At 41.2% G+C, this 144,179-nt stretch overlaps 2 protein-coding genes and 3 long non-coding RNA genes across 6 annotated transcripts; all 5 read left to right on the forward strand.

The window, feature by feature from the left end:
• The first annotated feature begins 2,966 nt into the window (after positions 1-2,966).
• On the forward strand, positions 2,967-18,291 carry LOC309511623. The gene is made up of 2 exons (XR_014210734.1): positions 2,967-3,473; positions 17,979-18,291. It is a non-coding gene; the product is annotated as an uncharacterized lncRNA (long non-coding RNA).
• A 15,628-nt stretch (positions 18,292-33,919) lies between these two features.
• On the forward strand, positions 33,920-100,926 carry oprd1a (opioid receptor, delta 1a). Its single transcript, XM_082186770.1, has 3 exons — positions 33,920-34,360; positions 99,917-100,272; positions 100,394-100,926. Exons 1-3 carry the CDS (start codon positions 34,122-34,124, stop codon positions 100,921-100,923), a joined length of 1,125 nt encoding a protein of 374 aa, XP_082042896.1. The 5' UTR covers positions 33,920-34,121; the 3' UTR covers positions 100,924-100,926.
• Positions 70,697-73,682, forward strand: LOC309511613. Its single transcript, XR_014210724.1, has 3 exons — positions 70,697-70,910; positions 72,315-72,391; positions 73,630-73,682. It is a non-coding gene; the product is annotated as an uncharacterized lncRNA (long non-coding RNA).
• LOC309511500 (uncharacterized protein) lies at positions 73,735-77,515 on the forward strand. The gene is made up of 4 exons (XM_082186745.1): positions 73,735-74,601; positions 74,737-74,889; positions 76,567-76,659; positions 77,139-77,515. The coding sequence occupies exons 1-4, from the start codon at positions 73,873-73,875 to the stop codon at positions 77,460-77,462; spliced, it is 1,299 nt and encodes a 432-aa protein (XP_082042871.1). The 5' UTR covers positions 73,735-73,872; the 3' UTR covers positions 77,463-77,515.
• Positions 100,927-126,017: 25,091 nt separating the features above from the next.
• LOC309510633 lies at positions 126,018-127,729 on the forward strand. Of its 2 annotated transcripts, none has more exons than XR_014210417.1 (3): positions 126,018-126,153; positions 126,704-127,109; positions 127,310-127,729. It is a non-coding gene; the product is annotated as an uncharacterized lncRNA (long non-coding RNA). The 2 variants fall into 2 exon arrangements; XR_014210418.1 differs by lacking the exon at positions 126,018-126,153 and adding an exon at positions 126,520-126,605.
• Positions 127,730-144,179: the final 16,450 nt, after the last annotated feature.

A 144,179-nucleotide genomic window follows, 5' to 3' on the forward strand; every position in this document is an offset into this window, starting at 1 on the left:
CAGCAGAGAAATTAATATTTTTTAATAAAAATCTCTAAAAAAGTGAGACATTGTGGCTTGATTTCTTTTATTAATATTCATTTTGCAGGACCAAAATAGCATTATGCACAGTGAGGAGCCTATAGGTTACAAGCTTCACATATGTGACCCTGGATCACAAAACCAGTCTTATGTTGCACGGGTATATTTGTGGCAATAGCCAACAAAACATTGTATGGGTCAAAATTATAGATTTTTCTTTTATGCCAAAAATCATTAGGATATTAAGTAAAGATCATGATCCATGAAGATATTTTGTAAATTTCCCACCTTAAATATATAAAACATTTATTTTTGTGAATGGATGCAGCACAATCGCCAATAGAAATTGACAACTTTAAAGGCGATTTTCTCAATATTTCGATTTTTCTGTACCCTCAGATTCCAGATTTTAAAATAGTTGTATCTCGGCTAAATATTGTCCTATCCTAACAAACCATACATCAATGGAAAGATTACGTATTCAGCTTTCAGATGATGTATAAATCTCAATTTAAAAAAATTACACATAAGACTGGTTTTGTGGTCCAGGGTCACATATTAGAAAAATACAATAATAAAAAAAAAACAAATTTGTTTAATGGCTCGTCAAGGTTGTTTCAGATCAACACCTGCAAGTGACCACTAGGTGTCACCGTTGAGACGGGTGTTGGATTGTTTCGAAGCCTCGAAACAATATGGACCATTTGGTTCAACTGTTTCATTGCTTCACGAAGCCTCGATCTGCCCACCACTAGATGAAGGAAGTGAGGTTGAGGTAGATTGAGGAACACAGGGAGAGGATGAAGAGGATCTCTGGTGAGAGCAGGAAGAGTCTGTGTAACGTGACGAGAACAGACAGTGAACTGGAGGGAGTGCAGGCTTGATATGGTGAGGCTGATGAGGGTGAACAGGTGCAGGTGATTAGAATTCCGGTGATGATGAACAAGTGGGCGGATCTGGTGCTGATGGCTGAGTGGATGGTGTGAGTGACTCCGTGACAAAACCATTATGATAATATCATCTGATTTAACACTGGATATCCTAATGCAAGAAGTAAAAGGGTAATTTACTCTTAACATATATGGAACTTTGACAAGCTTTTACAGAATCATCTATGGCTCACAGGCTGTTCTTTGAAATGGCTGATGCAAATTTAAAGAATTCATCATTGCAATCTTCATGGCACCCTGCATAATTAGGTTCAGTTTCTCTCTTATTCTTGCGATAACCTTAACAAAAGGGCTCTGTATTGGGTGCAAAAAGTGAAGGAAATTTCTAATTAATAATAACTAACCTAAGTTAGTTATAAGCTGTTGCTGTGCCTATTTGCTATTAAACTTTGTTGAAGCTTTATTCATCTGTCTTTGTCTGTCTGCTTGCAAAAACCCTGTGATAACAAATATATATTTATTGTATATACATACAGTTGTGCTGAAAATCATTCATACCCTTGGTAAATACGTTTTAAATTCTTATTCACAAATGAAAGGTTAGATTTTTGTAAATTGCAGATTTATTTTATTTTAAGAGTATGAATAATTTTGAGCACACACACACACACACACACACACACACACACACACACACACACACACATTTTATATATATATATATATATATATATATATATATATATATTTATATAATTTGAAGGCATTGTCTGGAGTCTGTCTGATTACTGCTGCACGGCAGGCTAGGGAGCACTAGATATTTTTATTTCCATTCCCAAGTGATACTGCTTAAGTGGAACAGAGACCTTATTCCCAAGTGATAGTGTTCAAAAAGGGCGAGACGCCTAGTAGAGTATAAATTAGTAGGTGTCAAAGAGGAGATGCCCTTTTAACTTTTCTATCTGCCTGAGTGGATTGTGTTTGATGCTCCTTATAGCTTTGTTTTTAATCTCCATTCTCTATTTTTATTTGCTGTTTATATTGTTTAATATAACTTAACCATGACAATATATATGATATTATCTAATATTGTCTGTTACATTAATCAGACATTGCTAGCTTTAATAATCTGTTACCTAAATTTCTAAATTCTTAATTTGTACTGTAATTTCAGTATTGTGATTATGAATTTTTAACTACAATGTTTCACTTGAATTTATTTGCTACCAGCTCTTAATGAGCTGAGGTAGTTTACGTAATAGAGAGAATAAACTGACATTTTTTCAAAGTTTGTGATTATTCCCCAGTACTTGAGCGAGCTCTTAACACATTATAGTCCTTCACGTCTATTTGGATCTCAAAATTCTGGCCAGAATATCTAGAATATCAAAATCAGCTGGTGGTAGATCCTTCTCCTATTTAGCACCTAAACTCTTGAACAGTCTTCCTAACATTGTTCGGGAAGCAAGCACACTCTGTCAGTTTAAATCTAGACTAAAAACACATCTCTTTAACCTGGCACACACATAACACATTGTCAATTTCTATAATTCAAGTCATGTTAAATAATTATTAGGCTGCATGAATTAGCCGTTTTAGCCGGAACCGGGAACACTTCCCATAACACCTGATGTACTCTTTACATCATAAGAAGAATGGCATCTACGCTAATATTCTCTCTGTTTATCCCGAGGTTTACAGTACTCAGCTGGATCCAGGCCAAATCCAGATCAGATGATGGACCTGCGCCTAGACACGACCACAACGCAACCCTGAAATGTCAGCAGAGACAGTGGCTACGTTTACATGCACAACTTTTGTTTCAATCGGACTGAATTTATTCCGATTGATGAATCCGAACGTAGTGTTTACATGAATGCTAAACATGTAATTGTTTGGGTGCATGGGTTGATGTACGCATTTATGTCACAAGCTTCAAATCTAAATAGATTTTTTCCACGAATATACAGAGTTTCCTTCTGTTTGCGCATAATAACTCATTCTCAACAGCAGACTTAATATTTATCCAATTCTGGTCATAATTTGGAGATGAGCATATGAACCGTTGTGCCGTGCTGCTTATATTTATCACGCAGTACAAAATATCCCTCCCCGCGCCCAAAACCAGTCATCTGTGGATGAGAATCCGAAACAAGGACTGGTGGGACATTGTCCTGCTCCACTTCATAGACGCGGAGTGAAAGGAGAATTATAGAATGACGGGACACTCATTTATATGACACTTTATTCAACAGGAAGAACAGCTCGTTCCACGCGTCATACGTCATTACGCTATTTCAACGTCATTGCACAGTCCTTTCAGTTTCGGTTTTCAATCCGATCAAGTGTTTACATGTTCTCTCGATCCAATTAGAAAAAGAATAAACCACCCCTTTGAATCCGATCAAAATTTCATTCGGATCGAGCTCGATCGGATCGGATTGTTTACATGAAGGCTTTTCAGTCCGAATGAGCCGTCGATCCGATTAATAACAGCTTATTTTGTTGCATGTAAATGTAGCCAATGTCAACTAGATTTGGACCAGTTTGTTCAACCTATTTGTAAGTATTACTATTCTATAAATATATTACACTACACTGCATTATACGAATAGTTCTAGTTGCATTTGCTTTTTCAATGTGCATGCTCATAATCCATTATACACTGAATTATAAATTATGAAAAATAAATTAGTCCCAGAGACACTTACCAATTAGTCATCAATTATGCCTTTAATGGTTAATGTTTGCATGTGAGGCCGTGAATGGTAATTTTGATTTGTTAAAATATATATTTCCTCAGCCATATGCATGGTATTGCTTATAGCAGTTTGGAATTATACTTTAAAAAATAGTGTTGCTCTGTTTTGTTAGTATGTAACATTAAAAAAGATTAACATGTTTCCCCCACTTGTTTAAATGAATGATTTCTGTTTTTTTTTGTTTTTTTTTTTTTTGGTCATTTATGTTAGTTACATTTACAAGTAAACTACTTAAAATGTATAATGAGCACATCTTAATGATTTCTTAACATTTGCTTTAGTAAAATTGCATCCTGTGTTTTCACTTTACTTAGCCATCAATGATGTATTTATATCATAACTCACAATAAGTATTTATAAGAACACACAGAGATTAGTAACAATTATATTCACTTATTTGATAGAAAAAAATCAAAATTTCTAAAAAGTCATTGTAACTATAATAGATAACGTCTCGGGTTACGACTGTAACCCTCATTCCCTGAGAAGGGAACGAGACGCTGCGTCGAGAATTGACACATTGGGGAACGCCTTCAGCGTGACGCGTCTGAAGCCTGTATGGAACTAGTCCAATCTTGATTGGTGTTGCGTGATGACGTCACCCGTGACGTCGCATGTGACGGTGAGCGGAAGCTATAAAAAGGACACCGGAACATAACAGCGTCAGCTTTCAATTGGTCGAAGCAAGTCGTTCTCAGGAGCGCAAAAAGTGTGGCCGAGGGACGCAGCGTCTCGTTCCCTTCTCAGGGAACGAGGGTTACAGTCGTAACCCAAGACGTTCCCTTTCGAGGGAACTCGCGCTGCGTCGAGAATCGACACATTGGGGAACGAAATGCCCACTGCGCCACACTGAGAGAATACACCCTGGTATGAAGCAATCTGGCATACTCAAGACGAGAGAACCCGTGAACCCGGTGTAGAGGGCAGATCCAAACTGTAGTGTTTTATAAAAGTGTGAGGGGAAGCCCAGCCTGCAGCATCACAGACCTCTTGGAGGGAAACTCCTGCTAGCAGAGCCTTAGAGGAAGCCACTCCTCTAGTGGAGTGGGCTTTTAACGCTAGAGGTGAAGGCAAACCGTAAGCTGGAGCACCTCGTAAGCTGAAGAAATTGTTTCCACTATCCATCTGCTAATAGTTTGTTTTGAAGCAGGTGACCCCTTCTTTGGGGACCCAAAGCACACAAGTAGTTGATCCGATTTCCTCCAGCCCGAAGTCCTTTGAACATAGATTTCCAGGGCTCGGATCGGGCATAGTAGATGTAATTTAGCTTGCTCATCCGACACATGCGGTGGAGGATGAAAGGCCTGGAGAATTATAGACCGTGCCACATTTGACGGCACCTTAGGCACATAGCCAGGTCTAGGGTGGAGAATGGCCTTTACCCTGCCGGGAGCGAACTCGAGGCAGGAAGGAGCGACAGATAGAGCCTGCAGGTCCCCGACTCTTTTTAGGGACGTGATGGCGAGCAGGAACGCTACTTTAACCCTCTGAGGTCTGAGCTGTTTTCTGGGCCATGGAGGTGTTCTGACATGCTCTGACATTTGTGTTTTTTTCTGTTACTAGTGACATTTTCATGGCTAAAGTCTGATTACACTGTATTCAGCACAAACTCTGCTACAATAATATATCAGCAGCATGTATGTAAAAGTTTGTAGTTTTGAGATAATGACATTTATGCGTGGTTTGTGAAAATACAAAAAAAAATTCTCACTGAAATAAGGCCATGAAACCCATACTGATTATTTCTTCACAAGACTTTTGAAAATTGTATGACATAGCCTAGAATATTTGCTCCAAAACTATGTGAAAATCACCCTGACTGCTCATTCAGATAAGACAATATATTGATTTAAAATTTCTAAGACGTGTTTTGTGTGACAAAGCCATATGCGAAAAGGCGTGATCATCTCATGAATATGTAAGGTTTTAACACCTGAGAAAGACAAAGACACTCCCCTAACTGCCCTATTAGGAGCGATCAGGCCCTGTCATTCAGAGCAACCTTGCACAAAGAATGAGGAGATTTAAAAAAGAATGGCTTTTAGATTGTTTGGATTTATTTACAACACAACACAATCCAAAAATACAAATGACAAAAGAGCACATTGAAAACAATGATCCAAAGACAGAGACCTTTGTGCCATTTGTAGCCACTCTGGAACTTTGGAAACAGATATTCTTCCACATAACAAGCCACTAAATGTTTGATATGTATTCCTATGTTTCTCAAAGTGTCGTCATTTGCCATAACGGAAACACTGACAATTTTATTGTGTGTTTAATCAAGCTTTATTTGTGTGTAATGAGGCATATGAACGTAATGTTATGTGTGTCCAATATCTACCTGTAATTCTTGGTATCTGTCTGACCGTCCTGTTTTAATTCAGCCAGTCCCGCACATAGTATTACAGTAAGATGTATTGTTCCAGGTGTACAATCTTAAGAAGAAATATGAATTCTTTCTCTCATAAGACATATGGTGAAAGTAGGCGTTTTCTTCTTCACACAAAGAGAATTTTCCCGCTTCAGAAAAGACAATCTGATTCGCTGTCGTTCCAAGAGGGGGCGTAAACAGAGGTCTGATAAAACGTCAGAAGCCCTCTCATCTCCCCTCTTCTCTTCTCGCTTCCAACTCAACTCATCCAACTTCTCTGGACCCTCTTCCTCGGCGCAGCGTTTCTCCAAGGAACATCTGAAGGAGGCCCTGGCCTTCTCCTCGGACCAACACATGTTCGAATCGTAGCTGCCGTTCTTTGCAACTAAGCTCATACGTGCCTTTCCCCTCCAAGAAGGGAAACGATCTGAACTTTCTCGGTAACGTTAAATTCAAGTGAGCCTTTCAAGCTTCCCGCGACACCAGAAGACGCAACAGAAACAGGACACTGTCCGTGTTTCCTTCCTGTCTCAGCCTCACCCGAACAGAGAACAGACTTGCAAGTATCTTTTGATCTCTCTCTAACAGTTGATTCCTGGTGTCTAACTCGTAGGTCTGTGATTTAAGTTACCCTCTATCTTCCCTCTATATCTTTCTTTCTTTCATTCCATTTTCATTCTGATCACGCTATGTTTATGTTTTTGTTCGGTTAAATGTTTATTCGTTTGTTTGCATTTTTACGTACGTTTATGTGTGTAGTTTATATAATCTCTAGTGTGTGCCATTTTATTAATAAACCCATTTATACTTTTAACTGTCTCTGTGTTTGAAAACCCACTTTTATAAAGTCAATGAAACAAAAGATCTATAAAGCTACAAGCTCGATATTAGACTACATTCAGTAGTTTTAATTAATAAACTCAATAAAGTTTAATGTTCGCGGCCAGAACCTGAACTTTAGTGGAGTTTGTGAATACCCCTTCTTAACTGTACTGACCTTACATCTACTCGCTGGCCGAGTTAAAGGTTGGTCAGACCAGTTACAGGACGAGGTAATCTGGATAATTGATAAAATAAATGTACATGCGACTTATGAATTATGACCATGAGTCATAAATATTAATATTCCAAGATTCCCCATATTCTTGAGCTAATTCATATTTACCCAGAGGCATATTCGCTACACATTCCTAAAAACATTGTACATACCTTTAATTTCCAAGGTGTTTGATTTTCACTTTACCGTGTTCATGTACAGAGACTCATGTGAATGTTGAAGTCAGCAGGACTCAGTTGCATCTGGTCCCTGAAAGAAAAAAAAAAAGAAAAAACTGTGAACATAATGATATCAAGAGAAACTATAGGGCTGCACGATTTTGGGAATAGATTTGAGATTTTTCTGGTTAAAATTCTTTTTAAAATTCACAGAATACACACACACACACACGTTTCCAACAATATATAATGAACACCAGGTTTGTTGTGCCTTGTAGGCATAGGCTACGCAGTGCTGCATAAAATAATAATAACAATAAATTAAATCTTCCAAAAGATTTCAAGAACAACTACGCTAGAGAAAAATATATTGATTATCATATGTTACTTCAAATGTTTCCATTCGTTATGATGATATGAAATGAGATAATAGTAAAAACATAAAGCCTAATGTTTGGTGCATTTTTCCTTTCAAACGCAATCGCGCTCCAAAATATGATACATTAAAACCCACAGCGCGCTCCAAAATATGATACATTCAAACCCACAGCGCGCTCCAAAATATGATACATTCAAACGCCATCGCGCTCCAAAATATTAAACATTATGGTTATACATATCTATGTTTGAGCAGATATCCACAAACAGTATTTATCAGGAAACACGGGTCTAAATAGTATAATATTCACCATATACAGTATCTAGCAACAGTTCAACTGCAATGTGAAGTTTATGCAACAATACCATAAACTAATAAGTAAGAATTTCTTACCTTACATCTTTCTTGTCTTCAAATCGCGTTCTTCTTCTTCTGGGGGTAAATCCAATGTAAGCTCAGACGTGTCTTCCAAACTCGACGAAAAGCAGAGACTTGTGAAGTGTTTTGGTGTTTTGTGTTTGAGGTAATGAGGGCGTTCGCGTCCCATGTGGAGATTTGCATGTGAATCTCTTTTGCGCGAGTGGGCGTGTCGAATTAAAAAGTAATTAGCAAGCGTTTGAGATACTGGACATCCTGTTGGTTTTATACAAATTACTTAAACAGAGAATATTTGTTTTCAGTTTGAATCCGATCATTTAAAAGTACACACTTAAATGTTTATAAAGGTAAATGGCTCATAAATGTGTGAGAAGTATTCGTTGAGTTTTGTTTCAGTTTATAAAAAAAGTTCACCGCGACGGAGAGGCAGAACGCACACCCTGTTTATTTTCTTTATTTTACAAAAGCACAATGTTTTGATTTGATTGTAAGTGGACACATACAAAAGTAGAAATATCACAGATTATTTTTTTATATTTCTTTTTTCTGTATAACCATAAATGACGGAGTAATTTAAGTTTATGTTGCTGCTATGTGAAAAAAATCCAGCAAAACGCGGGGGCGCGTTTCTCGACCTCAGAGGGTTAACAGACATAAATTTCTCAGTCACCTCATCCAAAGGTTCGAAAGGTGCCAGGGATAACCCCTCAAGAACTACTGCCAGGTCCCACGTGGGGACCCTGGACTGGATGACAGGCCTCATCCTCCTAACTCCACGAAGGAAACGTACTATAAGTGGGTGTCTCCCCAAAGTGCCCACCCCTAAAGGCGTGTGGAAGGCAGCTAAGGCCGCCACATAGACCTTAAGCGTGGACGGGGAGAGCGCGTCAGAGAAGCGACTCTGGAGGAACTCCAGCACTGAAGCCACCGGGCAGTTAACTGGGTCCACTTGATGTTCTCTGCACCATAAAGTGAATACATTCCATTTTAACGCATACAGTTTCCTCGTGGAGGGGGCTCTAGAGTTTAAAATGGTCTCGACAACCTCAGTTGAGAGACCGACATTTAAGAGTTGGTCCCCCTCAGGGGCCAGACCCACAGCTTCCATAGCTCTGGTCGAGGGTGGAATATTGTGCCCTCGGCCTGAGACAGAAGGTCCCTCCTGATCGGAATTTGCCACGGAGGACCTGCTAGGAGAACCATAATGTCCGAAAACCACACTCGGGCCGGCCAGTACGGGGCTACTAGGAGTAGGCTGATCCCGTACCGCCGGACTCTCTCTAGAACCCCTGGGAGCAGAGCGATCGGGGGAAATGCGTACAGACGTAGCCTCGGCCACGTCTGCACCATGGCATCCAGTCCCAGAGGAGCTGGAAGCGTGAGGGAGTACCAGAGCGGACAGTGGGTGTTCTCTTGAGAGGCAAACAGGTCCACTTCCGCCTGACCAAACTCCCTCCATATCAACCCCACCACCTCGGGGTGGAGTCTCCATTCCCCGGGCCTCAGCCCCTGCCTCGACAGGATGTCTGCTCCCACATTGCTGTCCCCAGGGATAAACATTGCTCTGAGTGAAAGAAGTTTTCCCTGGGACCATAGGAGAACCTGATGCGCCAGTCTGCACAGAGGGCGCGATCTCAGGCCCCCCTGTCGATTTATATATGAAACCACCGACGTATTGTCTGTTCGCACTAGAACATGATGGCCCCTGAGGTCCGGAAGGAAATGTCTGAGGGCCAGACACACTGCCATCATCTCCAAGCAATTGATGTGCCAAGAAAGATGATGGTCCTTCCAAGTACCCCTGGTGTAGCGGCCTTCCATAACCGCACCCCAGCCTGTGAGGGAAGCATCCGTGGTTAGAATTTTTCTCTGACACGGTGCCCCCAACACAGGGCCTAGGGACAGGAACCCTGGTTTCTTCCACATGACCAAAGAACGAAGGCATCTGCGCGTTACTTTGATGGTGCGAAAAGGGTTGCCCCTCTGGGAAAACCCTCTGGTCCTGAGCCACCACTGTAGGGCCCTCATGTACAGCAAGCCAAAAGGAATCACGTTGGACGCTGCTGCCATAAGGCCCAGCACCCTCTGAAAGTGTTTGACAGTGATGGCCTGGCCTAGCTTGAGACTCCTTACTGTGTTCAAGATGGTATCTACCCGAGCAGGAGACAACTGTGCCCGCATCGAGATAGAATCCCACACTACCCCCAGGAAAGTGGTCCTCTGTAGAGGAATTAAGGAACTCTTCTTGACATTGAGTCTTAAACCTAAGCACCTTAGATGGTTCAGAACAACATCTCGATGTTGAACCGCCATCTCTACCGACTGTGCCAAAATGAGCCAGTCGTCGATATAATTGAGGATGCGAATGCCTTGAGCAAGGGCCGCATCCATGCATTTCGTGAAGGTGCGAGGAGACAGTGCTAGGCCGAATGGAAGAACTCTGTACTGATACGCCTTTCCCCCGAAAGCGAATCTTAGGAACTTCCTGTGTTGGGGAAGGATGGAAATATGGAAGTAAGCATCTTTCAGATCTATTGTGACAAACCAGTCCTCGGACCTGATCTGGCTCACGATAAGAGGTATAGTCAACATTTTGAACCTGTATCTCCTCAGAGACCGGTTCAATACCCTTAGATCTATTATAGGTCGTAACCCCCCATCCTTTTTGGGAACTATGCAGGGACGGACTGGGGCTAAAAAACAGCCCTGGACTTTCTCCCAAATAGGCCCATCATCCGGCCATTCGCCCCTACCCGTGCGCAACAGACACTAACCAGGATGTCCTGATACTATGCCACAATACTGTCAGACTATCAGACAAGGTATTCACAACAAGTAACATCTCAAAACCAATGATGATAATAAAGTTGTGTTTATTAATGAAGCCTCAGCCTTCAAACAAAAACCAAAAAAATGCCATTATATCTGCATTGAAAATAAAATACAAAAAATGAAATGTCACTGGCTACAAAAACCCCACTTGTAATTATAAAACATATAGTTACTATATATACTATAACGTATAACTATTCAAATATAATGAATGCAAATTTAAAAGTGCAGTAGAGAAGCCTTATAAAACTAACTTTGTCATATTTGCTGAAACTGACCCTGTGTTCAAGTAGAACTACATGAAGCAGGTAGTTAAAAAAAAAAAAAAATCTGTCTCCTCTGGTACTAACTACAGCCTGTGGTACGATTTGCAAAAATCCACATCTGCCTCTTCAGTCAGATGCACCCATCAGGGCTAGGAGGGGTATCTAACTGCGTGTCAATCACTGATCATGCACACGCATTCATTCTCCCTTGTGGGGGGTGGGGGTGGGGGGGGGCTTAGGAAACTGTTTTGGGGAGAGACTGAGAAGTTGCCGATGTTCAAGTTTTTTGGCTAAGTCCTGGATCTTCACAATCCTACCTACAGCACCTTTAATGTTGGGGAAGTAAAAGTGTCTTGAGAAGGGCACTATTCTCAGCAACTCTGTCTATTATGAGGTCATTGTCAAGGGACATGAGGATGTCCTTCTCTGTGGCCATTAACATGAATGTTTCCAGGTTTTCCTGAGAAGTTCTGCTCCTTAAGCGATTCTTGATGTACTTCAATACAGAGAAACTTCTCTCACAAGCTACCTGTGTAACAGGCAGAGTGAGAAGAAATTTGTAGCCTAAGCCAAGGATGTGATAGGCATCTGTCAGGAGGTTGTACCGTGTAAGAAGTTGGTAGCAACACACTGGGCATTCTTTGCAAGATTTGCAGGTGCTGTTTTTTATTTCTGCCTCTTCCCAAACATCTGGGTCATCCTCTGCTACCCTGACTTGGTACTCCTCAAGAACAGATTGTTTAAGACGTGGCCATTGGGCTGCCAGACACTTGAGCTCACTTTGCAAATTAGCAGGAGTTGCCCTGCTATCAAACCTGAGCAAGCATTTGCTCATCTCCTGAAATGCAGTATCAGGCAAGCCTTTTGAAGAAACTTCTGTAAAGTTTCTTGGATCAAGGAGAGCCAAGTCCGCATAGAGGGAACCATGGGTTAAAAAGCGCCTATGGATGCTCTCTGTGACTGTGTCCATCACCTGGTTATGAACTTGTGCTTCATAGGCACTGTTGGCATTTGTGAAGCTCTCATCACTTGCCTTCTCACCAGCCATCATCTTAATTTTTCTCCTCCTTTTCTCTGGAAGCATTTCCTCCAGTTCAAGGTCACAATCCTCTTCAGACAGTGTTGTATTTGCCCACAGAACAAAAACATCAGCAGCTTTCTTCACTGACTCAAAATCTCTTGACATTTTCTTCAGAGCATCTTCAGTGGTCAGAACCATTCGGTGAGCAGACAAGATGTCTACACCATGTGTCTGCAGGTATTTTGAGAGTGGTGTTGTGACTTCAAAAATCCTAAGGAAAAGCTGAGCAGTTAGAACTGTTTCATATCTCCTTAAACCCTCCAAGTACCCTTTTGCTTTGACACGCGCTGTTGTTTTCAGGTTTTCCTGGCCCTGACACCTGTCCAGTGTCCTGAGGACGTCAATGTAGACACACTGGTCTGGCTTTCCAAAGGACCCAAAAATCCTCTTCAAAGCAACATCCTTGGCCCACCACCTTGTTTCTCCGATAATGGAAAGGCGCTTGTGTCGACTGTCCTGGCTTCCTTGCTCCCACACATTCATCCTTTGGTATGACTCACGGAAAAAGACCGCAATATCATTCAATAGTGAGAACAAAGATCCACTGGAGAGGGACACTTCAGTTGTGTCAGCCAGAACCAAGTTTAGCACATGTGCATAACACCATACATGCACTCGGTTTGGCGCTTTAGAGGACAACAGTGTGGAAAAACCTCTGTATTTTCCTTGCATATTTGATGCACCATCAGTGGCATTACTGACACAGTTGCTGATTTCCAAGTTAAATTTTTCAATCACATCTGCAAGCATCTGAACAAAATATTGTCCAGTAGATGCTTCACATTTCACCACAGCAAAAAGCCTTTCCTGTACTGTGTCTTTGACATACCTCAGAACTATTGAGCACTGATCTTGGGATGTGATGTCTTGCGTTGTGTCAATCTGCACTGAAAACATCCCAGCTTCAGTAACCTCTTTTGCAATAGTCTCTTGAATTAACTGCTGCACTGTAGATATGACTTTCATTACAGTTGTTTTTGACAGAAATGTCACAACAGAACCTCGACCTTTAGCCTGGGTTTGATGCATCTTCTTGCTTTTTTCTATGCACTCTGTGAGATGTTCCTTCATGCATACATCATATTTCCCAAGAAGAATGATGAGCTCTAAAAAATTCCCATGATCAATGCTCATGTCATCCAGAGTGTAAGCTGCTTCAGACTGTGTCCCTCTGTAGCTAAGTCCTCTCTTGCCAATGACTTTAACTATGTCTACAATACGTTCCAACACCTGCCGTCTCTTCCGCACTTGATCTCTATGGGCCACTACTTGGGGACCATGAAGCAGACTGGCTATATCTGCTTTTGATGCCCATAAAAAATAAGCTTCAGCACACAGCCTGTGCATGTTGCTCCTTTCATGCTCCTCTACTCGTTGACTGACATGCTTCCAGTCCTGCATTCCACTTATGAAGGGATTTGTTTCACCTGGCTTGGCAAATGCTAAACAAATTGTACAATATAACGTGTGATTCTCCTCAAAGTATGTGAGCCATTTGCGGTTGGTACCATCTTTACAACTGAACACTCTCTGTAGAGACAGGTTTTTAGGCTTTTGCTGAGGGTGGTTAGCAAAAAATTGATTCAGGCTGTGACTATCTGACTTGGGCCGTTTGAAATATTGTGATGTAGAGCATCCTGGGACATCCTCGCACTTCCCTGCACTCTCCCTGTCATCTTTTGTACTGCAACTATCTTCAACCTGAATAAAAAAATGATTTTAAAGATAGTTTATTAGCTTTTATTGATGTTAAATAATTAGCATTGAATAACCTATTTAATATTTTGTCAATGTCATATTACACTTTGATTTATATTAAGGCTGTGAAATTATGAAAATGGCTAGGCCCTATTAATTTTGTCTTTGAAGCTTTCACAAACAACCACCAGGTCTTTGACAATTCCACAATAGTAAACACAAATATGAAAGACAAGGAAAAACTGCACTCTGATGGAAGACAGACAGAAAGTGAAAGCCAGGATTTTTTGGTTAAACTAAAATTTGTTTCATTATTTAGCCCCCTTCCTTGTATGTTAGCACGTTTAGAATGGTAGCAATGCATGCCTGATGTTTTGCCGTTTAATTCAATACCTTAGTCTTCATTCTAGCAGAAAATGTGAGCTCACTACAACCTCTCATATACAACAAAGTGAATGAAACAAAGAAATGAAAACCAATGCAATACGATGAATGTCCAAAAGATGACACCCACAGACTGTTTTTAAATGGGGTTGGATAAATCTTTTTTGCTTTTAAACTATGTGTGTGTGTGTGTGAGAGAGAGAGAGAGAGAGAGATTTTGGTTAGATGACAGTTGTAGGTTACAGTTTGACAAAAGCACAATGTTTTGTTTTATTGCGAGTGTACACAAATATAAGCAAACACTTTGCAGTTTGAATGATGTCCTTTATGGACAAAATGATGGAGAATGCATTGTTTTTGTTTCCACTGTTCGATCGCGGCCGCGCTCACACACACACACACACACACACACACACACACACACACACACATCACGTCTCTCGACTCTAACAGAAGTTCCGCATTACATTAATTTTCACGCGAGTTTTATTTATTTTTATATCGTGTATTCTCCGTGTAAATTCGTGCACTGACTGAACCGTGACGCCCGTACCGATTCGGTTAAAATGAATACACGTATACCGTTCCACCCCATGCACACCCATGTTGATAGCTAGCTGACTATGCAATTCGCTAAGATAGGGATAAAGGCAGCCTATTATAATGTGTCCTGCTACTTCTGGCACTTACCAGGACCTCTTGCTGGTGTGAAGTTAACTCTGTCTGTCCCTCCTCATCATGACCGGGCTGTGGATGCTCAGCCTCAGGCTCAGCTTCCACTTGCTGGTCCTCTACAGTCTCAGTCTGGCTAAGCGATGTAGTGCTGCTGGCAGTTGCACTGCAACCAAAAAGCTCTGTGAGCTTTTTACACTTTGCTGCATCGGTCTCGAGAGACTTGGCCCTCTTTTCTTTAACTTTTTCCCATCCACCTTTCTCCTTACGTTTCCTGCTAGCCATTCTGCCGGCGATTTGATTCCGGGAATCCGTAGCAGCATGTGATCGTATTAGTGCCCCTGCTGTTGGCTGTTCATATTGGGTTATTAAAATTTTTTTTTTTTTTTGACGGCCGTCCAACCGAGGGCCGTCGCCCGGCCGTCAAAAAAAACAAAAAAAAAACAATTTTTTTTTTTTGACGGCCGGGCGACGGCCCTCGGTTGGACGGCCGTTCTGGACTTTTCCAGAACGCACAGATTGCCAATCCGTCCCTGGAACTATGAAATACCGACTGTAGAACCCGGCTTCCCTTTCCTGAGGAGGAACTTGCTCTATGGCCTCCTTTGCTAAGAGGGACTGAACCTCTTGCTCCATAACCTGACCCTGCTGTGGACTGACCAGTGTGTGAACCACCCCACTGAATCTTGGCGGACGATATTCGAACTGAATTCCGTACCCCTTTTCCACTGTGCGCAGTACCCACTGAGTTATATTTCGAAGACCCTTCCAGGTGTCTAGATAATCTACTATGGGGATCAGTCTCTCGAGACTGACCTCGGGTGTTGTAATTGAAATATCGGTGGCCTGAAGCATTTGATTGGCAGGAACTAACCGACGTAATTTTATTGCAGGCCTCGTGAGAGGGAACGCAATCGACAGGGCCGCAACGTTTTCGGGCGGACACTGCGATTTGCGTTCGTCGAAAACCGATGTGTCCCGAAACGCACGTAGCGGCGGGAAGCACACATCGATTTCCTGAGGGCTCCGTGAAGGAGCTTGATGTTGTTGCTCGATCACGGGGGGGGACCACCCTCAGAGGCCTGCGCAACGCGTCAGGGCCCCTTAGCCGAAGCCTTCCTCGCCTGAATGACAGTCCTCAGATCTGTCCTAGGTCCAGACGACTTCGGCTGAGAGTGTTGCCCTCGGCCCCAGGTCTTTTTCGGGGGGGCACGAGAAGCAACACTCTCCTTCTGCTGCTGCAGGTGTGAGGAGCTGGCGGCTGCCTCATGGGACTGCTCCCTGGCAGCAGACCCATGAGACTTGGAACGACGGCGGGGGATGAGATGTTTCAGTGCGGCTGACTGTCGTTTCGTCTCCTGAAACCTCTCGACGACAGTGTTGACTGCGTCGCCGAAGAGGCCAGAAGATGAAATCGGGGCATCGAGGAGGAAAGCCCTGTCCTTCTCCCCGATGCCCGACAGATTCAGCCACAGGTGTCTCTCCGTGGCTACCAGTGCTGCCATAGAGCGGCCAATGGCGCGGGCTGTCTCTTTGGTAGCACGGAGAGACAGGTCGACCGCTCAACGTATTTCCCGAATGTCGTCGAACGCGACCTCCCCGCTGTCGTCCACCTCTTTGAGGAGGTCAGCCTGGTACGCCTGCAGAAGCCCCATAGTGTGCAGGCATGCACCAGTCCGACCTGCCGCCATATATGCTTTCCCAACAAGCGCCGAAGTGGTACGGCAGGGCTTGGAGGGAAGCGCCCGAGCTCTCAGGGACGATGCAGCATCGGGCGAGAGATGAGATGCAAAATTCTCTTCAACCCGAGGCATCGTCCCATAGCCCTTCTCTTTCGACCCCATTATGCTAGAATATATATGCACATTGGGGCTGGAGAGTCGAGAAGAGAAGGGCTTATTCCACGATCTCGACACCTCGGTTTCGACACCAACTCATTTCAACATACTACGATTTGGGACGTACTAAATCTAGTTTCGCATACTATTTAGGACGGATCGTATGCGAATTGGGACGCAGCATAACTGAAAAAATGTAGGGGAAAAGAAAACATAAATCAGGGAACCAGAAACGCCATGAAAAGAAAGAGAGGGAGGCCAGGAGAGTTGTTGTATCCCAGTCGATCAAGACATTTGTAAAGACAGGTTGTAGGCTATATATTATTTCGCTGGGAATAAGAAAACTATCGTCTACACCTGCCGGGTCCTGTCACTTTTCATTATCGGTGCGCACCACAATCGACCGAATGATTATGTGGTCAAAATTCCTATCTTTTTACACTATTGTAAATAGAGTTAAAAAAAAATTGACACGAGTCACGACGCATTGCATTATGCACCTGATCTGCCGGTTGATGATGTAATGTTATTTATTTATTACATCAATAAAACACGAATACACACTGCACGTGAATTAATACATTTTATCTTTATTTAATAATAGCATCTTTATTAAAAAATAAGACAATAAATTACTTTTTTTTTATTTGACTGCATTCTTGTCAATTAATAAATGTTTACTTTTTGATTTATGAATTATAAAAGACTGATGGGGAAAAAAACATTATTTTGCTGTTACTTTTAAAAAATTGGTTTTATTATTATTTAACAATTTATTTTTATTAGTTGAAATTTTTATATACATTTACCTTTTAAAATAAAGGTTTTACAACAACATCACCTTCTTCTGTGATATGTGGGCCTCCATGCTCATCTATTGTACAGTATTGGTGGAGGGTGGTGGGGGCCCACATCAATATTTTTTCAGGGGCCCCCGAATCTAGCTACGGCCCTGGGTGTGTGTATGTTTTATTTTATCTATAAAATCATTACTGTGCTTTAAATCATTTTTATTTAATGCAAAACAACATACAGAGGCGTAATGTGACACCTTGAGTCGCGCCCGTCTTTTCGCGTGATTAAAACGCCTTGCATAAACACACGACTTTATTCTTAATGATAATGAATATAATTGATTTGGATGATAAAATGTCCTCAGAACTGTCACTTTTTTTTTTTTATTGGCAGGTTATGGAGTCAGTCGCTCGCAGTATCTTTCGGTTATGAGTGAAATGCAGGACGGCGGTCTAAAGTTCGAAGTTCACCCGCAGAACGCGAGTCCGTCTCCGGCACGAGGACCAGCGCTGAGACGGTGGATATTGGATAACAGACCGGTTGATTACACTTGAATTAGGCTACCTGAATGTTTAAATGTTTCATTTTTACTTCTAAAATGTTTGTTAAATTAGTTTAAATGTAGGCAATAGTGTATACATGTTAAAACAGTGTAAAATATGCTGTATTGCTGTATAGACAATAAAGGCCAATGTCATGTAACGTATACTGGTGGTTGTATGGAATACTATTTTACAAAGGTTTAGAGAAAATAAAAAAAGTTAATATCACTCATAAATAAAAACAGTTCATATTACTCATAAATATTGTTTTTTAAACGTTTAAATGTTAAATTATTTCTAATCAATTTTATTTGTTAATAACGTACCAGATGCAGTTACTCAGATTTACTTAATTTTTTTACTTGCATTTACTCAATTCATACAGTATATTTCATTGATTTCACAGCTTTAAAATTTACTAAATTTTTTTGAGTGTAAAAATATTTCACCAAATAAATTTAGTAAATAATAGTTAAACTTTTTACGGTGTATTATTACTGTTGTTACAAATATTCATGAGTTGACACAACGCATTACAAGATTGTTTATAAGGCATTATGTGTGCATTTTAATGCACTAAGAATACCCTTATTATGCATTATAAATGCAGGCTTCATCTAGTGTTATAATGCATTGTAACTGTTGTTATGATAATTGATCAGATGGTACATCAGATGGTTATTATAAGGTTGTTTGTAAGGCATTATGCATGTATTAATGCATTAAGAATACCCTTGTAATGCATAAGTACAGGCTTCATAGGAAGTGTTAGCCTTAAATCTTTAAGGGTTTGGAACATTTTCGAGTGAGGTTGCCATTTAATGCCCATTTTCTGACAGATTAGATTCGGTCTCAGAATATTCTATGTGGGTTCTATCAAATCAACCACCAAAGCAGTTAAGAGGAAAATAATGAAATTGGTCGACTACAGCATCATAAGAGGCTTCTGGAAATAAAATATTGATTATCTGCATTCTTTTAAGTTCAGTTATTTTATGTTCCTTGTTCAGTCTAGCTAAGTAAAACTCATGACCAGTGGCAAAAGTATTACATCATAAATGACATTTACGGAATGTCACAGAGAGTGACTACAGATACATTTAGATTAGATGTGACATGCCTCAGAAACACTTTACTTGAACATAACAGAGGCACTGGAGAAATTAGTCCTGCAGAAAGTAATATGTGAACTTGTGTAGGGATGATGTCGTCATCCATTTATAGGTAACCTATATCTTTATGGGAGCCTGTATAATTCAGTAATCTATCTAAAAACAGCAAGGAAGGTCAACCCACTGGGGTCATTATTTATTTATTGCCAGACGCCTTGGAACTTAATGCTGATGATGGACATTCCTGTAGCTGGTAACGCATTGACACCAACGAACGAGATCCAGGGTCATGAGTTTAATAGGCAGATCGGGGGTTGGGGAATATATGCCTTCCCCTGGCAAAAAGTCATATATATGGGTATACATACAAATGATAGGGAATTCTAGATGGAAGGGAATTCTAGATTGTTCTCAGTCCATTGACTGCTGCTTTTAATTGCAGCAAAATGTGGCATTTAGCTACTGGTCTATCATTAGTTTTCCCTTCCTAAGGTCAAGTTAACCTAAACATTACTAATCTGAAGGGGAAAGCTGACCATAGACCAGTTGCTGTGAGCAACTTGTCATTCTGCCTATCTATTATTCAAATCTCTTAGCAAATAGGGCATGCAAATTGTTTTTGAGTCTTAGAGGCTGTTTACACGACACCGTTTTCAACTAAAAACTTACAACTTTTTATCCAATTTGGCCATTCGTTTACATGACAACAGCATTTTGGGTGCCTGAAAACGCAAACTTTTAAAAACGGGTTTCAAAGTGCACGTTTTTGAAAACGGTCTCAGTGTAAATAACAAAAACGCAAATCTTTGAAGACGATGACGTCATGCACATGCGTATTACGTGTTTAATCTATAGTGTTTCATCGGCATCTAATGGCCTGGCTGCAGAATACAGGGTTTTTAGTCGTTTCCGCGGATCAGTGTGAATGGGGATCGTTTTGACAATGGACGTCGTCTGTACGCGGAAAACTCAAAGGAAAAACTTCTCCATTTTAAGCATGTCGTTGTCATGTAAACGTACCCTTAGAAATGCAACGGTTAGAAATTTGACATGCAAACTGTAATTGATTCACTTATGACTTTGGTGAAAACAAGTATTTTAATACACCAGCAGTTCTCAACTCTAGCCATCAAGGTCCACTTACCTGCATTTAGCTCCAACCTGGATCAAACTCACCTGCTTGTAACTTTAGTTATCCTAAAGACCTTTATTAGCTTGATCAGGTGTGTTTGATTAGGGTTGGAGCTAAACTGGAAAGAGGACCTTGAGGGTCAGAGTTGAGAACCCATGCATTAGACATATCCCTTGAATTTGTGAAGAGAGCACTCTTTACTGGATTGTGACATTGTTTTTTGTGACCTCACATGATATCATACTGTATAATGCCAGGTTCAGACATTGAATTTTGCAGCTACAGTAATTGGTTCATGCATCTTCCAGTTTATGTATGGAATGTGAACGCTGGTATTACATGTACAGTAACTTGATCATTTGTATGGTATGTATCCAAATGGAAAGTAATGTACCTTGTTTTACGCTCCACCTATATGAATACCTTGAGTGCACTATAAACTAGAGTGCATTTCAAAAGCTTAATGCATGCAGTACATATACTAAATAATGCACTGGTCTAACTGCAGGAAAAAAAAAAAAGAAAGAAAAAAGTTTTTTGTGTAATTGTGTAATTTATTAAATAACAATGAAATGATGTGCTGTATTGCTTGGATAGAATAAATTAATATAACACATTAACGAGTAACAGAGTGTCTGAATACAACAGAGAAAGTGACACAAGGTCTTACTAAATGTGCCATTACTTTCATGGGATATGGGAGGTCAGGGTAATTAAACTACTGCTTAAAGAACCATTTAACCACATTAGAAATGCAGGGTGGAAACACAGTCCGGTAATTATCATCTTTAGTGTTAAAAGAGCCATATTGCTCCAACAGCGAGCCTAGGGTCACCATAATGGGACATTTAGTGAGTGATTCATCTTCGAGGCAGGTGTGCTAATGACTTTAATTTAGCAGTAAGCAAGTATGGAGTACTTTCCCTTGGTGTAAACTACTTCTTTAGTGCAGGATACCAGGCAAAAATGTTTGTTGAATTCTTGCAGAAGTGTGTCCCTTAATGCAAATTAGATGTTTCACTGAGGTTGGTTCATGTGTGTATATTATATATATTGCACTCTCCTGGTTTCTTTAATCTCAGGTATTTTTTATAAATTTTTTGTCCTTGAAGTATATGCAAGGAAATGGAGTTGAGCACTCAAGTGAAATGACTTGCCTGATAGTCCCAAAATTACATTGCATGAAGACATCAAACATGTTAAAAAAGGATTATATATATATATATATATATATATATATATATATATATATATATATATATATATATATATATATATATATATAATTTCGTGTCTAAAAGGTGTTTTTTTAATTTATTTTTTTCACTCATTCTATGGGCCCTATTTTAACGATCTGAAACGCAAGTGTCAAGCGCAAAGCGCAAGTAACTTTGTGGGCGGGTCTCGGGCGCTGTTGCTATTTTCCCGGCGGGATAAATGCCTCTTGCGCCCAGCGCAAATCTAAAAGGGGTTGGTCTGAAGTAGCTTCATTATTCATAGGTGTGGTTTGGGCGTAACGTGAAATAAACCAATCAGAGCGACATCTCACATTCCCTTTAAGAGCAGGCGCGCTTATTCTATAGCGGATTCCTATTATAACGGCGGATTTGCCAGACGAATGCCAGGAGCGGTTCACAGCCGAGGAGACCAACGTTCTCGTCAGGGACATTGGGGATGGAGAAACCCACCCAAATTAACTTCGGTTAAACAGGCGTATGATAATTTGGGTAAATGTGTAAGCTAGATGTATGCTTTTATAATAAATTGTCTGTCTATCTATCTATCTATCTATCTATCTATCTATCTATCTATCTATCTATCTATCTATCTATCTATCTATCTATCTATCGTAATAATGTATGATTTGCAAAAATGAAAACTGCTGCTTCTGTGTAGATGAGAGAATCAAAGTGCGCGTTGTGCACACGCTACATTGATTATGGCCAAGCATGCGCCCTTAAAATAGCATATGAATAACATGCGCAACGCGCCACTGACTTTAAACTATTTTTTTCCTGGTTAGTGGCGCAATTGTTTTCTAAACCTGCAAAATAGCATGAAGGAACGTTTGCGCCGGAACACGCCTCCTCTTTGCGCTGAACCGCCCCCGGGAGCGCAAGTGTATTTCCTAACTTACCGACGTGCGTCTGAGGAGGGAAAAGTCCGCTTTGCGCGGATGCAAAATAGGAATGATACATGCGTCGGTGTACAAAGTCAATTGCGCTGGGTGCAAGATAGGGCCCTATATGTGTTCCTTGTACTTTCTCATATGTTCTCCATGATGGTAGGGGTCAGAGTAGAAACTCCTGCTAAATACTGCAAATCTCTATGGTACTGGATATTGTGATGTTCCCAGAGATGCTCTTCACAGCTTCACACTGTTGGAAACTTTATTCCTTCATCGAAGCAAGACCAGGAGACTTGAGATGGATCTTATAAGCAGAAGAGATTTATTCTTCCGAGTCTATAGTTCATCAAGTCTAATCTAAATACTTTACATGGTATCTTATAGGCATTTTAGGAGGAGGGACTTTTGGAGGTGGAGACAAATCAAAACAAAGCATACGGATGATCAAGTGAAAACCAGTTTGGCAGGTTATCTGGCTTGCTCAAGAGAAACAGACCCAATCAGCATAACACTATCATTCAAATGATCCAATCAGCCTGACTGTATCACCCATACCTTCACTTGATCATAGAGACAAAAGCACAGCTGTACATTGAGCTTAATGGTCAGGAAATGCACAAAGGGTGAGGGTGAGAGTCGTCTCAGCAATTAGAGAACAGGACTGGCAGGAATCTCTTGATATAATCATCATAACTGCTGCTAAACTTTCTCAGTTTATATTGGAATCTAAATTAAAACCTCAAATGCTAAAATCAGTATTCTTCACTGTGATGTTATGTAAGGAAGCAATTTGTAATCCTTCAACACATTCCATCTGTATTCTGCAATACAAAACATACTCGGTTACTAACGTAACCTCGGTTCTCTCTAGAAGAGGGAACGAGTACTTGCGTAAGTTATCTTACGCTAGGGGAAAACCTCTTTTCCTCGAGATATTGAAGCCAAAAATTATCCTTAATTTTGCAATAATGTAAAACGCATTGCAGCAGCATGCAGACATGGGCGAGACAGCTCGCGCGCCCATAGGCTGCTCTGCGGCAACTGCACCAGCCTATCGATAGAGGCCCCTCATGACGTCAGGACCAATGAGGGTGCTTCGCGCCCAATACGTCATGTCCCGCCGAAAGCGGGTGGGGCTAGGGCTATAAATACGGCCCAGAGAGGCTGGTTTGGTCAGTTTTTTCATCGCTGAAGCGAATCAGAATGTGACGCATGCACGGCAAGATACGCAAGTACTCGTTCCCTCTTCTAGAGAGAACCGAGGTTACGTTAGTAACCGAGTACGTTCTCTTACGAGAGGTTCTCTCGTACTTGCGTAAGTTATCTTACGCTAGGGGAACACAGTGTAAAACGCCGTGCGTGCTTGAGACATAACACTAAAGTCCCAAGGGCAGGTGCCCGGGGCTCATACAGTGCCTAATCACAAGGGACTCACAGAGAATCCGGGAAGAGGGGCTAGAATAGCATCATTCCTGTAATATAGAGCTCTGATAAGAGCATATTATATCAAGTGTTCCACACAGCCAGGGCGAACACGGCCTGGACTGATAGATATGGGGGACTTACGCACTGCCCACAGAAGTATATATACGATCAGTGATCGACGCTCTAGCGGTTTCAGCATCCTGAGCCGATAGGATTCGGGCGGGCAATACTGAAAATTTAAACCGAGAGCAACCTAGCTTGTAAAGCAGGAACCTCGAGGTTATAAAACCTTATAAATGTAGATGGGGAGGCCCAGCCTGCCGCCATACAGATATCTTGCAAGGCAATCCCACTGGACCAAGCCCACGACGAGGCCATGCCTCTTGTGGAGTGCACTTTGACACCTATCGGGCATTGCAGGCCCTTGGATGTGTAAGCTAGCGCTATAGCATCAACTATCCATCTGGATAGACTCTGTTTTGACGCAGCTAGTCCCTTAGAACGTCCGCTGAACAAAACAAAGAACTGCTCCGTCTGTCTGAAAACAGATGAGCGAGACACATAGGCTCTTAACGCCCTGACCGGGCAAAGGAAGCCTGCGTCCCCTTCCTCCTCAGATACCGGCAGGGCCGACAGGGAGATAACCTGTGCCCTAAACGGTGTGTTGAGGGATTTAGGAACATATCCGTGCTTTGGTTTGAGTATGACTCTCGAGTCATTCGGCCCAAACTCCATACACGTCGCGCTCACTGAGAGCGCTTGCAAATCCCCTATGCGCTTCACTGAAGCGAGAGCCAGAAGAAACACTGTTTTGAAAGACAAGAGTTTCAGGTCTATTGACTGTATTGGCTCGAATGGGGCACCTTTCATGGCTTCCAGAACCGTGGAAAGGTCCCAAACGGGAACTGAGGGTGGTCTGGGAGGGTTCAGCCTCTTAGCTCCTCTAAGGAAGCGAATGACCAGATCGTTCCTTCCTAATGACTGGCCAAGCGGTGGTTCAGCGAACGCTGCTATGGCCGCCACATAAACTTTGAGCGTGGATGGGGTTCTGCCCTTATCCAGAAGCTCTTGTAAAAAGGAGAGAACCTCCGGCACCCCACAGCGTGAGGGTGAAGTGCCACTCGCTGTACACCAGCTAGTGAACACAGACCATTTTGAGGAATAGAGCCGCCTCGTAGATGGAGCTCTAGCCTGCGTGATCGTGTTTAACACTCCCGCTGGGAGGTTAACGGGTACCCGTTGATGGCCCACACATGTAGGGACCAAAGCTCCGGGCGAGGATGCCAGATCGAGCCGTTCGCCTGCGAGAGGAGATCCCTCCTCACCGGTATCGGCCACGGGGCGGTACTCGTCAGCTGCATCAGGACTGGAAACCAGACTTGGTTTGTCCAAAATGGGGCGACGAGTAGCACTGGGCATCCGCTCTCCCTGATTCGCTCTAACAACTGGGGTAGGAGCGTGACAGGGGGAAACGCATAGAGCGGGCAGCGGGGCCAGACGTGAGCCAGCGCATCCCTGCTCTTGGAGAAGAATTCCTGACAATGAGCGTTCTCTTGAGACGCAAATAGGTCTATTTCCGCTCTGTCAAATGTCCTCCATAGCATTTTGACTGTCTGTGGATGTAAAGACCATTCTCCTGTCGGCAGATTGTTTCTGGACAGTCTGTCTGGTCCCACATTCAGATGGCCGGGCACATGCGCTGCCCTGAGCGAGCGCAGATTGTGCTGAGCCCAGACCAGGAGGCGTTCCATCAGCCTGTGAAGGATTCTGGATCTGATACCTCCTTGGTGATTTATATAAGCCACCACTGACATGTTGTCCGAACGGACCAAGACGTGGTGTCTTTTTATCTGGGGACAAAAGCGCCTCAGCACGTTGTCGACTGCCATCATTTCCAGGCAGTTTATATGCAGAAGCTTTTCCCGTTCCGACCACTGGCCGAATAACGGTCTGCCCTCTGCCCTCCGTCTTTTTTGGGTACCAGAAAATATCTGCTGTACATGCCCCCTTCGCTCTGAGCTTGTGATAGGGGTTCTATAGCCCCTTTGCTCAGTAACTTCGCTATTTCGGCCCGAAGTAGGTGTGCTACTTCCTTTTTCACCGTAGTATCGATTCGCGCCGCTTTGCGTTGCGGGCGTCGACCGAACTGTAGCGAATAGCCTCTTTCTATAATGTCTAGCACCCACTTCGAAACCCCGGGTAGCCTTGCCCATGCGTTTGCACGAATGGCTAGGGGTTGAATGCGAAGCGTGCTCTGGTCGCTCAGCGACAGAGGGGCTTCAGTGTGCTGCAACATAAGCGTCGCGCTTATGACATTTGAGGCAGGGGGCGCGCTGATAACAGCGGGCAGATTGCCCGCGCTCGACTCCTCTGCGGTGGTCAACCGAGAGGGGGAGGGCTGGGCGAGTCCCGTAAGACCTGTCATGTCTATGTGTGAATGTGGGCGTGGGATAGCGGGCACATTTACAACACTGAGAGCATTGTCTGCCTGAGCAGAGCGAATGCATGTTGGTTTCGTTTTACAGAAACCTTGAGACATGCAGAACGTAGTGTTTGTGGACACTGGGCAGTGGGCACATTTACCACATTTAATGCGCAATCGATCTGGGTCGATTTCATGTGCGCGAGCCCTGTGCGACGGGCTGTGTTTCTGTGTAGGAATGAGCACTGGGCAGTGGGCATTTTGTCTACACTCATAACACCATCGGCCGTGGCCGGAACACCAGAAAATACACTCTATGGGATTTATCTGGGTAGCCGTAAAGCGGCGTTTGTGTGCAGGCAAGCGGGCTTTGTCGCCGACTTGTTTACTGCAGAATACACTGGAACAGTCACATTTACTGGAACTGAACGAGCGAGAAGTTGCCATAGAAACAGAGAGCGTCAACATGCTGGCGTTTGTTTGCAGGTGTGCGTGTATTACAATAGGCTCGTGCACTGCAGTATGACATTTCCAGTCGCCTGAACTTCAGAGGGGAATGAGAAATGTGTGAGAAATAGAATTCGGCCCGGCCGCAGCGGGACATTATCACTCTTTTCTCCTTTCGCCAGTGACGCACGGGAACCATAGAAACGGTGTTTGGGTGCAGGCGAGCGGGTTGTACAACGCGCTCGTTGGCTGCAAAATGCACATCTGCAGTCGCCTTTCAGGGAACTGACAGAGCGAAGCATTGGAGGCATAATTAATCTGCCGTTAGACCGAGATTCGAACACCGGTCTCTCGTGTGAAAAACCAAAGATTCCGCCACTGGGCCACAGGGGGGAACACAAAAGGCTTTCAGATGCACGAGCATATAAGAGCGTCAACATGTTTTCTTCGGCGTTTGCTTGCCGGCGCTGCAATATTTATATTTCCAGTCGCCTGATCAGGGAACTGAGAAATGTGTGAGAAAATTCAGGTCAGTCCAGCCTCGGCGGGACTAAAACGCTATTTTCTCCTTTCGCTGGTGATTGACGCGTGAATGGGGCGCAGAGGCAGGGTAGCTTTCTTGTACGTAAAGAAAAACTAACCCCGACCGTCCGCTTCCAGCCTCCCCTGTGAACAGCGCATTTTGCGCGGCTCGAACAGAGGGAGAGAGAAAGCTAGCCCCGTGACTGTCCGCTCCTGACATCCCCTGTGAACGGCGCGGTTTGCGCGGCTCGAACAGAGGGAGAGCAGGTATCATCCTCCAAGCAGGCAAGGCAAGCGGGCGCACCGGTGAGCTTTGCAGGTTGGGGGGGAAAGGGGCGTCTTGAAAAAGACGCCCGGCTCTTTTAGTGCAATGAGAGTGTGTGTCGCGGCGGCGAACACACACACACACACATACACAAAACACAGTAACAGAGAAAAGGATATGTACGCCGGAAAGCGTCAGCAGGAACGGCGACTGAAGGCGGCGAGTTGTCGACCGGCAGCTTCAGATGCAGATAAATCCCGCTGGGTGCTTGAGTCAGACGGCGCGGCTTCCTCTCAGGATCCAGCGATGCGTAGCTCGCTGAAGAGATAAAAAACTGACCAAACCAGCCTCTCTGAGCCGTATTTATAGCCCTAGCCCCACCCGCTTTCGGCGGGACATGACGTATTGGGCGCGAAGCACCCTCATTGGTCCTGACGTCATGAGGGGCCTCTATCGATAGGCTGGTGCAGTTGCCGCAGAGCAGCCTATGGGCGCGCGAGCTGTCTCGCCCATGTCTGCATGCTGCTGCAATGCGTTTTACATTATTGCAAAATTAAGGATAATTTTTGGCTTCAATATCTCGAGGAAAAGAGGTTTTCGGAGAGGACATGCTTCGATTTGCCCCCCTATTACAAAGGCAAAATGCATAGACGAGAAGGAGGAGGGATGCCGAAAGAACTGACAACGGGAAGAAGTAAGGTTTTATACCCTGGTATTAATTAGAAGATTAGATGGGCGTACTCTTAATATACTGTACACAGAAGGCTACTGAACTAGACAAACATAGGAGGACCATTATAGGAAGATGTGTCAGATTAGTGGTCAACAAATTTGAGTTCTTCAATGTAATATTCTAAATGTCCATTCACACCAAGGATGATAATGATAACAATAACAATAAAGTTTTAATAATCATTCTAATTCTATGAGAATAGTAAAGTTAACTCCACAACTAATGGAAACAGCACAGAGGAACAATATTGTTGAATTTATTAAATTTTTTCAGCTGATGAATGATAAAAACATTGACTTCAAAGAGCTAAAAAAAAGTGGCAGATGACAAAACTATATAAATAATAAATAAATAAACAATATAATAACTGTTATAGTAAACACAATGTTATCGTGGGTTAGTGTGGAGTTATTGTTATAGTTATCTTTATAGTTATTGTTCTTGGTGTGAACAGGCTTTAAATCAGTATTATATGGTTAAGAACCCAAACAAATGTGACCAAACCACTTATAAGCTTCTCAAACCATTGAAATGTCATCTGGTGGGGGCCATTCTGAAGTCTTGGGTTGCTACGGTTACAGAGGAGAGTACAGGGTAATGGATGAAAAGTGCTGAATATAAGTGTTTCTCTCATCGCCTCAAACTGTCAGATGAAAAGGACTCACACTGCTCTACTGCACTGATTTTGAAAAAATCCTCTCTTAAATGCAACAATTACTAAATTGTTTCAGAACTAAAAAGTGCCTCACATGTCACCATTGCATAAAAAATAAAAAAAATAGCAAAGCATCAGCTTTTGAGATGTAAATGGAAAATTTTAATGGTAAAATGATTGGAAATAATTTCCAATAAATAGGATAACATTTCCTGTGTCATATCAAACACACCTAATGATTTTAACTAACCCCTAACTGTCACAGACACTTAACCTTAGTTTCATTTTCATGGACTTTTAGTTTGTCATTTTCAGTTACGTGTTCCTTTGTTCAGTTTCAAAGTTGACCTTTGCCTGCCACGTATCAGTTGTCATGGTAATTCGTTTAATAAGCACAGGTGTTTATCATTTGTCCCTCATTTACCTTTGTATTTTTCATTCAGTGCACACCTCAGTGGTCTGGTGTTGATTGTGTTTTAACACACTGTTATGCATTTTGAACTATCTTGGAGTTATCGAAATAAACCTTACTTACTTTCATTCATCTTCGTTTTCCTCTTTGAGCCATCATTGACACTAACACTATTAAATGTCAGCATGTCCTATACTGTTTGTGCATCATACAGCCCATGCATAACATTTCAAACTGTGGTGTGGAACGCTTTTCAAACTTTTCATTATAAAGAAACCAGAATCCAGAAAATCCCATATCAACCACTCGCACCTAGGCAATACATTTCATATATTGTTTTGCAAATGTAAGAATATAGTTTTATTTATTATATAGATTATGCACATATATGTATTGACTGCAAAGTGCCTGCATTTTCTGTCCAGCACCAAGGTTGCCTCTAATGTTGCATGCTTCTTCTTTTTTTTAACACTTTAGCATTTCAGTTTGTTTGTTGTTTTTTTTACACACAAAGCAATGGTCTCTGCAGTGAGCTTTGGTCTTGTGCTTTCTCAGAATAAATCAATAAATGTGTTCTGGAGAGCATTATTGTGAGTGCTAATGACTACAAGCTCAGAAGAGAAAAATACACACGCAGAATATTTGCTTTTAAATGGAAGTAATTGCTTCTGCTATCTAGATCTGATTTTAGGCTTTTAAAACATAAATATCTATCTATCTATCTATCTATCTATCTATCTATCTATCTATCTATCTATCTATCTATCTATCTATCTATCTATCTATCTATCTATCTATCTATCTATCTATCTATCTATCTAATGAACCCTCAGCAGAAGTTACAGTAAGCGTAAACAAAACTGTCTAGCTTGTATGAATAGTAAGGCTTCATCAATGTTTTTCCTATGAGTCTCAGCCACATACACACACTGACCTGCTGTGATATCTGTAGCCAGAATGTGTGAGAAATCAAGAGTCTGACAAATCTGTTTTGACGTCTTGCTCATCTCAAATCCATCCGGTTTGTGTGTGTGTGTGTGTGTGTGTGTGTGTGTTCTATGTGTGTCTGGTGGCATAATGGATGGACCTGGAGAATTGGGGGTGTCTTTGGCTTGAACCAGTATAAGCAACCTCCCAGAAACCCCCCTAGCAACCAGCAACCACTCGCACCTAGGCAACTTTCTCTATTTCTTTCTTTTTCTTTCTTTCTCTCTCTCTCTCTCTCTCTCTCTCTCTCTCTCTCTCTCTCTCTCTCTCTCTCTCTCTCTCTCTCTCTCTCTCACTCACTCACACACGCACGCGCACACGGTTTCGCTATCTTTGTGGGGACTCTCCTGGTTTTTATACTGTACAAACTGTACTAAACCTACCCCTAAAAACAACCCTCATAGAAAACATTCCATGCATTTTTATTGTTCCAATTCTTTTTTTATTCTATATAAAAAGCTGTTTTCCTCATATAAATAAATCCTCATCCACAAATAAATAAATAGGTGTCCCCACAAGGTCAAACATTACTATTACCATCTCTGTGTGGACATTTGGTCCCTTTAATGTAGGGTTTTTGTAATAACATCATCCAGATCCAATAAGGCAATGAACTAGAGATGTGAACAATCAAAATGTATTTTTGATTAGCCTCTCAATATATTTTATTTGATTTAACATCACATTTTTCATTCAAATCTTTCTCTCTCAGAGTAAAGGAGTGATGAAGCATTGCTGAGTAACTGTTGTCATAATCCGTCGATAAATGCATGATGTACAGTTTTATGCAATATCTCTTTATTTATTTTTTCACCTACATTCTCTCTTTTCCTTTAGATATTGCATTCTGGATTGGTTCTCTGTGGACTCCAGATGGTGGCCCACTCAAGAGGTGTATGTCTTCGTGAAACTGGCAATAAAGCCTGGCAAAGGTGCAGAACACCATCAGTAGGATTATCTCTCATCTGCGACAGAGCCACAGTGCTTCAGCAAACCATGAATTGTGGTGGTTGAATGACAGTTGGATTTTTTTTCAGGATGATGAAAATAATGTCAATAACACATTAAATTAAAATTTAAAATAACATCTTCACATTTCCCATTCTTCACTGATTACAATTTAAAAATATTACTGAGTTGTTCTGTTTCATTGTATTTCCCTGTGAAATTGTTTCCCTGAGTTGTACGATTAATCATTATGTTTACCTGTCGTCTCATTAGTTCCTATAGTTTGCTCCATGTATTCATACCCTGTGTTCTCCCTCATTCTCTGTCCGTTCTTGTTTATGTTACGTTGTGTAAGTCGAGCTATTCTGATCTCGAGAGTTTTGTCATTAAAGACATTATATTGATTCTCCTTTGTCTTCATGCGTTTATACACAAACGACTCCTGACAATTATCTTTCCAATGTTAAAATATGTTCTTATATCCAAGACAGTGTTGCAGTATTGGGTGGGTTTCCTCACCCAATATATAGGCTGGTTTTGATTGAATAATTGTGCAGGAGGAAAAAAAAAAGACAGAAAAAAAATCTATTTGCACATTTGTTGGTCCCCATGAGGAAAACAGCATGCATATTTGTGATCAGTAGGTTTAGGGGTATAGGTTTAGGGCTAGGGATTAGAATACACAGTTTGTACAGTAAAAAATGCTTTGGTGCATTTCTCACATCACTATTTTCATTTGCACAACAGTTAGTTCAACCTCCGCAACATTTAGTCATTTGTGCACATCATAGTAGCAGTTTCTCATTCCTTCCAACAAATTACAAATGCTTTTGGACATGCATCAATTGCTTTCATACAACTCTCTGCTGTTTTATAACATTATCATTTGCTTATGTCATGTCAGTCAAAATTAAATATACTTGTGAATGCTGAATAGTCATTCCATATAAAACTAATAGTCCTCATTTCATTGCTTGAGTCATTACATACAAAAATGTTGAACTAGTTCAGCACATTTTACACATTTTTTTAAATCTTTTTTTTTTTTTTGAAAATGTCTCCTAAATTGAACAATACCAGACAGAGAGGAACGTCTGGATGTGCATGAATGATTACAGTACTATGTATGTTGTATGTTCAGTTCCAATATGTACTGCAATATTGTTTCCAGTTGTGCACAGCTCTACCCAAAGGGAGTTTATGTTTGTTGAAAATAAGGGTGTATTTTTTCTTTTGCACAATGCTGTGAACAAATTAGAATTGCAAAGAGCATATGCAGTAAAAATGTGAAACATACATATTCAGTGTCTTGTACTCAGTTACCTCACTAAATACAGTAATGTGTAACTTTACTGTATTTTTCAAATGGCTGTGCAAATAGTATATAGTGCTGTCTTGAGCATTTTCAGGTAGTGTCACCAAGATCTGACTTTTTTGCATTGGAAAACATTTACAGAGTAAACTGTCGCAATGAAAACATGACAAAGCCATTTGACTATCTTGTTCATAAACAATGGTGTCAGGACTTTTCATCTTGATGACACTGACACTTTCATTGACATGAATACTTGCTTTTGAGGAATGAGCTATCCATTTTGAGCAAGTGACAAGCTTTTGCAGGTTATCAACTAGGTTTTGCTACTAATTATTTTGAGAACTGCATTAACTGTTGTGCAAATGTAAATAGTGATGTGAGAAATGCACCAAAGCGACTGAGAAAAACTGTAAATGACCCAGTGTGTGTGTGTGTGTGTGTGTGTGTGTGTGTGTGTGTGTGTGTGTGTGTGTGTGTGTGTGTGTGTGTGTGTGTGTGTGTGTGTGTGTGTGTGTGTGTGTGTGTGTGTGTGTGTGTGTGTGTGTGTGTGTGTGTGATATTCCATATGGGGATCAAATGAGGATCGTAATACCAGTAAATTTTGATCTTATAGGAAAAAATGTTTTGGTCCCCATGAGGATGACCGGTTATAAATCATACGGTATATATACAGCGCAATATCACACAAGTAATCTACTTTTTAAAATTTTACACAATGAAGAGAAACAAAATAACTGGTCAAAATGGTAGCTACAATGGCTAAGTACGGATTACCAAAGTATTTTGAATATAGTTTGTAATTGGAATGTTCTTGGTTGTCTTATAAACTTAGGAGATCATACTGACAATACTGAGTTGATAGCCTAATTTGATGGTAATAAAATTACGAGCATGTAGCCTACTTACATTGTCAATTAATAAGTCATGAAATTATAAAAAGAATAAAAAAAAATAAGTAAGTAAATAAATAAACATAAGACATAACATAACAAAACGAATGGAACTTGTTTAGGATCCCAGCTAACAGGGAAAAATTCTCAGAAGAACATGCTCATTCTGGCATCGTTTTATTATGAGCAGTTTCAACCTCTAGTTCTCCGCTTATTCAGCCTTGCTGGGGTTATTATATAAGTAATCAAGTATGTCAGGAATCCGAAAACAGCATAGCAGGTTGACGTAGCAAAGCTCTCCCTCCGACTCACTCACTCCCCTCACATAAAAAGCACAAGTTTGAGCCTTCTAGCAGATCCCTTCAGAGAGAGCTCATCTCACACCTGTAGACGGAAGCTGAACAGAGGGAAGCTTTCATTCTTAGGCTACTGTTTCTCACCCCTGATGGACTTTAGTTTTTATTAATCGCGTGGCGATTCTTGCACAAACCGAGCATATATCATATAGTTCTACATTTTTCCCTCGCTCTGAGATCGAGAAGTTCAAATCGCTACGCGCAACTCTCCATCCCCTCAGTGAGCGTGCAGCGACACTGAAGCGATGGAGCCGTCCGTCATCCCCGGTGGCGACATGTCCGACCTTTACTCCATTAACCCGTTTAATGTTACTTTTCCGGACGACGTTATGGGTTTCGTTCCTGACGGAAGGAACTACACCGAGCCTAACCCGGTAAAGACTCCCTCGGGAATCATCATCGCAATTTCCATCACTGCACTATATTCCGTTATCTGCGTGGTGGGACTCCTGGGAAACATCCTAGTGATGTACGGGGTGGTCAGGTAAGCAAGGCAAAACATATCTATCTATCTATCTATCTATCTATCTATTGTTTGTTTAATAAATGGAAGATAAACACACTGCCTTTGCAACATAAAAAAATAAAAATAAAAAAAATAAAATAAAATAAAAAACCCTACTAGACAAAACAAGCACTGTACACATTTACTGAGATGAAGCCACTGTGCCTACTTGCCCCTAGTCTCTATTTTGCATTGTGTGTTGGAATGAGCATATCAAAATTAATATGTGAATCAGATAGCCTATGTAAAGCAGCAAGTGCACATTGTAAAAATGAATAATTAGAGCAAATTCCTAACCATTTTCAAAATCACATACTGTGAAACCACAGGATGCATGTCATGCAATACTTACTTATTTTGTTTCATGTCTTAGAACAGGGTATTGGCAATCTTAGGTGTTTTCCATTGGCTTTTTCATGAAAAAAATTGTAGAGAGGATGTAGAGGAATAGAACTGATGTTGACTGGTAGTTAACTGGTTGTATGCATAATTCTGCTTATGGGTAATTATGCAATGGTCTTCTAATTTAGGAGGTTTCATGTCTTGAGAGAGGATACACTCAGTGTATGCTCAGGGTTTGATGAACCCATCGGTAAAGGAGAGCTAGGACAGGAAATGACCTCATTTTGGGATCATCTGATGGAAACAGCATTATGGGGCACAACTGTGGATATCTCAAGAGACGGCTCATCTCAAATGTTGTGCACCCTGTTCCATTTCATTCCAGAGTATGGCATTTAGATGTGATGAATATCACTCTGTGAGGAAATATATTCTCCCTGTGAGGGGAGTTGAAGAGGTGGTGCTCAAATGACATTTCTTACTGCACCCTTTTAAAATAAAGATCTATCAAACATTAATGTGGGCCATGATTAACCATTTTTTTTATTGGTTTTCATTCTATTACAAAAAGCACCGTTTTTTTGTGTGCAAGGCAGAGTATCTTTTTAATTGATCAGCTTTTAGTTGACAACCACAGTGAGAGTCTTCCAAGTCGCTGGGTTGTCTGGTAAATTACATTGTGTAAAAAGGAACTGCACCAGCTGTGCATTTTCAAAATGACAGTAATTGTTCTGTTCCCCTGGTACTGAGGTGCTTCTACACAGACAGCTTTAATCAACATACTAATTGAGTGCTAATTATACTCTGCTTAAGAGTAAAGTTGAGCTTAGCTTTAACACAAGGCTCTTTCACTTTGGATAATTAGAAAATTATAAGTTGCACACTGATAAAGATATATTAGGAGTGCAAGGAAAACATAAGCATTTTTTTTGTGGTTTACAAAGATTAACCCTGTAACCTACATCTCAATCGATATGAAGATTAAAGGTGTTAAGAAAAACTTTGAAAAAAACATGTTTTGTGGTATAGTCAAATCATTGTTTACTTCATCAAGACTAATGAATGTGCAAAACTGAATAAAAAATGGAGAATACCTTATACCTAAATGATATGTACTTTAATATACAGTCAAACAAAAGACTTCTCAATGGTCTGTTCTAGCTCAGCGTCATAAATCAATGCCCCGGGAGGCAGAAATTGTTATAAAAATAGAAATCAATGTATTGATTAGTTTATCTAGCAGTATAAGTATTCTACAAATACTCTATATAAATTAAAGTACAAACATCAAAAATATTTTGAATCAAGGCAATTTCACTGATGTCACTGTTGTTGTCACAGATATTTAACAATAAATTAGTAACCTCCCCAAATGAGGGCATCCAGATTAGACCTCCTTTTAAAAGGCCTGTTTTATGTGTTCTCCTCCACATTTGGCAAGCTCATCTCCTCTTGTCTGCATCACTTTTCATCCACAGCAACTTACTTTACACATAACAGATATAAAGCTGCTCTAATACACTCAAACAATTATTCTTTAAAAGGTTGATTATGATTTCACTTTTCTAACTTTAGTTAGTGTGTAATGTTGCTGTTTGAGCATAAACAACATCGGCAAAGCTACAACGCTCAAAGTTTAAAGCAAGGGGAGATATTTGCTTTTAAAGAACTTGTTTTTTAAAGGGGAACTATGCAGGTTTTTTAGCTCAATTTACCTTAACTGAACAGCTTCGGAGTCATTGGAATGGTTATATTACTTTTTTCGGGTTGAGTGGCCGTCTAGCGCCCTAGCGCCCGTGAGCGGAAAAAACACCCTTGCAACTTTGGGCCGGCGAGTTGCCGGCCTCAGCGTCAGGAAGAATTGCGTGATATCTGGTCTCGCAATGTAACAAATTGCTTTACGGCACTGCACACATACACGTTTATATGCTAGCCTTCTGTGAATAACACATACCTCAGTGGACATGGCTCCGTGCGTTCGCCGGCTTCTTTAAAAACAAATGCTTCAAGGATTACAACAAATGGCTGGTAGGGATTACACGACATTCCTCACAGGTTAGTGACATCACCAACCCTAAAATGTACATAAACCCCGCCCCCGGGAACACGCAGTCCATGTTGAGAAGAGGAAAAGTTGTTGTAGTCGAGCACATTTGTGAGTCAGCTCAAACTGTTGCATCCGTCTTTTCACATGCAATAGAAAGTCACTCGGTGTGCATCTCACAACAGCTCCTATACGAGTGATTTATAGCCTATCATGTTAGTTAGTTAGATAGTTAACTCCACATCATCAGCAACATAAATTCATCAACTAACCATTCAGAGACGTCCTGTTGCATTCTACGTGTTGTCACTTCTTTTTGAGTCTCTCTATCTTTGTCTGACTTCGGTTTAAACATAAAAGGCAGAACAGTTTCTGACATAAGAGTGTGTGTCTGCGTTAGGTAATCGGAACTGCTAACACACATGAGCTCTTGAAACTCCGCCCTCTGTGTCGGGAGCAGCAGCTCATTTGCATTTAAAGGGCCAGACACAAAACTGTGTGTTTTTGCTAACCCTCAAAAAGTGACAACTTTAACATACTATATAAAAATATCTGTGGGATATTTTGAGCTAAAACTTCACATACACACTCTGGGGACATCAGAGATTTATTTGACATCTTGTGATAAGGGCATTATAACACCATATATTTCAATTATGGACAGTGGTTCCACACAAGCAAATTATGTTTTATTAATGTTAATGGATTTCTTTTAATCTATGTAACCTCCTTGTGTTGTGACAACACCACTGAATGAGAAAGAATCTATGTGAAATAGTAATGTCCAACCAAATCAATGGTAACCCACTGTAATTTAAATGGTTCTAATAATTCCAATGTAATTGACCATTAAACACAATTACACAGTATCAAGTCTTCCCCTTTTCTCATTTTCTCAAAAACACCTAAAATAACACTTAATTTCAAGATTTATTCTCTCTTAAAGCTGCCGTCGGCAAGTCTGGCAGATTGGGTCGATTAGCCAAAATTTTTTATGTTTACAACTCTCATGCCCCTCCCCACTACCAGCGAGCACCCTCCCATCGAGGTCGTGCTCGTCAGTGCGTCACTGTGCGTGTGTACCTGATTTTCTGTGAACGTGTCCGTCTCTTCAGCATCTATCAACACCATGGACTCGGAGGTAGGCTGCCCTGGCTAATCTATCCATAGATAGCAATAACCGAGGAATTGGAAGCTTGTTAGTAGATTTTCTCTCCGCCATCACGCTTCATGCAATCTCCAGGCGAACTTCAGGCGTGGCGTGTGCATGTGATATTAACGTGCGCGAGTGAGGGGGATCTGTGGCGTGTGCACGACCTGTGATTGACAGTCAGATATCACACCCCCCTGCGCTGATTGGACCTGATGAAGCGGGAGCGCTGGATTTTTGCAAAACAAATAACATGCTCCAGGTGGAGTTAGAAGCTCGGGTTTTTTTCTAAAACCACCTTATTTATGTTGTTCTGTCGGATTATAGTGTCGATTACACTGAATATGATCAAAAAAATGTTGCCGACGGCAGCTTTAATTCAGCTATATGCAAAGCATGCTGGGAACTAACAAGCACTGCCCAGTTTCAGTTAATGCAACACAAATAATTCATGTAATCCAACACAAATGGATTAAGTGAACTTAAACAATAGTGTTTTGGTAGTAAAATAAATATATGTGTGTTACTTTAACAAAAAATATTGGGGTAAAAAGAACAGTGCCACAAAACCATTTATCTTTTCTACTTTGAGCATAAATAAGTAATCTGTAGAGTGATATATAGAGCAGTCTCATCCTTATCTCTTTGACCTCAGATTTAACTCTGGACTGCCGCCTCTGCACACACATAACACCTTGCCAACCTAACACTCACAGCGCTACTTAGTGAATACTATAACACATCATACAAATGTTATATTCATTGTATTATAAATAAAATACATAATAATCACCTTCCTAAATAATAATTTGACAAAAAAATCATTTCCTCATGATGCTGGCCACTTCTGGTAAAATCGCCCACATCCTCAGTTGAACAGATCATGCAATTCTACCCCTGTAGTATAAGGCCTATGTCAAGAGTGTGACTTAGGCAGTTTTATTTTGCCTAAGTCAAAAGACAATGAGACTTAGGCAATTTTACAAGCTTTTCAAGATGGCAGCTGCATCAAGAAGAATGAAAATCTACTCAACCTCAATTATTGGTTCAGTTTTTTGTGTTTTCTAAGAAACCTGAAAATATGACTTGGGCAATTATTTTAGGAAGGTGACGATATGTAACAGTTAAATCATTGCTCATAATGGCTTTTTTAGGAAATAAACTAAATAGAGCATTAAACATAATATATTAGTTAAATATGTCGAACAATCAGACAGGGTAATTGTATTCTTATGCATATGTTAGGAGTACACAGGAGAATAAACCACACATTAAATCATACACGAGAACCCAACAAGTGAACTGAACATACTGTAACATAACAGGGAGTATCAATACCAGGCAAATATAATGACAGACAGGTGAAAATAATACGTAACCACAGGAACAAACCAAGATATAATCAGTAATCAAGGAAACCAAAAGTAAACAGACCGGGGAAACAGGAATTAAAGGAAACAAAACAGAAAATCAAAATAATAGTCCATAATACACACACACATATATTTCTTGTAATATTTCATGTTAGTGGGACTCAATTTGGGGATTCTTTTTTCATTCCAATTCTGTAAATTTATCTTCCTCTAATTCAATTTCAACACCTTCTGCGGTGCAGCAACTTCAGTTTACAAGAGTCTTAAATTATTATCAACCCTACTTCAAAATGTTCTCAAGATTCGAAGCCTCTCCTCTCATACAAGCAGTACCTCACTGTGAAAAAAAAAAAAAAAGAAAAAAAGAAAGATAAAGAAGAAATAAATAAATCATTGAGCAGTAGTGGCCACTAGCAACTGAGTGGACGAAATGTGCTGAAATTGCAGCTGTAAAAATTCAATCTTCTAGCCATTATTTTTTGAGGAAAGCTGAACACAGGAAATGATAGATTGTGGGGGTAGGAAGAGAACAAAATGTGCTCATTTTGTAATGAAGGGAAACAAATATTGGAGTACAACCAGGTTATACCCTAATACAGTCTGTCATCAGAAGATGGTGGGCGTCAGTGCTATAAGGCTGATAATGATGTTGGATCACACAATTGAGTTGAAGCTCAAGGCACTGTCTTGTCAGTGGCCTGTCTGACGGTCTTTTCATCACCTGTCACTGAGAGCTCTGCAAATGAGGAGCACTGCGTCTGATTATTGAGCTGAAGAAAGCCTGTTTACATTTTTTTTTTTTTTTTTTAAAACATCAACATCATTCTGTCCAGCATGTGAGTCTGTCTGGTAAAAGTACATCATCACTACACAGGTTATAGGTTGTAATATACGGTGGAATGGGTGGCTTTGTGATGGAAAGAGTCTTGACTGTAATTGGTGTTCATGTTATATGTCTGAAATTGCCTTGTGTTGTTGTTCTCATAGTGGTGGCCATTAACTACATCTACATCCACAACATATTTATGCTCTGTTTTTATATATATATATATTTCCTTCAAATACCATTTTCTAAGACGAGGAGAAACATTAAAATTATTATAAAAATTTTGCTAGAAACATAATGGGTGACTTTTTTTAAAAAGGAATAGGAATGAAAATTCTGTTGTTATTCAGTCTTCCTGATGTTGTTCCAAACCCAACCCAGGCTCATTGAAAAACATGCCTGTGGCGAGATTTATGCAAAAACACCACACTGCAAGTGCAATTCTGTACCAGGTGAGCTTTCAAGCAAGTTTAATACATCAGAAAAGTCATATGGAGCTGGTTATGTGATTCAGACATCAAAATGTGTTGGTTTGCAAGTCATGCACTGTAGTAAAGGTGTTTTGGGGTCATAACAGTATTAACGAGTTTGCTTGCCCATAAAATCTTTAAGATATTAGGTTAAACTTATTTGGCTTGCTGTCCACTGAAGAGGGGCTCGATGAAGCAGCTTCAACTCGAGCTCTGATATACCCCCCAGTGGCTAAATGTAGGATATGATCATTGAAGGGCAAGGTACCTGAGATGAAGGTGGAGTTTGGGGAGGTGGAGGGATACTGGAACAGCTTATGCTAGAGAGAGGTAAGCGGCTGCTTATATACTCAGGCTGTTGATTGAAAGATTAGATGGGCTCACTCCTGCAAGAAACAGCTTGAAAATAAGTCTTCATTAATTGATAATCTGCTCCTGTAATCATAATGTGCATTTAATTTGAAAACAGCAGTGAATTGAATGTATAGTTAAGTTTTTGGAGTTGTGCATGTAGTAGAGGCACATTTTTCCTATGTAAAAATAATAGGAAAACAAACCTTTATGCCACTATTTTATTCAGTGAACGTTTTTGAAGAATGTACACAATTCTTTTTACAATCTTACCTCCACCAGAGCGCACCAATTCGCTTCAACTATAGAATGATGTGTTGTGCCTGGCTATAAAAAGGAGCAAGTACATTCTTAAGAATTTTTTCCTCAAAAAATCAATCAGTCAATCAATCAATCAATCAATCAATCATTTAGAAAAAAAAGGCAATTTGGAACAACCTGGACTGAGGTGAGAAAATCACAGATTTTTTGAGTAATATATCTTTGTGGGAGCCAAAATATTGTACCTCTATAAGAACAAAGTATATATTTTAAGATATGTAATTTTTGTTGGTTAGATATTTTGTAGAAATAATCCTATGAATTGAGGCAAAGATAAAGACTGTAGATACATGCATGTGTTTACATGCAGTTGAGAGACATAATGTCTTCATTTCACATATTTGTGCATGTGCGTGCTTTGGTCTGACTCACAGAAGCACTCTCGCAGCATGTTTCCCTCTTTAGTGCAGTTTGTATGAGTTCCAGTCCAGGCAGACGGTCCAGGCATAACACCCTGCTCATGACGTCAAAATCATCCACACCAGCAGTGTTTTTGAAGCATTGTTCTCTGTTGCTCACCATACTATTAAATAGATAAAAATTAAACCAACATAAATGAATATGTTATATATGTGTTAGTGGTCTATAATGCAGCACAATCATACAACAGATTTAAAGAGACTAGCTTATGGTGATGTGTCATTAACCATAAAATGTTTTTCATGTGAGTCATAATGAGCGTAATGTGTAATGAAAGGGGTGCATGAGTTATACTTCAGATTTCAAAAACAAAACAAAAGCACTAAACACATAATGAAGTTTAACAAAGTTTGACTTTGACAAATACCAGCAGATGCTGTCAGTGTAGTGTCTCTTGTAGTGATAACACCAGTGTGCAGTGTTTTTTAGTACTTCCAAAATGTACTCCCAATTACATAATGTCAGTTTGCCTGTAATATAATGAGAATCTTATGAACAAATTTCCCAAAAAAATGGGAATTTATTTGAGCAAATTTATGATCCTGTTATTTGAAACATTTTGAATACTTTCCAGGCTATTCAAACAGCTTGCCTTTTCAAGGCTTAAAATGCTTCACTACTGTTTTGTACTGTACTGCACTGATGCTTATAACAGATTTATCTGCCTGTTCAATTTTACTGTGCACATACCAGAATTAATTGGATTCATTTCGTAAGCAGAACATAAATTGGTTGGAACAGATGAACTCAGAATGAACAAATAACAAAGTGTACTGAATGATCAATTAACATGCAACTAACTGCAACTTTACTGTTTATATATAAACTCAAATATACAGTAAATGCTAATAACTGTCACAATAATTAATTCCCAAAAAGGACAAAAGTCATCAAATGACCAAGGTTCTGGATGTTCAAAGCAAAGACATACCTGGTTGAGGAAGAGTAAAATTTATTTTGTTAATCATCCCCTCTAATCCTTCCCTTGATTCCCTCCATGAAAGCAAATCTTGTCTCATTAAAAAAGATCATCCGGTTTAATAATGCTGCTTGTGACAATTTCTGAATGTGCAAAATGGTGAAATTTGAGTGTGATGGTGATGATTATCAGTGCATAATTATTGAATATGGCTTCTGAAGACCTGGAATATAGTGCACAAAATGTTTTGTACTTTCGATGCTCTGATATTCAGGAAACTCCTTTATTGTCCCTGGGCAAACAAATTAAACATTAAATAATTACTGCAAGTGATAATTAATTGATGGCAAAATTTCCATTCTTTGTAACATTTTGTGCTTTAACCTCTGGCAAAGCGATGAAATCATCCAAAGCCAGACATTTGTTACAAAAGTGTTTTTTGTGGTGCAGAACAAAAGTCACTGGAATGATGTTTCCTGATGTTGAGTGTGTTGCTCATTTACATCTTGTTATTTGTCCCCTCTGGTGATACACCTGAAGGAAAATCTCTTGGCATCTTTGATTCATCCCAGTCAGCCATGTTGTCACGTACTGCTCTAAGACACAAAGGTTGAGGATCCAAATGCAGATAATTTTGAACGGTTAATCCAAAAATGTAATCCAGATAACAGGCAAGAGGTCATAATCACAAAGTAAGCATTCCAAACAAACAAACAAACAAACAAACAAACAAACAAACAAACAAACAAACAAACAAACAAACAGGCAGGGACACAGGCAAAAAGGGGAATCCAAGAAACAGGCAAAGATCAAAAACCAAGAACACGGGAACAACAGAGAGAATGCTCGGAATTACAGTAGAAACACTAAACAAGACTTCACAGGGAATTACATAAATAACCAGGCTTATAGGGTGAGTAAACAAGATGATGAGACACAGGTGAATGTGATAATGGATGATTAGTCTGAGCAAAGGATAATGGGGAATGGAGTCTGTGGATGTGGGGTAATTGTCCGGGGTGGAGTGCCCTCTGGTGGTAATCACGGGGCACTCTCACTGGTGATCGTTACACTTGTACTTTTACATTATAAAGACGGACTCTTTTGAGTAGATTATTATTTTTATATTCAATAATATTTTTTTTTTTTTTTTACAAATAATGTACATCACTGTATTATTTAGATTAATGTACTGTTATTTTTTAAACATAATGCAAACATACATAGGCCATGCATAGAAGAGTTTTGCAAAGCAATTGATGTTACTTATTTTCTAATTTGAAAGATGTGCTCATTGAATGCATTGTAAATCAAAGAAGTGATTTAATGATCCACAGTTTAGTCCTCCAGACTGTCAGAACAGAAAAATAGTATGATCCATCTAAAAGGCATCCTGGTTCAGTCAGGACTTGAACTGGGGACCTACTTGCTATTGTTACGGCGTCCTGCCCTGATGATTCTCTGTGAACTCTGCCCCGTGCGCGCTCCTCTGAACTCTAGTGCCATGCATACTTCAGATTAGTATGGATTGTTTCTCCCTGATTATCCCCGCACCTGATCTGAATGAACTCTGGTCCCAAAGCTATATATACGCCTTGTTATCTCGGCGTCCTTTGCGAAGTATTGTCTCACTGTGATTCATGTCCGAGCGTTTTCTGGTATTCCTGTCAGACCTTGCCTTTGAACCTTGCCTGTTACTAACTTCTCTGATTGTCTGCAGCCTGCCCCGTGACCATTGACCGTACCTGGATTCTGATTCTCGCCGCCTGCCCTGACCTTAAGCCTGTCCCCGGATTCCGTTACCAGCTGCCAGCCCTGAACCAAGCCTGTCTCTGACCCTGAGTTTCCGCCTACTGCCCTGAGTGCCAGCCTGCACCCTTTTCAAGCTTTACTGCCTTTTGTGTTTGCATTATTATTGAAACGTTTGTTTGGAAAAGACTGTTCATTGAATTGTTGCACATGGATCCGTCTCTCACGTCTGCTTCATCACAGAATACTTCGCCAAACGAGGATCCAGCGACTATGACCGCCCTGTCGGCTGCTTACACCGCCCAAGCCTCTCAGCTAGCCACTCATCACCACCAGCTGTCTCGACTGACCACGCTAACGGAGGAATTGATAACAGCGGTTCAAGCCCTGCAAAAACCTACCGCGGAAACGGCTTCCGCATCAGCACCCGCTGCACCTGTCCTCTCACCGGACTCGCTAACGACCGCAAGCGCTAGCCCACGCCTCGCGTTACCCGAGAAATACGACGGAGACCCAGGTAAATGCAAGGGCTTCATCTTACAGTGCTCTCTGTATCTCGCCCAACAGACTTCTCTACATACCACAAACGCCAGCAAGATCGCATTTGTATGCTCTCTACTCACCGGGCGCGCGCTGGAGTGGATCACCGCGGTCTGGAGGAATGATGGCACCGCCTTTGCGTCATACGGAGAATTCCTGGAACGTTTTCAAGCCGTCTTCGAACATGCCAAGGAGGGGAAGGGAGCGGAGGATCTTCTTCTGGAGCTCGCGCAGGGACGAACTCCCGCCTCGGAGTATGCACTGAAGTTCCGTACTCTAGCAGCTCAAACCGACTGGACAGAAAATGCTCTCAAGGTGGTTTATCGTCGGGGTCTAAATCACGAATTGCAAGCCGAGCTAGCCTGTCGCGACGAGGGAAAGGATCTGGATCAGTTCGTTCTTCTCTCCATCCAAATCGACAACTTGATGCGTTCTCGCCGCGGCGGCAGCCGCGCTGCGAACACTTCACGCAGCCTCTCTGCGCCTCGCGCCACGTGGGTCACGCCCACCGAAACCAACGAGCCCATGCAGATTAATACTTCGCAGCTGTCTGTGGAGGAGAGAGAACGCCGCAGGACCTTGAGATTATGCATGTATTGCGGTGGCGCCGGTCACTTCCGTCTGCACTGTCCTCAACGACCCACACTCAAGGATAAACCCTCGGTGAGTCTGAACCTTGACTGTTTAAATCCTCTATCCTGTATCTCAGTGCCATTAGAATTCACTAATAATGGAAGATCTTTTACTGCTACAGCTTTAGTTGATTCTGGGGCAGCCGGAAATTTCATGTCAAGAAATTTTGCTCTGTTGCACAAGATAGCTCTAATTCCCTGCACTTCTCCTCTTTCTGTCGAGGCTGTCGATGGACGCCCCCTAGGCACTGGCCGCATTACTCACGTAACTCAGAAGCTTCATATGCGCACGGGGGCACTTCACTGCGAGACTATACACTTCTATGTACTCCATGCTCCTCATACTCCTGTCATCCTGGGCTTACCCTGGCTAAGAACTCACGACCCTCATCTTCAGTGGACTACAGGTCAGATAATCAGCTGGAGCGAGAACTGTTTCTCCAAGTGTCTTACGACAGTCCAACCCCTACCGGTCCGAAGTATCACTCAGCCCCGGGAGGAACCCGTGTCATCAAACCTGCCAGTCATGTACCACGACCTTGCCGAAGCCTTCTGTAAAGTCAAAGCTACCAGGTTACCCCCGCATCGAGAGAACGACTGTGCCATCGAGCTCATTCCAGGTTCCTTGCCACCCAGGGGCCGCATCTTCCCTCTTTCTCAGCCTGAAACTGAAGCTATGCAAAAGTACATTGAAGAGGAGCTCGCTAAGGGGTTCATTCGACCTTCCACGTCTCCCGTGTCGGCTGGTTTCTTCTTCGTCAAAAAGAAGGATGGAAGTCTACGACCCTGTATCGATTACAGAACACTCAATGAGTGCACAGTCAAGTTCCGTTATCCGCTGCCCTTAGTACCCGCCGCTCTTGAGCTCCTCCGCACGGCCAACTATTACACTAAACTGGACCTACGCTCAGCCTATAACCTGGTTCGGATCCGCGAGGGAGATGAGTGGAAGACGGCATTTTCCACAAGTACTGGGCACTACGAATATCTCGTGATGCCGTTCGGTCTCTCTATCAGTCCTGCTGTTTTCCAGTCCTTTGTCAACGATGTATTCCGGGATATGCTCCACCGCTGTGTCATAGTCTACATAGATGACATCCTGATTTATTCAGACACCCTCGAAGCCCACATCCAGCACGTCCGAGCTGTTCTGCAAAGACTCATCCAGTTTCAACTTTACGCCAAGTTAGAGAAATGCGACTTCCATCAGACGTCCACAACATTTCTGGGTTATGTGATCAGTCCAGAGGGCGTGGCTATGGATGAGAGCAAAGTCAAAGCGGTGGTGAATTGGCCCCAGCCCTCTACGTTAAAGGAGTTGCAGCGCTTTCTGGGCTTCGCAAACTTTTACAGACGTTTCATCAGGGGATTCAGCTCCGTGGCAACACCATTGACAGCCTTGGTTCGTAAGGGCACGAGACGTCTTCCCTGGAACGAAAGTGCTGCTCAGGCTTTCAACCAGCTCAAAGACAGGTTCACTACTGCTCCTATCTTGCATCACCCTAATCCTGAATTGCCCTTTGTAGTGGAAGTGGATGCCTCGAATACTGGTCTGGGAGCTGTCCTCTCTCAACGTCAGGGAGTTCCTGCTAAACTGTACCCCTGTGCCTTCTACTCCAGGAAGTTGAACTCAGCGGAGAGGAACTATGACGTCGGAGACCGCGAGTTGTTGGCCATGAAGTCGGCCTTTGAGGAGTGGCGTCACTGGCTCGAGGGATCCACTCACCCATTCACTGTTTACACTGACCACAAGAACCTGGAGTACCTACGCACAGCCAAGAGACTGAACGCACGCCAAGCAAGATGGTCACTGTTCTTTTCCCGGTTCCAGTTTACTGTGACTTACAGGCCTGGGTCTAGAAATACCAAAGCTGATTCCCTGTCTCGCCAGTTTGACACCGATTTAGAAATCCATGCCCCCGAGTCTATCATCAGCCCTGACCTAGTCCTTGGTCCCGTTCAGTGGGATATCGAAACCGAACTTGCCCTGGCCAATGCCAACATGGTGATCCCGTCTGAATGCCCGCCTGGGAAAACCTACGTTCCTGAAACTCTTCGTGACAGGTTGCTAAACCATGTGCATGCCTTTCCCAGCTCCGGCCATCCTGGAATCACCGCCACCATCCAACTCTTACAGAACCGCTACTGGTGGTCCACGCTCTCCCAGGACACCAACGAGTTTATTCAGCACTGTCAGAATTGTAATACCCAGAAATCTTCTCGTCTGTTGCCTGCGGATCTACTCCAGCCCCTGCCCATTCCGCAGCGCCCATGGTCTCATATTGCCATAGATTTTATCACAGACCTGCCACCCTGAGAGGGTTACACCACCATTCTCACAGTGATTGATCGCTTCTCAAAAGCATGCCGTCTCATTCCGCTCACCAAGATGCCCACAGCTCTGCAGACGGCTGAACATCTGTGCAATCTTGTGTTCCGGTTTTACGGATTACCCGAGGATATTGTATCCGACAGAGGTCCCCAATTCACTTCCCGTGTCTGGTCAGCCTTCTTTGAGAAGCTTCAGGTCAACGTGAGCCTCACTTCGGGGTACCACCCCCAGGCCAACGGGCAAGTTGAACGCCTGAACCAGGAAGTCACTCGCTTTCTTCGTTCTTACTGCCACAGTCATCAGGAGGATTGGAGTCGTTACCTCATGTGGGCGGAATATGCACAAAATTCCTTACACAAACACTCTACAGGTATGACCCCATTTCAGTGCATCCTGGGATTTCAGCCGCCCCTGTTTCCCTGGTCTGGGGAACCCTCCAATGTCCCTGCCGTAGATGATTGGCTGAAACACAGTGAGGAAACCTGGAATCTGGCCCATACTCACCTCCAACGTGCTGTAAGACGCAGCAAGGAACAAGCTGACCGTCACCGTAGACCTAGTCCTGAGTACCAGCCAGGGCAATGGGTGTGGTTGTCCACACGGGACCTTCGCCTCAGACTCCCGTGTAGGAAGCTCAGCCCGAAATACCTAGGACCATTCAAAATCATCAGTCGAATTACCCCTGTGTCATTCCGCCTTGCTCTGCCCAGACATATGCGTATTTCCCCTACATTCCACGTCTCTCTGCTCAAACCAGCTGCTGCTCCTACTGAAGAGAGGTGTGTGGATACTGTGGATACTGAGGACCCTGCTCCCCAGCCCATCCTGGTGGAAGGAGAGGAGGCGTACCGCGTGCGCCATCTGCTGGACTCCAGACGTCGAGCCGGTCAACTACAGTATCTAGTAGATTGGGAGGGTTTTGGTCCAGAGGAACGTTCCTGGGTCAATGCCACTGACATTCTGGATCCATTGCTCACTCAGGAGTTCCATCGTAATCACCCCGAGAAACCTGCACCTCGACTCCGGGGCAGACCCCGCCGTCGTCAATTCCCTCGCGCCAGGAGGCGCTCGCAGGGGGGGGGCTCTGTTACGGCGTCCTGCCCTGATGATTCTCTGTGAACTCTGCCCCGTGCGCGCTCCTCTGAACTCTAGTGCCATGCATACTTCAGATTAGTATGGATTGTTTCTCCCTGATTATCCCCGCACCTGATCTGAATGAACTCTGGTCCCAAAGCTATATATACGCCTTGTTATCTCGGCGTCCTTTGCGAAGTATTGTCTCACTGTGATTCATGTCCGAGCGTTTTCTGGTATTCCTGTCAGACCTTGCCTTTGAACCTTGCCTGTTACTAACTTCTCTGATTGTCTGCAGCCTGCCCCGTGACCATTGACCGTACCTGGATTCTGATTCTCGCCGCCTGCCCTGACCTTAAGCCTGTCCCCGGATTCCGTTACCAGCTGCCAGCCCTGAACCAAGCCTGTCTCTGACCCTGAGTTTCCGCCTACTGCCCTGAGTGCCAGCCTGCACCCTTTTCAAGCTTTACTGCCTTTTGTGTTTGCATTATTATTGAAACGTTTGTTTGGAAAAGACTGTTCATTAAATTGTTGCACATGGATCCGTCTCTCACGTCTGCTTCATCACAGCTATGATGCAGTTCTACCTCTAAACCCTTGAAAAAATTTGTTATGAGCAATGCACAAATACAAATAAATTGATATTTCTCAATCCATCCGATAAACACAAATTTCCTATGCTCTCAGGATTTGTGCTGGTCCTCTGTGATAATAAGACATGAGTCTGTGTTTGTGCAGTAATTAACTGTATGTTGACGGATATGTTCACAGGAGAGTCAAGCCGAACAAACTTCACGTAAGCTAATAAAAAAAAAATATATATATATATATATATATATATATATATATATATTATTCATCTTCAAAAATGTAGCATGAAGACAGACATCAGTAGTCATTTTCATCTGACACTGCCTGGTTGGGGCTAAAATTCAAGCTGAATTGTTCGCCAAAGGATGCTAATCTAATAACTTGGAAGTCCATGATTATCAATGCACATTATTATTGATTCATAAACAAAACACTGATGTAAAATTGTAAGCCAATTTATTTCAGCTCTTGAGCAATCGATACAAGAAATCAATTAAAAAGAATGGGAAATTCACAGAAAATGAATTTTGCAAGGAAAAACTACTTTCGAGGTAACTCACGCTGCGTCGATGACGACACTTTGCCGAATGCCTTTGGCGTGCAAGCGTCTGAAGCACATGTGCAAGAGAGAAGGGCGTGCACAATTAGAAGTTTTAGCTCCGCTCCGGTTGACTCTCTTCTCGAGGGAATAACATTTTTTGATGGCAATCTCGTGTTGCCAAGGCAGCGTGTAGATTATGGCCGCAATATACAGGGTGGGCCATTTATATGGATACACCGTGGTGGCATGGGAGTGGTTGGTGATATTGAGGTCCTGTTTGTGGCACATTAGTATATGTCATGGTCACCACCCATCTTGAGTAGTTTGCCCCCTCACATGTACTGGTGTGCCACAAACGGGACTTTGGTGTCACCAGCCATTCCCATGTTGTTGCGGTGTATCCATATAAATGGCCCACCATGTATATCTATTATATATGAGCAGCCTGGTGGCTTTACTCGTGGGGTTCACAAATGGAGCTAGGCGAGAGTTTGAGGTGGCTTCGGCCCTTTCTCAGCTCTCAACCCCTAACTCCAGTGCTCGTTTTCGGGATCTGGTGGACACCCCAAGCATCGATGCAGGTGACTTGATTGACTCGCCAGCCTTTTCTCCACAGTATGAGGAGCCTGTGGAGATTTTTACTCGTGCCGTGTTTAATATAAACTGGTTGGCTGAGAAGGGGGAAGCGTTCGAGGAAAGACAGATGTACGCTCCCTGCAGGCAAAATCACAGTCTCCACATCGGGGTTTGCCATTCTTTCCAGATCTTACGCAAGTAACCATGCTTCCCTGAGAGGGGAATGAGACATTGTGTCCCGTTGCCATACTTCCGGCATCCCTGAGAGCGGCTTGCATTATCCTATCACAAGCTACTTTTGCTGTGTTGCCGGCTTACCTTTATAGCTTCCTTGTACGCCATCACACGTCATGGATTGACGTAACATCAATCAAGATTGGATTAGTTCCACGTGCTTCATACATTTGCATTCACCAAAATGTCGTCATCGACGCATCGTCTCGTTCCCCTCTCAGGAAACCATGGTTCCCTTTCAGTCACTCACGTTTGACGTAGTCGACGTGTTGACTGATTGGGATCACGCTTAGGGAGCCTGTCATCTTTGAGTATTGTTAAAACGAGCCAATGTACATTGGGGTGCGTGAATTGCATCACATGCTCTGCCCCGCAGCGCGGGTATAAATACGGAAGTGGATGCACGTACCAGTTGTCTTTCTCTTCGGAGCCGATCAGTGTCGATGTCTCTGAAGAGTGCTGTTGTTTACAACGAGCGAGTGTGTCGGTGTTCTTATAGGAAGACTCTCCCAGTGCTGATGGTTTTACAGCGCGAGTTTATCGGTGATCGCAAGCTTTGAGCTCTCAACTGCTGTTTTAACAGCATCAAATTTCTGTGTTTGTTAACGGCCGGTTAGAGGGCGGAAAAGTGAGTGCTTCACTGTTTCAGTTCACTGTTCAGTATTGCCGCGGTCATTCTCCTGTGTGCTCCGGCACTGGTGATGGGTCCCATTTCCTGAAAGAGCAACACGGGTGCGTTTGCGTTTTTTTCAAGATGCTATTCCATCCGTGCGTTTCTGGATGCGATCGTTCCCTGTCCCCCTGGCCTATATGGATAGTCACAATAGTTGTATCACGTGTTTGTAAAAACAAAAATTATATATATATATATATATATATATATATATATATATATATATATATATAATTTTGGAAAATAGTGTAGCAGGGTGACTGAATCCACTAATGAGGATTTCATTCACCTGTGCTTAATTTAAGCCCCTTGTTTGATATAAGGGATGTGTGTTTGCCACATGGCATGCGTCTTGGTATCGGCCTTGTGATGTCATCCGTGGTTGCCGCAGGCTTGGACTGTAAGCTGGCGTCCTCGTCTGCTCTGTGCTGGCTGCCCACGCCTCACAGGTATGAGTAGCCGTTTTTTATATAACAAGAAGAAATTGACCGCGGCTGATTATTTACATTTTGTTTTCGGTGACATTGATAGCATGTCATTGATAGCATGTGTTCCTGACTGAGCTGCTGTACTGCAATATGGTGCGCGACTGTGAAGCGGTTTGTGCGCCGGGATCATTCTGCGGTATGTAAGAGTTTTGTGTGTTAATAATTTGTTTCTGTTTTTAACATTATCTTTCTGCTCGGCAGGCCCCCCCTGCATAACTGAGGGTCTCTTGGGCTATTCGTGAGAATCGAGTATCAATGCTGAACTGTGATCCCGTATAATTGCGACTGCGTCGCTGTTTTGCCTCGACATCCATCAGGATAGTAATTTTTAGTTGCTGTGTTTCTGTTGCACGTACGTTGCTTGTGAAGACTGTGCAATTCGTCTGACTGTGCGGGCGGGCTGTCTTATCTGGCTGCCGCCTATTGAACTCCATTGATTCATAAATCTACACGTATGATTATTTGTGTTTTTGTTCTTTCCTTTTTATTTCGTGTTGTATTTTTGATCACCAAAACCGAGTGAACTTGTTTTCAGGAGGGATTGTGAGTCCTAATTCTAGGTCAAGTGGTTTAAATCCTTGAAGTATTTGACATCTTATCATCTTGGATTGTGTTTATGTTTGTGTGTTTCTCATTGTTTTCTTTGTTGCAGGAGCTGGGGGTTTCTGGAGGGTGAAAGTGAAGCTGCCATTCGTGTGGTGTTTACACCTAGTGCTGTGTCTTCTGGCATCTAACCTTCACGTGTGTGTTTGGGTACTTGTAGTGGACTATTGGGGGGTTTATTTTCCAATTTGGCAGCTAGCCCTTACCTCCAGATACCTCTGCTCTTGGTTGAGTTTCTTTAAATTGAGTGTTATTTGTTGTGTGTATTTGGGTAGATCCTGATTGATGGTGTTCATCATACCATATGCCAGTGTAAGAGTTTTAACTTTGAATTTCTAACTATTTATTCAACACTGACAAAGAAAATAAAACTTCTCTATTTTTCTATTTATATGCCTCGTGTCCTCTCACCCACCCACTCAAAACGAACCTGTGTGCCCTTAGGGCTATTTCCCTGGTTTTCCAGGGTGGCGTAGTCGATCATATATTGCCATTTCTGTTAAAAGTGTGGTAAACCTTTCTCAATCCTCTTGCTCTCGCAGCGCTACAATAGCAAGAGGTAGGCTCATGCTGTTAAGTGTACTGCACATGTTAAGTGTATTATTTACATTGCAATACCCATAAATGAAAACACAACTTAATTTATTAATATTTCTTTATATTTTTTATTTGTAATTTTATTACAACAAAACATCACAGTTTTTAACACTGGTACAAACACATATAACACTGTGGTACAAACTCATTTAACACATTTATCTACAGTTCATTCTACAGTTCAAGTGTTGTAATTGTATGTGGCAGATTTAGCTGCTCTCAGTGCCCTCTTGGACGGAGTGTATTTTGAAACCAAACCGGTGTGGTTTATTTTGCAGGATAGGAGAGAGCAAAGAGTGCTGTTATTCATGCTCCTGTGATTTTTTGATTTTTTTTCTGTAACTATCTTTTTCACCATGCTGAAACTCCTCTCTTAAGAGGCATTGCTATTGGGAATGCAGAGCATGCTTTCATCAGTCTAGCCAGCTCACTGAACCTGGTCTCATTCCTCCCTATAAGGCCCCAGAATCTGTCAACTCTCTGCTCCTGGGGCAACTTTTTGCTGTCTGTGACCTGGTAGTCTGTGAACTCCCCTCTCAATTTATCTGGATCCTCAAACTTTAGTTGGGGAAACATGCGACCTAGCCTTGCCACTATGTAGTATGAACAAATGTCCAACAAATTTTCAGTTAGGTCACGTGAAAGTACTGAATGAGTATTCCTACAATACTTTTTACCTGTTTCAGGAGAGATATCCAGGCGAGATGCTGGGTCCAGTACCTCCAGGTCTTTAAGCAGCTGTGATTGTAAGGGAAAGGCCTTCAGCATTTTCCCAATGATTTCCACATAGAAAGCTCTCACTGTCCTAAGAGCACAATTGCCACATAATCACATAATATATTAACCAGGAACTATGAACTATGAAGGTAGACAAATGAAGCATCTTGGTATGATTATTACACAAGCTACAACTTACTGATATATCCTTGTCACTGACATGGAGGAGAATTCTTCATTTTAGAGGAATGCTCTGGCCTCAGCTCCAATGAAGAGATCCTCATTTATCAGCTAGTGCTCTTGTCTGTAGGATACCTCACTGACAGGAGTATCCACAATCAATCTAGCTGGAACAATGTAGCCCAAGTATCTCTTGACCAGTCTTGTCATCTCACTGTGTAGCTTATGGATCATCACTCCCTCTGCCTAAAACATGGGTAAAAATGAAATGTAAAAAATAAATAAAAATAGATTACAAATTTTGTAATGTCTCCACCTTTCATCCTACCTACCTGGAAGGCAGTGTTGAATGCAACCAATGGCTTAAGAGCGGCACTCAGAAAGAGAAAATATAATTTTATTTCCGGATTATCAAGGTAGCACGCAAGGTTCCTGATTTTAACACTCCTCTCATCCTCATGACTGTTGAAGTAAGCCTGCAGAGCAGCCCATTGATTCAGCACTCTTTCAATGCAGGTGTGGAGGCTGAGCCATTGTGTACTGCAGTATCTGAGCAGCTTCAGTGTGTCTGTGTCTGTAAACTCAACAAACTCCTTATACAGCTCACATCTTTTTGCACTGTACAAGGAAACACAAACAATGACAATAAATAGGGATAAAGGAATTAAGGGAAATGTAGAATTTGTTCAGAACATGTAATAAAAGATAGACTTATCCATCATACTCTAACTAAAATGACCAAGACAGAACAGTCAAACCTTCCCTCTTTTATACTCACCTTTTGTCAAAGTGGCCATATACACCAACAAGTAAATCCTCGACTGGGGCCTTGATAGCCTTGATGCCACAGCCTGTGGCAAGTTGGGCAAGGTGGCATATGCAACCCACATCCTGGACATAAGGTTGACTAGCTTTTAGTTTTGTGATGACTGAATGGTGCTTTCCTTTCATTACGCTGCAGTTGTCAGAGTTGAAGGCCAACAGGTTATCCCATGGGATTCCTCTATTACTGTGATAATCAGACAAAATAATTTGTTTTAAACATACATACTGACACATTCAACTGAGCTTTAAGCCCTCAGTACTCATTATGTAAATACACTCACCTCAATGAGGTTGCCAGCTTCTCATAGAGACTATCTGCTTTTCCCACATTGCAGACTGGCATGTCAATACATTTGGTGACAACCTCAAGATTATTCTCATCATAAACTCTTGCAAGTATGACAAGTTCTTTTTCTTTTTTCATGTTGTTTGACTCATCACACTGTAGTCCAAATGGCTGAGACCGGCAGATGTTTGTGACCTCATCATCAAACTCTGGAACAATGGCACCTAAATAATAATAGTACATAAAAATATATGCTAGTTTGTTTAAGCATGTGATGAGGTCAAATGTCCAGTTTGGGACATAATAACTTGTAATAAGGGATAGAAATGATGTTGCCCAATCTCAATGGTAAAGTGTTGCACAGCAACATTGCTCAAAACGTTGCCCTGTATATCAACATCTGTCCTGTCAGAAGGCTAACGTTACAACATTGTAAATCTAGCATTACGTTACCACAACCACATTGTAAATCTAGCATTCGCCTACTAATCAGATAAACTTACCCTTGATGAGTTGAGTTGTTATGGTCTTTCCAGAGAAATATTTCCTGGTGATGGCAGAATCAGGGAACATGCCTGCCACACTCACAGTGAAGTCATCACAAAAAGCAAATGGAATTTTTTTCTGCGCTACCAACATTGCCATCTTCAGTTCGGCTTGCATCACGTTTTCTGCCTCTGTCTGTTCTTTTGTGATGAAGGATGAGATCGCCTGTGTGCCCTTACTTGCCTCTTCTGCGCGATGGTGCCGCTGTGTTTTAATGTGCTGGCTAATGTCATTAAAATCAATGCGACACACCTTACAAAAAGCGTGGAGGTTGTCGATATGACTGGGTAAGATGCACGTAAATTGTTGCGTCCAACATTGTTGAAATTTACAACTGTACTTCAGTTTCTTTGCGGGGACACTGCCTTCACCTGCCATCATGTCTATTGGCTCGCTTTCGGGTTAAACTTTCTGCGACTGCGCAACTGGGTTATACAGGTTGCCAGGTTGAGGTGACAAACGGGTTGAAATTGTAAATGGTGTGTGGATTGTGTGAATATAATGCATTTAATACAATCTGGCAACTGGTCAACATTAGACAAACATATTGGTCCGATTATTCATAAAGGAGTTTGGGCCATGCAATTTACGGGAGTTTCCCGGGAGAAATAACAAACCGGGAGGGGTCCAGGAGATAGGGCTAAAAAACGGGAGAAACCGGGAAAAACGGGAGTGTTGACAGGTATGCTGTGGGCCCCTCACTCCTCTATCACATCGCAGCTGGTTGAGCCCCCCGTTGAGCGTGCTGGTCCCTCTGTAATGGACCGCGCAGCCGTTTAATTCGGGGCATCTCCAGAGGACAGGATGTCGATTGCAGCATCGGAAGGTTAGCTGACCTCTGGAAATGATGACTCGGCTGCGTTATCTCCCTAGACGGAGGCCATCCGACACATCCTGCCCGGCGGCTCGCTGCTGCCTCCACCCTGCCGCCGGTGGCAGTTCCTCCGCCTGCTCGTCACCGAGGGTGTTCCCCTGCCTCCGCTCCTGCTGGGCCTCCGCAGCAGCCTCCCAAAACAGCGGAGCCGGTGGTACCCACACTTCAAAGAAAGAGCAGTTTCCTCTGTTCCTGGGTCCCAAGAGGGCCAGTCTGGTGGTGTGCGACCCTGTAAAGCCTTGCACCCCTCAGCTACCTCTTGTATCGTCAGCCAGCAGTTGGGTGCGGTTTGAGGACCCGGTCACGCTTTCTCACGCACTCTCTGCTGCCATGTAGAGACAGGTAAGAGCTGCACTACACACTCAGACCCCGCTTCGGGTCGCCTTCGGGCCTTCCGAGCTGGGTCCCTTTTCTCTACCTTGTTGCCTCACTCTGAGTATGTCCGTGGTACCCTTGGTCCCCCTGCGTCGGTCCGTTGAAACACGAGATGCTGCTCCAGACCATTCCAGCCGGTTCCTCTGTGCCAGCAGACTCGGCTAGACGATTCAGTTCGCCCGGCGCCCGCTCATGTTCAGTGCTGTTCGTTACACTTCGGTGTTTCTGAATGTGCGTCTGTCGTGTTCGCGGTCATCGCATTCCTACTGGCGAAGGATGCGATTGAGCCGTCCCTCCAGCCGATATGAAGACCGGCTTCTGAAAAAAGTTGCCCGTACTTCATTGTACTCAAGTAAAGGTGAGTTACGGCCATCTTGGATCTGTGTCTCTTGATTCGGGCCCTTTTTCAAGCTTCCGTTCAAGTTACAAACACAGAAACGCATTCCCAATGCTCCGTCCCCAAGATTGGTCTGGAGCGTTTGACCTGAAGGACGCGTACTTCAGATCTCTACCCTTCCGCAACGCAGGCCATGCCTGTGCCCTTTCGTTGAGGGGTCGAAGTCTCAGTACAAGTCCCTCCCTTCGAGTGCTACATAGCCAGTTGTGTCTTCAGGTCAACTGGAGAGGAGTAAACTCCTCTGGGACTGAGGATCTCTTTTCCGGTTTGGAGGTGGACTTGGTCTACACGTTCCTCACCAGGAACGTGTCCGGTCGGTGCTACATAGAAGTGAGAAAGGGTCCCACTGAAACTTTCAGAGGCTCCTGGGGCATATGGTAGACAAAGCCGCATATAACCGGCTTCCGCCAAACTCTCAGCCATGTTCAGGCCTTTTGCTTCTCCTGGCCAAAATGCTCCTAGAACAAGTGTCTGCTAAACACCAGCCGAGGGGCCACGTATAACGGCATGCAGTAACGGGGGTCTGGGCGAACCTCCCACTGCATTGGCATCCATTGCCTCGAGTTATTAGCAGTTCCCTTGCTTGATGCCGTTGCTCAGCAAGCCTGCACTGCTCAGTACAGCGACCGTTGCTCATACGCTTCCTCGCATGTCACAACTCGCCCGCCACCTCCTCCTATGGAGTCAGAAGCTTCTGAGGCCGCTTCTTCCACTTTAAATAATCCAGCCTGCTCAATCGTGCCGCCCACGAGGCCTCACGACAGCCTGTAGCCGAGGAAGGTGGAGACAGTTACATATGTTGCATCTCCGAACTCGTCCCCTTGCCAGTAGTTTACTCCCTGAAACACGGAGACACTGGCATACAGCTGACACCGGGGCCTATGCAAAATGCATTTCCCCAGTGAGCCTTCTTGCACAACATTGTGCTGAGTCAGGAAGGAGAAGGAGCAGGTCTCTTATTTGCCCCGTAATGGCCCAACTGGACCTTGTTCCCCTGAGGGTACATACTCGTTTAGGCCATCTAGGTTAGGGAAACATACTTGTTGCTTAAGGCTTTCTGGTATTGTTGGTAGCATGCTGTTGCTCAAGCTTTTCAGGTATTGGCAACATGCTTGTTGCCTTGGCTCACTCAGGTAACAACATCCAGATTGCGCTGTCAGTTGGGTTGGGGGATATTGGCATATGGCAGGGGTCAGCAAGTAACTTTGGCTGCGGGCCAATATTTTTTTTAGCCAGTAGATGGCAGGCCAGCTACACGGAGGAGGCCTATGGATACAAATTAAATACTCTATTTAACTACTAATTAAAAACAGATAACAGCCATTTTAATAAAGGTGTGAATAGCAATCATGCCTCATTCGCTTACAGTCCGACTTTTGAACTTTATTCCTTTTTTTCATTATTATTTATTCGGGACACACACCTAAGGTTTAAGGAGGTCTGCGTGGGACTGTTTTTTTGTTTTGTTTTTTTCGTCCCGCTCCCACAAGGTTCTATTCAGCAACCGCTTAAAATACACTCTGTGCTCACCCGCTTTATTTCCCGACCTGACGGGTCCGCAAAATTTAGATCTCGTTTCCAGAATCTCACATTCAAATGTCTCTAACGGAAAGAGAGAGACTAAGTAGCCTATAACAATTATAAATGCTATACAAAAAATTGTGTTCGTGTCAATATAAATATTATTTTAACATTGTACTGTCAGCAGAGAAAAAAATGTCACATAAATTTTTTATTAATTAATTAATTAATTAATTAAAATAGAAATAACATAAATTAAATAAGACAAAGCCTATCACTCAAAATTCTAAGCAACATAAACGAAAACCATATTGCCCTACTGACAAATGAAGTAGGCTATTTTCTGCCAAACTATTTCAAACATCCTTGCAAAAAAATAATGTTGTTGACTGACAATGGTTTTAGTACCAAACAGCTCCTCAGAGCTAGGTGTACAGGTGGTCAGAATGAAGTGCGGATACGCTGTCAAAAGATGTCGGGAGTGGGCTATTGTCAGTCAGAACGCCCGCTCTGTCCAAAGTATAGGTACACCAGAGTTCTGACCGCTACCGTCTTTATACTTTAAAATTGAATCCCGCACCGCATGATTCCTTATGGGCGTTTCACACAGTATGCGGCGGTGAAATCGCTGCGCGGCTACGGCTTTTCTCAAGTTTCATTTTAATTCAGGAAATAAATAATGGAAAAAAAAGTTTTTTTTCATTTTTTTTATTTTTGGTTTTAATTTGAAACAACGATTGAACGATTGATACACAATCTACAATTTACTATTTGTAAAGTCAAGTCAACTCAAGTCAAGTACTGTATATTTGTATAGCGCTTTTCACAATACAGATTGCATCAAAGCAGCTTCACAGTATTAAATTAAAATAATACAACAAGGTTTGTTTCTAGTGGAATTTATTGATTGATAAAATTAAATTAAATATCCCCAAAATATCCCCAAAATATCCCCAACTGAGCAAGCCAAAGGCAACAGTGGCAAGGAACCGAAAAACTCCATCAAGTGACCTAATGGTGTCCTAAAACTCCATCAGGTGACCTAATGGAGAAAAAAAACCTTGGGAGAACCCAGGCTCAGTCGGGGGCCAGTTCTCCTCTGGCATTTATGAGCTAGAGGCCGGATTGTAGTTTGAACTGTAAGATTAAAAATATTATATGAATGCCTGGCTGAAGAGATGCGACTTTAATCTAGTTTTAAACTGGGAGAGCGAGTCTGAGCAACAAACAGTATCAGGAAGACTATTCCAGAGTTTTGGAGCCAAATGTGAAAATGCTCTCCCTCCTTTGGTGGTTCTGGATATCCTAGGTATGACCAAAAGCCTTGAATTTAGTGATCTTAAAGAGCGCGATGGATTATAGGGCGATAGAAGATCCGTTAAATAGACTGGAGCTAAGCCGTTTAGAGCTTTATAAGTCAGTAGCAATACCTTGTAATTAATACAGAACTTTATAGGTAACCAATGCAGTGATGATAAAATCGGTGTTATATGATCATATTTTCTTGATCTAGTAAGAACTCTAGCGGCGGCATTTTGGACTAACTGTAGCTTGTTTATTGAGGATGCAGGACAACCAGCTAATAAAGCATTACAGTAATCTAGTCTCGAGGTCATGAATGCATGAACTAACTTTTCTGCTTCAGAAACTGATAGCATATTACGTAGCTTAGCAATGTTTCTAAGGTGGGAAAAGGCTGTTTTTGTAACATATGAAATATGATTTTCAAAAGACAGGTTGCAATCGAGTATAACACCCAGGTCTTTTACTGTAGAGGATAAAGTAACAGGACATCCTATGATGTTAAAGTTGTATTGTGCGAGGTTTTGTGGGCGGTTTTTTGAACCGATAAGTATTACCTCTGTCTTGTCTGGATTTAATCAAAGAAAATTACGCGTCATCCAATCTTTTATATCTTTAACACACTCTGTCAATTTGGCAAGTTTAGCGTTTTCATCCGGCCGTGATGAAATATATATTTGAGTGTCATCAGCATAACAATGGAAACTAATTCCATGTTTCCTTATAATATTTCCAAGTGGCATCATATATATTGAGAATAACAGAGGGCCTAACACAGATCCCTGCGGCACTCCATAGTTTACTGGAGTTATGATCGATTTTTCTCCATTTAAATAGACAAAATGGTAGCGGTCAGATAGGTATGATTTGAACCAGCTTAATGCTTGTCCTTGAACACCAGTATAATTTTGTAGTCGATCTAAGAGTATTGTGTGATCTATAGTATCGAACGCAGCACTAAGATCAAGTAAAACTAGTATTGAGATACAGCCTTGGTCAGAAGCTAAAAGTAAATCATTTGTGATTTTAACGAGCGCAGTTTCAGTGCTATGATGCGGTCTGAATCCAGACTGAAACTTTTCATAGATATCATTTTGTTGCAAGAAAGAGCCCAGTTGAGCGGACACCACTTTTTCTAATATTTTAGACATAAATGGAAGATTTGAAATGGGTCTATAATTTGCTAGGTTATTATGATCTAATTGTGGTTTCTTAATGAGAGGTTTTATAACTGCCAGTTTAAATGTTCTTGGAACATGACCTAAAGATAAAGACAAGTTAATAATATTGAGGAGAGGCTCTTCCACTACAGGTAACACTTCTTTCAATAGTTTAGTTGGTATAGGATCTAATAAACATGTTGTTGTTTTAGATGAAGTGATAAGTTTATTTAACTCTTTTTGTTCTATAGTTGTAAAGCACTGTAATTGTTCTTGCGGGGTGATAATTGAGGCTGAATTATAAGGCGCAATTGAAGATTGAACGTTTACAATTGTGGTTCTGATGCTTTCTATTTTCTCAGTGAAGAAGTTCATGAAATCATTACTACTGAACTGTAACGGGATATTTTGTTCGGGTGACGTCTGTTTATTTGTTAGTCTAGCCACGGTGTTAAATAAAAACCTTGGATTGTTTTGGTTGTTTTCTATTAGTTTGCGGAGGTGCTCAGCCCTGGCCGCTTTTAGGGCCTTTTTATAACTTGACATACTGTCTTTCCACGCGATTCTAAAGACCTCTAAATTAGTTTGTTTCCATTTACGCTCTAAAATACGGGTTTCTCTCTTTAGAACATGCGTAGTATTGTTGTACCATGGTGCTTTAATTTTCTCTCTGACCTTTTTTAATTTAATAGGTGCAACCACATCCAATGTTCTAGAGAGAATGGTGCTCATAGTGCTAGTTAGTTATTCTAGTTCATCTGTTTGTTTGGGTTCAGGCAGCAGCTGAGACAGATTAGATAAGCAATTTGAGAAATGATCTATGGTGGATGGAAGGATTGTTCTGCCTGGTTGATAACGCGGCGCCGCATGACATATTACAGCAGTACGTAATATGCAAGTTACCAAGTAATGATCAGTGACATCATCACTTTGTGGAATGATATCTATATCGGTTGGATCGGTTCCATGTGATATAATTAAATTGAGTGTATGATTAAGACGATGAGTTGGTCCGCTGACGTTTTGCTTGACCCCAAATGAATTTAATAAATCTGTAAACGCAGCCCCTAACGCATCATTTGGATTATCTACGTGTATGTTAAAATGTCCAACAATTAATGCTTTATCGACATTGACTAATAGGTCTGAGAGAAAATCTGCAAACTCTTTTAGGAAATCAGCGTAAGGCCCAGGCGGTCTATATACGGTATCCAAGGCTAGAGATAATAGGGATGTTTTTCTAACATCTAAGAGCGTAAAATTTAGTACAAGTACTTCAAACGAAATAAACTAATAACCCGTTTTCTGAGTAACATTGAGAATATCTCTATAGATTGTTGCAACACCGCCGCCATGACCAATCAGACGGGGCTCATGCTTATAACAGTATCCTGATGGAGTAGACTCATTTAGACCGAAATAATAATTTGGTTTAAGCCAGGTTTCAGTAAGGCAAAGTACATCGAAGCTATTATCTGTGACTATTTCATTTACAATAACTGCCTTAGGTGTGAGTGATCTAATGTTTAGAAGACCTAGCTTTACAAATTGTTTTTGTTTACTAATAGCAACATTTTCTGTTTTAATAACAATTAGATTTTTCCTAGATCCTGCAGTAGATTTATTATTTGATCTCACTAAAAGAGGAATAGACACGGTTTCTATGCAATGTTCTACACTAGTATTTATATCAGTTAAATTGGTGCAGCAGAGACTATGATTTTGACTTTTGGTTACAAAACCGTTATTGTAAAATAAAAATAGTCTGATAAAAAAAAAAAAAAAAAAAAACGGACTTCCAAAATAATCCGGCGGGCCAGAAAATATTGCTTATTGCCGACCCCTGGCATATGGTTTTGTGTTGGGGGGTTATTGCTGCTCTCCCTGCTCTTATCCATTCTAGGATACACGAGATGGAGCTAATTACCCTCATCCATCCCCGGCTCCTCCTCTCGCCCAGTCAGGATTTGGCATTCTGATTCCCCTTGAATCAGAATAAATTCTCAAATGATGTTGTACTTTAAAATCTTGAATTAAATATATTTGCAAACTTTCATGTTGGTTCTGTTCTGTTTACCCCAAGGGGGTTATTGCTGCTCTCCCTGCTCTTATCCATGCTAGGCTGCATGGATGCGCAGGGAGTTCTCGCCCAGAACGGAACCATACCGCCAATCCAAACTGTATGCTAATTGTCAATCGTATTTAACGGTAGTGGTCCTGACAGAAATGAATTACTGCTGCCATTATCACTACAACATACACAAACATTTACTTAAAATAACATGCCAATTACAACATGCGGTAATACTTTACTTAATTATACATAATGTACATTATAATGCATTATATCTTTTCATAAATAATTGTAACCAAAAGTTTACATGCATTATAATGTTTGCAGATTCCATGTTGCATCTGAAAGTGGTTGTTTGTCATGTGTTTTAATGCATTATACTTTCTAAACGCGTAACATACTATAATGTATTATAACTGTGTTTACAATTATTCATTCATAACATCTGTGAGTATGCTGATAACAGGATAATAGCTACAGCAACGATAGTATTAACATTAATATAATGTCCACTCATAACAGAAAACATGATTTTTGTAATGTCACATGCATGCATGAATTATCGCACAGTAAACAGTACAACATTTTTATATCCTAGAAACCTAATGAACAAAGAAGACACGTGACAAATGAAAACAAACTGAAAGTCCATTAAAACTGAACTAAACTGAACAGAAAGGTGACAATTATATATCATATTTATATTATATTATAGAACATATAAATGTTCATCCTAGGTTAATACGTTGCTTATATCAAATACATTTTATTTCTAAATATTTTAGCCTATTTCACTCATTTCAGTGAATAAATATATTTTGGGAAAAGACAAATTTGTATTTTTTTTTACGTTTGTACATTTTTGTAATGTAAAAAAACTAAAACAAAAACAACAAAAACTAAAACATATTGACTAATGTACATGTAAGTAAGAATAAATAACTTGTCAGAAATTATGTCCTCGGCTGGATCAACTCACTCCTCAAAATAAAACTGAAACCACAGTCGCACTCTTCTTATGAGGTAAATTCTTCTGATTATTCCTCACCGCATCCCAAAACAATGCAAAGTAAATGAATCTGATGAAACTTGATGCGTTTCATCGAGTTGATGTGGGTGTTATGAGCTCAAACTCGAAGGACTGTACATCTCTCTCGTTTCATACAGATTACATAAACAGATAATATTTATTTTCATTTTGAATTAGATAATTTAAAGCAGGGCTATGCAGTTTCGGGAATTTCTTCGCTGTATTCTCGCTTTTTGCTCGCAGGTTTCTCTATAGAGCTCCCCCTACAGCTTCGGAATAGATATTTGACAACACTGTCGAAAAACTCGTTGGCGACTCTCAGATACCAGAGGCTAGTAGATCAACGACATCAAAGCAGATGGGACATTCTTTAAAACGTCTTCTTCATTCGGGTTCGAACAGCGTGAGGGAGCGCGATAATGACAGAATTTTAGCAGATTTTTTTTTTGGGCGGCCCGCCAGCCCAAAGTTGCAAGGGTGGTTTTCCGGCTCACAGGCGCTTGGTGAGTGCGAGACGACCACCATTCAACCCGAAAAAAGTCATATAACTATTCCAATGACTCCGAAGCTGTTCGGTTAAGGTAAAAAAGTTACTTAGTTCACCTTTAAAAGAAGCACTTGCATGTTTTATAGATATATTGCTCATGTCTGTGTGACAAATATTCGCTGAGTTTTATTTTAATTTTTGTGACAAGCTCCAGAAAAAAGTTCATGGAGACTGAAATCACAACCTGTTTGTTTACTTTATTTTACAAAAGCACATTGTTTTGTTTTGATTGTAAGTTGACACAAATAAAAGTAAACCCTTTAAAGTTTCGAGTGATGTATTGCGTTCATCTGTACGATCATAAATGGTGGAGTAGATTTTGCTGCTATGTAAAAAAATACATTATACAGTACAGTATACAACACAACTCACACAGAAGTCATTTTCAAACCAAGCAGCTTTCTGTTGGTCAAAGAATCCGTGAACAACTTGAACACCTTGCAAAATCTGCATGGGGAAATTTTTTCACCTTCACACAAAATTCCAAATTGCATGGATTCCTATTGAAAAGACAATGGTAGATGTGACCACACCTTGTTTTTTTGTTTTTTTTTGCACTTACACATCACACAATAAAGTTCTGCAGCTTGTCAGTGAATCCTCCTCAGACTGTGTCCTCAGAACACAGGTCATCCAAATCTCTTCATCCCACGGGCGTTTAGAGGAACTGCTCAACTCAGCTGAATGTCGGAGATGTCAAGAGATGAATGCTTTCTTGACCGTGGATTAACATGCTTGGCTGCTGGGTTGGCACAAAGTGAGGACAATTTCAGCTGTTGTTAGGGATTCAAAGTGATGGTTAATAAGAGAAAACTGAACAGAGCACATGCAGTTCAGCTTTATTGACTTTGAAAGGATAAGGTGTACGTAATAAAAACCATTATTAACGCAAGGTAATCTTTTTTTTTTTTTTTTTTAAGCAAAGTCATCTCATGTCTTTTTCTCATAATATTCTTATCCTTCCAGACACCCTCAATACTGTAAATGCTTTAGATCTCACTGAGCAGTGAGTAGGCTTGTGTTGATAGCTACAGATGAATATAGAAAAAAAGTGGAGAATGCAAGAGCCTATTTTGCACTGCCAATTGTTCTGGAAAATTGCTCTGGTGATGTGAGATGGTTTTTCTCTACAGCTCTCCTCAGACTAAATATGATTCAAAGACATTTACATAGCTGCAAATTACCTTGGAAAATGAAGATCCAATCGCATGCCTTGAGGATGACATAAATTTATTTAAATTAGTGTTTTTCCCCTTTCTTTCTGAAGCACATTTCAAAGTAATATTTTGTTCTTGGGCTAAAGGAAGAACTTAATTCAATATTGACACTGCTCTTGTGTGGCCATTAACTTGAACATGTTAATTAACACACACACAATAAATTTTAAAAAAGCTCTGCAATTACATTCTCAAATATTATGTATGAATAAAAGACTGGGGGTCTTAATCTCCAGTGATTTGAGGTTAAGATTCATGTCAACCAGACGTACGACTGGGAGAAATAAATGGAGCTGTAATATAGTCCATGAAAATGCTCCTCTCCTTTGGGAAATCACATCACTCCTGCATTCCACAAAAACACCCCCACTCACAACCTTTGGTCTGTACTGCAATTTACTGATCGGCAAGATATGAGATCCACACTTGCATATCTATTCCACACTTGCTTGATTGCATCGATTCCTCCTGTCTGCCTTGCTGCTGCTGTTGAGTTGGTTTGCGTCTGTAAGCTTCGTATCTGTTTTTAATCATTATTTACTATTATTGATTGTTGTTTATACTGCTAAATATAACTTACTCAACATCACACATTAACCTGATATCACTAGCTTCAATCTAAATCGTTATTGCTAGCACAACACGCTAGTAATTCGCTAGCCTGTTTGCGTGCCATCCGTGCACTCTTTATTTATTTATTTATTTTTTCTCTCGCGCGCTCACACCTTTTACGAGTTCATTCAAACAACTGTGGTGAGTAGGATCAGTCAACAAACACGGTGAGTCATGTCATCTTCTCCTCTTATTGTCACTTGCTCTTCATGTAACATGTATAGCATAGCCTTCACTGTCAGCACAAGATTTACATGTGATAAATGCAGGAAGATAGTCAGGTTGACGGAGAAGATTTCAGAACTAGTGTAAGAGTAAGAGTGCACGGGCTTTAGATACTGCTTTGGATGCGACTAGCTTAGTGAACTCTGTACATTGTTCGGTTCCGGCTGCCAGTGCAGCCGGGCAATTGGGTGATGGTGAGACACTGCAGTCGCGGGACAAAACACCGCTCTTCCATTCCGATTACAACATCAAACAGGTTCAGGTTCAAATTTAAAAGTGCTGGCTAATGCTATTCGTAAATTCTCTAAGATTATTATTCACGTCGGCACTAATAATGTTCGACTCCGCCAGTCGGAGATCACTAAAATTAACGTTAAAGAGGTGTGTGAACTCGCAAATACGATGTCAGGCACTGTAATTTGCTCTGGCCCCCTTCCTGTTCGCAGGAGTGATGAGATACTTAGTAGACTGTCCTCACTCAATGGCTGACTGTCTAAGTGATGTCCGCAAAATAATATAGAATTCATAGACAATTGGAAAAGTTTTTGGGGCAGACCTGACCTGTTGGGGCAGACCTGACCCTGCTGGGATGGTGCTGCTCTTCTCTCTAGTAATATGGCACATAGTCTTAGAGTTCAAACATGAATTGGGGCTCAGGTCAGGAAGCAGACAGACTGGCTAAACTGACCATCTGCTAGCTGTCTCACGTCACTGAGGTCAGATAAATCCCATCACACAGAGACTCTTTCACCTAGATATCATCATATAGAGACTGTGTCTGTTCCCCGAATTAGGAAATACAAAAAAAAAACCGTCCAAACCCATCTAAGGGTAACATTTTGATTGATGTTCAACAAATAAAAAACAAATATAATACAAATGAGCAAATGATAAAGCTTGGGTTGCTGAATATTCAATCCCTTACTTCAAAAGCACTTATTGTTAATGATATGATTACAGACTATAACCTAGATGTGCTGTGTTTGACAGAAACATGGCTACAAAGCAAACGATTACATTACTTTAAATGAGTCCACCCCCAAGATTACGGTTATAAACATGAACCTCATCTGAAAGGCAAAGGGGAGGTGTTGATTTAATTTATAGTAATATTTTCAGAATAACTAAGAAATCTAGTTTTAAATAAAATTATTTTGAAGTGTTGGTGTTTAATGTAACAATATCTAGTGTAAATGATAAATCACATTTGAGATTTGTGCTGGCTACAGTATACAGGCCACCAGGGCACCAAACAGACTTTATCAAAAAATGTGCTGACTTTCTATCAGAGTTAGTACTGGCTGCAGATAAATTCCTAATTGTTGGTGATTTTAATATACATGTAGTTAACGAAAAAGGATTGGCATTTAAAGACATTCTTAACTCTATTGGAGTTCGACAACACGTGTCAGGACCTACTCATTGTCATAATCATACTTTAGATCTAATATTATAACATGGAATCAATGTTGATGCCATTGAAATTCTGCAGCAGAGCGATTAAATCTCAGATCATTATCTAGTCTTGTGTAAACTTAATTTAGCCAAGGCTGCAAAGCCGACTCCGTGTTACAAATATGTTAGACCTATCACTTCTGCCACTAAAGATTGCTTTATTAATAATCTTCCTGATCAGTTTCATCATCTCAGCATCCCAGATAGCTTAGAAGAACTCGATATTGCGACAGAAACTTTTAACTCTCTCTTTTCCAGCACTTTAGACACAGTTGCTCCGTTGCACTTAACCCTTTCGCACATACGATCACACCGGTGTGATCAGTCTAGGCTGGTCCCTGGAGCGTACGATCACACCGGTGTGATTAGAACGGTCAGTGCATGGCGTCATCAACTGCTAAATTCAAATCAACGCTTTCAAGCGTTGGCTGGCGCTGAGCCAGAGAGGGACTTTCTCAGAGCTGTCATATATCACAACTGTTCAGTGTTTTCAACCACATAATGTTTATGTTAGGTTTCAGACATATAAATTCACATAAGTACTAAAAAAACTATACATTTAGAGTTTGTAAAATACACACTTATGTCTATGGAAGAGGCAATAATAATACTTTCCATTATAATTAGACACATTTTATTCATATCAGATACACATTGAGTAAGTAACTTTAAAGTTTACTCTATTCTTGTCCCAGTTCACCAGCCACTTACTTTTATGTATTGAGGGAGAAGTGGATGAATTCACGTGTTGTAAATCCAACAGATCCGATTCTCTGAACTGCGTCTGCGGCACAAACTAACATGGCAGCGCCCATCGCGCATACAGCACAACTAACGCGATCGTTATTAAGGTGTTTAAACAACAAAACACTTCCACTTGCATATATTTGACAATCGGAATATCAGATATTTCATGCCATAGCTAACAAATTTGTGAATATTTTAAATAAAAAAGGAAAAATTACATTAAAGCAGATCATCATTCATTCAATGCTGTTGTTGCTGCGGTGTGTCACGTGACAAGCAATGATGCGTCACCATAGAAACCATAAAGTGACACGTTCTAAATAACGGCCTTGAAAAACTCACGCTGGGGGGTCTGCCAGAATATTTTAAACTTACGTGTGAAAGGGTTAAAAAAGATTAAAGAAAATAGTCCAACGCCGTGGTACAACGAGCACACTCGGGCCCTTAAGAGAGCAGCCAGAAAAATGGAGCGCAACTGGAAGAAAACAAAACTAGAGGTATTTCGTATTTCATGGAAAGAGAGCTCGATTGCATACACTCTTATCCCTGAAATTGTTTTAATTCAAACTACTTAGGTACAATAAACATAAACTCCAAAATGTTTGCACAATTTCTCCATGTTTTTAGTTTGTTGTACGATTTGCATGATACTTTTCATTCTATTGAAAAAATTGAATGTACTTAACTTAGCTTATTTTTAGTCTGTTGTCAATGCAACGCAATACAAGGAAGATGTTGATTGGCTCTTTGAACTGACGTCAGATATGGATGCAGCGCGCATTTTCATCTGTTCATCTGGACTTTCATAATGCACGTTTGCTGGTGAGTGAGTAGGACTTTACATTTTGGTCTGAAACAGCGAATACATTATAAAACAATGATACATGAGATGTATAACATTTAGCCAGTAAAACTAAATGTAAGTTTAGGCTGTGTTTACATGTTAACGTTCGCCATCGTGTTGTATCGATCAGTCGCAACCGACACTTTTATATAGTTCTATGTTACGACATGCTCTTTGGGATCGTCACATTTAGAATGTAATGCTTAACCTTTTTTGATCAATAATTCTCATTAAACAAATGAACGAAAACATCGTCTGTTGTGTAAGACGACATATTTTTTCGATGGTGTTTTTGCATCTTGGCGGTTTGCCATATTAGAAATGTTCAACATGGCTTAAATACAGCGCAACTTTAACATTAACCTTTTAGAAGTTTTTACATTTCTTTGTGAGTGAAGTATTAAACAAAACAGCTTAAATTGAAATTCGATTGCCCGCAAGAAATACTAGCCCATGCAGTTGTCTTAAAGAAATGCAACCTCGTGCTTTATTTAATTTTTTTGCGCAACCTCGTGCTCATCAGTGTGGTGTTAGCTAGTACATTTCATTTAATGCGAGTCTATTGTATCATCACATGCTAAATAAATAAATGGATAGCTAGATAGTACTTTATTTTGGATATAAATTTTGTAGATAACAGATCAAAAGATATATATTTTTTCTCGTTATTATGTAAAAAGCAATCTAAAGTTTTTTGTTACTCTGCAGATTCAAGTTCAAAGCAAGGCTAATCAAGATGATCTGGAAATGTAAGTATTGCATATTTGCTTGTGACAAAAGGGGATACTTGTTAAAACATTACAGACTTAAACATGGGAGCTATGCAAGAAGCCCGCCTTTTCCATGCCTATATCAAGAATGTTTATGTAGTTTTAAGTCTTTCAATAGCCTTAAAATACACTTATCCCGTTTTCATACAGCAACTGAAAAACAACAATCGGAGGGAAAATTTGAAGCTAAGTTTCGCTGTCAACTTTGTGATTTTCTTGAACCCTGTCAGATTACTGAATATTTTGCCCACCTTCGGCATAGACATCTCAAAGACCACCAAAAAGTTCAATGTCCTTTTCAAGGCTGTAGCTTTGAAAGCAGTGTATATTCCACGTTCAGTGCACACAAAAGTAAGCATCACCAAGATCAAAATGAGAGAATGTTTAAACCAGAGTTAATAGTAAGAATAGAGAGTAATGAGAATGAAACTGATGACAGTGTAATTGACACTCAGGAATGTGCTGTGCAGGAGATGCTTCCAGGTGAATTTGGCCAAGATGATTTCAATGCAGAAGCAAGCGAAACACAATCTCAAGATTTAGGAGAACAATTGGAACATAATTTAGCAGCTCTTTTTTTAAAAATGCAAACCATCCTTCACATGCCAGAGAACTCTGTTCAGGAAGTAATTCAACAGCTTTGCCAAATAGTTCAGTTGTCCCTGCCACTTTTGCACAAGAATGTGAAGGCTGTTCTTCAGAAAGACTTTGGAGATGTAGATGAGTCAGTTTTGAAAGAGGTGGTTGAGACTGTGGCAGAGAGTGACATATTGTCCAAATCATGTGGAAAAAATGGATGTCTTGCAACTAGTAAAAGGAGAGCATCATATGTAATGCGCAACTTTCCTCTGGTAATGCCTATAGAGTTTGTTGTTGAGAAAGGAAGAAAAACAGTAGCATATGTTCCCCTCTTACAGATGCTACAAAAACTGTTAAACAAGAAAGACATTTTGGATAAGGCTATGTCAAAACAAGAACATAAAACACATGAATATAGGACATGTAGTGATGGCTCAAACTTTAGAGAGAATGCACGTCTTAGTTGTGATGAATTCACAATCGCTCTGGGTCTATACATTGATGATTTCGAAGTGGCTAACCCTTTAGGAACATCTAAAAGAAAACATAAGATGTGTGCACTTTATTGGGTTATTGCCAACTTGCATGGAAAATACAGATCCACACTAAACTCAATTCAGCTTGCTCTTCTGTGCAACACTGAAACAGTTAAAGAGTGTGGTTATGAAAGAGTTCTGTACCCACTTCTTTGTGATTTAGCCACTCTCGAACAGCATGGGGTCTACATTGAGCATCTTGGTAGAAGTGTTAAAGGGACAGTGCTCTTTGTGTCAGCAGATAACCTCGGTGCCCATTCTCTTGCAGGATTTTATGAAAGCTTCATTGTGGACAAGTTTTGCAGATTTTGCATGGCATCCAGGATTGACACACAACACCAAGAGGTAAGATCTGGCGCATTTCAACTCAGAGAGAGAGATAAACACAACAGGCATGTGCAAGAAACATTGCAGGATCCAAATTCAGGTCGAAACACAGGTGTGAGAAGACAATGCCCACTCACAGCAAATTTGGAGCATTTTCATGTCATTGGTGGTTATCCCCCTGACATATTGCATGATGTCTTTGAGGGAATAGTCCCAATTGAGTTGTCTCTTTGCCTCAAAGACCTGATGGCAAAGAAATACATCACCTTAGATGTGTTGAATGAAGCTATCAGATCATTTCCTTATACATTTGCTGACAAAACTGATCAGCCTCAGCTGATTTCAAAGACCTTCTTAACCAAGGGCACAATTGGGGGAAATGGTCATGAGAATTGGTGTCTAATTAGGTTTCTTCCTCTGCTTATTGGCCATAACATCCCTGAGGGTGACAACACGTGGGAAATACTCATGCTCCTCAAGGACATTGTTGCATTAGTTGTGGCACCTCAGTTTAATGAAGAGTCTTTATACATCCTTGACTACAAAGTAGCAGAGCATAGGGACCTTCTGCAGTCAACCTTCCCTGACTTTACACTGCGACCAAAACACCACTACATTGAACACTACGCTGAACTGATTAGGGTACATGGTCCACTTACTGAAGTCTGGACAATGCGCTTTGAAGGAAAGCATAAGTTTTTCAAAAAGGTTATACGTGATGCCCATAACTTCAAGAATGTTGCCATGACGCTTGCAATGAAACACCAGAGGGCTCTTAGCCATCAGCTAGACTGCAGTTCTTTTTTCAAGCTGGACGTGGAAATGGCTAAGGTTACACCAGTGTTAGTTACCACCTTTCCAGAGAACATTCAAAAAGCACTTGGTCAAAAACTCCCTCAAGCTCAAGCACTTCTTGTTGCACCATCTGTCTGCATTAATGGGACTGATTATAAGACAGACATGATACTTTCAGCTGGATCATGTTCAGGGCTACCTGATTTTAAGCAAATTACTCACATTGTTGCAGTGAATACAGAGGTACTTTTTGTGTGCAAAGTGATGACATCATGGTATTTTGAGCACCTTCGTTCTTTTGAGCTTTGCTGCCCAGATATGCCATCTTTTTGCATACTTCAGCTTAAAGACCTGAATGATATTCTTCCACTTTCAGCCTATAGTGTACATGGTAAACTGATGGTGACATTGAAGCGTTTTATTCTTTGCTAAATGAACTCTCTTTTGTACTTTCCTTCCAGATGGCTTCAGAAACCATGACTTTGCGAGTTATTCTTACGGAAGCTGATATCAGTGACTCAGTTGAAGAATTAATTAGTTGTTTAAAAAACACTCTGAGACTGGACTACAATTTTACTTTACAGTTTCAAGATCCCGAGTTTGATAACGAACTTTGCAATCTGACCGTTTTGTCAGAGCTCCCTCAGAAGCCAACTGTGAAAATCATACCGGTGATTGAATTGGTGACACTCTCTTCAGGTGAAATGGATACATCAAGTGATATGTTGAGTGATGCTCCAAGCACTGCAGAGACAGTGTTGATCTCGGAATTACCCCAGGAAAAGAGAATGCCATGGCCTGATATCTTTTTTGACTCCAAATTCTCTGTCGATGTTGAATTTAGGCTGCGTCAAGCAAATTTAATCTACTTGAAAGATGGAACGCACCTAAAAGTGACAAAGGAATTGAAACATGACATTCTTCAGAAACTTGCAGAGACCATATATTCCTTCAAAGCATACCCGACTACTGAGGATCTACGAGCTGTTGCAAAGGAACTGGTCAATACTCACCCCTGCCTTCAAGAACCTGGATCGCCTTCTGGATACTGTGGATGGACAAACAGTTTGAAAGACAAAATGGGAAATTACCGATCCAAAATGAGGTGCCTTGGACACACAGATGTCATGGTTAATGCTGGGAAAAGAGGAAGATACTCTACGAGCAGTGATCCACCTAACAAGAACATTAAAAAGCCAAGAAAAGGGGAGGTCAACTACTTACCTGACCTCCCAGATGGGCAGGATGCTTCCAGTCTCGAAATGCTCAGACAGCAATTGGTCGATGAAATGAAGAGAAAAAACCCTGATGCCGTCTTTATTAATCAGAAGATGGACATGACTCTGTCCTTGAGGAGAAAGGATGTTGTGATCAACAAGCCTCCTGTAAGCCAAATACTTCAACGTTGGCCAGCACTTTTTAGAGAAAGTCAGGTAAAGGGAAATGCCTATGTTTGCAACATTTGTACTGAAATGAGTATTGATAAACATGATGGTTAGATATTAATTTGAAATTTGTTCATTTTTGACAGTTCTCGTAACAAATGCTTTTTTCCTTTACTATTTCAGGTGTATCAAGAATTCAACCGGGTGGTTGGGAAGAACCTTAAGCAAGAATTGTATGGGTCTCTTGATCGTCACTGTCCTCAACTGATTCAAATCTTCAGGTCAAAGAGAGGTCTCGCCGGACAGATTTTGAGCGATCTTCTGCAACAAGCCAAGGTTTGTACATTTAAGTTGATGCCATTGTTTGCTTAATTTTAAAATGCAGTCTGATATGATTATTTTTAAAAGGGTTAGTTTACCCAAAAATGAAAATTCTGTCATTAATTACTCACCCTCATGCCGTTCCACACCTGTAAGACATTCGTTCATCTTCAGATCACAAATTAAGATATTTTTAGATATCATTCCATAGAACACAATTTAACCTCCACTTTCAAGGTCCAGAAAGATAGTAAAGAAATCGTTAAAATAGTCATCTCAACTATAGTAGTTCAACCTTAAAGGATTAGTTCACTTCTGAATGAAATTTTCCTGATAATTTACTCACTCCCATGTCATCCAAGATATTCACGTCTTTCTTTCTTCAGTCGAAAAGAAATTAATGTTTTTGATGAAAACATTCTAGGATTTTTCTCCTTCTAGTGGATTTCAATTGGCCCCAAACAGTTGAAGGTCAAAATGACAGTTTCAGTGCAGCTTCAAAGGGCTGTAAACGATACCAGATGAGGAATAACGGTCTTATCTAGAGAAACGATTGGTCATTTTCTTTAAAAAAACAAACAAACAACTGTGTATACTTTATAAGCACAAATGATCGCCTTCCAAGTGCTACCATCTTCCGTATTCTTCAAAAAGCTTTGCTGTATGTCCTACACAAAAAAACGGAACTGGCGCCACATTCGTTCCGTAAGTTGAATAGGAAAGGTACATACAGCGTAAGCTTTTTGAAAAATACGAAAGACGGAAGCACTTGGAAGGCGATCATCTGTGTTTATAAAGCATATACTGTACATTTGTAATTTTTTGAAAATGACCAATCGTTTCTCTATATAAGACCCTAATTCCTTGTCTGGTATCGTTTAAAGCCCTTTGAAGCTGCACTGAAACTGTAATTCTGACCTTCAACCGTTTGGAGGCCATTGAAGTCCACTATAAGGAGAAAAATCCTAGAATGTTTTCATCAAAAACCTTCATTTCTTTTCGACTGAAGAAAGAGAGACATGAACATCTTGGATGACATGGGGGTGAGTAAATTATCAGGACATTTTTATTTGAAAGTGGATTAATCCTTTAATATTATGAAACGACGAGAATACTTTTTGTGCACAAAAATAATGACTTTATTTAACAAAATCCTCTCTTCTGTGTCATTCTCTTATAATGTTTATGTCCAGCGCTTCCAGGTTCTACATCAATAATGAGTCGACATTCTGATGTAGAACCTGGAAGCTCTGAATGTAAACAGTGTATGAGAATGACACAGAAGAGAGGATTTTGTTGAATAAAGTCGTTATTTTAGTTTTTGTGCACAACAAGTATTCTTGTCTCTTCATAACATTAAGGTTAAACCACTGCAGGCACTTCAACTGTTTTAACAATGTCTTTAGTATCTTTCTGGACCTTGAAAGTGCTGGTTATATTGCTGTTTATGGACAAGTCAGATACCTCTCAGATTTCATAAAAAAAAATCTTAATTTGTGTTCTGAAGATGAACAAAGGTCTTACAGGTGTGGAACAAAATGAGGGTGAGTAATTAATGATAGAATTTTAATTTTGGGGTAAACTAACCCTTTAAGACTGTTAAGTAACAGTCAAAAGTATGATAAATAGAAATTGCCTTTCTTTCATGTTGACAAATGATACAATGTATTCTCTGCAACCACCACACCTCAGACCTCTGATCTCTCTGACATGCGATGTGTTGCCATGAGAGGGCTTCCAGTACTTCTTGGTGATGACCCAACTGAGTTCTTCAAAGCATGCTTTGTAAGTATTATTAATGCATTTTTACTGTCATAGGTTTATTATAATATTTTCAGCTGGAAATATGTAAATGTTACTGTGCATTTGTTAGTAAAAACAATAATAAAAAAAAACACCAAAAACAATGTTATATTTTACATAAATGTTGAATGAAATGAGTGAGGAAGTTTTAATTTTAAATCATTCAGGAGAAATTTAAATTTATGTCATGACACCTTTAAAACACTAAAATACAATCAAGGTTAATCTCATAACGTTTTATTTTAATCAGTAATTCATGTCATATGTAAAGACTTGTATACAACAGAAAAACATACTTAATGTTTAAATATAACTGAACTCCTGGATGCACTTGTGTACATAATTAACAAAAAATTATGCTTGCATACAACTAAACAAAAAAATGTCCAATAAAATTAATATCTAGAAAAAAACTGTACACTGCTAAAATGTATTTTAGTAATCTCCAATCTCTTGTCCAGGCTTCTGATGATGGAGACTCGTACCAACATGTGCCAGTTGGAATCCTCAGCTTAGAAAATGAAGATGTGGCTCTGCAACCCCTGTCCATCCACCTCCACCCATCCTCGGTGGGAATCATCTTAGAGGGGAATGTTGTAATGGACAATTTAGACAACATACCCCAGGCCATGTGTCTTCTTTTTGGTTTAACTTACGCACTGCACCTAGACTACCCAAAGTGCATGGGCAACACCTTTCTTTTCATTCAGCAAGTTTTGCTAGGTTTAGGCAAGAAGGAGTTGAAGGGCAAGATTCTGGCTGTTACAAATCAGCTTACCATGTAAACAGGTACAGTAAATGCATGTTTCTTCTGGATCTCTTTCAGAATCGTTAGATAAAAAACTTTCCCTTTCATTGAACTATGCCTTAGGGTTGGACAAATGTTCATGTTCCTTACTAATAGTGTAACAACACTGTGCTTGTTAAATATTTGGAAAAGTTTTAAAATACTGTTTTAAAGATTTAAAATTGGGTAATTGGTACTTAAGATATTTCATTGTTTTTGTCAGTCTTTGAAAACTGATTTTGATTAGTGAATTCAAATAAATTGTAAGTTCAAAAATGATTGTTATCCTTTGTCCTTATTTGTAATGCAGGTGTATTTTTATTAAATCATTTACAGTAAATAGCTATATTTAAAATAAAGTTTTGGGTTCTGTCTACTCACAACGTTCATCCAGATTGTAGGTTTCACATATGTGTTCTCTGCATAATTGTAAGCCTTTACAGGTTGATTGAACTTAAAAAATGTATGGAAACTCGTTGCCCTAAAAAAGTTAATTTTGTATTGTTGAAAAAACACCACATTTTAAGTTTAATGTACCTAAAATTTCAATTCCACTGCATTTAAAACTGTTAGTTCAATGAACTAAAAGTTTTCAATTAAATGCCTTTGAAATCTTAAGTACATTAAACTTAAAATGTGCTGTTTTTTCAACAATACAAAATTAACTTTTTTAGGGCAACGAGTTTCCATAATTTTTTTAAGTTCAATCAACCTGTAAGGGCTTACAGTGTACAGAGAGGCCTTAAAAGCAGCTAGATCTGCTTATTTTTCAACCCTATTAGAAGAAAATAAACAAAACCCTTGGTATTTATTTGAAACAGTGGCTAAACTAACAAAAAATAAAGCTTCAAGCCCAGAGGTTTCCAAGCGGCACAGCAGTAATGACTTTATGAACTTTCTCACTTATAAGATTGATAACATCAGGGAGAAAATTATAACTATGCAACCGTCTACTACAGTATCGCATCAGGCAGTGCATTGTAGTCTCCCTAAGGAAAAATTTGATTCATTCATTGCTATAGAAGAGGAAGAATTCGTTAAACTTGTTAAATCATCTAAATCGACAACATGTATGTTAGGCCCTATACCGACTAAGCTACTGAAAGAAATGCTTCCAGAGGTCATAGATCCTCTTCTTAATATCATTAATTCATCTTTGTCATTAGGATACATACCAAAAACTTTTAAGCTGGCTATGATTAAACCGCTTGTTAAAAAACCACAACTTGATCGTACAGAATTAGTCAATTACAGGCCGATCTCGAATCTACATTTTCTGTCAAAGATACTAGAAAAGGCGGTATCCTCACAACTATGTTCCTTTTTACAAAGAAATATTATCTGCGAGGATTTTCAGTCAGGATTTAGACCGTACCATAGTACTGAGACTGCTCTCATTAGAGTTACAAATGATTTGCTCTTATCATCCGATCGTGGTTGTATCTCTCTATTAGTGTACTCGATCTTAGTGCTGCATTTGATACTATTGACCACAACATTCTTTTAAATATACTCAAAAATTATGTTGGCATTAGTGGAATTGCATTACAGTTTTTTACAATCGCTATGACAATTTTTTCAATACTTTTAACACATTTCCTAAACTCTTAACTCACCAACACACCTACAACACACAATTGGCAATACAGTTAATTTCATGCTCAAAATCACACATTGTAAACTAAACTCCAACACTAATTTTCAAAATACAATAATACACTAGCAACAATACACTATGTCTACCAAAACACTGCAAACATGTCTCAAAATCAAATAATTTTTCAATACACTAACATATGTTCTCGTTATATACACAATACACTAACATATGCACTGCAGTTTCTTTTGAAACCTCTCTACATTTTTGTTTTGTTGGGTTTAGGTCTTTTGCTGCAAAAATTCAATAAAAAAAAGACCCATCTCAGAGTGCTAGAATGTACGGTTAATGAAAAAACGAAGACAGAGACAGAATTGCTGCAATAAAGACTTTATTTGCAAAAGGACATTACTGCAAGATAACCAAAATATGCAATATAGCTGCCATTTATTATGTGAAAATACAAAATATACGAACAAAAAAAAAAAGAGTCATCTTCTAATATGCCCGTTCTTCTGCATTTGGCCACATGTTCTCATCCTCATCACACCTGATATCTTCTCTGGCAAGGCATCATGGGAAGAATCTTTTGGCATGCCTTATCCACCCCTGGCAGTGTTCAGCTGTGATGTCTTGGCATGCAGCATCCATTGCATCCAGGAGGGACATTTGGTCCTGTGGATGATGGTCAAAAACCTTCCATCTCCAGGATGAGAAAAACTCCTTGTTAACATGGGCGTCAAACCATGCTGTGACTGCACAGGAATGGTGGAATGCCACATTGTCCCATGTGATCACGTATATTGGCAAGTGGTCTCTCACCTGTCCCCTTTCTACCTCTGGCACAAGTCTTTCGTGCAGGTCTTCTAAAAACAGGAGAAGGCGGTTGGTGTTGTAGGGGCCAATCTCACATTTATGCAGGAGTGCACCATCGTTGGAGATTGCGGCGCACATGGTGATGTTGGCTCCTCTCTGGCCCGGCACAGTAACTGTGGCCCTTTTGCCAATTATGTTTCTTCTGCGCCGACGCCTTTTCTCTAAGTTAAAGCCAGCCTCATCAACGTAGATCATTATATGTGGGATTTGATTGGCCTCCAACTCCATTACTCTCTGAAAGTAATCAGACACAGTGTATGTAAATGCTTTGTTGTATATCTACTCTATGTCCTAATGTTTTCCAAGTTTATAGAGTAGTTTACTGCAAAACACATAATGTATAGTACAGTAATGACTGTATTGCATAACCTTACCTGGCCGTATTGGTGATGGAGTTCTTTGATGCGCTCACTGTTCCTTTCAAAAGGAACTTTGTATAATTGTTTTATTTGGACTCTGTGTTTAGCTAGAGTCCGAGAAATGGATGTTGTGCTGCAATGTTCCTAAAGACAAGGTTGTCCTCTACAACTCTGGACTGAAGGTCCTTCAGTTTTATGTCATTGTCAGCAATCACCATGTTGACAATAGCAAGTTCCTGTTCTTCCTGCCCCCTGAGGGAGGTAGACGTTGAATCCTTAGAGGGACAAAATACAGTTACATATTAGAGAATATAGTCACTGTAATACATGGTAACATTATTTACACTTTGCAGTAGGAGAAGCAATATCCTACCTGTTGGTTTCTCTAAAAATCCAAACAATTGATGCCACCGTGTCCCGGCTTAGATTTGGCTGTACTCGTTCACCAGCCTCTCTGTATGATAGCCCGTGGTTTATGACATGGTCTATTATAGTAGCTCTTATTTCATTAGTTACCCTAGCTCTGGCCCTTCTTTGAGCGCCACCACGCATTCTAACTCCTCTCCCTTGCCCCACTCCTCTCCCTTGCCCTTGTCCCACTCCTCTCCCTTGCCCTTGTCCTTGTCCCACTCCTCTCCCTTGTCCTGGTACACGTCTTCCTCTACCTAGTGCAGACATTTTTCTTTCTTTCTTTTGTTGCTCTATATTGATTAACTAATCAATTGTAAATGACTTGTTACTGAATCTACAAAACATACATAAAATAATGAACATATGCATAGTCATGTTTTTTAAATGATTAGTTAATCATTAACTAATCAATTGGTAATTTTATAACACAATTTACAAAACATACATAAAATGTTAGTATATCACTTGCTAATCAATTATGAATATTTTGTAAATGATTAGTTCATCATTAACTAACCACTTATAAATGACTTACAACTGAACGTTATTATAAAGTGTTACCTTATTAGTATTATTTTTATTTTTTATAGAGGAACATAAATTGCTTTTCAAAAACAATAAACTATATCTACACAGGTGGTGCTTTAATTCCATTGTAGTGTTTTGTTTATTTTGTTCCATCGTCTGATAAATGCAACATGCATAGTACGCAAATGGTGATAGTGTGCTGTGAGAGCTGTGGTCCAAAAATAATTAACAATTTACTGTACATTTACAGTTACACTTTTAGCAGAGCATGCTAATAAATCTAATTAATTAAGACCAAATTATTCTGTGAAACATATTTGGAACAAAAACAAACAAATAAATAGTTTCTTCCATGTTGTTGCCTTGGAATAAACACATTTTTCACTTTGCAAGCACATGATGCATATAAAATAACAGCAAAATGGTTAATAATAAAGAAAGGTTAATAATGATGAAGGGATGTATTAGCATGTCTCTATAACATGTTTGAGTGGTGCAATCTATTAGCATGTCTCCATAACCATGAGCGATTGTTAATAAGATGCATTTTAGAATACATTTAAATAAATTTGCTCAGTTAGCAGATGCTTTTACTTATTTAAAAGTTCATGTTAAGATAAGAGTAATACAGCAAAATAATTCACCACAAGGACATATGAAGTGCTGTGATGGATGGATGGAAAACATCCAACAAACAATTTGCACTACTGACATATCTATAATATATGTGCAATACGACTTGAGCAGGAGTGCATTATGGCTCTATATCACAGATGTGCTGATATAGAACCACATCGTATGAATGCAGATATGATATTGCATTTATACAACAGTTTGACGGAAGACGTATTTTGACGGAAGACATATCTAAATAAATAAGGAAAAACTAAAGAAAGTAAAAAAAAAAAAACATTTTGTGTGGAACTACTTTCTTACAGATGCGCCCGGGCCTCCATTTCAATTCTAAAATGTCTCTTTGGAACTAGCAAAGACGTCTTTGGCTGTTTCAGTGAAGTTATTAGTGTATTAGTGTATTAGAGTATTATTGCGTTGTAGAGTATTATGAGAGAAAGAGAGACTGTCTCCAGTGAATCTAGATTGAAGGCCTGTTCACACCAAGGACGCTAACTATAAAAATAACTATCATGATAACTACATAAGTGCCCACATCAGCGAATTATATTCTTTTGTTTATTCTAAGTGTGCACTGCAGTTATGTCGTCTCCTGCTTTTAATGTTTGAGTTTTTTAAAGCAGGATGAATTCTGATTGGCTGTCAGCGTTTTTATCGTTCATCAGATAAAAAAAATAAAAAAATGTTCTGAAAGTGAAACGATATTGTTTCTCTGTGCCGTTATCCTTATAGTTGTGGTGTGGACTCATCTAATCCTTTATATTTAGAACGATTTTTAGAACTATATCTTGATCGTTATCATTACAGTTATCGTCCTTGGTGTGAAAGGGCCTTAAGTCTTGTACTGTAGCTGGCCTTCCTAATCAGTTTGGTCAGCTGTTCAGCAGATGACGTATAAAAAAATGCTCACTTGTAGTTATTTACTGGTAATAACCTGAGCCTTTTTGTACAGTGCTGTTATCTAGTTAAGCCTGGTGTTTGGATGTTTTAACCTGAACTTGTTTAATGTTTTACAGAAAGAGTGATTTATTCAACAAATTGGTTTAGGCTATTGAGAATTTGGTTCAGAGAATGTTGTTTAGTGTTTTAGCAATTCAGAAAAACTTTAATCAAGTTCAGGTAGTTAAAACAGTGTTTGCAAATCTCATGCACTCTTTTTGCAAAACTCTAAACACATTCTCACTCACTAAAACACATTTCGCACTGTGATGCACTTATGTTTCAAACCACTAAACACAGGCAGGCAAGAGTTAAATACAACTACAACACAGTTGTCATCATTAACACACAACGACTAAAAATTGTTTACACTTTTTTCTAATGATGTGTCCAAACCATCTGTACATAATAGTCAGATCAGAGTGCCAAAATTGACTCAAAATGTTGCACTGAATGTTGATACCAACAATGGTTGGAAACAATATAAGAGGGAGAGGAGGAAGAGTATGAGTAAGAGGAGGAGGAAGAGGAGGAAGAGGAGGAAGAGGATAAGGATGAGAAAGAGCAAGGTGTGAAGAATGTTGTCAAGGCTGGATCTGGCTTTAGGGGTTTTCCCTTTGCCTGCAGAGATGACATTGTCTGTGATGTGGACAAAGTCCTCAGGCCGGACAAAACATGAAGACAGAACAAAATCTCTCTCACTGACCTTTTGCAGTTGCACAACTCTTTTGAGTGTACTGTAACATGCCTTTCATTTAGAATTCTTTACTGTAACCTTTTTGGCTTTTGCAGTTGGGTCACTGTATTTTCACAGTATGCAAGTGCTGAATATACAAACATTCAATAGTATACAATATTCAGTACAATATTATACTTTCAGAGCATACTGTATACAATTTATTCACCTCACTACTGTAAGTTGTCATTACTATACTTTTTTACGTAATTGACAAATTTGTTTACTTTGTTACAATATATGTGACCCTGGACCACAAAATCAGTCTTATGTGTAATTTTTTTTTAATTGAGATTTATACATCACCTGAAAGCTGAATACATAATCTTTCCATTGATATTAGGTTTGTTAGGATATGACAATATTTGGCCTAGATACAACTATTTGAAAATCTGGAAACAGGTTGCAGAAAAATCGAAATATTGAGAAAATCGCCTTTAAAGTTGTCAATTTCTATAGGCGATTGTGCTGCATCCACTGACAAAAATAATTTTTTTATATATTTAAGGTGGGAAATTTACAAAATATCTTCATGGATCATGATCTTTACTTAATATCCTGATGATTTTTGGCATAAAAGAAAAATTGATAATTTTGAGCCATACAATGTTTTGTTGGCTATTGCCACAAATATACCCGTGCGACTTAAGACTGGTTTTGTGATCCAGGGTCACATATATATATTTTTTAACTGCATGCTTTGGATTCCGTGTTCTCCATTATTTGATGTAGTGTCTAATGAATGATCTGTAGTGTTTATAATGTTGACTCGCTGTATGTATGATCTGAAAGCATTGTTTGATTTTGATCACAGGTTTTGAGGCAATTGTTTGATTTAACCAGAAGTGTCAGAAGTTCTCTGAATGTGGTTTGAAAATTTAATTTGATTTTGTGTTTAAGGTTTTGAGAAAGTGAGTGATGGTTTCAAGAAATGGGTTTTAGCAGTTCAGAAAAACTGTAAGTAGTAAAACTGATGACACACTAATAAGAATCTCAGGATAATATAAATAGGGCCACGGTTGATTATGTGCTTTGGACAATGAATCCTAGTGGTGGGAGACAAAGACGAAGAGGAGTAGGAGAGGAAAAGAAAAATGAATGGGACAGGGTCAAATGACATTGTTTCTGATGAAATACAAAGCACTATAGTTGACCATGTTCTTTTGCATGGAATGACCATGAGGAAAGTTGGTCTAAAGGCTCATCTACAGGGTTTTTACACATACAGTATAACACAGTAGCAGTACTTTAGATGGGAGAACTTTCACTATTCTATGTACAGAAAATTCTGAAGCACATTTTGTACACCCTCAAACTCGTAATTGTCAAACTGATTTGTACGTACTTCTTACATTTCATATTTTTTGCAGAACTGAGAGACGACTGCCTAGGGGAAGGAGAGAAAGTCTTATGTCAGAAGACTAAGAAACTGCTCTAGTATGGCAAATATGTTCAATATCAGTACTGCAATGCAATGCAATTTGGCCAAGGATCCTGTTTTTTTTTTGTTTTTTTTTACTGTACTGAAATTGACAGCATAGGCTGTTTTGTATTGAAATTCCAAGTTCATGTTCAATTATTTGGTATTTCAACTTTTCTTTTCTAGTGCTTTCCATCTACTGAAATATCTCTTTACAGTACTCTTTAGCTGATTGTTGCATTTCACTGTATCTGCACCCTTCTATTTATGTTGTATACTGTAATAGATATTGAGCAGTAAAATTATACCTGATTGGCAAAGGGAATAATAAAAAAAAATAAAAAAAATTATTGATCTCACTAGTGTCTAATGTTGTAGAGTGTATGTTTTTGAGGGCTTGTGTGTCATGTCTAAAGTCAAAGTTTGTTTTTTCAGCAAGATTGAATGAGATTTTGAGTGAGAATAAGTATTGAGTGGAGAGCTTCATTTTTACCTGAAAATAAAAAGTACTAAACATTGCCTGTGGACAAAGTGCTCAGGCTGGACCCAACATAGAGACCCGATGCTGATAAGTATTTTATAATTTTTATTTTGAAATTGAAAAGTACAGCAATTGAGCCAACTAATTGTTTCTGTAATAAAAACGACAGCCGAGACACATCCGAGAGATGGGCCTGAGACCCCCACCCTCGTATTTCTATTTATGTTTTCAATTTGCACAAGTGGTCTGTTTTAATAGACCATATAAAATCTACAAGACTGTTTTGTAAGTTATTAGTGTCTCCTGAAAGGAAAATAAAATGTTTGTGCTTTTATTCACAAAACACAAACAATGTTACTTGGTCTCATTCCTTTATGCAATTTTGCATATTGTGTTTCTCAGATACAAAGATTAAACCTGAATGAAAATGAAGAAAATCAATGAATAATCAAGTAAAGTACTTTAGCATATATTAAAAGTAGGATTTTTGGGGTACTGTCCTTTGTAAAAAATGTTTTGTTTTTTTTGTATTTGAAAACACCAAAGGACTAGCCTGGATGCCAGACGAACTTAGCCCCGTCCACAACATTTTTAGGTCGGGGAAGTTTGGTCTGGACTTGTGGTGCGTTCAAGACGCCACATGAACGCCACCACAATGTTGTAAATACCAGTGGGGAGCTTGGGATTTTCTCTAAGCCCTGATCTTTATGAGTTGGTGGTGTGTCACTGAGAAACATGGTGGAATACCACAATACTTCAAGGTATTTAGCAGTGATATTGTCAGCCTTTTCTATTTACAGCGCAGTTAGCTAATTGCCTGCACAGAATATGATCGCATTATAATATAACAATGCAACATGTAACGATAAAGTTGGCAGTGGCTTCATAAATTAATTAAAAACATAAAAAAAAAATCAAAAAGTACAGCTGATGCTCATTTATTTGTTCTTCATTTTCTAGAACAAGAGTTTAAGAATCTTACTGTTGTCACGGCTCCACCAGATCTACAGACTCATTCACTCTCCCCTGATTTCTAATCACCACACCTGTACCTCGTCACCTGTTCACTATATACGTTCACTTGCACCACTCTTAATTGTCTGATCTCGTCTTTCCATGGACACACAGACTCTACCTCGATCCTTACCTGTTCCACTTACCTGCCATCCTCGTCTTCCGATCCCGTTCCACGAACCTGCTATCATCGTCAGTGACTCTCATCCACGTCTGCCATCAGCCTCGTTCCGTTCTCTACCTGTGAAGGACAATACTGTTATTCATCAGCTAAGTTCCATTCAACTATCTTCATTGTGTTCAACTCACCATTTACATCTGCTGGTTTCCGTGCTTCTTTTCATAATAAACTTCAGTTACATTATACTCACCTGTCTGCTTCATCACTCTCCGTGACAGAAGATCAGACCACATGCAGAATCCCACGGAACCCGCTGCGGATCCACCCCGCAATCCGTTTGCTGAGTTGGTTCACGCAGTCAGATTATCACTTCCGCCACCTTCTCCGGATAATCCACCTTCCCTTCCCGCCGATGTTCATCACGCTGCTCACCCATCTCTTCTTCCATCATCACCTGTACCATCCGCTGCCTCTGATAGTCCCATGGCCCGACCAGCGACATTCACCGGTGAGGCGGAGGACTGCAGCGGATTCTTTCTACAGTGCTCCCTGTATTTCGAAATGCAGGCTCATCAATTTCCCAGCGATTCTGCCCGATTTTTTTTTTTTCATATCCTTGCTGTCTGGCCGCGCATTCCAGTGGGCACAATCACTGTGGAATTCCAACGCCCAAGTAACTAAACCGCTCAACAACTTCATCAGTCATTTCAAAGAGGTGTTCGGTCAGACTGCTTCGGAACTCTCCATCCACGATCAACTATTCAATCTACGTCAAGGTAAACACTCAGTCTGTTCCTGTGCCTTACAGTTTCGCACCTTGGCGGCATCTAGGGGGTGGAATGAGACCACCCTACTCACTGCTTTTCGCCATGGTCTTAACGCTAGTGATGTATGTCTCGAGACCGGTCTTGGTCTCGAGACCACTTTTACGTGGTCTCGGTCTTGTCACGGCCTTGACGGTCTTTGGTCTTGGTCTTGTCTTGGTCTCGGACTTCTCGGTCTTGTCTAGGTCTCGCTGTCTCAGACCGACATAGTGGTCGGGGAATTTAGCGATACAATACTACAATATCCACGACGACACAACGTTCGATAATGCAACATTATTATCCGCAACGGAACGGATTGAAGCGCGCGTCCGAGTGAAAGTGCGGCATGTGCGCGAGCCACACCAGAAAACACTTTATCCGCGCCACTGATCGTGGTGGCAACGAGCACTTTGATCACTTAATTTAAAAAACACATATCAGTGACATGATGGGTTTTAACTTCATTCAGGAGATTTGGGGTAACTGCACAACTGACAGATGACTTTGAGCGCACCGCCAACGGCGTGTGTGTGTGTGTGTGTGTGTGTGTGTGTGTGTGTGTGTGTGTGTGTGTCACCATAGCGACAAAACGACCAACTTGCGGATCCTGCATTTAAGCCTATAATTTCGTTTTAAAAAATTGAATTATGTATTTAAAAGTTGCAGAATGGATTCATTTGGAGACTCCGAAATCGGCAGAGATAGGCATTAATTTGCTTAGATGAATTTGTGACTTTGATATCTGTGTGTGTGTGTGTTGTTTGATTACAGTATTGTATTTAAGATGGTGTTAGACTAAATAAATGGTCTTTTAAATATCATATGCATATCTCCGTTGTGTTGATTAAACATTAGGCCTAATCCAAGTTTATAATTGTGTATCTTTCATTTGATGTTACAATTTCATCTACACATTAAGTATAATTTCAATTGGTTACATTTCTCATTCTTTAGGCAGTTGTTGGAGGAGCAAGATGGTGTTGGAGGTGTTTGATGTTTTGTCAGATGAACCAGTCAGTACCAGTCATGTCAGTCCTCAACAGTACACAAAAGTTAAGGGAGACTCAATCCTCTAATAGTGCAGTAACAGCCGTCATGCAATTGCTACACATAGTTGATCTCACCCAGTCTGCAAAAACATTTACAGTGAGCTCACAGTCACACACATGACATGGTCTGTCTCTGTATTGTTCTGCCTGTGTAGTTGAAGTAATACCGTCTAATATGTATTGAATGTAAACTGCGGCTGAACCCACTAGGGACCCAGTGGAACCCACTAAGAACATGCTGCTGTTCTTGAATTCATACAAGTTGCTTAGCTTCAACACTAGTCTGTTTTTTTCCCCCTCCGGTCTCGACTTGGTCTCGGTCTTGGTCTCGACTTGGTCTTGGTCTTGACTTGGTCTGTCTTGGTCTTGGTCTTGGTCTTGTCTTGGTCTCGATACCCTCTGGTCTTGGTAGTGTCTTGGTCTCGGTTTAGGCGGTCTTGACTACAAGTCTACTTAACGCTGACATCCGTCAACTCATGGTTGTGTATAGCCGCTTTTCCACCGACATTACCCGGAACAATTTGTCCCAGGAACTTTTTTCCCAGGAACTTTTTTTGCCCCAGACCGGTTGCTTTCTGCGTTTACACCGCGGTCTAAAGTACCGGGAAGGTAAACTGCGCGCAACTGCTCCTCCCAGTCTGCGACGGACAGTAATCAGTTTTGAGCGCCACATTTAAGTATGGAGGAGATTCAAACTGTGCTGCAGTTATGTATTGGTTTACTAACGAGGTAATTAACAAAACAAAATAGACGAGCACTGATACTAAAGCGTGTTCAGAAAGCTCGTATGCGTATAAAATTAGACAACGTATGTTATCAGTTATTGTGAGACGCCTGGGACGAACGCGCAAAAATTTCCTCTTTCGCAAATACGCTTAAAAAAAAGCCTGAACCCCGTCTATCAATCATAAATAGTGACAGTCTTGTAAATAGTTGTTTGTTACTAACCTCAAAGCGCTATTTCAATCCTGTTATAGTAAATTTGTAACATGGTTTGGAGTGCCTTGCAATAGATGACAATGTGTAAACATAATGACTTAATAATAAAAGCTGTGTCAGAAAAGAGACGAGCACTGATAAAGCGTGTTCAGTAAGCTCGTAATGCTAACGTTAGATATAAAATTTGTATGTTATCAGCTATTGCGGACATTGACCGTGAGATGGCTGGGACGAACGCGCAGAAAGTTTCCTCTTCCACAAATACCCTTAATAAAGCCTGAAACTCGTCGCCAGTCCACCAGTTTTTTTTTAATTAAATTCCATATTTGCAGACAGACATCTCTTACTGCATGAAGCCACGACACGAACCGCAATAGATTTTTTAAAAAGGGAGGTTAAAAATAAATAAATGCTGCGTGGTGTCATCCAACCAAAATGCGGCGTGAACACAACCAATCAGCTTGTGCAGCGCACAGGTCCCACCCCTGAAAGTTCCTGAACTTTGAAAAAGTACTACCTCATGAGCAGGGACTATCGGAGGGGGAAATATTTACCCGGAACTTCATTTAGACCCTGGTTCCTGCGGTGTAAACACATCGAGTACCAGCCCAAAGTTCCTAGTTCCTGGGGAAAGTTCCTGCGGTGGAAACGCGGCTTATGATGACTCGATGGGATTGGAGAGTTTCATACAGAAGACCATCCGCGTCTATCCACGCCTAACCGCCTGCGTTAGTTCTTCCTCCGCTGCATGTCCTCCGCCCACGACACCATCTGTCATTCCTCCAGCACAGAACCCATGCAAATCCACAGTTATCACCTGACCCAAGCGGAGCGTCAACGCAGAATCCAACATCGTTTATGCCTGTACTGTGGTAAAGAAGATCATGTTATCAACGTCTGTCCTGTGCGACCCCAGCGCCCGGCGGTGAGTACAATTCAACTTCCTCCAAGAGTAGAAACCCTATCTCGTACCACAGTTTATGTTCCAACCTCTGATATATGTGTCTCAGCGCAAGCCCTCATCGACTCCGGTTCAGCGGGGAACTTCATCTCCACCCAACTCCTTCAGAAACTAAATGCACCCAAGAAACGATGTTCCCAAAATCTTCGCATCCACAACATTCAAGGAAAGCCACTGGGAAGGGGTCGCATTCATCACTTCTTACCTACCCTGATGCTCCGCATTGGATGTTTACCCACGGAGGACATTACCTTTATGGTGCTGGAGGAATCCGGCAGATCTCATCCTGGGACGCCCGTGGATGATTCAACACCAACCACACATCGACTGGAGATCCGGTGAGATACTCCAATGGAGTGATGAGTGTTTTGTATCCTGTCTATCCTCTGTTCAAAGAATTCCTGGCAACTCTTCATCCACTCCACCTCCGTGGAAAGTCCAGACATAACTCACAAGGTTGAAATTCCGTCAGAATACCGGGCGTTCCAGGATGTCTTCAGTAAACAACTGTCCTTCAACTCTGAAGCCTCAGAATCCTTTCAACGGCTGAAGGACACCTTCCAGACCGCTCCGATCCTGGTCCATCCCAATCCTGACCTTCCCTTCATCGTCGAAGTAGATGCCTCTTCTACCGGGGTCGGAGCGGTTCTTTCTCAGCGGCAGAGTGACCCTCCTAAACTCCATCCATGTGCCTTCTACTCTAGGAAGCTGTCCTCAGCAGAGCAGAACTACGACATCGGGAATAGAGAACTGCTCGCTATCAAACTGGCCCTAGAAGAATGGAGACATTGGCTGGAGGGAGCCATTCACCAATTTGAAGTTATCACCGTAATCTGGAGTACCTCAGAGAGGCTAAAAGACTGAATCCCCGTCAAGCCTGATGGGCATTGTTCTTCACACGGTTCAACTTCATCGTAACCTACCGCCCTGGAATCAAGAACTGCAAAGCCGATGCCCTTTCCCGTCTTCACCAAACTACTCCAGACGAAACCCTTCCAGAACCTATTCTCCCTCCAGCCATGTTCATCAGTCCCATCACTTGGGATATATATGAACAGATCTCTCAAGAAAACCGTATTAACCCTGCTCCACCGAGAGGTCCAGAAGGGCTCATTTACGTTCCACCTCCTCTTCGTTTGGCCCTTCTGGACTCAGCCCACACATCTCCGGGTTCTGGACACCCAGGTAGTAGGCGTACCCTCTCGCTCCTACGTCAACGCTACTGGTGGCCCTCCATGCCTCAGGATGTCTCCCGATACGTCAAGGGTTGCTCATTCTGCGCCGTTACCAACACCCCGAAAAGACTTGCGGAGGGTAAACTGGTTCCTCTACCGATTCCTCGTCGACCCTGGTCTCACATCGGTATCGATTTTATGACTGATCTGCCGAAGTCGAAGAACTACACCTGTATCTTCGTCGTTGTGGATCGTTTCTCCAAGGTCTGCAAGTTGATACCTATGCCTGGTCTACCCACAGCATCATCAACCGTGTCAACCACTCTTTGAGCAGAGCGAGAGGGTATGGGACTCAGCTCACGTGCATCTCCAACGAGCAGTGCGGAGACACAAAACTCAAGCTGATCGTCGTCACACCTCCACTCCACTGTATCAACCAGGAAGTATGGCTCTCTACACGGGACATCTGTCTTCGCCTGCCCTGCCGTAAGCTGAGTCCTCGATACATTGGACCGTTCACCGTCCAGAGGCAGATCAATGAAGTTACCTATAGACTCAACTTACCACCTCACTTTAGTATCTCACCTTCCTTCCATGTGTCACTCCTGAAACCTCACACTGAACCTGTCTCTCCCCCACCCACAGATCCTGGTGATGCCGACGTACCTCCTCCTCCCAACCTTGCCGAAGAGGAGCCTATCTTCCGGGTTCAAGACATTCTGGACTCACGATGACGAGGTGCCAGATTAGAGTATATTGTCGACTGGGAGGACTTCGGACCAGAAGAACAATCCTGGGTTGCTCGTGACGATATCCTCGATCCAGCAATCCTTACCCAATTCCACACTGAGCACCCAAATCGTCCAGCTCCCAGGGGTCATGGTAGACCTCGTCGCCGTCGTCATCCTCTTTTCACCCAGTCGTCAGGAGCCGCCCATGGAGGAGGGGGTACTGTCACGGCTCCACCAGATCTACAGACTCCACCCACTCGTTCACTCTCCCCTGATTACTAATCACCACACCTGTACCTCGTCACCTGTTCACTATATATGTTCACTTGCACCACTCTTCATTGTCTGATCTCGTCTTTCCATGGACACACAGACTCTACCTCGATCCTTACCTGTTCCACTTACCTGCCATCCTCGTCTTCCGATCCCATTCCACGAACCTGCTATCATCGTCAGTGACTCTCATCCACGTCTGCCATCAGCCTCGTTCCGTTCTCTACCTGTGAAGGACAATGCTGTTATTCATCAGCTAAGTTCCATTCGACTATCTTCATTGTGTTCAACTCACCATTTACATCTGCTGGTTTCCGTGCTTCTGTTCATAATAATCTTCAGTTACATTATACTCACCTGTCTGCTTCATCACTCTCCGTGACAACTGTATTATTGTGTAATTAATTAAGAGAAGTACTCCGCCATCTTACTCCGAGGAAAGTGACTTGAACGCACCAGCCATCGTAAACACGACTTCCCACCTAGTAAATACAAACTACCCAGGAGGACTTGAATGCACCATTGATCCGTTGTGGAGCCATTATGCTCGAACCAGAGCTGTTTGGACCAATCAAATTGTCAGGGCGGGCTTTATAAAATGATGGACAGATGATCAACAGTAATGTAATCATCCACATCACCAAAGAGCGCTTGGGTTGAATTCGTTTACAACAAAGATGACTGCAGCTGGAGAATTGAGATTTCACAAGTTCACACTTACAAATAAGTCAGATAGAATAAATGCATATTTGGCGTGCTGTCTGAGGAGAGGGCTCCGGGCTCAATATTCGGCCCGAACCCAAAGTACTCCCTCCGTATTCCTGGCTGTGGAAGAACAAGCCAAGAGTGAGTGGAGGGATGCTGAAAATTGTCAAGGAATATTAGGTGAGTTGACAGAGTTAATAAATATATGCTTCCTCTCATGCTGATAGGGTAGACATGGAAATTGTTTGATGACAAGTTGATTGGATTGATATTTGAATGTGCTCCTCCCGAACTTTGTTTATGAAACATCATGTGTAGATTCCGCCATCGCGTCTGGTATAGAAGATATCGACAGCGCATTCATTTTAAAAGAGGAACAGAGAACCACGATCGAGGCATTTGTCGATCGGAAAGATGAATGAAGAACATACGTCACTTACTCCGTTGCTGTGATTGGTTGTAGGTCTATCCAATTAAGTGCAGAGGCATTTTCTTTCCTGGTTCGGTTGAAACACGCCCCATAATCACAGCCCAATGGAGCAGTATCAGATTCATATTCTGACTAGAATCTGAGTATGACGACATCAGGCTACCAAAGGACACATACAGTATAGGCGCTAAAAATGACACACTGCCTCCCTTCGGTTACATTTGAATAACTCTTGCTCAGAATGTGATAGAGAATTTTTTTCTTTCTTTTTTTCTGGTTGATACTGTCACATAGTGTAGTCAAACAGCAGGTCCCCAGAGCAAAACCTGAATCACAGACTTTCAAAGACAGGATTCTGGGGGGAAAATGTATAAAAATTGCCTATTTTTTTGGTTTAGCGTAATATTTTAAACACATACAATGCTATTTATGAAGTTTTGCAATCTGAATTAGTACATTTGAAGGGTTTTCTGTACAATGACACCAGTTTTTTTAAATTTCATAGACTGTATGTGTGTAGGGTGAATATTTAAACTTGGGTGTGTTAAATTCAGGCGGAATTCCAAAATATGCCTTACGCCCGTTTCACACATACTCCGTTTGCAGTGCGTATGTGGTTCGTATTTTTATCTGTACCCATGTTTACAGGTTAGAGCCTTCACACTGCACGCGGTTGCAGTCCGTCGATCCGTTCCAGTTGCGGTGTGTATACAGCAGTGCAGCGATCGTTTCCGCACCGAGTCTATTTTTGCTGTGCTGCAAACGCTGAATTAAAGTGACAGCGCATGTTTCGTGGTAAAAATGAACACAGATTGACCTGAAAATGTAGTAATTTCACCATAAATGCGTTTAATTAAATAAAATGTAGTAATCTCACCATAAATGTATTTAATTAAGTACTATTTTTTTTTCATCTTTTTTACTTTAAAGGAGAAGTTCACTTTTGAAAAAACTTTTGCTGATAATTTACTCACCCCCATGTCATCCAAGATGTCCATGTCTTTCTTTCTTCAGTCGAAAAGAAATTAAGGTTTTTGATGAAAACATTCCAGGATTTTTCCACATATTATGGATTCCATTGGGACCCAAACGGTTCAAGGTCCAAATGACAGTTTCATTGCCGCTTCAAAGGGCTTTAAACGATACCAGACGATGAATAAGGGTCTTATCTAGCGAAACGATCGGTCATTTCAAAAATAAAATAAAAAGTTGACGTTTTATAAGCACAAATGTTCGCCTTGCTCTGTTCTGTGATGCGCGTTCGTGACGTCACGTAATACGCAATTACGTTGAAAAGGTCAAGTTTGATGTGTTTACAAATGTGCGGAAGGAGGACCATATAAACATTTTCAAATGTATTTGTGTCAGTTTATCGTTTAAAATGCCCATTTCGTGTGCGCATCCTGAGTGTTTTAATATTAAAAAGCCAAAAAGAACATTTTCTTCAATTTTTCAAGCGTGACCTTTTCAACGTAATTGCGTATTACGTGACGTCACGAACGCGCATCACAGAACAGAGCAAGCCGAACATTTGTGCTTATAAAACGTCAACTTTTTATTTTATTTTTGAAATGACCGATCGTTTCGCTAGATAAGACCCTTATTCATCGTCTGGTATCGTTTAAAGCCCTTTGAAGCGGCAATGAAACTGTCATTTGGACCTTGAACCGTTTGGGTCCCAATGGAATCCATAATATGTGAAAAAATCCTGGAATGTTTTCATCAAAAACCTTAATTTCTTTTCGACTGAAGAAAGAAAGACATGGACATCTTGGATGACATGGGGGTGAGTAAATTATCAGCAAAAGTTTTTTTAAAAGTGAACTTCTCCTTTAAGACCGAGGTAAAGCAAGGAAAACTACAATTTACCTCAACAAGGCGACATAATGAACAACACTTGTCTCATTCGTGGAGGTGGAAAAACAATTCTTTGTGACATGCAATATTTATTGTATTCAAATTTAAATGCAAAAGAAAAGGCATGAGAGTCGGCTGTTTTTGTCAATTTTAAGTTTTAATTTAAAATGTTTGCGATTTTAATATAAGTACATGGTTAAATATTTGACCACTTGCTTGATCTACTTAATATATAATTATATATAAGTAATGCATTGAATAATACGTTGTTTAAATTGTGTTTAAACGTGAATACGTCTATTAAAGAGTGTATATGTGTACAAAGAGAATCGCAATGCTGACAAAACTTTTTTTAAATAATAGTTGCTGATAACTTCTGGATTTGAAATACAAATAGTGAGTATGTGTTTGTGGTACAGCCGCGGATCAGTTACGCACTGCAAACGCAGAATATGTGAAAGCACTATAGCGCGTGCTGCTCCTGCACCGCATACGCACCGCAACATGCACCGCATAAGCACTACACACGGAGTATGTGTGAAACGGGCGTTAGAGTGGAATAGGTTAATGTTGTGAGAAAATGGGTGAAGGTTTCAAGAAATCTGTCTTAGCAATTGTGAAAAACTATAACATGGACACATCAGCATCATGAAAATTAGGCTACAGGAAAGCTTATTTGAAGATCAAGATCCATTTCTGAACTCAATAGGATGCTCCAACAATGCGTTGATTGTATTTTGACGGACGATTTTGAATCCCGAAACAAGGATGACTTTATAAGTGTTTTGTTTTGTTGTTGTTGTTGTTAAACATACTTCTACCATTACAGGTAATTACATCACTTATGGTTTATCTTTACAATGATACCAACATCATGTAATAAGAAACATCTGGTGTAAAGTCACAACTTAACATGGTCACCAGTTAAACTGTAACACCGGTATGGACTGCTGTCATAGTACAAGTCTGATGTGTAAAGACAAGGCTCGAAATTGCGCTCCCGAAATTTAATCTGTGCAACCTAAAAATATATTTGGGAGCATTTGTGCAAGTGCAAATAATGGTTGTGGTGCGATGGCTGTTTTCATTTCTCTACAAATGACTGCACAGTGTGTACCTTTTGTGCGCTGATACGCGGTGGCCGGACCATCATTCTATTGAATTTTTTTTTGGCGGCCACCAAAGCAAATTTTGATCCCGCCGCCAAAGTCTTATATGATCGGTGAGTGATAGATGACTGACTGCTGCGCTTGTGACAGGGGGTGTTGTTACTGAAAGAACGAAGAGAGAGAGAGAGAGAGAGAGAGAGAGAGAGAGAGAGAGAGAGAGCGCGTACTTCTCACCGTCTTCAAACTGTCTTGCTCTCCCTCCCTCGCGCATATTAATCGAAATCAATTGAGAATTGACACGATGGTAAAAGGTCAGAAGACTGAAGTTTCACGTGGAGCATTCCGAGATTTTTGAAGTCACAAATAATCCTGGAGTTGGTGATGTGGTTAATGTGGAGCCACCAGCTGAAAAGAAATCGTACAGCTTTCGGAGAGAGTGGCTAAAAGATTTCGAGTGGCTCTGCAATGGTGATGGTTCAATGCATTGCGTTCACTGTAAAGCCTGTGGGACAGAGTTTTGCAGGTAACACAGCATTCGAAACTGAATCAATACATTATAAGCGCGAGAGCTTGGTTAAACACGGAGAGAGTGCCAAGCACAAAAAAATGCATGGACAAGTGTGTGGCAAACAAATCAGGTTCATCAGGTTCGATTATTGAGGTTTTTAATTGCCAGGATGCTGCCGGTCGTTCCGCTCTACTGGCAGAGCTAAACGTCAAATTTAGTAGGTGCTCCTACATTTTTGCTGGTGCTCCTAACTTTTTGAAGTTGGGAGCACCAGTGCTACCAAGTAAAAAAGTTAATTTCGAGCTCTGAAAGGGTAAACAAAACTGGAGACAGGATCGGTGACACAGTCTTGCATATTACTGAAATGATCTAGGTAGATGATCTGGGAATCTGTTGGGGTTTTCAATTCAGTGGGGTGTGATAGTGCTAAAAACACTTAAAGGTCAAACAAGTCAAAAAGATTATAACATCATTCAGATGGTGTGCAACCAGGGGTTAAAGTGGGCCGGAACGGTCCGGAACTGCGTTACGGCACCTCAGATAAATGAATAAATAAATAGATTCATTAATATCAATGATAGCGCAATGGTAGGCTATTGATGGTAGGCAAACACGCTTCCCGACGTTATGTTCTCAGTCATGGTTCTCCTGTCTGATTTGAGTGCATCTACGCCGGTTCACGCATGCAGACAAAGTCCTTCCTCTCCTCCCCGCTGAACGCCAGTGATTATGCGTGAAATGCACTCACGGTGGTTGAGCGCGGTAAAGTCAGTTTTAGGGTCGATGTTCGCCGGACATTTGTTTGCCCTTTCCACTGTTCTATAGGGTCGGCAGTCTTACAAAGATATCAATAGCAGGATTAGTTTTAACATTATGTAACCATTGTATATCGACATTAAATATTAATTCAAAATCCCCTACGTGCGTTAATGCTGCATATTTATACATGAGAATGTTTTGACGCGTTTCCACAGCGCACAATGCTTAAGGGAACGTCTGCCAACTTCGGTAAACGTAGCCTTTAATTTGTATTATTTAAAATTACTTTTAACATTTAACAGACGTTTTCAAATTCCAAAGCTTGTAGAAGGTTCCTTTTGGCAATACTGACTTAGCCTTGAGTAAATTAACTTGTCTAAGAAAATGATTCATAAAAACATATAAATATCAGTTGAGCCTATATGTTTACTTTCTTCACTGACACAGACGACAATTAAAAGACTATCAGTCAAAGTTCAGCTTTAGGAGGGGAAGAAATAGGGCAGGATAAGGAGACAGAGAAAAAGAAAGATGAAGATGAGGAGAGAGCAAGTAGCCTATTGACAAATAATCTAATGCCCACTGACATGGTTTTAAAGCTATTTCTTTAATGCCCCCGAACACCCCTAACTACCTCACATTTGAATGCCCGTGTCTGTGGCCGGATGGTGGGCTGTGGATGGTAATGTGGGCTGGTGTGGCTACAGTGCCAGGGCTGAATTTTTGTCCCAGTCCATTTTCAGCCCAGTAAATTTTAACATAGTATCGTCATCATCATATCAGTGTAGCTAGATGTAGATGTATCAAAATAAAACCATTAAAATATCAAGAAAATAAGTATTTTGATAGTTGGTGCCACAGTGACACTCTTGTCCCATAAAGTATTGCTATACTCAATATATTGTCCCACAGTGAGTAATTCTTCCCTGTTGCACCTACACAAAATGTGAGGGTTCCTCCACCTGCCAAATCCCACTTTAACCACTGTGTGCAACCAATGGTCGGAGTTATTTGACAAGCAGTCTCTCAAACATCTTCATGATGTGCGAAGTTAGGGCAACTGGTTTCTGGGACACCTCAGCTTTGGCATTGGGACCAAAAGTTTTCATAGCTGGAGCACTTTACATGGTATAAAAAAGTAAACAGATGATGCAGTACTCCATGGAGCTAGATAGCACATCATCCACACAACATAGCCTACTATTTCCCAACCCTGTTCCTGGAAGTACACTGACAGTACATATTTTTGAATCCTAATCAGACATACCTTATTCAACTCATTAGCTCATTAGTAGGGACTCCCCAAGACCTGAAATTAATGGATCAGATAAGGGAGAAATCCAAAATGTGTATGATTGGTGTTCCTTCAGGGGCAGTGTTGAAAATACTGTTCTAGCATGTGTGGGACTTACTCAGCTCTCTTTTCTTCTAGCTGGCAATTACAGACATGATGAATAGTGGGATGGGATTGGATGTTGCATGGTTGATGTTTCCAGGTATCGAATCACAGGAAGAAGAAGAGGTAGTGCATGGAAAACTGATCAGATATCAAAGGGACAAATCTGCTGAAGGAATTTTTTTTTTTTATATATCAGCTGAGCTCATTAGCACCCTCTCCAAGTCTACCGGTACTTAAAGTCAGGCCAGTGATGGTTCTCTTTACTCTCCACACTTCCTTAACATTATTTGTAGAAGCTTTTCCCTGTAGTGTGCACTCACCTCAGTCCTGTAGGTACACCTGATGGATCTTTTAATCTCGTTCATCTTAGTATAGTTAAGATGGTCATCAAGGCCAAAGGGGATCTGATGTTTCAAAACAGCAGGTCTTGCAGAATAAGAATGAATGTTTTGGGGACAGGACACTTAAATACATTTTCCAAATTTCTAATCAAATTCCTCTAAAGTTCTACACTTTAGAAAAAAACTACCACCTTTAGCCACTTTACATAAACCACATAGACAAAAAGTATAGGACCACATTAGTCAACCCATAAATGTTTTCTAACAAACTGCTCTGTCGATTCTGTCTCTGCAGATACACCAAACTAAAAACTGCCACCAACATCTACATCTTCAATTTGGCCCTGGCAGATGCACTGGCCACTAGTACACTTCCATTCCAGAGCGCCAAGTATCTAATGAACACCTGGCCCTTTGGTGAGCTTCTATGTAAAGTGGTCATAGCCATTGACTACTATAACATGTTTACCAGTATCTTCACCCTCACTATGATGAGTGTGGACCGTTACATTGCCGTGTGCCACCCTGTGAGAGCACTGGAGTTTCGTACCCCGGTCAAGGCCAAAATCATCAACGTGTGCATCTGGATTCTCTCCTCCGCTGTAGGAGTGCCAATCATGATCATGGCAGTTACCAAAGTGACAAACCAAGGTCAGCATGTATTTATATATCAAAACAATTGCTGGATGATGTGTCTTGATATAACCAAGAAAATCAAAGTTCACCTTCTTTCTAGATCTGATTAAAACTGTTTACATTTATTCCATAACAGGTGCAACTGTCTGCATGCTGAAGTTCCCTGATCCAGACTGGTACTGGGACACAGTGACAAAGATTTGTGTGTTTATCTTCGCATTTGTGGTACCAGTGCTAGTCATCACAATCTGCTATGGTCTGATGATCCTACGTTTGAAAAGTGTACGAATTCTCTCAGGCTCAAAGGAGAAGGACAGAAACATGCGTCGAATCACTCGAATGGTTTTGGTAGTGGTGGCTGCCTTCATTATCTGCTGGACACCCATCCACATCTTCATCATTGTCAAAACACTTGTAGACATCAACCAAAAGAACCCCTATGTGATTGCCAGCTGGCACCTGTGTATCGCACTTGGCTATACTAACAGCAGCCTCAATCCTGTCCTCTATGCTTTCTTGGATGAGAATTTCAAGAGATGCTTCCGAGACTTTTGCCCACCCTTCCGAACCAGAGCTGCCCAGAATAGTCTTAACCGAGCAAGAAATGCTACAAGGGAGCCAGTGTCAGTTTGTGCACCTTCGGAAGCAGGAAAGAAGCCAGTATGACTAGGCCTGGAGAGGATCCCACGGGGGTCCCAGTCCAGAAGAGTTCAGCAGGACCTTCAATCAGAGGTCACCCAAATCTCCACTACTGAATTCTAGCAACAGAATTTCCTACACCCTGGGAAGAATACGTAACCAGAGAGACTGAGTCGAGCAGCTCTTCTCCTGCACCATTTATTACTTTGTATTGTGGATTGGCTCCAGTATTATTTGGAATAAATAACTAGCATACACAATGCAGAGCCTCTTCTGAGCCCAATGTTATGTCCAAAACAGGGTAAATTACATCAGTATTATCAGACTTTCAGAGTCTGGTGGACCTTCAGGGTCTGAAATCACACTGGTACTGAGAACATGACCCAAATGTGAATGAACGACCAAGCGTTGAAATGGAGTCTGTAAACAACAGATGAATAAACTCTCTGTGACTGAAAATAAATTGCTGACACATCAAGAAATGAAACCTGAAACCTACAAAAGCAAACAGTGGAGATGAGGTCCAATTGGAGGACCCTGGCTGAAAAGAAAAGGTATTTTCAGCAGTTGATTATATATTTCATTGTCTCTACCTTTCAGAGATATTGGACTGTAGACCCTTGGGGAAAAAATAAATAAAACAAACATTGGACATAGATGTAAAACTCTCCTCAAATGTCTGTTAGCCCCCAGTGAAACTCTGGAGAAATGATGGGAAAATATGTCTTGCCCCAGAATAGACAGCTGTCAGATTGGAGCAGAATGGAGAAAGGTTGAGAAATATGACATGCAGACCAGAGAGTATATGGTCTTAACCTGTTCATAGTGATATGGACAAATAAATGATGGACATAATATTGAACGATTATTAGCCATTATTGCTGAAGACCACCTTGTGATACTCTGCATCAACTCTCCAACTTACTCCTTTTGTCCATGAACACATCTTCAGACAAACTTATTTTCAAAACTTGTCATTCATTTTTTTTATTTACAGTAAAGGGGTGTACATAGCAAATTTCTTCAGTTTCCTGGACATTTCCAATAAAGTTTACTTAAAGTGTAAGTTGCAGGTTAACCACCACAGCCAATTAATGTGTAAATCAAAGTGCTCTATATGTATATATTTAATTATTTCTGTCTTAAAATGCGTTAAAATAACATTTATTGGGGTTTCTTCAAAGGTAGCGTGTTTTTTCAGTAACTGGTGATGACGTCATAAGAGGAACTCGCAACCCATACTCTGCTAGATTCTTACTGTATTATGGCTATTTGGAGAACGACTGAGGATGTGGGAAACCATCAAATTATTTATGGACCACAGCCCTACAATTTTATTAATGCTTGGTGTGAGGAGAATGAGTGGAGGGTTGGCCAGGTGTCCTGGTGAGTAGCTACGTTAGAGCTAGTCTAGGCTAGCCTGGTGCAAACTTAACCCGGATAATATAAGGGAACAAGCCAGTCTTTTCAAAAGTTTGCCGTCATGTAGAATAGCAAGGAGGGACAACGACTGAAGACATTATTTACTTACATGGTGTCAGTCCAAATCAGAGCTGTAGAGATGCACACACTGCACAGGCACCAATCGCTAGTCTCATCGACGCCTCAAACGCCTCAATCGCCTAATACCCTTCCTCAATCCACGCTATTTCTCACGATTTAATTAGCGATGTTTATTGACAGAAAAGACAATATGTCTCGATGTCCCCATCACTGTGTTTGTGTGGGCTATGCCACCCAATTGAATCAGCAGTGGAGAGTATGTGCTGCCGTGAGGTGAACGCGTTTTGGAGTTTAGTGGAACAGCTCGACCTGCGACCGGCTGATCTGACGTGCCTGAACCCGTTTGTTTTGCGAATAGCTTATTCTCATTTCAGGCAGGATCACGGTCCCCTTGAAGTCAGCACACACGAGTATGTTTACAGCTGAGTTATTTTATCCATAATTTTTTTATCAAATAAAACATACAACCAACTTTTCTGTAGTTATGTAAGGCATCTATAGCTATGACTAAGCCGGTAACTCTACTAGTGAGTTCCTCTTATGACGTCACGCCCCATCTAGTGGAAGGGAGCGGGAGCGGTTAAAACCACTGTTAAAAGTGCCAACTTTTCATATTATATTCAGCATTTTGGTATAAAAAACAATGGTGGGCGGTTCTTATCTTTATGTTTAATAAACACATTGCATTATCTTCGTGAAAAATTTAACCTGCAATTTACACTTTAAACGAAGAGTAAACCAAACTAAAGAGAAACTCTAAATTACCATTTAGACTGTTGAAAGAAATCATCCATTAAATGTCACGCCAAAAACTCCATTAGATTGGCTTGGCTTCACTTTTAAATATTTATTGTGTCCACAAAGCAAGTATTGTTTTTCACTGGAGTTCCTGATATACATTAAGTATATTACTGACTTTTTTGAGTATTAGTGGAACATGACATAGCCATTGGACCCTACAATCATTTTTGAATGTCTTCATTTTGACGTGTAATGAATGCAATGAGCAATTTGATCAGTGTTATGGCTTATATTCCTTTAGAAGCTGAAAGTGCTTTTTATAATCACTGTACAGTCAAGTCAAAAGTGTAGTAAAAGAGAATGTGCATAGATAAGTACATTCTGTTATTTTGGATCTTTCATTGTTGTTAGCAATGTGTGTTCATTTTAGTTCATTTCCATTCAATATTTCAAAAAATGGTTCAGCCATTTTAATTGAACATAAATGCTTGGTGAATTTGAATCACAATACATCCTAGTAATTTAGTCGACTAAATTGATTGAGTTTGATCTTTACCAAAAATAACATAGGCCTACTAGATGACTCACAACTCAAGACTAAGTGTTTTTGAAGCCTTTGGCGCTTTTCCACTGCATGGTACGGCTCGGTTCGGCTCGGTACGGTTCTACTCGGCGCGGAACGGTTCGGCTCGCTTCGCTTTTCCACTGCGTGGTACGACTCGGCTCGGTACGGCACGGTTCGGTTCGCTTTAGCTCGGTTGCTTTTCCAGTTTTTGCAGTTAGTACCGCTTCAAAGTGGGTGGGACTGATCGTTATAGTTGCCGTCTCTACTGCCATGACATCATCATATTAAATGCGAATTTTTCATTCCGTGTTTCCCCATCCGCTCCTCGGCAACCAACGAGAGGAACGTCTGCACCTCGTCCACTGACCACGATTCAGCCATTTCTTTTTTTGAAGTTTATACAATTTTTTTGAAGCAAATACTTTTAAAACAGGCAGTACAGCGTTGGCTGTTGTCTACTGGCTATTTAAATCTAGCGGGTTTAGTGTCTCGTGTTGTAAATACAATAACGCTGGTAGTGATGATTATGTCTGACCAATCAGTGATCTGCAGTGTTTTCACGTCACATTTTAGTATCGGTACGGTACGCTTGGAACCTCAACAGAGGTGGTACCATTTAAAGCGAGCCGAAGCGAGCCGTAACGTACCGTACCATGCAGTGGAAACGCGTCATAAGTGAGCCGTACCGTACCATGCAGTGGAAAAGCGCCAAAGCGTGCCGTACCGAACCGAGCCGTACCGTACCATGCAGTGGAAAAGCGCCACTTGCCTCTGGATATTTTCTAGTTGTACTAGCTCACTGAGTCTTGATTTTTGTTTTACTCTTATTATACTGATAATTGTACTGAGCTGTAATTTTGTTGATGATAAGTGATGTTAGTGAAATTGTTGCATTTTTTAGTGTCTGTGTTGCATTTTTAAGAATAATGATTTTTATTTTATTTTTAAAGAAGATTGTAAACCTCTGCAGGATAATCTGTTTTGTACATGATGTTAAATTTAATTTGGTCTTAAACTGCCAATAGACCTGTTCAGGCATTCATTTGTATGTTTGTAGTTAACATTACCAGAAAAGATGTGCATGTTTTGTACTACAAAAAATGTTCCGCAGTCATATTTCGTGAAGCATTATGTTTCAAGTTGATATGTATGTATCAAAATTCAATGCTAAATTTATTCTTTTTGACTACAAACTGAACACATCTATACTCTCACCATAAAACCATAAAGACAGCATAATCTGTATTGGAAGAGTAATGAAATGGTGATGTATTTGAAATGATACTTGACTTCATGGAGCTTCTCACTCTTGAAATAGTTAACCCTGGGTCATTCTAAACCCAAGGTAAACTGAAGTCTGGGTTATCTTGCTTCACGTTTCACATTGTTCATAATTTACCCGGGGTTAACAATTAATCCTGGGTATTCATAAACTGAAGTTTCACACTGTACATTCCTAAACCCTGGTTTAACGTCCTTATATGCAGTGACAGTCTTATTGACTGGACAAATGCAGCACGCAATATGTTAATATAAAAGCTATGGCATTGTGCTCATATTATGCTTTGCCAACTGTACTGTCAAGATTTATTAAAAAAAATATATTTTTTGGACTATACAGATAAGAATAAAATGGTCTCTTCTTCACTCCAATTGATGCATTTTCTGTCACTACTTGGCTTTTTTTCTCCATTCAACACACGATTCATGACCCAAGATTGGTTGTTGTTTGCTAAGCATCATGTAACATTCTTACACTGCATCGGTTTACACAGTAGGTGTTTGGCATGTCAATGCTGGTTAACAGTGCAAAAGCAGCACTAAAACTGCTCAGGAGAAGGGTTTTACAACCCAGGGTGCTAACCCCGCTTCTAAATTACAAGTGTGAAACATTACTTTACCCAGGGTTTGGAACAACAATAACCCAGGGTTAAGCACAGAGTGAAAAGCCCTAATTTGTCTTTACACAATGCCAGTTATCAGAATATTCAGTCTTATTTCTGAGTTTGTTCAATTATGGATAAGATACTTTTTAGCTTTTGTGGAACGATCTGCAAAGTTGTTGTTGTTGTTGTTGTTGTTGTTGTTGTTGTTTTTTCATTATTATTTATTATTGATCAAAAGATAGCAAAGAGTCTGCTTCCTGTTATCTTTGCTGGTTGTTTATGTGGCAGAACAGAAGGTATATTTATGTTGTTTGCATATCTCTAGACTGGTCGTGATGCAGTTCTCAGTGTATAATTGCGTCAGTCTGTAGGGCATAATTGTACAATTTCTCATTAGCTTGCACAGCTGCTTATACTGTAAATCTTTGAAAAGATAATATTCAATCGAATAAAAGCATATGCTAATAATTGATAATTGGTAACTATTTCAATAAGGCTTTCTGTGTAAATCATTGACTACAGAAATAAATGAACTCGGGTGATTAACCCAAACATTTCTTATTTGCTCCTGCTTCAGAGTGTAAGTTGTTATGACTAATTATATCCCAGATAACAAATGTTACAAATGTTCTCTGAACGTTCAAAACGTCCAGTTTTTTATGTTTTAAATTATTTATTTTTATTTTATTTTATTTATTTTTTCTTGGTAATGTGAATATAAGGGAACATTTCATTTTAGCATTTTGCAAACATTATGGGATAATTACTTTTGATTGTTCTCTGAACATTCCGAAACAAATATTAACATTTAAAAAAATTGAATTTTAGATGAATGTCCAACTAAAATGTTTCATGGGGGTGCTGTCATTTCCTTTTTGTTGTAGTTGTTGTATGCTATGATCAAATCAAAACACATAACAGGTGGCTCTTTTCAAAATGACACTGGTGAAAGACAGGATTGGATCTTTGCAATAGTTGAAGTGCTTCTTTTTTAATTGAGAGGGCTACTTTCTTGTATCACTTTAAAGTGGCTGTTAATTAGGCCTTTCCTCTATTTGGTAGAGGACACCCTAATATAAATTAGGGTTGTTTACACAAAGGATTTAGCTGAATGAATTCAAGAAACACCGAACATTATCTTTAAACAACAAGTCTCTTGACAAAACAACCACATATACAATAACATAAGCATCATCCAAATGAACAGAGCACATGTTGGAAATAGTAAGCAAAATGTGCACATCAAAGTGTAAGAGGTCATTCATTCTGGGAATAGTCATATATCACCTCATTCTATTGAATGGCAAGGCCATTCTAACTGCAGAAATCACAGTGAAGATAAATGAGCTCAACATGCCGCCTAATGAATAGCATCATTAGCAACATGCAGCTATGTTCATAATCCAGAAACACTTCACAAAACATGTCTCATTGATCCAAGAAAGGACACATCTTTAAGAGAATGTAAATTAGACATCCTTATGATGAAATATAGATAATAAAATTATAATTTTTATTTAAAGTTTATGAACAAATGAAAGAACCAGTCGAGACTCAGCTGTAAATAAGCAGGGAAGGCTAGACAAAGACAAAAGTAAAAAAAAAGGAATATATCATTAACACTGAGTTGCAGATGCAACACATTAAATAAGTCGTCCTTTGTTAAATAGTCCCTGCAAATACTGACCAATATCCTTTACAGAGTTGAGGAAGCGCCTTTGAAAATGTATCGTTTATAGTGATACAAGCTACTCAGAATTTAAAGAGATGTAGTCAGCTAACATGAAATAAACCCAGACAAAGACCCTGCCTTGGCTTCACATTAAGGATCTCAATTACCTCGTCAGATTTACTGTGTGATAATGACTGCCTGAATGTGTATTATGCCACTTAGACAGCTACTTAGCAAATAAACACACTGAATAAAATAAGTGTTATGTGATGGTTGTGTATATAAATCGCACGACAAAGGAGAATCAAAATAAACAGTCTTTAATAACAAACACAGGAGAACATGGATACATACAACACATCTAACACAAACGAGAACAGACAAAGAAATAAGAAGATCACAGGGCTTACATACATGGAACAAACAAACAAACAAACAAACAAAGAAAACAGTCCAACAATGGAGGGTGGAGCTGAAGAGGGGTGTAATATAACTATGGCCGTCAACAGTACAAACAGTGAAAGGTGGGAGGAGCCATGAGGGGAAACAGGAGCAGGAGGAGCCAAATGGTCACCCAGATACCAGCCAGGATGAAGCCCCAAGGTGGAGTCGAGGGAGGGAGGAGCCTTGGCTGAGGACACCCTGGGGACGATCGATGGAGATGGAGACCCAGGTGGAGTTGAAGAGCCAAAGAGCCCACGCGACATTGCTGGCACTGGAGACAGAGGTGGATCCGTGGCAACTGGCGTCCAAGGTGGAATCAGGAAGCCTGAAGACTGAGGCGGAGCTGGTGGGACTAAGGATGAAGGCGGGGCCGGGGGGAAGGCAGAGCCGACAGCTCCGTTTGCAGGCAGGACGACATCTGACCAAGGCCAAGCCAGTGGGTCGAGAGAGCCCAGTGGAGCCATCAGGATGATGGTTTCTGGTGAATCAGAGGGAAAGAGGCGCCAAGGTGGAGCTGACAGTTCAACAAGCTGCGATGGATTGACGGGCTCGTAGGCTGGAAGCGGAGCCAGGGGAACCTCCCTACTGGGAGGAGCTGGAGGACTGAAGCTCCTAGGCAGTTCCTCAGAAAAAGGCGTTGGAGACGCAGAGGGCTGAAGGGAACCAACGGAGGCGGGGCTGAGAAACTGGCTGATCTGGCAAGACTTCGAACCCCACAAGCACTCCCTAGGTGACGCATGGTGTTGTGGGCTCACACACCTGGTCAGACTCTCCCAATGGCTCAGGCTCCGGGGCGATGTCTTTTCCCGTCCTCCTTGCAGGTGAGGGCTTGTCCATTGCGGCAGGCTGATCTCCACAGTCTGGGCACAGAACTCAGGGCTTAAAGGGTTAGTTCACCCAAAAATGAAAATTCTGTCAGTAATTACTCACCCCTTTATGTTATTCCAACCCCGTATGACTTTCGTTTTAGACAAATTAAGATATTTTTGATGAAATCTGAGAGCTGGCTCACTCCTTCATAGGCTGCTAGGTAATTGCATCTGCCGGCCCAGACAAGTTAGTAAAGACATTGTTAAAATAGTCCAAGCGACTACAGTGGCTCAACCTTAAGTTTATCAAGCGACGAGAATACTTTTTGTGTTCAAAAAACAAACCAAAATAACGACTTTATTCAACTATTCATTTTCTTCCATGTGGACCTCTGATGTGAGTTCACGAGAGCGCCACGACGCATAAGCGGGAACTGAGAAGGCAAAGCAAACAAGGCTCAAACTGAACATAACAGAATATACAGGTTACAATAATGATTTGTGTTTAGCTTATTTATTTATTTTTGCATTAAGCTTCTGCTAAGAAACATAGTCCATTACAACAATCCTTAAAGAAACAACATGATTTTTTTTTTTATAATATCACAATATTAATTTATAGATACTATTACTGCAGACTACTTTTTGTTACACTTTATTTTAAGGTGTCCTTGTTATACTGTAATTATGCATTTAAGTACTGATTAATATTAATTAACATGTACTTACTATAGGGTTAGGATTAAGGTTTGATTTAGGGTTAGTGTATTTGCCCAATTATGCATAATGTACTGTTATTACTACAGTAAGCACATGTAACGTGTAACAGACACTGTAAAATAAAGTGTTACCTTACCTTTTATTTAGTTACAATGTAGCAATGACCTGGATGAGAGAGAACTTCAGATTTTGCCTCTATCTTAAGTTCTCTCTAATTAGGTCATTGTGTCTTTTACCAGTTCATCGTTCTTCCTACAAAGAAGGGTTTCTGGAAGGTTTGTTAACAAAAAGTTATGTTCACTTAAAATATGTATTTTTTTCCGTTTGATGACATTTTTATTACAGTTGCAAGATGGCACTGACTAACCATTCTAACTTGAATTGCTATGAAAAGAGAAAGACAGGAAGTTACACTTGTATGTTGACATGGACAAATATAAAATATACTGTTAAGCATTATACAAAGATCCTTGTACAAAATGTATTTAATTTCCAAACATTTCCAACCACCGCAATAAACTTTGCCAGATTTACATTCATCTGTCTCGGATAAAACCGTGTTTTTAGTGCCACTCTCTGGACATTTCACATTGAAAGTTTCACGAAATGAGCAAGAAGCAACGCAATTTTATTTTGTAGAAATGTCACCACAGGTTTGTATTCCAATGTGTGTGGGTTAAAAAAAAACATAGCGGAGCTTTTAGTGCTGCTACTGACAAATCCGATCTGAGTTTCCCAGATAGCCATGCAATAAAAACAGTGTAGTAAAACAACAGACAATGGACAGTGCACATATAGAATGAAATAAACTAATAGCTACATTTATTAGTTTCCTTCCATTATCTGTAATGCAACTGTATCTATGAATACACAAGAGAAAAAGTCATAAACAGTCATAACAGCAGTCATCAGAGAACAACCTCCACAGGTGGCATGAGCTAGTGTTGTGCTGGTGTTAAGCTCTGGTACCTTTCACACTTCTGGAGTGCAAATCCACAATCGGTGTAGTGAAAGGTAGGCACTAGGCACTTTTTTTGTGTTCATTTCTATGTCCTGTTGCTGTGCAGGATCATTTATTGTAAATGACAGCGTAAACAGCTCAATAACCCTTTTATTTAGAGGTTTACTTTATGTACTATAGACAGGTCCGTTGCATAATAATTGCAAGCAGTATCAATAATGTCAAAAATGTGATGGGCAGTCAAGTGTCCGGTTACGTATGTTCAAATGAGTGTTATCACCGATTTGCTTGTTGTGCTTTGTGGAGTTTTATAGACTTGATATTGTTTATTATTCAAAAGTGGAAATATTTTGTCATACAGAATACCATTTATATTCATTTCCCACTGAATTATGCAATCTGAAGAGCTAAAAGAGCTTTTAGAGCACGCTCTGTCTGTTCTTTTCTGTGTTTTGCATCAGTTATGACTCAACTTGCACTGACTGCATGCTGTCAATCATCTTGTGTGCATTATTCCTACCCTTCTGTATGACCACGTCCAGTGTACACTTCATCCTTCGCAGCTCCGTTAAAAACAATGCCAAAGAAACGTTCTACACGTCAAAAATGAAGAGAATAAACACACGATTATGATATAATATGGTTTGGGTGTGATTTTCATGCTATTTGGAGTATATTCATATGAATAAAGAATGTTTTCAGTATACATGCTAAGCAGGTGTACAGTACATGTAGCACTTAGCTCCATATAAAATGCTAAATATGACATATTTCAACAACATTATATGACCAAAATCCATCTTAGATCACAATCAGAAGTTATTACAAACACTCATTGGTGGTTTAAAGTGAGTTGTGAGTAAAAGCGTAATGTTAATCATTTAAATTGTATGTCATGTCATTTGTAGCTCTAATGCACCTGTCACGTCAGGAGCATTCACAGAGTTCACATAAGGTCCCAAGAGAATGCCTTTTCTTTTCTTTCTTTTTTTTCTTTCTTTTTTTAAGACTTTAGGTAATAGGTGGATTAACGAATCTGTGATGAAAGTGGTGTTGATGGGCAAGCCATGTAATGCCAGAAAAGGCTAATTATGGCTGAATGAAAACAAAAGAATAATGGGCAGTTCTCCGTGCCAGACATTAGAGAGTACAAGGGTGTTATAGGGGCCATAAATAATTTCATTAGCATTTTTATTAGCCTTCTCCTACAGTATATCTCCATATTAATAACAGTCTGAGTAATTCTGAGTCTTGAACTCCCAAGTGTCATCTTTCTTGTGTGTCTATCCAGAATGACTTATGAGCAGCAACCTTTTTATTTTGGGTATGTCATTTATGCCCCACTTGCCAAAATGGGGGATATGCAGTAAGGGGGTAAATGAAAAGTTGATATTTTGTACACGTTGTCATTTTATTTATAAGTCAAATGCTTTTTATTTCATTGACCACAATATTATTGTTGATAATTGTTGAGAGGGGCACTTTTGGTTCTTTTTTTTTTTTTTTTAAAGGGCAGGGGCTTGAGCCCACAAATCCACTGAGGCTACAGAACTGAACAGGAAAATGACTTAGTTCATTCCCTTGACCCCAAGCCCTCTTAGTGATGAGGCTTGCTCCATTAAGTGCTTTTGCTTCCAAGATCCACAGTCCATAACAGTCTGCATTAGAGCTGCTATATTCAGAGCTTCAGTACACAAACACTCAATGGCTGATTTGACATCATGTGCTGAAAATCGTTTTTGCTCTACCAGTATTTGTAGTAAAACACAAATATTGCATGTAAGGAATTTGTGTATACTACACCTATATTGTTGGATGCAAAAGAGCTAAAGTGAAAAATGAATAGCTGTTTTTATTAAAGGGATAGTTTACTTTGAAATTAATTTTTGGTATGTTTTAGCTTACCTCAAGGGCATCCAAGATGTAGGTGTCTTTTTTTCCGCAGTAGTTTCAATTTTTATATTTTTAGGTCAAACCGTTCTTGTCTGTCAGTCATATAATGCAGGTCTATGGTCATTATCTCAAAACACAAGCACAGAGTCCAAATTAAAACAATTCCCCGTCGTCCAAATTAAACAATTCCCCATCGTAAGTACACATTGATGGCCTAAGACACGAAACGAGCGGTTTGTGTGAGAAAACGAACAGTATTTATATCGTTTTTACAACTTATACGCAGCCATGTCGAAGTGATCTGATCTGACGTGTGCGCAGACTGGTGCATAGATATATACACTAGATGTCGCCTTAAAGACATTCGTTCCAATGAACTGCCGTAGACAAGGCGACATCTAGTGTGTATATATCTATGCACCAGTCTGCGCACACGTCAGATCAGATCACTTCGACATGGCTGCGTATAAGTTGTAAAAACGATATAAATACTGTTCGTTTTCTCACACAAACCGCTCGTTTCGTGTCTTAGGCCATCAATGTGTACTTACGATGGGGAATTGTTTAATTTGGACGACGGGGAATTGTTTTAATTTGGTCTCTGTGCATGTGTTTTGAGATAATGACCATAGACCTGCATTATGACTGACAGACAAGAACGGTTTGACCTAAAAATATAAAAATTGAAACTACTGCGGAAAAAAAGACACCTACATCTTGGATGCCCTTGAGGTAAGCTAAAACATACCAAAAAAATTTTTCAAAGTGAACTATCCCTTTAAATATTGATATACACAAACGTATATTTTGGTGCAACAATGTTAGATGTATATTTTACTAGGGACTAAATGCTCTAACAAGTGAGTTTTTTTTAGCTATATAATGTATTTTCACATATTCAGCAGTTATTGAAAAGAATATCCACTTAACTGAACTATAGAAGGTTTTTTGTTAAAAATTAAGTAAATGCAGTTACTAAGTACTGTATTTAACCATACAATATGTTGTTGATTTTTTTCCCCTTGTACAAAGGATTCATTTTGGGGCTGGAAAAAAAACAAAGACCTTATTGTGTTTAGTAAAACTAAGTGTTTAGTAAAATAAAGTGCATTAACTCCACTGAACTTAATGACTAGGTCAGAAAACAACAGAAACAATACATTTATTCTTCTATTTTCTACCTCTGCATTAACAGGACAATATTCTTAAAGAGTAAAGAGGACACTTCTAAAAAGAATATATCACAATGCTTACTATATTTCAATGCTTTTGCGTTCTCTTGTGACATGATGAGTATATTGAAATGTTGCTTCGCATAACAAAACAAACAGAGCTTTAATCTGTGTGTGTGTTCATGTTTGAGGTGTGAACATTTAGTGACAATCTTGGTCTTGACTAATACCCACTCCACCATGCTGATGGAATGCCTGCCTCATTAGCTGTGACTATGCACAACCATAATGGGCATAGCATAAATTGACTCTACCGACTTAGTTGGAGTCAGATGCATCAATTATTCAGAATACATCTTAAGAGTCATTGGGGCTGTCAAGTGGTGATATTCCCTTGGCCATTATCCAAGCTTTTATGCTCCATGATAAGGAATGTCCCGGTCTTTACAACCTTTGTGCGCTTGCGCGTGCCTCAAAACAGTACTTACAATGACTTACAAAGATACATAACAGCTACAAGTGTATGCACTACTTGCTTTATGCAAGCACTATATAGGATAAATCACTATACAGGATACCTATTATACTTTATTGATACGAATTGATAGGTCAAACAGCCAACAGCCACCCACAAATAGTCTATAAATAGGCTGTCTTTCAGTTCACATGAACAACGGTTAAATTACTTGTCAGGCTACAGAAGAATACCATAATTCCTCCATTCAATTAGGCATAAGACATCGAGAGACATGCAGACCTATAAAAACCCAGCCACAACACATAATTGGGAATAACATGCCTTACCTTAACACAGAATCGACCACAGAGGCCTGGGGTCAGCTTCCTTTGCTGTTTGTCCAGAAATCCAAGAAGTGGTGCTACTGTATATGCTAACTGCAGAATGGATTTCAAGGACTTCACGCGCAGATCAATGGCCTCCAACGTTTATATTTTTTCTAAGAATCTTTGAGTTAACACATGTACTAAACATAAGTGGAATTTGCACTGCAGCGCCACCACACCTTGATGCTCATGATGTATAGTTATCTTTATTGAAGTGAATTAGGTTTAAACCGTGGTCATGCATGAATGAATGATATTTTTGCTATTTTACACATAATAATCCACGATGATCACATTACACAAAACTGAAATTGCATGTCAAAATAACACATTATCAATATTTTTTTTATAATAAGTTGTGTAGTTGGAACGACAGCTCTCGACCTGTGGTTAGAAGCATAGTTTATAGTTTGCATGACATGTGGACTCAATAAATCCTTATCTTGAGCAAAATAATCAAACTGACATTCAGTACAACCGTACTCGGTTACTAACGTAACCTCGGTTCTCTCTAGAAGAGGGAACGAGTACTGCGTAAGATATCTTACGCTAGGGGAAAATCCTTTTCCGCGAGATATTGAAGCCAAAAATTATCCTTAATTTTGTAATAATGCAAAACGCGTTGCAGCAGCAATGCAGACATAGGCGAGACAGCTCGCGCGCCTATTGGCTGCTCTGCGGCAACTGCAGCAGCCTATCGAGCGAGGCCTGGCGTGACGTCAGACCCAATCAGGGCACTTCGCGCCCGCTGCGTCACGTCCCGCCGAAATGGGCGTGGTCTAGGCCTATAAATATCGCTCGCAGGCAGCTATTATCTGGTTTTTCATCATCGAAGCAACCAGAGCGTGTGCATGCACGGCAAGATACGCAGTACTCGTTCCCTCTTCTAGAGAGAACCGAGGTTACGTTAGTAACCGAGTACGTTCTCTTACGAGAGGTCTCTCGTACTGCGTAAGATATCTTACGCTAGGGGACCCAGTGTAAAACGCCGTGCATGCTGAGATCTGACACCAAAGACCCAAGGGCGAAAGCCCGGGGTACATATAGTGCACAATCACTCAGTGAACTCACAGAGAGTCCGGGAAGAAGGAGGGGTGCAGCCTCACTTTTCCACATAAAGTAGCGTCGAAGGGACGCAAATTTCATCATACAGACAGGGCGGGGTACGGCCTGAACTGATGGGAAAAAATGTGGGTCTTACACAGTTTGCCCAGCTTTAAACTGTCGAAAATTGAGCTGTGCTCAGTAAACGCAGCATTCTGAGCTGAACGCATCAGGTCAGATAATACTGGTAGTTTAGACCGACAGCAGCCTGGCCTGTGACCAGGCCCACGTAGAGGCCATGCCTCTCGTGGAATGCGCTCTGACACCCAAAGGGCACTGCATGCCCTTGGAGGCGTAAGCCAGCGCTATAGCATCAACTATCCATCTGGATAGGCTCTGTTTCGATGCGGCTAGTCCCTTAGAACGTCCGCTAAACGAAACAAAGAGCTGTTCCGTCTGTCTGAAAACAGACGAGCGAGACACATAAGCTCGTAATGCCCTGACTGGGCAAAGGAGGCTCGCGTCTCTTTCCTCATCAGGGACCGGTAGGGCTGACAGAGAGATAATCTGCGCCCTAAACGGTGTGTTGAGGGATTTTGGAACATAACCGTGCTTAGGTTTGAGTATAACTTTTGAGTCATTGGGCCCAAACTCCATGCACGCCCCCTATGCGCTTCACTGAAGCGAGAGCCAGCAAAAACACCGTTTTGAAAGACAGGTGTTTCAAATCGATTGACTGTAAAGGCTCAAATGGCGCACCTTTCATGGCTTCCAGAACCGTAGAAAGGTCCCATACGGGGACTGAGGGAGGTCTGGGAGGATTCAGTCTCTTAGCTCCTCTAAGGAAGCGGATGACTAAATCGTTCCTTCCTATTGACTGACCAAGCGTTGTTTCTGAGAACGCTGCTATAGCCGCCACATAAACTTTGAGCGTGGAGGGGGCCCTGCCCCCATCCAACAGCTCTTGTAGGAAGGAAAGCACCTCCGTCACATCACAGTTTGTGGGTGACACACCACGGGCTGTGCACCAGCCCGAAAACACTGACCATTTCGAAGAATAGAGTCGTCTTGTAGACGGAGCTCTAGCCTGCGTGATCGTGTTTAATACTCCTTTAGGGAGTCCAACATGTACCCGTTGATGGCCCAGACATGAAGGGACCATAGTTCCGGGTGAGGATGCCAGATCGAGCCGCGGGCCTGTGAGAGGAGATCTCTCCTCACTGGTACTGGCCACGGGGCAGTACTTGCTAACTGCATCACGGCTGGGAACCAAGGTTGGTTTTTCCAGAACGGTGCTACCAGCAGTACTGAGCATCCTTCTTCCCTGATCCGTTCTATCACCTGAGGCAGGAGAGAGACGGGGGGAAAAGCATAGAGCGGGCGGCGGGGCCACACATGGGCCAGCGCGCTCCTGCTCTTGGAGAAAAATTCTTGACAGTGAGCGTTTTCTTGAGACGCAAACAGGTCCACTTCCGCTCTGCCGAATTTCTTCCACAGCAGTTGGACTGTCTGTGGGTGTAGAGACCATTCGCCTGCCGGAACATTGTTCCTGGACAGTCTGTCTGGTCCTATATTCATGATCCCTGGCACGTGCGCTGCTCTGAGCGAGCGCAGGTTGCACTGAGCCCATACCAGGAGGCGTTCTGCCAGCCTGTACAGTTTCTCGGATCTGATGCCGCCCTGGCGATTTATGTAGGACACCACAGACATGTTGTCCGAACGGACCAAGACGTGGTGACCTTTTATTTGGGGACAAAAACGCGTCAGTGCGTTGTCTACTGCCAGCATTTCGAGGCAGTTTATGTGCAGGAGCTTCTCCCGTTCTGACCACTGGCCGAAGAACGGTCTGCCCTCGAGCAGCGCTCCCCATCCCGAGGTGGACGCGTCCGTGGACACCACTTTCACCCTCGAGGAAGTCCCCAGGCTTACACCTGATTGGTACCAGTCGTTCGCTTTCCAGGGTTTCAGAGCTGTAACGCATTTCTGATTGACCCTGAGGCGAAGCAAACCGGGTGCCCACGCTTCGCGTGGGACTCGCGCTTTCAGCCAAAACTGCAGCGGGCGCATGCGGAGCAGACCCAGCTGGAGCACTGACGATGCTGAGGCCATGAGACCTAGCATCTTCTGAAAATCTCTTGAGCGGGACAGACGCGCCGCAGCGAAAAGAGTTCGCTGTGCGTCGAATGTCTACCGCGCGCTGTTGTGATAGTCGCGCTATCATGGATAGTGAGTCCAGTTCTGTGCCCAGGAAAGATATTTTCTGACTGGGAGACAGGGAGCTCTTCGCCCAATTGACACTCAGACCCAAATCCTCGAGGTGATCGAGTAAAATGGTCGTGTGTTCTATGAGCACTGCGCGAGATTGCGCTAGAATCAGCCAATCGTCCAAATAGTTCAGCACTCGCATGCCTCTCATTCTGAGGGGTGCGAGCGCCGCATCCATGCACTTCGTAAACGTACGGGGTGCTAGGGACAAACCGAACGGCAGGACTGTGTACTGATATGCCTGGCCCTCGAAGGCGAATCTCAAATATCGCCTGTGACGTGACGCTATCTGTATTTGAAAACACGCGTCTTTCAGATCTATTGACACAAACCAATCTCCTTGGCGAATCTGCACAAGGATTTGCCTGGTCGTGAGCATCCTGAACTGTCGCTTCACAAGCACTTTGTTCAGTTGCCTTAGATCTAGTATGGGTCTGAGACCCCCGTCTTTTTTCGGTACCAGGAAGTATCTGCTGTATAGCCCTCCCTCGCTCTGATCTTGAGAGAGAGGTTCTATGGCCCCTTTGCTCAATAGTTTCGTCACCTCGGCTCGAAGTAGATGTGCTACTTCTGCTTTTACCGTGGTCTCGACGCGCGCCACATAGCGGCGAGGGCGTCGGCGAAACTGCAGCGAATAGCCTCTTTCTATAATGTTCAGCACCCACTTCGAAACCCCGGGTAGCTTTGCCCATGCGTCTGCATGGATAGCTAGGGGTCGAATACGAAGCGCGCTCCGCTCGCTCAGCGATGGAGAAGCTTCGGTGTGCTGTAACACAAGCGTGTCGCTCGTGACATTTGAGGCATGGGGCGCGCTGATGACAGCGGGCAGATTGCCCGCGCTCGACTCCTCTGCGGTGGTTAACCGCGAGGGGGAGGGCTGGGCGGTTCCCGTGGGAACTGTCATGTCTATGTGTGGATGTGGGCGCGGGACAGCGGGCACATTTATCACACCGAAAGCATCGTTCGCTTGCGTGAAGCGAGTGCACGTTGGTTTCGTTTTTACAGAAACCGTGAGACATGCATAACGTGGTGTTAGTGGGCACATTCACCATGTTTGAAGCGCAATCGGTCTGAGCCGATTCATGTGCGCGAGCCCTGTGTGACGGGCTGTGCTTGTGTGTAGAGATGGGCACTGGGCAGTGGGCATTCTTCTTACACATAAAGCACCATCGGCCGTGGCCGGGACACCAGAAAAAATTCACACTTATGGGATTTATCTGGGTAGCCGTAAAAACGGCGTTTGTGTGCAGGCAAGCGGGTGACAGAACCGACTTGTTTACTGCAGGATACACTGGAACAGTCACATTTACTGGAACTGAACGAGCGAGAAGTTGCCATAGAAACAGAGAGCGTCAACATGCTGGCGTTTATTGCAGGCCTGCGTGCATTACAACAGGCTTGTTCACTGCAATATTGACATTTCCAGTCGCCTGAATTCCAGAGGGGAATGGGAAATGTATAGGAAAAAGGAGGTTGGTCCGTCCGCAGCGGGACCAGAAAAACTCCCTTTTTTCCTTACGCCAGTGACGCACGGAACACCATAGAAACGGTGTTTGGGTGCAGGCGAGCGGGTTGTACAACGCGCTCGTTGGCTGCAAAATACACATCTGCAGTCGCCTTTTCAGGGAACTGACAGAGCGAGCATTGACGGCATAATTTTATCTGCCGGTAGACCCGGGGATCGAACGCGGGTCTCTCGCGTGCAAAAACCTGAGAGTCTGCCACTGGGCCACAGGGGGAGACACATTGTAACTCAGTTAGCGCGAGTATTATAAGAGACCGTCAACGTGCTGGCGTTTGTTTGCAGGCATGCGTGTATTACAACAGGCTTGCTCACTGCAATACAGACATTTCCAGTCGCCCGAACTTCAGAGGGGAATGAGAAATGTACGAGAAAGACGAGGTCGGTCCATCCGCGGGGGGACCAGAAAACGCTCTTTTCTCCTTTCGCCAGTGACGCACGGAAACCATAGAAACGGTGTTTGGGTACAGGCGAGCGGGTTGTGCAACGCGCTCGTTGGCTGCAAAATGCACGTCTGCAGTCGCTTTTCAGGGAACTGACAGAGCGAAGCATTGGCGGCATAATTTTAACTGCCGCTAGACCGGGATTCGAACTCCGGTCTCTCGTGGGAAAAACCAATGATTCCGCCACTGAGCCACAGGGGGGGAACGCAAAGGTTTTTGGATGCACGAGCATATAAGAGCGTCACATGCTTTCTTCGGCGTATGCTTGCAGGCGCGCTTGTATTAAAACAGGCTCGCCTGCTGCAATATTGATATTTCCAGTCGCATGATCAGGGAACTGGGAATATGTATGAGAAATTGAAGGTTAGTCCATCCTCGGAGGGACTAAAAAACACATCTTTCTCCTTTCGCCGGTGAGTGACGCATGAATGGGGCGCAGAAGGCAGGGTAGCTTTCTTATAACGTAAAGAAAAACTAACCCCGACCGTCCGCTTCCAGCCTCCCTTGTGAGCGGCGCAGTTTGCGCGGCTTGAACAGAGGGAGAGAGAAAGCTAGCCCCGTGACCGCCCGCTCCTGACATCCTCTGTGAGCGGCGCGGTGTGCGCGGCTCGAACAGAGGGAGAACAGGTATCGTCCCCCAAGCAGGCAAGGCAAGCGGGCGAACCGGCAAGCTTTGCGGGTTGGGGGGGGGGGCGGAGGAGCAGTCTCGGAGAAGGATGCCAGGTGAGTCCTCAGAGTCACCATAGGCAGTACCTAACTCGCAGTGAGGGCAGTCGCCGTCAGCGAGTGCGAGAGCTGCGTGATCAGGAAAAGGGGCGTCTTGAAAAAGACGCCCAGCTCTTTTAGTGCAATGGGAGTGTGTGTCGCGGCGGCGAGCACACACACATACATAAACACAGTAGCAGAGAAAGGATATAATGCCGGAAAGCGCAGCAGGAAGGCAAGGAAGGCGGCGCGGCCAGCGACTTCAGTGACTCGTCCCGCTGAAGGTGCTCTCTCTCGACGGCGCGGCTTCTAATCCAGCTCCAGCGATGCGTGTGCTTCGCTTGAAGGATGAAAAATCAGATAATAGCTGCCTGCGAGCGATATTTATAGGCCTAGACCACGCCCATTTCGGCGGGACGTGACGCAGCGGGCGCGAAGTGCCCTGATTGGGTCTGACGTCACGCCAGGCCTCGCTCGATAGGCTGCTGCAGTTGCCGCAGAGCAGCCAATAGGCGCGCGAGCTGTCTCGCCTATGTCTGCATTGCTGCTGCAACGCGTTTTGCATTATTACAAAATTAAGGATAATTTTTGGCTTCAATATCTCGCGGAAAAGGATTTTCCCCTAGCGTAAGATATCTTACGCAGTACGAGAGACCTCTCGTAAGAGAACTGTGTCTTTTATTTAGAATACATACAAATGTCATTTACGACTTTTAGTTTGTCAAGAGATTTAAAGCACCGTTTTTGAAGAGTGCGCATGTGCGAAGAAGAACGAGTCTTAGTGTGTAAGAACGAGTCTGTGATTGAATCTGGAAATAAAGCAAAATAACTGAGAAAAATTTGAAATAGTCCTCAGATGCCATGTCTGTAATTTATAGCAAAACATCTAGTGTTAATTCGATCTCAAACAGATTCATTGAAAGTATTTATTACTCCAACACATGCGTGATGTCATAAACCAACGTGGTTGAACGACCACTTTGCGACAGTACGGTTTCAGGAAACAGTCGTGACTAGCTAGTTGATTTCTTCAACGATGCATCGTACTATGGTAGTGAAGCAGCGAGTTACGTCGTTGTTCGGGAAACGCACTCCAGGACGGCAGAAAACGGCATCGTGCTTGTTTTCTGTATTTTACCAAAGTTTTACAGTTTTGAATATTTTTTTGCTTCTATCCGTATGACGATAAATTGCGGAGTAACAGTTTCCTCAGAAGGACAAAAATTCCTGTGATTGCGCCGACGCCTCACACGTGCACACGTTCTAGCATTGCTAAATTGACATCGCAGCATGTTCATTATCAAAATAAAATAGTCAACCAAACATATAGAAAGTTAACCAAACCATGTCCATGCCACAGAGGTAGCCCCTCGTTTAGGAACGATCTCCTCGGTTTGTCTTGACTGGTTCTTCTCCTGCTCGGAGCAACCCGGTTCTTTCTCCACTTCACTCGCCATGTTATTCACATTTCTGCCTGCATCCCCATGGTTGGCATGTAAGATTGCAGTCATCCAAATGATGAAAAAGTTTTGTCATAAACAATGTTTTTTGCGACCCCACGATATAAACGATAGAGCATAATATGAAACAATAGACTTTTTAAATCGCCCATACAATATATATCGTCATATCGCACAGCTGATGCTGATTGGGTAGATCATTTTAACGTGCTCCTCCCAAACTTTTTTGATAAAACACCATTGTCATGTTCACACTTAAAAATGATTAGATAGAGTAAAAGAGTATGCATATTTGGCGTGCTGTCCGACGAAGGGCTCCTAGCTCGGAGTGTGGCCCCATCCCAGAGTACTCCCCAAAAAAGCCAATGAATTTGGGACAGCAGCAGGGAATTTATTAACTAACCAAATTAACTATTTGGCAAAATAGTGTTTGCGGGGAGCCTTGTCGCGTGACCGGGAAGGCTCATTCAGCCTTCAGCATCGGCAGGGCGAGCCCCACCAGCAGTCAAACAGGGAGCACACATTGTCTATTTTGTATATTGCGTATTATATATTTGTATTATTTGTTAGCCTTTTTGCTGTCATTCTGTCTGCGCTGTGGAAGCTTGTCACCAAGACAAATTCATCATATTATGTGTAAACATACTTGGCAATAAAGCTCATTCTGATTCTGATTGTGGATTGGATGAAATCTGGGATGTTTTTTTATTTTTCTTTCTTTCTTTGACATATCTCAAAATCATCTATACCCTTTTATAGAAATATTTCCTTAAATTATAAATCACAAACATTAAATTACTGTTTAAAAGGTAATGCATGTCGGCGCCGATGGCCTTGGGGGTGGCGCGCTGGTGTGTGGCACCATTGTGCTTCTGGACGGCCTGATTTCGGGTCCCAGCTCACAGACCTTTCCCGATTCCATCCCACTCTCTCTCTCTCTCTCTCTCCCACCTCGCTTCCTGTCCATTCTATACTGTCGTGATAGGGGCTTAAAAATCTTTAAAAGGTAATGCATAACAGTAACATACCTAATATGATAACAGATATCAAACATTAACTTCCCAAATACACTGCCATTGAATTTGTATAGGCCTATGATTATAAGCCTAATTAATAACCATGTACATTAATATTTCAACCCCAAAGCTAACAAGGAATGGAAACAAGAAACATGAAAGCTGCTTCTTCTAATGAAGATATAGGTGTTTTTACTTTGCCATGTTCACACTCCTGGATCCACAACAGGTCCCTTATCAGAATAATGCAGTATGCATCATTAATGAGGGTCACGCAGCTGCTATGACACTAGGGAGAAAGGGAGGATGAAAGGTTGAAAGGAAGAAATGTTGAGCTTCTGTCTAACAGGGATAAGGAGATGCTGTGAGTGAGACCAAGACAAAATATGCCACACTCCCAAACTGGCACATACACATGCATATCACACAACATCTGAAAGCGAGCAAGGATGTTGGGGAACGCAACCTCAAAGAGAGCCAGCGGGTAGTTTGGCTCAAAGAGAACTTATCTCTCAGGAGTTAGACAGGCCCATATTCATGAAAAATGAGTTCTCATCAGTGAGCACTTGCTATGATCGATGGATACTCATTTGTTTGTGCTTGTGCAGACAATTTTTCTGAAGAACACCCTCCCATTTACACTAATTTGTAGAATAAGACATGTTGACGTGGTGGAAAGAATACTGAAAAAACATACTCAAGTAAAAGTACCATTACATTCCAAAAAAAATGTAGTGTGAGTAGAGTAAAAAGTACTTGTCCAAAAAACTACTTGAGTAAGAGTAAAAAAAGTAGCTTATTTAAAGGTACTCATGAGTAGTGAGTAGTGAGTACTGAGTTGCGGATTCTACCCCCTTATAATAAACACTGTGCACTACAAATAATAAAGTAAAAAAAAAACATACTGTAATTCACATTATCTTTTGTTCTCTGTCAGAAAGATTGAAGAATATATCATCCATCTTTTTAAAATGCATCAAAACAATACACTCATCACCATTTAAATCATATTGTTGTAAAAAAAAAAAAAAACACACATTTAAAATTAGGCGTAAGGCCACTTGTTGAGCATGCTTGTTGCACATAAAAAAAAAAAGTCATAACTGTGCAAAGATTTAAAAAAAACTTTAGAAACTCACATGATAGTTCAGCATCACACACCATGAGATGGGTTAAATAGAGAGATTAAAAAATACCCAATTTCTCTCCAAAACGGTACCAGTTTTTTGTGTTCTGATAAAGAAATGAGAATCACTAATATGATCAGTTTACCACACTGAAAAAGGCTAAGATAGTGAGCTAACACTAATTACACTGTAATTCCATGCCATTAAATATGTTACAATTTAAACGTAATTGCACATTGTTCTGGAAGGGTGGCATCATTCCTTATATTTTACACAGCTACATTTACTCAAATTGTAATGCTGATAATATAATTTTTAAGGAAAATTGTGCATTAAATAGGGAAGTAAATCCAGGGAAACTTTTACAAAAGAAACGCACACAAACAAATGCATATCTCTTTGTAGTCTCGGCGAAACTGTTTTATCAGCAGCATCCACAACAACAACAACAACAACAACAACAAATGTTGAACTCGAAAAATGTTTCTTCACTTGCTAAATGAAGGCGTTGTATGAAATGGATCAATCAAAAAAGTCGCACTGACATAAATGCAGTTCAAGTTAATGCCGTAGTTCATAAGGTGCACTGCATACTGAATCTGGTCCTCCAATTTCAGTACAGAAGGTGTTTTTCCACAGTTTTAGAGTGTCCCCAACACACCTTCACAGCGCGCATCACACACAACGAGCTGCTGACTTCTCCAATTGACTCCTGCATGTCGAGCTCGAGGGAGAGACAGTAGTGCACAGATCATCTTCTTCTTCTTCTTCTGGGTTTTATGGCAGCCGGCATCCAATAAGTTGAATTGCTGCCATCTATGGAACTAGCACCTTAGTGCACTATATCCTGCTATACAGTCCAGTGTCTATTAAAAATTTGAAAAAACAGCGTTTTCCCCTCTTGCAATTCTCTGAGTAGATCTTGTCTTTGGCGGTCATAATTTCTACAAGAAATCAAAACATGTTGTACTGTCTCAGGTTCCAGACATGAACACAAGCAACTCTGGTGTTTTCCTAAAATAAATAAAGCTCCCAGAGCTGTTGCCATTTTAATATTGTTCCCTGCCACAAAATACTTTTACCCTCCGCCTTGGATAGATTTATGTTTACATCTATGGTTTCCTTTTGAGCAGCTTCCTTTGCCAACTTATCAACTTTTTCATTTGTTGCAATACCTACATGAGCTGGGACCCATACAAATTATATTTCTACCCCTCTCCTTTTCACATCTCTAATTGCCAGAATAATATCATATACAAGGTCTTGTCAACTCTTTGATGACCCTTACCCAATACTATTGATAGCTGACACTGAGTCACTACATATCAACACTTTATGGTTCTGAAACTGCTCAGTCCATTGTACTGCCATCGGGATTGCATATAATTCCACTGTGAACACACTTAGGAAATTTGATGTTCTCTTAAAAGCTTGGACATCCCACCTCTGAACAACTAGAGGTTTCTTGATCCTTTGAACCATCAGTAAAAATTTATATATGTTCCTGATATCTTTCTCTTATATAACACTGGAATTCATGGACCAAATTTGACTCAGGATTATCTGACTTAATCCCAAGTATCTCTAAATCAGTCTTTGGGACCTCCAATTGCCTTAAAGGAACTGATGGCCACAGTACTCCTAGACATTTCCTGTGCCAATGCCTCCCCTGTCCATCCAAAACTTGGACGTCTTGCCACCTCTCTCTCCCAGCTTGCCTGAATTGTTATTTTAACTGGGTGATCACACCTTTGATCCATCAAATTGACCCAATAGTTAGCCTGAAGCTGCTTTCTTCGCAAACAGAGTGGCATTTCTCCTGTTTCTACCTGCAATGAACACACTGGAGAAGATTGCACAGCTCCTGTACATATTCTCAGTGCCTTAGATTGGATTATACACTGTTAGACTTTTCTGTAATTTCTACAGTTATTTACTTTAAATCCCCCAGTATTATACTGCTATTTCTCTTTACAGTAAATAACTGTGATTCCCATTGCATCATGGGAATTTTCTGTTACGTCTAACACCACATACAGAGACTTACTGTATTTTTTACATTTGCTGTATACTACTGTATTTGACGTAACAGCCTCTCTGGCTGCCACCATTCCATCGTGCTTTTTATTTCCTAATTTTTGCCTTACACAGCGTGTCTACAACGCTATAATAGCCAGAGGCTGTCTATATTGGACACATTGAAGCAACCGGACCTTTAATACAAAATGCAAACCTGTTTGTCCCTTGTCAGAAATTGCGCGAGCGCTTGGACTCGGAGTACCGTACGTCAGAAATATAACGGCCGCGGAGCATTACTACACTGTCTGGGATTTGTCGTGACTCGTGTCGCGCCAGAGCATCCAGTGTAATATCAGTGGGGTCTGTCTTTTGTTGGATCGCGCCGTTCCTGTCTGGCCCGGGGAAGAGACGGAATGCACTTCACCGAGAGAGAGATCAGCAACCAAGGTAAAAAAAAAAAAAAAAAAAAAAAAAAAAACATTCTGTGTGTGTTGACAGGATTGTGCCCAGTTTAAAGTATGTTAACGTTAGCCTAACGTCGTTAACATGGCGGTAACGAACTTTACCACGGTAAACTGAGCTAACGTTTCATTTTACACACTTTGTTAGATTATTGAAATGTCGAGTTAAAATATGCCAACGAGTAACACGTTTACATTAACAATAAATGTGAATAAACTAATGTGAAATTATGTTTTGGTTGTAGATAATGTTGGCCTACTGATGAGAACCTTTATAGTTTTAGCATTAGTTTGCAAACTATAACATATTAGGCTATAGTTTTTTTTAAGCAAGATTCCAGAGGTAACGTTAGGCCATTTGTGATATATTTTGAGATAAGTTTGCTGAAATGATTAGCAATATGTGAAAATTGCTTTGGAGCCACAGGTGCAGACTAGGTAGCTTACAATATCTTATAAAATCTCTATAAAATTGGCTAACTTTATATCAAATAAGTGACCTTTGCATCATGTCTAACTTTATATTTATTACACAGCAAATTAACCAATCAGAAGATGGGCCATTGTCTTTGTTCTGTCTCGCCAGATTAAATGTATCCAGGTAAGCACTGCAGTAAAACTCTCACTAATTCATTCATACCAAATCTAGCATTCTAAACAACTTAAGTTTATATTTTTGCATTATTTTGATATTTTATTAGGCAGAAGACTCTACCATTGCAGTCCCACCTGACCAGGAAGGTCCTAATATCAGCGCACAGGTGGGTTAACTACTGTAGGAAGGAGAACAATCATCACACAGTGATTTCTTGCATGTTTCTTACTGTGTATTTGTCTCAAACAGGAACCCCTTCACTGCAGACAAGCTGAAATGGGCTAAAATCATCGATTTCAGTCTTTCTTTCTATGGATCTCAGCATTTTTGGACAGAATTTAGGATTTGTAAGTATTAAAATGTAATCTGGCATCATTTAATTTAGTTCTTTTGTATGCTATTTATTGACAAAAGCTGTTTACAAATATATATTCTTAAGTTTTTGTGAAAATAATAATAAAAATTAACAAAAAAGGAGGTTAAAAATAATGTGACACTAATATTCTCTCTCTCTCTCTCTCTCTCTCTCTCTCTCTCTCTCATATAGTGTTGGAACCGGGATCTCCTCTGAAGGACTGAGTACATTAGTGTTTGTGGACACGCATGCAGACCAGGGAACATTCTGATGTTGTCAATCAAGTTCTGAACAGGAACCAATCTTTGGAGAAGTTCATTTATTCGCAAAGGTGGACAAAAACATTGTGTTGGCTTTTTAAAGATTATTTTGATGATGACTTTTACTCCTATGCTGTAGAAAAGATGGAGGAGTAGACAGTCAGACATTGATAATAATAAGAAATGTTTCTTGAGCATCAAAGAGACTTCTTTCAAAAACATTAAGACACTTAAATACTTCTTTTGGCCACCAGTGTACATGAATCAACACATTTTTGTAAATAAGTGAAATTATTTTGAAGGTGGGGTTATGTGTCATGTATTGTGCTAATGTTTTGTTTATGGTTTTATGTATATTTTTTAAAAATGTGCGCAGTGAAGGACAGCACATAATGTGTTAATTTAACACGTTTCATCTTTGTGCTAATCTTTCTGACATATTTACTTTGTTCAAATCATTAACACAATGAATGAGTTAAAATTAACACAAAAAATGTTATCCCTGAACTCACCCATTAATGTGTAAAAATTTCACACATCATTTCCAGCATTGGCATATTTATTTTGTGATATATATGAAATGTTTTAAATAAAAAAATTGTATTTTGTGATAACTTTGTCTAATTGGTTTGTATGTCAGTAGTACTTATGTAGGATACAAATAAAATTAATCATATATCAAAATTATAAAATCTAATTTATATTTAGTACAAATAAAAATAATTACAGTAGTGTACTGATTAGCTTCGTTTTTACAGTGATGCACTGTAAAACTGAAATACGGTTTGGTACTGTAACTCTTAATTACAGTAACTTACTGGCAACAGTGTTGCCAGTAAGTTACTGTAAAAAAACCTTGAAAAGTCTAACAGTGTATATAATCCAGCTAAAACTGACTTGGCTGCAGATCCATAAACCAAACACCCATATTCAATTATTGCTCTAATTAATTATATATATATATATATATATATATATATATATATATATAAATTTGCTTCAAAGAAGTTATATCTGCTCCTCATTCTGTTCCAGCAAGACATCTCATTAAATGCATTACCCTTTTACATTTGTCTACTACGTTTGATACATGATCCCTCCATGTAAGTCTTGTGTCAAATAACACACCAAGAAATGTAAAACGTTTGACCCTTTCCAAATTCCTACTATACAGCTCCAGTTTTATTCTTTCATCTATTTTCTTCCTAGTAAAAAACATAAACTTAGTCTTTTCAATAGAGAATCTAAAACCCCATTTCCTTCCCCAATCCTCCACTAGGGTTTGAGCTTCCTGTACCTTCTTCAGAGTAGACTTCACATTTTCCCCCCTTTTCCATAGGCTACCATCGTCTGCAATAGTGACTTTCCAATTCCTGGCTGAACATTACAAAAGACATCATCAATCATTATGTTGAACAGCAATGGACTAATAACACTACCTTGTGGTGTCCCATTTTCTACCAAACACCTTCTAGATGTCTCTATCCCTATTTTCACCTGAATACTAATTATTTAAAAAGTCCATTACCCAGTTAAACATATTTTCCCCAATTCCTAGCATATGCATTTTAATTAAAAGACCCTCTACCCATAGCATGTCATATGCTTTTTCCACGTCTAAGAATATTGCCACAACAATCTCTTTCTTTATCTGTGCTTTTCTTATTTCATCCTCAATACATATGGTTGAATCATTAGTACTTCTCCCCTTTCTAAAGCCTCTATGACAGCCAGCCATCAACCCCCTTTCTTCAATAAAGTGCATTAGCCTTCCATTCACCAACCCTTCCATTAACTTACCTAAGTGAGAAGTTAGAGCTATTGGCCTATGATTTGCTGGATTACTAGCATCTTTTCCCGGTTTTCTTATTGGAACAATAACTACCTCCTTCCATCCTGCAGGAATCTTTCATTCCTCCCAGACTTTATTAAATACATTTTAAACCTTCTGAATTCCCTTATCACTAAAACGTCTTAACATGCTATAACAAATTTCATCTTTACTAGGAGCTGAATTCTTACACTTATCCAATGCATTTCTTAACTCTCTCAGTATGAATGGAACATGGCTGTGGCCGGAAAGATGGCGCCTGTGTGCTGGGCAAGCCGTCGCCTAATCGCTGTTGTTTACGTCCAGTGTTTGTTTGCCCAGTTCATGTGTTCGTCTGTTACAACAATTTTTAATATTTTAAATATGGTCTTGATAAATGCTAGGTCTGTTGCAAACAAGACTTTTTAAATTAATGATTTTATTTCCTCTCGTGAGTTGGACTTTGTTTTTGTGACTGAGACATGGTTAAATGTTGATGAATTATACAGCCCCTGTTAATTATAATTTTCTGAGTACTCCCAGGGCAACTGGTAGGGGTGGTGGGGTCGCTGTATTGCTGTATATTGTATCGCTGGCTAGCTAGCGAGTTAACGTTAGGTGTTATTAAGAGAAATTAGTTGCTAATAGAGATGGGTGGATGATTTGTCTGATGATTTGTCTCGTAAAACCGAAACACACAGCTTGTATCAAATGCTAAGTTATCTCAGGGCATGTTTTACAGCTAATCTCGGCACATTAGTGGGATAAGAAGAGAGACTAATTGAGAAATATAGTGATAAAGAAGATTAGAAAGACATGAGAAAGTATATTTCCTCCTCCTGATGACAACAATTCCAAGTACAGATGCATCAATATCGTGGAAAAGTAATTGTTTTCCCCCATACTTTAATTTAAAAAGTAAATCTTTACTATATTCTACATTCATTAAATAAAAAGTAAAATATTTCAAGCCTTTTATTGTTTTAATCTTGTCTTAGTCTTAAATCTTAGGGCTCTTACAGAGTAAACGCATCGATACGCATACGCGCCTGCAAGGCTATGCATCGCTACGCTTCGGCCGCCATTATGCGTCTATGCGTAGCAAAATGTGTCGTCCCAGTTTTTGATACGCGACGCACCGTTGCATGCAATACTATGCGTTGTTGGTGGGGGCGATACTGCAAGTTGCTTGCGCACGACGTGTAGACTATGAAAGGCAGCGTCGCTCACGTTGCTCGCGTTGACTCTGTCAGAGCCCTTAGTCTTAAATCAAAACTCCAGTACGCCTATCTCAAAATGTATTAGAATTTTAGAACAAATAATTTTTTTATACGACCTGACAAGATCTCTAATCAGCTAATCATCTCAAAACACCTGCAAAGGTTTCCTGAGAATTTAATCTGTCATTCTTGTTCTGGTGGTGCAGCACAATGACCTTTTCCACAATATTAAAAAAATGTGAGATGCGCCTGTAATAATGTAATAAACGTATTAGTATTTACATAATTAAAGGAATTGTTATGGTGAACAGTAATAATGAATAAATAGTAGCAGCAGAGTATTGCTAATTAAATTAATGTCACTGTCCACAATTTTATATGTAAGCTTTTTGGACAACGCATCATTATTTTTCTGTAACATATTACACAATATCATCTAGATTTAATGCAGCAATTCTGAACAAAAAGTATACATATTTAATAAGACACAGGTCTTTGGAACTTTTATTGCACTCATGAGACTTAAATTATTATCAGCGAGTTATGGTGGCGTTTTGGCCCCAGTCTAAAAGGGCTGTTATAAGTTTTACACGCCACCAGATACCACTTGTCACGAACACACACGGGGAACAGGAGGATCCAATAGCAGTAGTTTATTAAATGTAATCCAATCTCGTAGTCATCCAAGCAGGGGGTCAAAATCCATATATTCCAATCCAAACACGAGAACTAATACAAGAACAGGCAAGGAAAACAGACTTCAAAAGTGCAGTGACATACAACAAGGACTCCGTAACACATACTAAACAGACAGGGTATAAATACACAGGTGAATGACAATGCTAATGGGGAATTGGCTGAGTGTAATAATGAGTGACAAGGGACAGCTGAGTGCAATGAAGAGACAAGGATCGTGGGGAATGTAGTTCAATTGTGACAGACACCGTGGGGAAGGAGGACATCTAGTGGTGACCCAGGGAACAAACCCAGAAACTGTGACATAACCCCCCCTCTACGGAGCGGCTACCAGACGCTCCAAGACGTGACAGACAAAACAAAAGTTCAGGCGGGAGGTGGACTGGTGGAGGATCAGGGGGAGGGATGGGGGGCCAGGTCCATGGAGGGAAACGGGGACAGGGAGTGACAGTCCATCTGGCAGCCAGGTCGGAGACGACAGTTCATCGGGCGGCCAGGGCGGAGACTCTCCCTCGGGCGACCAGGGCGGAACGGACAGTCCATCTGGCGGCCAGGGCGGAGACTTTCCCTCAGGCGGCCAGGGTGGAGCGGCCAGTTCATCGGGCGGCCAGGGCGGAGACGACCCCTCGGGCGGCCAAGGCATAGGAACACATACCGGCTCAGGAACTGGAACAGATACCAGCTCAGGAACTGGAACAGACTCCACCCAACTCAGGGACTGGAACAGACTCCACCGGCTCAGGGACTGGAACAGACTCCACCGGCTCAGGGACTGGAACAGACTCCACCGGCTCAGGGACTGGAAAAGACTCCACCGGCTCAGGGACTGGAAAAGACTCCACCGGCTCAGGGACTGGAACAGACTCCACCGGCACCGGCTCAGGTTCAGGAACAGACACAGGCACCGGCTCCGGCTCAGGTTCAGGAACAGACACCACCGGCTCAGGTTCAGGAACAGACACCACCGGCTCAGGAACAGACACCATCGGCTCAGGAACAGACACCGGCTCGGCGGCGGCCATCTTGTCCGGAGACACAGGCTCGGCGGGGGCCATCTTGTCCGGAGACACAGGCTTGGCGGCGGCCATCTTGTCCGGAGACACAGGCTTGGCGGCGGCCATCTTGTCCGGAGACACAGGCTCGGCGGCGGCCATCTTGTCCGGAGACACAGGCTCGACGACGGCCATCTTGTCCTGAGACACAGGCTCGGCGGTGGCCATCTTGTCCTGAGACACAGGCTCGGCGGCTACCATCTTGTCCTGAAACACAGGCTCGGCGGCGACCATCTTGTCCGGAAACACCGACTCGGCGGCGGCCATCTTGTCCGAAGACACAGGCTCGGCAGACGTGACGTGAACAGGCTCGGTGGCAGCCATCCTGTCCGAAAACACAGGCTCGGCAGACGTGCCGTGGACAGTCTTGGTACTTTCTAGGATCTTAAATAGCATATCAAAATAATCCAACAAGCTTTCCGCCGCTATGCCAATAGCGGGCTGCTCGGAAACGGCCTCCGGGACGACAGCATGCTGCACGAGGACGGCCTCTGGGATGGCAGCTGGCTGCACGGGCATGACCTCTGAGATGACAGCGGTCTGCTCGGGGACGACTGCGGGCTGCATGGGCTGCACGAGTACGGCCTCCGGTTCTTTGGGGAGGTTGGAGGTCTTCCTCCTCCTCCGCCTCCAGACCACCGAACTCGAGACCACCGGAACTGGGACCACCGGACTCGGAACCACTGGAACTGGGACCACCGTAACTGGGACCATTGGATTCTGGACCACCGGAACAGTCACGGAGGAGGTCTTCCTTCTCCTCCTCCGATAGCGATGTGCAGGCTCTGGGCTGGGCGAAATCAGCGGCAGATGGAGCTCTGGGCTGGACATCACCAGCCCAGGGTCGAAGAGGGGCCAGAGTGGAAAATGGTGTCGGGATTCCTCTCGACCACCTCCTCCACTGCGGCCTCCACGGGTCCCGCGAAACTTGACCAACCGGGTCCCCTCAAAAAACTGTCCTCTCTCCCGCTCGGTGGTTGGGGAAGAGATATTGAGAAACATACCGCTGGATCCTGTTTGTGACGGAGTCCTTCTGTCACGAACACACACGGGGAACAGGAGGATCCAATAGCAGTAGTTTATTAAATGTAATCCAATCTCGTAGTCATCCAAGCAGGGGGTCAAAATCCATATATTCCAATCCAAACACGAGAACTAATACAAGAACAGGCCAGGAAAACAGATTTCAAAAGTGCAGTGACATACAACAAGGACTCCGTAACACATACTAAACAGACAGGGTATAAATACACAGGTGAATGACAATGCTAATGGGGAATTGGCTGAGTGTAATAATGAGTGACAAGGGACAGCTGAGTGCAATGAAGAGACAAGGATCGTGGGGAATGTAGTTCAATTGTGACAGACACCGTGGGGAAGGAGGACATCTAGTGGTGACCCAGGGAACAAACCCAGACACTGTGACACCACTGTGTTTGCCGAGTTTGAAGCCCCCCAAGCTTCCACTCTTTTTCGGCACAAATTGAAAAAAAAAAGTCCCAAAGCTTCATAATGCTTCATCCACCCATCACTACTCGCTAGCTAATGTTTTCTGATTTTACTGTGTTTGAGGGACTATTTTGTCACACAGATGAGTCAGCTAGGGAAGAGGAAGGACAGGCATCACAGCAAGGGACAGCAGCTGGATTAACTGCAGTTAGTGATCTAGGGACTCCGGAAAGTGGCCCAAAGCAGGTTCATCTCCCACAGTACCCCCTCAGCCAGTTTGGAGCTCAACAAAGAGCATTTAACAAAACATGGTTTGAGCAATTTAAATGGCTGGAGTACTCTGTAACCAGAAACTGCACCTTTTGTTTTTCATGTCGCCTGTACGGAAGGCAAAACATTCGCGCTAATAAAGATGCACTCAGTTGCTCTGGGTTTTCAAATTGGAAGAGGGCTTTGGAATCCTTCCGGGAGCATGAAAGAAGTGCCCTCCACATTTCCACCATGACATGCTGGCAGAGTTTCAAAAGCACAAAAACTCATGGGGATGTAATTGAGCAGCTGAAAACTGCTAGTGCAGCAGAAATCTCAGAGAGGCGCCAGTACCTTCATCGTATTGTGGCAGCAACCAACTTTTTTAGGAAAACAAGGCATCCCCGGGGGCATGATGAGCAGGAATATAGCCAGAATCAAGGCAACTTTATTGAATGTATGAAGCTCCTTAAACAATTTGACCCATTTCTACAAGAATATACTCGCCCTTCTCATACCACTTACCTCTCTCATTTTTCCCAAAATGAAATAACCAGCATTTCACAAGAAATCACAGAAAGCATCATCAAGCAAATGAAGATTGCAAAGATGTACTCTGTGATGGCAGACGAGGCCAGAGACAGATGCACAGAGCAGCTTGCAGTCTGTGTGCGTTTTGTTACGCAAAAGGGTGTAGTGCGAGAGTGTTTTCTTGGGCTTTGGAAGTTACAGGGCTTTGATGCTAAGTCCATTGCAGATGAGATAGAGGCAATGTTACAGTCGCACAACTTGGGTGACCTACTGTGACCTAGCCTTGCACAAGCCTATGATGGGGCATCTGTCATGAGTGGAGCAGTGGGCGGTGTCCAAGCCCGCTTCAGAGAGCGACACCCTGAAGCAGTGTATGTGCACTGCTATGCACACGAACTCAACCTTGTTCTGTGCTACACATGCAAAGCTATACCGTATTCTTTGAACTGCTGGAGAATGTGTACACATTTTTCAGCAACTCACTTGTGAACCACAACAAGTTCATAGAAATCCAGAAACAACTTGGATTAAGGCCATCTGTGCAGCTCTACAACAAGATGGGCGTGCCAGGTGAGGTCTGTCAATGCTGTCTTGAACAACCTTCCTGCCATTTTAGCGTGTCTCAGCAACATGAACACATCCATGGCCCTAGGGATCCGGTCAAAGCTCTGCAAGACAAAGACACTCTACATGCTTGTGAAGTTTTCCAATCTCCTCGGCATAGCTGAAGGTCTACACCGGTACCTGCAGGGGGAAAGTTTGGACTTGGACAAAGCAGTTCAGTACAAGACGGCAGTCCTTCAAACTTTGACAGAGCTCTGCACAGACTCTGGTGGTGAAGATGTGTTCAGGAGGGTCATGGCCTTATGTGAGGCAAATGAAATCCAGCTCCCAGTTGGTCCCAGGCAAAAACAAAAAAAAAGATATGATGGTTTTGTGGTGGAGTCAGCCTGTGGGTCAATCTGACCACCTCAGATGAATTCAGACAACAGCTTTTTTATCCATGCCTGGACAGGATGGTAGAGGAACTCACCCATCGGTTTCCAGGTCTGGGATAAGCACGTATGTCAGGTATTCATGCTTGCAACCCAACCACAGAGACATTTCTCTCTGAAGAAGCCCTCAAAAGCCTTGCTTCCCATTATAAGATTCAGTTGAAGCCAGAAGAACTCCTAGTAGCTAAAAGTTTCATCAATAGAAGGATGGAGAAAGAGACAGTTCCTGACACTTCCACTGTGTTCCAACTGCTTGATGAAGACATGTTTCCCACCCTGAAGGCTCTCTTCCAAGTTGCCCTGACGATTCCAGTAAGCAGCTGCAGCTGTGAACGCTCCTTCAGTGCCTTGCGCCGCCTTCATACACGGTTAAGGAACACCATGGGTCAAGACAGACTCAATGACTTGGCCATCATGTCAATTGAAAAGGACAATTTGAATGACATGAACCCTGACAGCGTTATTGACAGATTCGCTCAATAATAGCCACGTCGATACAGCCTTATGTTGCCGCAACAGAAATAGAAGATGACAAAAAATGCTTGATCAAGACAACAATAGGAGAGCAAAGATTTAGAGGGTTTGCGAGAGAAAGAATGGAGGCACGGCAGTTGGAAAGGAATGCAAAGAAGAAATAGAAGAAAGTGTGTAGGAGGAAAAGAATGAAGAGTGAAAAAGGAGCAAAAGAATGGAGATGCTTAATATGCTAGTTACTAAATAGGTTAGATACAGAATTTCTGTATGGTTAATAGCTTTTACATGTATATATTTATTAAATTCGGAGAAAGGAGATAAGTCTGAAAATGAGCAAGGAGGAAAAATAAGTGAGAGAAGAGGCAAGGACACGAATACACCTGTGGATCAGGAGAGGCTGGAGGACAAGAGGAGGAGAGATGATGAGGGGAGTGAGAAAGAAGTGAAAAGCAGAAGTTAAGAGAAGGAGAGAGGAGAAAAATGTGTGATGAGGAGTGGAGAAATAGGAGAGAAGAGGACAAGTGGAAGTCTGGATTTGAGGAGTGGAGAAGAGAGGGATGAGTTAGGGAGAAAGCAAAGAAAATAGAGATGAAAATAAATGAAATATGAAAGCAGGTGAATTGGAAGAGGGACAAGAGATGAAAATGAGTTTAGCAGTAAGGAGTGAAGAGCAGATGAGAAAAGGGGAGCACAGATGCCAGAAGTAAATGTAAGAGAATAAGATTTGCATTTAATCTTTTTTGCATCTTAAGTTTGTGATCAGAAACACTTATACTTTCTTTGGTTTATACTTTCTTTTTTTCAGTGGAAGAAATTTCCAGAGATGAGTGGAGTATGAGTAAGAGAAGTTAGGACAAAAAGAGGTAGGAGAAAAGTGACCAGTAGTCAAACAAATAAAGTACCGTAACATATGGTCATGTTGTTTATCATACTGTGCTATTTTCCAAAGAAATATAATATAATTTTAGTAAATGTTCTTCTGTTGTCCTGATATTCGATTCAGAGTATTGAAGAGCACATTTACTTGGCACTGCAGCATTTGCTGTTTGCTAGTAGAGCAGCCTAAATTATTATGGCATGGATTCTGATGTAGCAAATTTGTCAGCTATGTCATGATCCTGCCATCTAGTCCTTGATGTTCTTTAATTCTTGAGGCAGGATCAGACAGACCCATGTTTTATGTGCAAGCACATGGTTTTGTGTTTGGACCATGTGCTTGTATTGTCTCGTCACCTTGCTCCGCCCCCTTGTTATCCTCGTTTTGTCATTATTGCTTCACCTGTGTCACCTGTTGTGTTTTCATTTGTTCCCTATTTAATCCCCTTGTGTTTGCTGTCCTGTGTCGGTTCATTGCTAATCTATGTGAAACCTACTGTGAGTACCTGTTGAAAGTAGCGTTTGTTCCTGTCGTAGCTGTTAGTTAATTGTTTAGTTATCTGTCTGAGTCTTAGTTTAGTCTTATACAGTCAATCCTGTCTTGTTTTGCCCCCTCGTGGGTTTTGTTTTCCTTTTTTGTATATAATAAACCTTGTGTGTCCTGCAAACTGTCTGCTATTGGGTTCATCCTTCAACCTCATAACAAGCTAAGCACAAACTAAACAGAACTGAACTCTTAAGATTAGTAATGATGTTTACACCAAATTCCAATTTTACCTATGTAGGCTAACTTAAAAATAGTCAGATAATGGTTCCCTCTTTTTAGTTGCCAGGGGTAAAAATGAGTCATCCTTAACATTGTTGGTGTTTTAGATTCACTACAGCTGGAGAACAATTAAATACAAAATAGGTTGTAGGCTCTACTGGGTGATATATATTTTTTTTTTTTACTGAGTAACTATCATCATTTTTCTCAGATAGTGTATAGATTTTTAGGCATTCTATTATCTCAAACAGCCTGAAAAATAGTGCATTTAGCTGACGTAAATGGGAAAACAAATCTCCCCGGGGGAGTATGCCCCTGGACCCCCCCTAGGTTTGGGCTAAGCCCCGAATGTTTACATCGTCTGGCTCCGCATCATGTATGCCTGGATACATCACTTAAAAAGTACTCAAGTAAAAGAAAAATTACACAATTTTTTAACTACTCAAAGTGCAATTTAAAAAAAAAAAACTAAAAGTCCCTGTAAAGGCAATTAAAAAAAAAAAAGTTCTAAACACATTATAATGTTAGAAATGTATTGCTAAAACATATTACAAAGACTGTGAAGAGCTGAACTGTGGAGTTAGACAGTTAAACAGTTTTTCACCATTGCTGTGTTCCGGATTTTTTGGGCGGGGCTAAAACACTGGAGCCCCTGAGCTCCTGGACACGCCCCTACTTGATGATGCACTGGAGCCCCTGAGACTGGCCCCTCCCCTATCAGTTCGCCGCTCAGTCGCGAGTTACAGTCAGTATTATTTACTACAGCCTACAGTTTGCTAGCTAGCTATGCCTTCGTCACGGAAATGCGTATTACCTGGATGCGATCACTTACAAAACAGATCGGTGTCCTTATTTAAATTTCCGATCAACGATCATATCAACAAGAGGTGGATTCATTTTGTGAAAAGCCGCCTTGATGGACAGCTGAGAATCACCACCAACACCCGCCTCTGTAGTGATCATTTTACACAGGATAGTTTTAAAAACTTTTGTCGGAGACAACTGGAATTCACTGATAATCCGCTGTTACTGGAGAATGGGGCCGAACCGGCTATCTCCTGCCTCGGCCTTGATCCTCCCGTCGCGCCGACAACTGGTGCCATCATCGGCAGTGTGTGCCCGTGAGTCAACTTTCCCGCGAGTGGGCGTGGTTTCAGCGCAGCCAGCGTTTGAGAGCAGAGACGACTGCTAATTTTTTCAAGATTTTGATCGCTTATTTTATTTACTTGGCTGCTTTTTTTTATCATTCAAATTTGGCTGGGTGGCTAATAACACATTTTTTCTGTGGTGTGACAAACTCAGAACACATACTTAATTTTGACTTTAGAGGGACTTTAATTACAGTAACGTGAGTATTTGTAATGCGTTACTTAACACCTCTGCATGCCACCATATTTCATTTGACCATGAGTAAACATGAATTGATCAATTGATTTGAGCTGAAAGTAAATATTAACTTAAATTTAGCTATGTCTATCATACAAAGTGATTGAGACAACATTAAAAACAAAAAACAAAACAAAAAAACATGAAAATTAAAATATGCTAAAGGTTTTATCATACAAATAAATGGCAGAATAAAACCTAAACCAATTGGCTCATTCATATAATTCTCCATGGCTTGACAGGGAATAGACTGGGATGAACTTTACTCTTGGGATGTGAACTACCTGACAGGATCTTAATGAAACAGTCCTGTGATCAGTGAGGATGAAGCTTAGTAACCTTTACATCTCTGAAAACCTCTGCAGGTCTCTTGACCCCTTGTTTTTTTTATATTATTATTATTATTATTATTTACCATCAGTAATCTGTTAAAGGGGACACAACATGGATTGTTAAAATTATTTTAATATGTTCTTTGGGATTCACTTGTACTGTTAATAAAGTTTTTTGCTCAAAAAAAAAATGTATCTATTCGCAATTTTATTTTATTTTTTCTCATTCTGACCATTTTAAATTTGTGTTAAATGTATGCATTTTGTGTCAAAGCAACAATGTGCTAACTGTGTTAAGAGTATTGAAAAAAATTGTCATAGTGATCATAAAAAAAAAACAGTAAAAGGGTCATGACATGAAAAGTCTAATTTTACATGCTTTTGAAGTAATGGGCAGAAAGAGAGTTCAGAGACAGCCTCCTTGGCTGTAAAAGGGGAGACAGATGGCTCAGAGATGTAAGTGTAAGAGTTATGTTCAGTTTAGTTCGTTCTTGTTTTTCTGTTTCTTATATTTCTTTCTATATTTATTCTGTTTCCTTTGTTTTCCGTTGCCAGTCATGACTCACGTGAGCCTCCTGCTGGTGCATGCACAAATAAAATAGATGTGGATTTACCTCATCACTGGGGCAAAAATTTAACATATTTCTGAATTGCCATGAGATTGTGTTGGTCCTGCTGCTGCTGTTTGCAGTAAAAAGTCAGCAAAGAATTGACTCCTGCCGTTCCAGAGCTTCCTCACATCCCACCTGCCGGTCCAGAGCCTCCTCAACGTCCCGCCTGCTGCTCCAGAGCCTCCTCACGTCCCGCCTGCCGCTCCAGAGCCTCCTCACGTCCCGCATGCCGCTCCAGAGTCTCCTCACATCCCGCCTGCCGCTCCAGAGCCTCCTCACATCCCGCCTGCCGCTCCAGAGCCTCCTCACATCCTGCCTGCCGCTCCAGAGCCCTCAACCAAGATGGCCGCTATGCCTGAGTCAACTCTGGACGATGCAGCACTGATCATCGTGGCCATATTTGGTGTATGGGCAGCACACACATCGTCTGCAGCCCATGAGCCTGCCAAGCTAGAGACTTCGTCCGAGATGGCCACAGAGCTGGCCGCCGAGCCAGAGCCTCTCCACATCATGGCCACTACACCAGAGCCAGAGCCAGAGGGGGTGGATATTTCATGGGTTGTTTTGGTTCATGTTTCATGTTAGTCATGTTTCCTGTCTTGTCATGTGATTCCCTTGCCCTCATGTGATCCTGCCATGTGCTCCCCTTGTCAGGTGTCCTATGTTCTCATTGGTTATTTGTGTTCATTGCTTTCAGGTGTCTTGTTAGTCATTAGTCCTCATATGTATTTAAGCCCTCATGTTTGCCATGACGTCCTGATCAAGTATTATTACCTGTAACTGCTGATGGTGAGTTTTGGTTCATGTTCATGTTCATGTTCATGTTCATGTTCATGTTCATGCTCAAGTCAAGTCAAGTCCAGTCCAGTCCAGTCCAGTCCAGTCCATTCCAGTTCAGTTCATGTATCATGTCAAGCCAAGTCTTTGTTTACTTTGTATCTGTTGATGTTAGGAAATAATAAACTGCATTTTTGGTTCTCTAAGCTTGCCTCCAGTGGACCTCGTTACAAAAATCCTCAATGTATTGTACAATCAGTGTCACTGATTACATACTTTACTGATTCAGTGACAGTGTGCATGAAAAAAGCATGCAAATGACTAATTTCCCTTTTTCAGAGGTACCATCAACCAGCTCTTCATTATCTTACACATTCATGTTGGATCTATCGTAACACAATTTATGCATTCCTTTTGCCATTGGCGGTACATGTAAAAGGCTGGGAAAGGCTTAGCCACATGTCAAAAATTAACGGTGGCTTGGGCCAAAAATGCACCTGCACATTTAAACAAAATCTAGTAATAAAGTGAAAATGAAAAGTGTCTGAGTTTTTGTCCAGTCCTGAGATCTGCACACTCAAATCATCTCATTAAAATTGAACAAAAAAAAGTGTAGACATTATGTAGGCTAAATAAGATATCCATTACACAGTCAGCTTAATTGATTAGCAGAACTTTGTGAGATCACAATGAATTAAAGGAACCGTATGTAAGATTCTGGCCAAAACTGGTATTGCAATCCCTTCCAAATTACTGTAGAACGGTGTATCCCCTCCCCCTCCCCCCTGACTCGAGGTTGCCAGATAGGCTGGCATTTTTTATTCGACACGTTTGTAGCTGCAGCTGTGGTAACTAGAGCAGAGCTGGCAACCCGGATGCCGAAACATTACTGACTTCGTGATTGGTAGATAGGTGGAGGGTGAAGCATCAGGCCAAAACACAACATGACAACATCAACATCGGTTGAGGGCTGCAACTTCACTTTTAGATGACAATACCCTGGCCGGACTACTGTTGTCAGTGATATAAGTATTTGAAATTAACATGATTTCTTAATGTCTAGTGACATATCAGGGCCATTTTATGATTAATTGAAATACATTTCTTACATACGGTTCCTTTAAGATGAGTGACAGCTTATTGATTATTAATAACAAGAGCGTTTATGCTGGGATGTGTAGGTTGTTGATAGGCGAAACATAGCTAACTATTTCATGACATTCTATTTAAATGTGTTTTTAAGAAGGAATCGCATCTAGCCTTACCCTAGAGTTGATTCACCATCCGCCTATACCTTTTGCTATTTTCTTCATCTTCTATTCCACAACTAACACAATCCATGTAAATTATTTTCTTGCAGTTTTTTGAATATCTGTTCATTGGTAATTGGTGCTGTGGCCATCATCCACATTTAGCCATGAATGAGGAGACCTGATCATCTGAGCATCTCATAGAGGTCACTTGTTATGCAGGGGCTTCATAGTGCAACATTTAATCTCTTCCTTATGTGAACACTGATGTCTATCTGACACATCTCATTAATCTCCACAGGCTTCTTGTGTGGGAGATTTTGGATTGACAGCTGCCATAAGTTCTAAAACAAATTGAGCCTGACAGTCCATCACAGTCAGAATCACTATTTCCTTTTATTTTATTTTTCCTTTCATTATATCTACAGAAAGTCGAATGGGTTTGAAATGCCTTGTAAATAATGATTGGATTTTTGAGTGAGCTTCTCTTTTCATGTAGTTTTTCAGTCAAGACTGGCGAGAGAAGATGCAGAGTCAGAAACACATAGGAAATACAGAGGAGCCTTGTGCATCTACAAGCAATTCGTCTGAACCGTCAGGTTTGTCATGGAGCTTAAAATTGTCAATCAATATAGGCCATTTGTCTATAGAAATGTTTAGGCTGATTGAGATGAGAATACTCACCTTTAGCTCTTTTGGTTTTTCCGTAAATATTTTTGGTTTAAAGGGATACTCCACCGTTTTTTCATATTAAACTATGTTATTCCCTTAACTAAGACGAGTTGATACATACCTCTCTCATCTCAGTGCGTGCACTTAATCGCTCTGGCGCACGGTGACACTTTGATAGCACTTAGCTTAGCCCAGTATATCTCAAAGAGGATGTCCTCTTTTCTTTGGGTAGAATGTATAGCTCAAATATTGAGGATTTGTGGCATGAAATACATCAGTTCACGAGCCCATATAATCTTAGCGTAAGTGGTAAACGGATTTGGCTTGCTGTCTGCTATAGAGGGGCTCAGAGAGGATATTCTACTCAAGCTCTGATTGCCCCCTATTACACAGGCAAAATATGGTACAAAAGGAGGAGTAGGGGAGGATGAGGTATGCCGAAAGAACTAACGACGAGAAGAGGTAAGAGGCTGGTTTTTATACCTTGGTATTAATTAGAAGATTAGATGGGCGTACTCCTCCCGAAATTACGTTAATAACTGAAAGTTAATAAACTGAAAATAATACTGAAAGTAGGTTAAGATAGATGTTAAAAGTGTGCCCCCTAAAAGCACAAGTGACCCCTGCCAGCACACTAGATGGCTGTAGCCATCACAGGCAGCACAGACATTACAGACCACTGGACTTGGGAGTTTGAGACCAGGACGACCATGGCTGGTGAGATCCGTGGAAGATCAAGCTCTGTGGCCTTAGGAGCTTTAGACATAATGCCCTACCAACAAAAATTTTTTTAGGAGATTTAATAGTGGTACCAGTGGGATCCTCCTCAACTTCTGCCACAATGAAGGGGGAACCACTCAGCAGAATGGCACGTTCCATACACTCGCAAAAGGTCCTTTGAGGACCACCAGAGAGAAGTTGTGTTTTGAGGTGTTCATTAAGTCCAGACCAGTAAAAAGTAATTATCGTATTATACGTCAGGGAAGTGAGTATAGTAGGCAAGGTCTAGAAACTCTTGAGTGTGGTCCTTGAGGGAACAATCACATACCTGGTGAATACCTGCTAGATCCTTAATGGTCAGTTGTTCTGTAATGCGGGGAGCAAGGGAAGGCAAGTGGATCTAATTGCTGGAGTTTTAATATGGAGAACAATATGACAACCAGGAACACAGAGAGCAAAGCAAACAGGAACACAAGCAACCTACATACAACAACTGACGAGAACAAAGAAAATACAAGGTATATATATATACACACACACAGGGCTAACAATGGTAACAAGAAAACAAAGGAATGCCTGGGAGACAATCAAGGAAAACCAATCAACAAAGGGACTATAAAACCTGGCACAAGAAACAGGAATAGAACTGGGCAAAATGCAAACTACAAGTCCAGATAACACAAGGAACACAAAACAGGGAATGTGTTACAACTAGGGCTGCACGATTAATCTCAACTAAACTGCACGCGATTTGGCGAATGCTGCGATTATTTTATGTGCAGCTTGTCAGTGCAGCACGTCTTATCGGTAGTAAATGCTGCTACATCTGAATGCCAGAGGGCGCTCTCATGCAGACACTCCAAATATGTCCCGCTGCAGAAGTACGATAACGCACATCTTCCAGGAAATCCCTATGGGCATCATCACTGTAGCTTA

Source organism: Leuciscus leuciscus (assembly GCF_965113295.1).
Source record: "Leuciscus leuciscus genome assembly, chromosome: 12".
In the NCBI taxonomy this organism is placed as follows: domain Eukaryota; kingdom Metazoa; phylum Chordata; class Actinopteri; order Cypriniformes; family Leuciscidae; genus Leuciscus; species Leuciscus leuciscus.

Coding starts and splice junctions, on each gene's coding strand:
- LOC309511500 (XM_082186745.1), top strand. CDS start 73,873: ATGGATACATCAAGTGATATGTTGAGTGATGCTCCAAGCACTGCAGAG. Junction 74,602..74,736: donor CACTTTTTAGAGAAAGTCAG/GTAAAGGGAAAT, acceptor TTACTATTTCAG/GTGTATCAAGAATTCAACCG. Junction 74,890..76,566: donor ATCTTCTGCAACAAGCCAAG/GTTTGTACATTT, acceptor ACCACACCTCAG/ACCTCTGATCTCTCTGACAT.
- oprd1a (XM_082186770.1), top strand. CDS start 34,122: ATGGAGCCGTCCGTCATCCCCGGTGGCGACATGTCCGACCTTTACTCC. Junction 34,361..99,916: donor GTGATGTACGGGGTGGTCAG/GTAAGCAAGGCA, acceptor CTGTCTCTGCAG/ATACACCAAACTAAAAACTG. Junction 100,273..100,393: donor TACCAAAGTGACAAACCAAG/GTCAGCATGTAT, acceptor ATTCCATAACAG/GTGCAACTGTCTGCATGCTG.